The sequence below is a fragment of the Dasypus novemcinctus genome, chromosome 15, assembly GCF_030445035.2.
Source record: "Dasypus novemcinctus isolate mDasNov1 chromosome 15, mDasNov1.1.hap2, whole genome shotgun sequence".
NCBI classification, from domain to species: Eukaryota; Metazoa; Chordata; class Mammalia; order Cingulata; family Dasypodidae; genus Dasypus; species Dasypus novemcinctus.
The window spans coordinates 18,257,837-18,374,061 of record NC_080687.1 but is presented as its reverse complement, the minus strand read 5'-3'; the positions used below and the strand labels follow the sequence as shown (position 1 = coordinate 18,374,061).

General features: G+C 39.1%; 1 protein-coding gene, 1 long non-coding RNA gene, 1 other non-coding gene and 1 pseudogene across 5 annotated transcripts; 2 read left to right on the top strand and 2 right to left on the bottom strand.

Annotated features, from left to right (window-relative positions):
* Positions 1-3,903: 3,903 nt before the first annotated feature.
* LOC111759488 (U1 spliceosomal RNA) lies at positions 3,904-4,059 on the top strand. The gene has a single exon (XR_002793458.2). It is a non-coding gene; the product is annotated as a U1 spliceosomal RNA (small nuclear RNA).
* A 9,888-nt stretch (positions 4,060-13,947) lies between these two features.
* LOC101431122 (ribosomal RNA processing protein 36 homolog) lies at positions 13,948-14,844 on the bottom strand (annotated as a pseudogene).
* Positions 14,845-17,018: 2,174 nt separating this feature from the next.
* Positions 17,019-55,424, bottom strand: ZMYM5 (zinc finger MYM-type containing 5). 3 transcript variants are annotated; one of them, XM_004446711.5, is made up of 8 exons: positions 55,190-55,424; positions 54,313-54,380; positions 42,160-42,646; positions 41,827-41,920; positions 27,640-27,925; positions 26,931-27,096; positions 25,822-26,031; positions 17,019-18,446 (listed from the first exon to the last, which is right to left on the bottom strand). In XM_004446711.5, the coding sequence occupies exons 3-8, from the start codon at positions 42,634-42,636 to the stop codon at positions 17,694-17,696; spliced, it is 1,986 nt and encodes a 661-aa protein (XP_004446768.2). In that variant the 5' UTR covers positions 42,637-42,646; positions 54,313-54,380; positions 55,190-55,424; the 3' UTR covers positions 17,019-17,693. The 3 variants fall into 3 exon arrangements, with proteins under 3 accessions (XP_004446768.2, XP_058132333.1, XP_058132334.1); XM_058276350.2 differs by having other exon boundaries at positions 55,283-55,390; XM_058276351.2 differs by lacking the exons at positions 54,313-54,380; positions 55,190-55,424 and adding an exon at positions 52,514-52,641.
* A 222-nt stretch (positions 55,425-55,646) lies between these two features.
* LOC131273400 (uncharacterized) lies at positions 55,647-64,633 on the top strand. The gene is made up of 4 exons (XR_009180592.1): positions 55,647-56,381; positions 57,500-57,749; positions 58,346-58,421; positions 61,630-64,633. It is a non-coding gene; the product is annotated as an uncharacterized lncRNA (long non-coding RNA).
* Positions 64,634-116,225: the final 51,592 nt, after the last annotated feature.

The following is a 116,225-nucleotide window of genomic DNA, read 5'->3' as shown; positions in this document are numbered from 1 at the left end:
TTGTAAATCACTCCCATAAGGTTTACATTCATCTCTCCCTGCCCTGTGCCCAGCTTTAATAGAGTGTAAAGAGGGGAGACGGTGTCTCTTTCCAGCATCTCTATGACGACCCTCCTGGCTGGGGAGGTGGTTTCAGACCCTCACATTTGCAGCCCTTGGATGTCGTTGAGGCTCACTGTGGGCTTTGAGGGCAGCCCAACTTGGATGGAATTGTGACTCTTGTGAAGTCATTTCCACAGTGGTTTACCTTAAGTCAGACTTCCCTGTACTTAGATCCTGACATGTACTTGGGGGGTCACTTCAGGAAAAGTACTTTGAGATCTTTGTACCTATTCCTCATCTATAAAATGGTGATTTAAAAAAACATTAAAAAAAAATATATATATATATATATTTAAAAAGAAAACTAAAAAACTAATTCCTAGAGACACAGTAACAGATTACCAGGAGACTGGTGGGGAGGGAAGGTTAGGGGAAGGGATATTTTTGTTTAAAGGGTATAGAGTTTCTATTTTAAATGATAAAGATATTTGGGTAATGAATGTTGGTGACGGTAGCACAATATTGGTAATGTAATACCACTGAATTATACACTTGAAAGTGGTTAAAATGGGAAATTATTGAGTTGGATTTATGTCACTACAATAAAAAGTTTTTAAAAGTTATAAAAAAGGACCTAGCGTACACCTACAAACTGAGATTGATCATAGACCTAAATGTTAAAATTAAAGCTTTAAGAAAACAGGAAAATATTTTCAAGATCTTGAGATAGGTAAGAATTTCTTAAATAGAATCCAAAAAGTAGTAAACATGATAGATAGATAGATAGAGAGATATTAAATCTGAGTACTGATGCACGATTTTCCCCCTAAAGAAAGTGTTGGAGTGTTCCAAAGCAGTTACTCCCGGTATACATGCAAAGAAGGGTAGCATTGCTGAGATTTCTGTGGTGCTGACAGCTTAAATGTTTTTCAGCTATTGCATTTCTTATAAGGAACGCAAACATGAACAGTTACAGCAAGTACTACTGACAGAACAAGTCAGTGTGGAAGAGGCGCCCAGTCCTTGACCATGGCCTTTGCTCTGGTCTCCCTCTTTGAGGAATACAGCCATGCTGAGCACAGCCATCGCTGAACTGAGAATAAGTGTCCACTGAAAGATGACTGGTTAAAAGAAAAAAAAGTACATGGCAAGATGTCCCCTCAAACTTGAAAATGCCAGTGGATAAGGATAATCACCAAAAGACAAATCCTAAATGTTATTAGCCCCCTCTGTGGGAGAACACAGAGAGAAGTTAGGGATATTTGATAGCTCTAACAATAGAAGAATCCAAAAGAGCCAACTACTTTCACTGAAAGTGATGATAGGCCAGTCTGAGAACAACTGACACTAGAGTGGTTTTGCTTTATCCAGCAACACATGAACGTAAGGAGTTGGTAGAAAGGCCTGATAAACTCCAAAACTGAACAGTTAGGATCCCGTGCAGGACAAGGCCACACACAGGAATCAGGTTAGGGACAACTGAGACCTAGTAAAGAGAGAGGTTCTGGATATAAGTAGGAAAGGACAACGGAGCCAAGTGATCTCCAAAAGCAGACTGACATCGTTTTTGAACACTACACAAAAGCAACAGAATAAAAGAGCTCTGTGAAGTACAAACACTACCCTGAACTACACCTCCTAGTAATTCAGGAAAATTAAATTCACCAACACATGAGCACCAGAAAAATATCAAGAGTAAACCTCATATAAAATTATTATTATGCACCAGAAAAATATCAAGAGTAAACCTCACATAAAATTACTATTAAAAAATATACAATAAGGAACACAATAACATCTCTGCAGATAAGGAAAACACATCAGAAAGATATGTACAGAATACATCAAAACAGCAATATATTTCTTCAAAAAAGCTAAAAAACTTCAAGAAAATTATTCGAGACATGAAAGAACAACATTAATCAGGAAAAGAAAAATTCAAATGAAGTGGTAGAACCCAAGAAGGAATTAGAAATAAAAAAGAAAAATTATTTCAGAAATGAATACTAAGCAAGAAGGAAAATAAGACTGAATAAACACAACATACAGCGTCATATGGGGAAAAAAGTAAAATGGAGGAATTTTTTTTTATATATATATATCAAAAAGAAATGGAGACCAGGCCAAATGGCCAATCAACTCCTAATTGTGGATATCCTGTGCTCACTACCCATGATAAGGGAGATTTGGAATATGGAGCCTGTGTTGGCCACAGATCTGGACATAGTTATTAATCTGCTATGAAAAATCCTGAATTATGGAAGTAGATGTGTTGAAGCAGAATGTTGATTGCCTCAGCCAGATTCACAGTCTGAGTAGGGATTGCCCACTGTTGCAAAAGTGGTGAACCTACAGATTTTGGAAACCAGTGGGAATCTGACATATATTTAAAACATTCTGTTTTGGATCTAGTAATAAAGAAAATGGAACTTTGTACCACTTACATCACACTCACAAATTGTGTCAATTAATGAGGCTTGGTGTACTCTCCTCATCTAGAGAAACCTGAAATTACCGTATTCACACAAGAAACCACCAATACTGTGATGGGAATTATTTGGAAAGTTTAATGACAAACAACATATTCAATGCAAAGAAAGGGTAATGTGGACAGGGTGGTCAGCAGACTTAAGGCAACAGGGCAGCACTAATCTGTGAGAAACCATTCAGTGGTAACAGGAAATATGGAGCCAGAGGGCTGAGGGCATGGCAAATACAGAAGTTGAGAAGCAACAGTGTCTACAGGTGTTTATTATTCCTCTCCTCATTCCATATTTTGTTTGTTAGGAAGGACATACCTGTAAAGAAATTGAGTTAATTAGGAAAGGAATATTAGAACAGGAATGAATTTGCTATTGCTTGGTCTTTTTGCTACCTTTTTTTGGTAGGAAAAATATTTTGTTCCAGTAGAAGTTTTGTTCTGTTTATTATTCAAGAAGTGAATTTAAATCTGATATTTCTCAAAGCCCCTAAATATTAGAGTGAAAAAAAGGAATGGATTTCTTCGATTCTGTAATTTTAGAACATCCAAATATAAATTTCTTGTGGGTTTTGATCCTTAAGTTTGTTACTATCATAGACAGAAATATTCCCCTTGGCTTTCTCGGAAGGAATTCTGTTTTCAGAGGGCTAGGGAAGTATTCTTAAACTTTGAGAGTCTAAGAAAGGCCTCGGGAGCTTCTTAAAATGCAGATTTCTATTGCTTCAACCCCAGAAATTCTGTTAGGTCTGGAGTATTGCCCAGGAATCTTGACTTTTCTTGTTTTTTGTTTATTTTTGTTTTGCTTTGTTTCTTTATTATACTGCAGGGAATTCTACTCCAGGTGGTCATCATCTCACACTTTGAGAAACACTAGGCTCTGACACTAGAGTGGAACTGATTCCTTGCCACTGATTACGAGTACAGAGGGATCCTTTTTACTGTTTCTGTTGCTGCCTAGGACCAAAAAATCCACCAGACAAAGCTGAATTTTTGGGTTCTACAAATGCCACAGCCATTTTGTGTGCATAGCTAATTTATTTACTGGGTCTTTTATCTCCCACTGACTATAGGGCTTAGATTTAATTTAGGAGATGGGTTTTTTAATTGTATGTGTAAAACAGGTAACACAAAACATCTCTAGTTCATTTTAGTTTCTGAAAATGGAGCAGGATATATTTTTTTCCTAATTTACGTGGCAACCAAATGAACCAATTTAGTTGTTTCAGAGGAGATACAAGTGTCTCAGGAGAATCGACTTATTTTACTAGATGTTGAATAATTTGTATGAGTTTTAATTTAATTTTAAATTTTTGGCCAAAAGGATAGAAATAATTAATTTTCACTGATACATCTTTATTATCTTGGCCTTTGAGTATAGCAGAATTAAGAGATAAGCATTATCATGAAGGTGGTCTTCCCAGGGCAAGGTTTATTCAGTGCACTCCAGATGTGCTGACCCCTACAATTTCCCCAAATGTGGGAACATCGACTACATAATTTGTGGTAGTGGGTGACTGCGTTCGTGCTCTCCCATTAATTAAATAAATAAAAATAAAAAGGAAAAGGAAAGAAAAAGAAATAGAGGGGAAAAAATGGAAAGGGAAATTTCTGGAATGATGGTAATGTTCTAAATATTTTTTGTATATAAGTTTGTTTTAAAAATTGATTTTATTGGTACCTATTAATAAAGCATACAATTCATCCAAAGTGTACAATCAATGATATTTGGTATAATCACATAGTTGTGCATTTATCACTTCAATCATTATTAGAGCATTTCATTATTTCAATATTAATAATAAAATAAATCTTGATAGAAGTTTGAGTTATATGTAGTTATTTATGCCTTAAAAGTCATCAAATACATAATTAAAGTATGTACATTTCATTTATGTAATTGTACCTCAAAAGGAATGAATACTGATGGGAACACTAGTTAATGATGTGCATCCAGAAATGTTTAAGGAGAAGTGTATTCATTTATGCAACTTAAAGTGCATTAAAATAGTAGGATTGAGGGATGGACAGATGATAGATGGATGGATAGATACATGATAAAAATACAAGGATAGAAATAAGTTAATGGCAGATCCAGATGGTGAATATACACGTGTCCACTGTAAAATTTTTTCAACTTTTTTTTATGTTGGAAATTTGCATAAGACTAGGGAAAAAGATAAAAACCAAATGAAAGAAATGGGCACCCTGCTACTGGTCATGTCAGAGTATCTGGTATTGAACTTGCTGAACCACCATAAGCAAATGGAAAACTGGCAAATATCTGAAACAATAGTTTTCAGACATTGGGTAATATGCCACCCAAATTGAGATCCCTGAGAGAAGGGAAACAAACAGGTGAGGCCAGCCACACCCTGGCCACTGGATGGATCATACAGTGTATAAATAAAATAAAACAAAACAAAAAACACAGCATGGTATTGGTACAAGGATAGGCATATTGACGAGTGGAATTGCATTGAGAGTTCAGCAATACAGTCTCACATCTATGGCCAATTGATTTTTTAAAAAAGATCTATTTAGGGAAGTAGTTGTGGCTCAACTGGTAAAGCGTCCGCCTACTATATGGAGGGTCTAGGGTTCAATACCCAGGGCTTCCTGACCCATGTGGTGAGCTGGCCCACGCGCAGTGCTGCCACACACAAGGAGTGCTGTGCCACACAGGGGTGTCCCCCGCGTAGGGATGCCCCACGCGCAAGGAGTGTGCCCCGCCAGAAGAGCCGCCCCATGCGAAAAAAGCACAGCCCGCCCAGGAGTGGTGCCGCATACTTGGAGAGCTGATGCAGCAAGATGACGCAACAAAAAAAGCAACACAGTTTCCCGGTGCCGCATGACAGGAATGCAAGCAGACACAGAAGAACACACAGCAAATCAACACAGAGAGCAGACAAGGGGGGGAGGGGGGAAGGGGAAAGAAAGAAATAAAAATAAATCTTTGAAAAAAAATGGACAAAAGACATTTCCTACAAAGATGATATACAAATGGCTAAAAGGCACATCACTAGCTATTAGGGAAATGCAAATTGAAACCACAATGAGATATCATTTCACACCCACTGGATTGGCCACTACTGAGAAAAACAAAAAACTACAAGTGTTAGAGAGGATTTGGAGAAATATGAACACTCATTCATTGCTGATGGGAATGTAAAATATTGCAGACACTGTGGAAGACAGTTTGGTGGTTCCTCAGGAAGGTTAAGTATAGAATTACCATATGATTTAGCAATCCTGCTACTAGATATATACCCAGAAGAACTGATAGCCAGGATTTGAACAGATACTTGAACACCGGTATTCTTGGCGGCATTAATCACAAATGTCAAATGAAAAGAAGCAACCCAAGTGTCCATCAACTGATGAACAGATAAACAAAATGTGGTATATACATACAATGGAATATTATTCAGCTGTAAAAAGGAATGAAGTCCTTGATATATGTGACATGGATGAACCTTGAAAACATTATGTTGAGTGAAATAAGCCAGACACAAAAGAACAAATATTGTTTGATTTCAATGTTATGAACTAATTATAATAAGAAACTAATAGAGTAAGAGTCTAAAATATAGGTTCCCAGGGGCATAGACTGGGAGTAGAGAATGGGGAGCTGATGGTTATTTTGTACATAATTTCTATTTGACTGATGTTTGGAAATGATTGGTGGTGGTGGTAACACATTAGTGTAAGTGTTAATAACAGCACTGAATAATGTAGGTGAATGTGGTTAAAAGGGGAAACTTTAGATCATATATGTTACTAGAATGAAAATTAAAAGGAAACCTAGGGCTGTATAACACAGTGAACCCTATTTTAGACAATGGACTATAGTTAATAGTATAAGAATGTTCTTTCATTAATTATAACAAAAGTATGGCACTAGGACAAGGTGTTAATAATAGGGTAGTAAACGGGAAAAATACACCTAATGTAAACTATGGACAATAGTTAATTATACTAATTAAATAATCTTTCATCAATTGTTACAATGGTAACTACTGTTAAGAAAAAAAAATAGTACAATTACAAAAAGTGCTATCATCAATTTTAACATACGTTCCACACCAATTCCACACCAACACACCAGTGTTGGTGGAGAGGTGGTGTGTGGGAATCCTATATTTTATGTACAATTGGTCTGTAAACTTACAATTTCTCTAATAAAAAATAATAAAAACAAAAAATGCATTGGCTATTATTGCAACATTTTGAATTTGATGTAAACTTTAAAATCAGTTTATCAGTTTCCACAAAACGTGATGATTATGTTGAATTTAGATCAGCCTGGGAGAATTGACATTTTAATGCTCAATCAAGTCTCCCAATCTATGCAAACGATAGATTTCCCCAGTAGGCTTTTTTTTAAAAAAATGCATATTTTTCACTACATTATTCCTACATATTTGATTTCATAATGCTATTGCAAACAGTATCAACTTTTTTCAAATCGTTTACTGCTAACATATAAAAATACAATTTTTGAGTGTATCGGCCTGGTAGCTAACCACCTTGCTAAATCCCTTATTATTTCTAATAGTTTGCCATAAATTCTTTTGATTTTTCTCCATATGCAGTCACGTTAATTGCAAAAGAGTTTTATTCTTCCTTTCATTCCTTTTATTCCTTTTATCTTGCCTTATTCAACTGACTAGAACCTCATGCGATGTTGAATAGAAGTGGTAATACTGAGCGCCTTTGTCTTGTTCTGGCACTCAGGAAGGATTTCATTATTAAGATGTTAGTTGTAATTTTTTTGTAGAATCCCTTTTTTTCCTAATAAAGTTTCCCTCTATTCTTAGTTGCTGGGGTGTGTGTGTGTGAATGGTTGTGGAATTTTATCAAATGATTTGTTTTTATCTAGATGATCATAGTCTCCTTTAGGTTGTTAATGTGGCAAATTACAATTGATTTTCAAAATATTAAACCAATCTTTTATTCCTGAAATAACCCTAGTTTTGATGGACCATCTTTTTTATCACTGGAATCAATTGCTAATATTTTGGTTAGAATTTTTTTTAGTATGTTCTTAAGAATGACCAGTAATTTTCCTTGCTTGTATTATTCTTGTCAGGTTTTGTTATTAGGATATTACTGGCATTATAAAACAAGTTGGAAAGTGCTCCCTTCTTTCTATTCTCTGAGAGTATATGCACAAGATTGACTTTTTTTTTTTTTTTCATTAAATATTTGGTAGATTTCACTAGAAAAGTGGGCCAGGTCTAAAGTGATCTTTGTGAAAAGGTGTGTGATTTCAGGGTCAATTTCTTTAACAGAGACAGGCTATGAAGACTTTCTATTTCTTGTTGGGTTAGATTTGATATATTGTGTTTTTCAAGGGATTTGTTCATTACATCAAATTTGCCAATTTCTTTTTTTTTTTTTTTTTTTATTATTATTTTTAAATTACATTAAAAAAAATATATGAGGTCCCATTCAACCCCACCGCCCCCGCCCCCCACTCCCCCCACAGCAACACTCTCTCCCATCATCGTGATACATCCATTGCACCTGGTAAGTTCATCTCTGAGCATCACTGCACCCCATAGTCAATGGTCCACATCATAGCCCAGACTCTCTCACGTTCCATCCAGTGGGCCCTGGGGGGATCTACAGAGTCCCGTAATTGTCCGTGAAGCACTATCCAGGACAACTCCACGTCCCGAAAAAGCCTCCACATCTCATCTCTTCCTCCCGTTCCCCACACCCAGCAGCCCCCATGGCTACCGTTCCCACACCCATTTCACATTTCCTCTGTGGACATTGGATTGGTTGTGTCCATTGCACACCTATGTCAAGTGAGGGCTTAGATTCCACATGGGTACTGGATGCACTCTTCCCGCTTCTAGTTGTAGACACTTTAGGCTCCATGTTGTGGTGGTTGACCTTCTTCAACTCCATGTTAGCTGAGTGGAGTAAGTCCAATAAGTCAAAGTGTAGGAGCTGAAGTCTGTTGAGGCTCTGGGCCTGGGTGTCATATTATCAGTCCAGAGATTCAAATCCCCTACATATATCTTAAACTCAGCACCAACTACAATTCCAATAAAGTAGCATGCAAGTCTTGTGAAAAGAGATCCCCTCTGAGTCCATTTCCATCACGCAGAAACACCAGCTCCAAAGAAGGGCCATCTGTCGTGGCAGTGAACCCCTTCTGCCATGACCATAGAACCCGTGGGTCTCTTTATCCCTCAAAAGAACCAATACCTGGGGTTGTATCTACCTTATCTGCCTCTTAGACTCTGTTCAGTTGTACATAGGGGTATTCCTTCTGACAACCTCCAGACTCTTTTTTAGAGACTCACAGCCTTATAATCTCATTTCTCCTTTCCATTCCCCCTTACATGAGGTCAAACCGCTTCCCGAAGTCATGTTATTATATGTATTATAGGTATATTCTGCTGTTCCGCATTGAATCTTTAATTCAAGGTCATTTTCTAGTTGCTTCTTCAGCTGGTATGTGGTAGTGATCCCTCGGTGCCAGGGAGGCTCATCCCCAGGTGTCGTGTCCCACGCTGGGGGGAATGCATCACATCTACACGCTGAGTTTGGCTGTGAGAGTGGCCACATTTGAGTAACATGAAGGCTGTCAGGAGGAAACCCCCAGGCACAATGCTACTCTAGGCCTTGTTCTTATTGCAGGTGCATAGGCTCAAAAGTGTAGCCATTAGTATCAAGAGCCCACTGTTGGGCCCTCCTTCCTTCCTGGTTCTTGCCGTTGCACCTGGAGGATTGCCGCTGCTCTCCCAGGGCCCACAACAGTGACCCCCCGGCCAGGAGCCCAGTACCCCCCCAGCTGTTGTTTTTAATTGTTTCCACTATGAGTATATATAGACATTACCATATACCCTGGGCATATGCCCTGTATAACTCCCTGTCAACCATATATATCCTGTCAATAACATCCCATATCAGTATTCCTCCACTGCCATTGTTGAAGCACTCTGTGATCCAAAACTTCCCGTAAAGTGAATCCCAACATAATGTCAGCTTCAGAAGAGTCTTAGATCACTGAAATTCATATATACAATATACAGTATTTCCCCAGATCCACCATAAAACCTTTTCCCTTGCACAGCAATAATCTTTTAACTTATTCATATCATATTTCCTGAAACTGATGTACAGATTCCTAAACTATAGTTTTCAAACAAGGTAACATTTGTGCTTACTATGTGGTCCATACTTTAGGTTGTACAGTTTTCTAAATTTTTTAGTTATCCTATGTTTTGTCTTATGGTTTTCATTATTAGTCTGTCGTCCCCTATATGTTTTTGGTGTAATATTAGCTGTTTTATATTCATCCTCGTGTACTCTCACATAACTCCTCTTTTGCCCCCTTATTTACCTTTGTTCTATCCATAAATTTGCCAATTTCTTTGACCTAAGTTGTTTATAATATCCTCTTAGGTTTTTAAAAAGATTTATTTATTTATTTTACTTATTCCTGCCCTGCTTGTTGTGTTTGCTGTCTGCTCTCAGCTCTCCATGGTGGTGTGGATCAGTTTGCCTTCACCAAGAGGCCCTGGGGTTGCTTCCCAGGGCCTCCCACATGGTAGACGGGAGCCCACTCGCTTGATCGACATCTGCTTCCCTCCTCTTAGATTTAAAAATATATATATTTTAAATTTATTTTTAAAAGATACATAGATCACACAAAATGTTACATTAAAAAATATAGGGGAAATGGATGTGGCTGAATCAATTGGGCTCCCATCTACCATATAGGAGGTCCAGGGTTCGATGCCCAGGGCCTCCTGGTGAGGGCAAGCTGGCCCTCGTGAGTGATGGGGAATGAGGGAATGCTTCCCCACACAGAAGTGTCACCCTGCGTGGAAATGCTGTCCACCGCAGGAAAGCCACCCTGCGCAGAAGTGCCGGCCGATGCGAAGAGCTGGCACAGCAAGATGACATAACGAGACACAGAGGAGAGAAAATAAGAAGATGCAACAGAACAGGGAGCTGAGGTGGTGCAAGAGAGTAATCCCTTTTCTCCCACTCCAGAAGGTCCCAGGATCGGTTCCCAGAGCTGCCTAATGAGAATAGAAGCAGACACAGAAGAACACACAGCAAATAGAGAGAGCAGACAATGGGGTGAATGGATTGGGATTGGGGGGAAATATAAATAAAAAATAAATCTTTAAAAAAAATAGGAGATTCTCATATACTCCACTCCTCACACCCCCCACTTTTCCCACATCAACAACTTCTTTCATTAGTGTCATACATTTATTGCATTTGATGAATACATTTTAGAGCATTGTTACACAGCAAAGACAATAGTTTACATTGTACTTTATATTCTTTCCCAGTCCATTCAGTGGGTTATGGCAGGATATATAATGTCCTGCCTCTGTCCTTGCAATGTCATTCAGGACCTCTTAGGTTTTTAATGTTCTTAGGATCTCTAGTGATGTCCCTTCTTAACACTCCTGATGTTAATCATTTGATTTCTTTTTTCCCTTGCAGGGATTTATCAGTTTGATTTATCTTTAGACACATTACATATTATGTAAGTCTGTCTTTTGTTTTAGCATTTATTAATTGTTCAGACATTTTATTTATTCTTAATTCTCGAAGAAATTTTATAGAGGATGAGAAGGAAATTAAGGCTCAGAGAGATTGTGGCTCCCCACCCACCTCAAAAGAAATCAGCTGTGTGGGACTGAAGCCCCTTTTCAATTAGAGGTGGAGTGGGCATCACCATCCCAGAATCCTCAGGATTGGGGAATGAACTCTGGACTAGAGTGGACTTACTGGTATTCTACTATAGACTTATTGTGATTCTAGAAATGGAAGAACTTACATCATTGATGTGGAGGCAGTGGCCCCTGGAGGTTCTGAGGGCAGGGAGAGGGAAAACAGGTGTAATACAGGGGCATTTTTGGGACTTATGAATTGTCCTGAATGACATTGCAATGGCAGATACAGGCCATCGTATTACTTGCCATAACCTACAGAGTTGTGTGGAAGAGAGTGTAAACTACAATGTAAACTATAATCCATGCTTAGTGGCAAGGCTCCCAAATGTGTTCACCAATTGAAATGAATGTACCACACTAATGAAAGACATTGTTAATGTGGGTAAATGTGGGTGGTGTGGGGAGTGGGGTAAATCCTCTATATTTTTAATGTAACATTTATGCAATCTAAGTATCTTTTTTAAAAAATTAAAAATTAAAAAAAATGTTGAGATTAGTGGTGATGGTTGCACAACTCTGAATATACCAAGAACTACTGAACTGTACTCTTTAGATGGATGAACTCTATAGAATGTGAATTGTATCTTAATAAAGTCATTACCAAAAAAAAACATAATAAAGAAAAAGAAAATCACTGCTTAAGCCTAGAACTTTCCAATACACATTTGGGTCCTCGTTGAGGGGGAAATGTAGCAGTTTGAAGGCTTGGGGTGGCCAAAACAGACTTGGAGTGGATATAGATCATGTTTTCTGACCACCCATGATCTGAACCCCTTTCCCATGCTTGGGAAATTCATCACAAATCTAAATGATAAGAGCCCACCTCCTACCAGGGGCTTGCTGTCCCAGCTTTCCCCCTTGTGACCAAAGATTAGCTAATTTGATGCTTCTGCCTCAAATTTCTCCATCTAGAGCAAAAGAGAAGGGCAAGTGGAAAATGCATTCTGATGTCAGTGGTGGCATTTTCACATCGACACTCCGGTTCTGAGGTAGGATCGATGTGTGCTTTTAAACTACCTGGATGTTAACTCTCACTGCACCCCCATACTCCCAAAGTGACTTTGGAGCTTCTCTCCAGCCTAGAGGTTCTGTGAGCCCAGCAGTTCAATGATATTTTTCTGCTTTTATCAGCCAAAATTCATTTCTTTGGTTTTAAAGTAAGATTGATATGTGTCACTGGGAACCCTGTAGCATGGGATCGCTCACAGCAAGGGAAACTATCCCAGTAGCTACAGCTCTAGGCTTACAATTAATGGTAAGTGAGCATTTATCCTTCATCTCACATTATGCTGCAGCTTCCATTCTCTCATCAGAATGACATTTTCCCCCCATCTCCAAAGCATCAAGCTATAGCTTTTCTAGATTTTAATTCTACTTGTCTTCTGTTGCAAGTAAGATCTTTTCTTTATGGCTGCTTTTAAGATCTTGGTCTTTCTAATTTCCTGCAATTTCTTACGATTTATCGAATTTTTTGTTTGTATTCTATTTGGGATTGAGTTTCCTGACTCTTAGGGTGTATAATTTCATCAGTTCTCAAAAATTCTCAACCTTTTTGAAATATTCTCTTCCTCCAGAACTCTGATCATATGCATCAAATCTTCTCAGCCTACCTTTCCTATTTTTTAACTTCTTTTCCTTAGTTTCCATCTCTCTGTGTCTCTATACTCCATTTGTGTAACTTCTTCAGACCTAATTTCAGGTCATTCTTCCTACAGGTATGTCTAATCTGCTATTTAACCATGAAGTTTCCAATTTCAAACAGTATATTTTTCATTTTCACAAGTTTTACTTTTTTCAAACCAGTATGATCATTTTTTATATTCTTTTCAGTAGTCATATATTTTCTTTAAACCTAAGTAAAATGTTTCATAGTTTGTATTGTGTAATTCCAGTTATACAATTCCAGTTTGTATTGTATAATTCTCATCTCAGTCTGACTCTGTTGATGTGGTTTCTAAGGACTCTTGTTCCTGGTGGTTACCTTGTATGCTTTGTTTTTATTGCAAGCTCACATTTTTGAAATTTTATCTGAGGAAATTCCTTGCAGACTGGGTTGAATGTACACTCCTCAAGAGAAGATTACATTTGCTTTTACCAGGTGCCTGGAGGTACTACTCTAAATTATCAGCCTGAGGAGTTTCTAGGCCACACAAAAGTGTGAATGCTAGTCCTAGACAGAATGAGGGCCAGCTGTGGTTGCAAATTATTTGGGAACCTTTTTCTCTCCACCTCCTACCTCCCCTTGCTTCCAAACCCAAAGTTAAGTGAGTGAGTTTTCCTCTGTGGGATTGGTTCACACTTTAAGGGTGTCATAAAAAGAAGAGTGACAAGAATGTTTATGAAGGCAGTCCTGCATAAAGTCTCAGCCCTGGAAACCATTAACAGACTCTATGGCCTTTACTGGGTCAAGGTCACTCACTGGTCCCTACTCTTCTGTACAAGTGTCAGTGTTAAACCACAGGCAAGGGTGTGAGAACATGAAGATATGATAAAAACAGATCCAGAGGTGGTGGGGCACGGGCTGAGCTGCTCTTTTTGTCCAGACCTAGGGGTAGTCTAAGAGCCCTCTAGTCTTTGAGCCAACCAAGTTAAAAAAGGCAGCTGTACTCCTTGTCCTTGAATGGGAAAGAACCAGGAGAACAGGTCAAGCCCAAGACCCACAGATTCATCTCTCACTAGGGCAGTGGCAGAACTGAGGACAGTTTCTTATTACTCTTTGCCCAAAGGGAGATGTTTCCTGTCCTTGCTTGCATTTCAGCACCTCTTTTGACTCAAGAAACTCTCCAGTTTCTTGCTGCGATTCAGCTCCTTGAACTTCTCAGCTAGGGGCAACTGGTGCTGCTTAGATTTCTCCAGTAAGTATGGCCTATAGCCCTGCTGGGTCTGAGCCCACCACTTCTGCTTCAGGGCTAGGCACAGCTCCTGTGCTCCATTTCTTGCTATTCCCTTTGCTGGAGCAGCTGCTACAGTTTCTTATCCTCCTCCCGTTCTGGTGCTTCTTCCATCGATTTTTCACAATCGCTTTCTCTTTGGCTAGGAAGTCATTCAGGAATTGATATGTTTTGTCAGAAACCTCAGGATTATATTCCCAACATCATTAAAGCAGGGTCCCAGGCCACCTTCTTCTTACTTATGGAGATAACCTGACACAAATATGGCACCCAGATCTTGGCTGACATTTCTAGAGGCCTGTGCTTATGCAATGCATGTGTTTTAGGGAGGTGGTTTAGAATCTTCCCAGTGCTGTTTCCAGCTACCAAATGTTTATACGTCTTATTCTCCACTTGGCTCTGCAATTTCAACAGCTTCTCAAATGACCTGTTGGATGTCCCCTTTTGTGGGGGTCACTGGCTGCCAGCTCCGGGCACCTGCAGTGAGATCGGGCCGCAGCCCTGGATTGGGGGCTCACTTTGGTAACCTGGTTGTGTAAGTCTCAGAAGATGAATATGCTGCAAGATTTTAAACCTTGTCTAGCCCTCAATATTATTAACATTATCTACCAGAACATCTCACCTTCTCAAAAACAAAGAGTTGACTTGGTTCAGCCTAACATGCTCACACTTTGTTTCAATATTAGTACTATTTCACTTTTAAAATGTACTTCATGTTAGCTTTGTCTACAACTTTCCCCTATTATCTACCACTGACAATTCTAGCTGCCTATACTTATATTGCAATGAGTTGGACTTTTAACCTAAAACCAATGCATAATTTCCAGGTTGTAAAACAGAAGTGACCTAAAAGGATACCACATTATTCTACTGAACTTGACTGAGATCTCAATTCAATTGCTCATTTCCTTTTACGCTCTAAATAGCAAATTGTACCTTGTACATATAAAGGGGCTATTAGCAACTCTTACTGGCTCACAACATTGAGTAAGGGAGGGTTATCACAGGAGGAAAATTAGTGGATAAAATTTTTAAAGATTAGTTTTGAAAATCAGGGGATTCATAAAAAAAAAATTCATTTATTCTCCATGAGATTAGAAACCAATATTCAATATGAATTTCAATTCAAGAAATTTCCATTTAAGTACTGTTATTCTGAGATTGTCCTTCCTAATTTTTGACATTAAATTAGTGCTTTTTTTTTCCTAATGCATTTTAAGTGAAATTTAAAAGTTGGAAACAAACTGTGTATAGTCCAGATCCCTTATGACAAATCCTACAGCTAGGGAGGTGAGGAATCATAAAAAGGACTTTCAACCACTTTCACCTACACCTTTTTGGATTTTTTACATTTAACATTACTACATGTAAAATTTTATGTATGGTGCCTTAAAGGTGTACAATATTGTTGAAGAAATGAATGAATTTAAGATGATTTATTTTTGTTTTCTCAATGGATAAATTTGATGTTTTTAACAAATTATCATAAGCAGCCATTGTTCTGACTTCATTACTCTGTTCAGAAAGCCAATGAGTCCATTACAATTACACAACAAATATGGCATTAAATTCACTGGTAACCTTTAATGAAATGAGCAAACTAATCATTTTGTAAACAAAGTTCAGAAGCTATGTTATATTCCCCAGAGTATTGTCTTAGGTCTCTGAGAGTAAATTGGATTTTTGGAAACATCCCAGAGACTCATCCAGATCCCAGTCTAAAAGATTAAGTGATTTAGTTTTCAAAAAATGAAATGGTTATTAATGAGAATGATTTTCCTGTATTCAAAAAATAGTTTTGGGAAGTGGACTTGGCCCAGTGGTTAGGGCGTCAGTCTACCACATGGGAGGTCCACGGTTCAAACCCCGGGCCTCCCTGACCCGTGTGGAGCTGGCCCATGCGCAGTGCTGATGCGCACAAGGAGTGCCGTGCCACGCACAAGGAGTGCGCCCCAGTAAGGAGAGCTGCCCAGCGCATAAGTGCAGCCTGCCCAAGAGTGGTGCCGCACACACAGGGAGAATTGACGCAAGATAACACAACAAAAAGAAACACAGATTCCTGTGCTGCTGACAACAACAGAAGCAGATAAAGAACACACAGAGAGGGAAACGGACTTTGGCCCAGTGGTTAGGGCATCCGTCTACCATATGGGAGGTCCGCGGTTCAAACCCCGGGCCTCCTTGACCCGTGTGGAGCTGGCCATGCGCAGGGCTGATGCGCGCAAGGAGTGCCGTGCCACGCAAGGGTGTCCCCCGCGTGCGGGAGCCCCACGCGCAAGGAGTGCCTCTGTGAGGAAAGCCGCCCAACGTGAAAAGAAAGAGCAGCCTGCCCAGGAATGGCACCGCCCACACTTCCTGTGCCGCTGACGACAACAGAAGCGGACAAAGAAACAAGAAACAAGACGCAGCAAATAGACACCAAGAACAGACAACCAGGGGAGGGGGGGGAAATTAAATAAATAAATCTTTAAAAAAAAAAAAAAAAAAAAGAACACACAGAGAACAGAAAACTGGGGTGGAAGGGGGAAAGGGGAGAGAAATAAATAAATAAACAAATATTTTAAAAAAAAAGTTTTCTGTCCTGGAATCACTGAGTCTATAAATATACTTAATGTCAGTCCCAGCAAGAATGCATCTTACTCTGCTCTACTCAGTTCATTTCTATTTTGTTTAATAGGAAGAGTGTTCAGATAAGCCCTAGTGTACTTAAGAATTTAATTTAGGATACAACTGGCATCATAAGTTAGGAACAAAAGGAAGAATTATTAAATAAGTAGTGCTGGGGTCTCAAACTATCTAAAAAATGTAGAACCTTAGTTTCTAACAGTGTTTCTCAAATTTCAAGCATGTAGTCTTTTTACAAATGAAAAAACAAACCCCCACAAATTCTAAAGGTTAACTTTTTATTTTAACATTTCTTGTATTTTCCAACATAAAATAGGTATACATTCTTCAAGCTTAGTTCTCACACAACAAAAGCTAAAACATTTATAAATTAAAGTATAACAAAAATATAAAACCAGTAAATTTCAAATTACCAAACTTGATATAGTAAATGACATAGTTTTTTTCTCAAATAAAAGAATGTTTTACTCAAAAGAAATAACTCACAAATATTTGGTTTAATAGCAAAAAGCTATAGTTTCAGATCCCCTTCTGTTTTTAAATTGTTTTTGAACTTTTTAGTAACAATAAGAATTCTGTTTACCTAAGTATCTGGTGCAAACTGGTTTTGATAAAGTCAACCCTTTTCTTCTCTCTCTCAAGGCAATCATCACATAAAATTAATGTCCTCAAATATCAAATTTAAAGGTGTGAATTGATAAACTGATAAAACTGAGAATTGACTGCATTGAAGTCTGCATTAATGACTACTGAATCTAATTAGTTTAAGAATTTGGAACACAGATATTATTTATTTATTATTATCCTTATTGCTAATGAACTGTTCCAAGTTACTCTGTATAAGAATAACCTGACAATAAGTAAGATACTGACTGTTATGGTACAAGTCTTATCTGAGTAAATGTAACACACTGTCATGTCAAAACCAAATCAGGCATATTAAGTGTATAATAAAAGCACACCACTGTCTTCCTGATCTTTATCTAATCCTTTTTCTGCATCTTCAATAGTTTTGTTTTTTTTCAAATCAGATTTTAATTTTGAATACTTAACACTATTGTTGATGTGTATTTCACTTTCTTCATGTTTACTAAGAATATGTGATAAATGCTGCCAATCTTTGCACCCATTCTCATTCTTCAATTGATTTTTTCCTTCCCCAAAGAGTTTGCAATATAGACAAAACACAGAATCTTTGGAGGTTGAATAAAGTAACCAGGATCTAGTGGTTTTTTCACCATTTGGAAGAATTCGTGTATAATACGTTTCTGAAAACTTCCTCCCTGTATTATCTTTTGGAAAGTTACATTTTCGTACTTGAGGTGGATCATTTTCAACAAGAGTGTCCCGTTGTTTAATACTCAAAATTCTGGGCCATGTACCTGGATCAGCAGAAAGCACAATTGGTATAATGGAGTCTTCTGAATTTTTCTCTTCCAGTTGCTCCTGAAATTTATCAGCTATGGTTGCAATGTAGAAAGGACAAAAATTCACACCCTGTTTGATCAGTGATGGATCTGTGCTACATCCTGCTGAAACCTGTAGCTCTGAATTTTCTTCCTTTTTTTCTGGCATTCCATCTATTTTTTCCAAAAATGTATTCAATGATCCATATAATTTTTCATTTTCTTCTCTAACAGCATTCCTTTTTCTGTTTTCTGATGCTAACATTTTTGATTTTGTTTCCATCATCTGGGGAGACAGAATAGTTTACAATTTTTTTGGTAGAATTACTAACATTTAAAAATTAAAGTATATACAAATAAATGCCCAATAAGGACATGAAAAATTGTTCCAAATCATTATAGCCATCACAGAAAAGCAAGGCAAAAACATAAAATAACCACTTCAAACCCACTAGGATGGATTTAATAAAAAACATAGATAAGGGAAGAGGACTTGGTCCAATGGATAGGGTGTCCGCCTACCACATGGGAGGTCTGTGGTTCAAACCCTGGGCCTCCTTGACCCGTGTGGAGCTGGCCCACGCACAGTGCTGATGCCCGCAAAGAGTGCCCTGCCACATAGGGGCGTCCCCCATGTAGGGGAGCCCCACGCACAAGGAGGGCACCCCATAAGGAGAGCCACCCAGCGCAAAAGGTTCAGCCTGCCCAAGAATGGTGCCGCACACACGGAGAGCAGATGACGCAACAAAAAGAAACACAATTGCCGGTGCCACCGATAAGGATAGAAGCAGTCACAGAAGAACACACAACGAATGGACACGAGAGTAGACAACTGGGGGGCAGGAAGGGGAGAGAAATTTTTTTAAAAAATTTATTAAAAAAACCAACATAGATAAACAGTGTTAGGGGAATGTAGTGATACAGCAGCTTTGGAAAACTGGCAGGTCCTAAAAAATTATTTGTAGTTAACACATGACCCAGCAATTCAGTTCCTAAGGAAATGAAAATATCCACTCAAAAATATGTATTCAAACGTTCACAGCAGAATTACTCATAATATCCAGAAAGCAGAAATAACCCAAATGTCCATCAACTGATGGAGAAATAAAAACATAGCATACGACTCAATAGGAAAAATATTTGGCAATCAAATATCTGATAAGGGTTTAATATCCATGATATACCGAGATCATTCAACAACAAAAAGACAAACTACCCCATTAAAAACTGGGCAAAAGACTTGAAAAGACAATTGTTCGAAGAAGAAATACAAATGGTGAACAAACACATGAAAAAATGCTCAACAGCACTAGCAATTAGGAAAATGGAAATCAAAACTACAATGAGATACCATTTCATACTTATTAGACTGGTTGCTATTAATATATCAGAAAACTGTAAATGTTGAAGAGGATGTGGAGACAGACAGTTATTCACCATTGGTGAGAATGTAGAATGGTGGAGGACTATGTGGCAGTTCCTAAGGAAGTTGAATATAGACTTGCCATGTGACCTGGCAATAACATTACTAGGTATATACGCGGAAGAACTGAGAGCAGAGACAAGAACAGACATCTGGACACCAATGTTCATAATGGCACTATTCACAACTGCCAAAAGTTGGAAACAACTCATGTGTCCATCACCTGATGAATGGATAAACAAATTGTGGTGTATACATACGACAGAGTATTATGCAGCAGTAAGAAGAAATGAAGTCGTGAAATCTATGAAAACATGGCTGAACCTGGAGGACATTATGTTGATCAAAGCCAGACACAAAGGGACAAATACTGTATGACTGCACTACTATGAACTAAATATATTGTGTAAACTCACGGAGCTAGTCATTAGAATACAGGTCACCAGAAAATAGTAGGAGGGTAGAAAATGGAAAGCTGAGGGTTAGTATGTGCAGAATTGTTAAAAAGGTTATTTGTAAATCTTTGGAAATGAATAAAATGGTGAAAGCATATATCATGGTGTTTATAACTAGCAGAGCAACCATATGACAGTGGCTGAAAGGGAAAAATCTAAGGTCATGTATATTACTATAAGGAATATTAAAAACCGTAACATGGGACTGTCTAAGATAGGAAAACCTCATGTAAAACATGAATATGGGTGATATTGCATATATATAAGACCCTTTTTTAAAAATATAAACGCAAATATACTAGAGAGAAGGAAAAAGAATAGCAGCTATGTATGGCAGAGGGGAAGCACAGAAAGATTGAGAGGTGATGAGTTTTGTTTGCTTGTATTTATTATTATTGGAATAGTGAAAATGCTCTAAGAATGACTGAAGAGATGAATGCACAAATACAAATTATACTAAATACCACTGATTGTACACTTCATTAATATGTATCAACAAAACTGATTTGTTAAAAAAATGCAGCATATATCCTTTAATGGAACATTTGGCAATAAAAACAAATGGATGAACCTTGAAAACCTAAGCGAAAGAACCAGAAGTCACAAAGACCACTTATTTTCTAACTGTATGTATAGGAAAATGTCCAGAATAGGCAAATCTATACAGACAAAAAGTAGATTAGGATATGGGGGGTGGGGCACAGGGTTGGAGAAATGGAGCGCTGGCTGCAAATACGATGAGGTTTCATTCTGTGGTAGTGAAGAAAACGTTCTAAAATGGACTGTGATGATATTGTACAACACTAAAAACCACTGAGTTGAATAACTTAAATTTGTGAATTGGAGGGTATGTCATTTACTTCAATAAACTTTTATAAAAAAAAATAAACATCATTAAAACTTAGCAGTTATGTTTAATGATGAAATTCCCATAATCACTTCAATATAATAAGGATCATGATATATATATAAAAATCTATAATTCAGTTATATTTAATACTTTGATTTACATCAATGGCAAAAAATTAGTTATTAAATTTGCTTGCTGGGGAGCGGACGTGGCTCAACTGCTAAAGCATCCATCTACCACATGGAGGGTCCAGGGTTCAATCCCCAGGACCTCCTGACCTGTGTGGTAAGCTGGCTCATGTGCAGTGCTGCTGCATGCAAGGACTGCCATGCCATGCAGGAGCGACCCTGCGTAGGGGTGCCCTATGTGCAAGGTGTACGCTCTGCAAGGAAAGCCACCCCACGTGTCAAAAGCACAGTTTGCCCAGGAGTGGTACTGCACACACGGAGAACTGATGCAGCAAGATGACACAACAAAAAAGAGATGCAGTTTTCCAGTGCCGCCTGATAATGCAAGTGGACACAGAAGAATACACAGCGAATAGACACAGAGAGCAGACAATGGGGGGAGAAGGGGAGTGAAATAAAATAAATCTTAAAAAAAAAAATTTGCTTATCATAATCAAAGTACTTATAGATTTAAAGTGAAAACAGCAATGCTTTATATCAAGTGGTTTTTCTTTTTGTTTTTAATTTGAAGATTTTGATCTATCAGTACATTTGCAAAATATGTATTAATTGAAACCATGGGACTGGATGAGACTGCACTAGAAGAGAAAGGTCCATAGTGTTATTTTTTACATAATCAAAACCAAGTCAGTATTCTCTCTTTCCTTCCTTCATGTAATGAATAGAGAGCCAATCTATTATGGTTATACTCTTTAATGCACAGCCACTTTCCAACTGTATAACCTTGGGCAAGTTACTTGACCTCCTAAGCTTGTTTTGTCATCAATAAAATGGAAGATATTAATTGAACCTAACCAGGGATTATTCATTCAATTAAAATGAGAAAACACACATAAAACTGTAGGTACCTGGCACCTTGGTAAATTCAATAAATTTTAGCTATTACTACTGAAACACATACATGCATACTCATTTTTATTTGATAATTACTGAATATGGACTTAAAAGCAAAGAACTAGTCATAAAAGGACAAAGTTGGTTGATCCAGCTACTCCTTGGCTAGTCCTATACTATATGTTCAAGATTAAATTGCTTATGTCTTTCCTCATCCATGTCACTCACAGACTCTCTCCAAAGAAACTAATACACTTAGAAAATGAAGTTCAACAATACTTTAGTGCAGAACCACATTCTTCTGTGACAAAGAGCATTTTTACTATCACCTAGATAAAAACTGGACCCAAATAAACGACAGGCAGGATAGGTACTAATTTAAAGCCTCTAAAAAATTGAGGGAAAAAAAAATCACTGTAAAGAAAGGTAATCAGGTAAGTACACTATAAGAACTCTTTCCAGGTATAGTGCCTATATGCCCCTGTTTGCCTGGGACAATCCTGATTTATACCTTTGGCCTGACAATTATTAATAGAACCTCATTTCACTCTCAGAAGTGTTCCAGTTAGATGATTAAGCCCTCCCATATATAAGTCTAGTTATTCTAGAGATAAATACATTGAATCAGATATAGATCCTGGTTCAGGGAACTTACATGGTTTATTAGGGGAGATAAGGCATGTGTATAATTGTAAATTTAGAGTCAATACAGCATACTAATTAAGGATTCAGATGTGGGATATCAGATTTTTAGCTGTGTGATCTGGAGGTAAAATACTTACTCTCTTTGAATGTCGGTATCTAAGTACCTTGTACAAACTTTTATTTAACTTTGATTACTAGGTGTTTTGAAAAGATAACCTACATGGTCTCTTTTACTATAATTTTACCTATCTACTATACTTTCTATAAGCTATCTTGTAAAACTTTGTTAATTAGATACAGCATATATAAAGAAAACTAAGTAAAGATAATATGCATAAGTTTGTTTTGTGAAAATAAGTTAAAGCCAACTATGGGTATCTACTGGTTCTGATGATCAACGAGCCAGCACTTCAGGGATTACTTTTCCCTAAAAGTTAGCAACTAAAATCCTTGTCCAGTGAAATGGGGGACAAGGAGGTGGTAAGAATATTCCCACAGTGACATTTGTTACTCATCTACAATTTATTTTTGTGTATGGAATATCATAGAGCCAAGAATAATTTACTTCCATATCAACAAAACAACTGTTCCAGCATCATTTGTTAAAATTCCTTGCATTTCCCATCAAATTGACCTGGTAGGCTGTCTAAAATCACTGACCATATATATAAGGTTCTATTTCTGTCTATTTTATTCCATTGACCTACTTGTTATTTTTATATGCCAATACCACACTGTCTTAATTACTGTAGCTTTATAACAAGTCTTAAAATCAGGTAGTTGGTAATTCCTCAACCCATACTTCATACCATATACAAAATTACTTACATATAGATTATAGAACTGAACACAAGAGCTAAATCTAATAAGTTTCTAGATGAAAACAGAATAAAGTATTTTTGTAACTATGGTAGGTAAAGATTTCTTAGATAGGAAACACACAAAAATAGGCCAAAATGTGAGAGGGGTGAGGGTGGGGTATATGGGAATCCCCTGTTATTTCCGATGTAACTTTTTTATAACCTAAAACTTCTTAAAAAAAAAAATAGTTAAAAAAGGGGGGGGGGGGGCAAAAACTTGACAGACACTTCACGAAGATATACAAGTGATAAAAAAGGAACATTAGTGATCAGGAAAATATAAATTAGAAGTGAAGGAGGGGAGCGGATGTCCCTTAAGGGTTGAGTGCCTGCCTCCCATGAACAAGATCCTACCAGGAGATTATACCCTCTAGCTTAAATCAGTAAAATTGACAATACCAAATTTTAGTGAAGACTGTGGAACAAATAAACCATCAAATTGGTGGTGGAATGCAAAATGGTACACTTTAAAAGCTGGCAGTGGAAAACGGACTTTGGCCCAGTGGTTAGGGCGTCCGTCTACCATATGGGAGGTCCGCGGTTCAAACCCCGGGCCTCCTTGACCCGTGTGGAGCTGGCCATGCGCAGTGCTGATGCGCGCAAGGAGTGCCGTGCCACGCAAGGGTGTCCCCCGCGTGGGGCCCCCACGCGCAAGGAGTGCGCCGGTGAGGAAAGCCGCCCAGCGTGAAAAGAAAGAGCAGCCTGCCCAGGAATGGCGCTGCCCATACTTCCCGAGCCGCTGAGGACAACAGAAGCGGACAAAGAAACAAGATGCAGCAAATAGACACCAAGAACAGACAACCAGGGGAGGGGGGGAAATTAAATAAATAAATAAATCTTTAAAAAAAAAAAGCTGGCAGTTTCTTATAAAGTTAGGCATGTATCTATCCTGTGACCCAGCAATTGTACTTCTATGTGTTTATTGGAAGAAATGAAAAACAGGTTTGTAGAACAAGAATGTTATTTAGGGAACTGCTAACAATGTAAATATGCATTTACAGAAAGAAAGAAGAGGGCATGAAGGAACTGAATGAAGATGGAAATGTTCTGTATCTTGTTTTGGTTGGTGACTACATGGGTTTCTAAAAATGTCAAAACACCAACTGTACACTTAATATTTGTATATTATATTGTATGCAAATTATACTTCTATAAAAGTTCATAATAAAGAAAATTTTCTGTGTACAAGGACCAATAATGGGGGGGGTTATGGGATTTTTTTTTTTGGACTAAGGAAAACATTCAAAAATTTACTAAGGTAATGACTGCACAACTCTGATGAAAGTGAGAGCCACTGAGTTAAACTTTGGATAAACTGTACATAGCATGGGACTGTATAACACAGTAAACCATGTGGTAGAAGATGGACTGTGGTTAACAGTACAAATACGAGAGTGTTCTCTCATGAACTATGAACAAATGTAGGGAAGTGGATGTGGCTCAACTGATAGAGCATCTGCCTACCATATGGAGGGTCCAGGGTTCGATACCCAGGGCCTCCTGATCCATGGGTGAGCTGGCCCATGTGCAGTGCCATGCAGGGGCACCCCTGCGTAGGGGAGCCCCACAGGCAAGGAGTGCGCCCCACAAGGAGAGCCACCCCATGTGGAAAAAGCACAGCCCACCCAGGAGTGGTGCTGCACACATGAAGAGCTGATGCAGCAAGATGATGCAACAAAAAAGAGATGCATTTTCCCAGTGCTGCCTGAAAATACAAGCGGATGGAGAAGAACACACAGCAAATGGACAGAGAGCAGAAAACAGGGTGGAAGGGGAGAGAAATAAATAAATCTTAAAAAAAAAACCCAAAAATCCAATGTACAATACTAATACATGTTAATAATAGCGGTGGTATGGAAAAAATACACTAAATGTACACTACAGACCATAGTTGTAATATTCTGATGATATTCTTTCATAATCTATAACAAATGTTCCACAATAACATAAGATGTTGGTGGAGGGGTGTTATATGGAAATTCTGCACATTATGTATGATTTTTTGTAAGTTCACAACTTCTTTAACAAAAAACATACATTAAAAAAAGAATCTTATACTACAACTCTCTCTCTAGCCAGTTTCCCAACACCACTACGTCTAAAAAAGATGTTCAAACACAAACTAATCTATAATACAATTTCTAAAATTCTAACTCCATCACTGCAAGAGAATTAAGAAAGATTCCTCTGCTGTAACTTCTACAAAAAGTAACATTTAAAAACCTTACTTAAAACAATCAATATTTTAATACTCCTTTTGAGTATTCCAATACTCAGTTGAGATGTACATGCTTAATGATAAAGTAACAAAAATGGGACTAAATGAAATTCTAAGATAAATCTGGTTAATGTAATTAACAAGGTGAAGCTACTATACACTTTTTAAAGCTCATTAAAAAGAATTACCTGTTTATATTCATTAACACAATTTTGGCAGCAAAATCTTTTCTGCTGACCGTCAATCAGGACATTGTTTCCAGCACTTTTACTAGGCATGTATTCTCCACACTGTTCACAGCAATTCATTATTAGACCATTGGTTAATCTGTACTTATTAAAGCATTGGTTACTGCATAGTTTATGAGTTACATTATTAACGCTGACTTCATGGCGTATCTAAAGGGAAAACCAGAATTTGTTAAAATAAAATAAATGAAGGAGATCAACTTTCTTCAACAGAGACAATGAACTCCTAATAATTTCTCATTGGAAAAGTATATCAAAAAGCATTTTGTTATCTTTTGTTTTTTTCTTTATAAAATAATTATTTGATTTTACATAAGAGGAAAATAAAATTTATAGAACAAAAAGTAATAAGACCAGTAATAACTTCTCTGGAGACATCTAAGAATGAGAAAAAATGAACTGGTTTGGATGATTTTTATAGAACCAGTTAAAATAAATGGATTGGGAATCCTTAGACAAGATTAAAAGAGTATTACAAATAAAATACACTGCCCTAGAAAATTTGTGGAAGGGCAATCTATACTATCCATATTCAGGAGGGTGTCTGTGAATGGATAAGGTGGTCCTCATTTTGTTTGGCTCCATGGTAACTGATAAAAAACATGTCTTCAATTTGATTTGCACACCTCTGTGGTAAGAAAGACCAAGTTCAGTTACCATGGACCATGTTACACAAGGACTGCCTGTATGCATGTTCTTCTTTCAACAGTACCACTTAAGCTATGTGAAGTTAGTGACATGTTCACTTTAGTTGTTCATATTCTTCGATTCATTGCTTCCTTCATGTGGTGACCCAACTCGGATTTTGGCATTTCTAGTAAGAACAATACTCACCATAAAACTTGCCTATATGAATATACCCAGTACCACAGATACAAATGTGTACTTTCCATACTATGCAAACAGGATACTTGTTTTTAAGATAGTTTGAACATGTCCTTATTCTTTCCCTAAACTTGATGGTGGAATTATTCTAAGTAGATCTAGAACATGTGCATTATATATTGTTAGCCTAAATAATAAGTTATACAAGTTAGGAAAATCCAGACCTCTGTTAGCTTACTACAGATTGTACATCTTGAATTATTCAAAAGTTCTTTCCTAAGATTCTGTCTGTCTTCATAGGGAGACAAACCACATGTACTAGAAAATTCCGGGAAGGATTTGCTCAAATCCACTTGAGCAACAACAGTTGCCTTTTTTGTAGGTTCATCTCTGAAAGAGAAGGGATATAAACACAATTTAAAATCATTCTGCTGTAATAAAAGTCAAATATATCAATAACTAACATACTTCATTTTCTCATGATTTAATCCTAGGAATCAAGTATAATTTTTGGATCTAATAAAATACACATTTTGGCTTCACTGCCAGGAGTATCTCGATAATATGGAGACACAAGATTGAGAGGTGAAAATTTTCTGTAGGACAAGAACCTTGACTCAACAAGTCCTACATTAAAAAAACATTGGTAGCAATTTGGTATACTAAGGTAGAAGTGGGTAAGGGGCCACAAAAGCAGTTGTAGAAAGAGAGTCAATTTACACCCATACCTATTTCAGTTTCCTGCCAAGAGTTAAATACTGTGCAAATGAGTCCAAAGCTTTGACACAGACTAGGATAACACAAGTTCAATAAACTTGAAGACACCCCTGCAACAATTCTACCCATGAACCTATCCATCTCTCCAATTGCATCCAGAACATTAATACTGTCAGTATTCACCCATATGGAACCATGTTGAAAGGAAAATCTTACGTTTTACACATTACACTGCGTTTCTTTGGAGTGCGCTTATGAGAGAAGGAAGAAAGGCAGGTGGTAGAACAAAAGAGATGAGCTGATCCTTTTCGTTGATAAGCTGTCTGTCCCTTCTGCAAAGGATTTTTGCAGTTTGCACAAGTGATTTTTACTGGTTTAGTAGGTTGCTTTTGGGTACAAGGCTGGAAAACGTGTTTAGGCAGTAAGGCCACTGGTGATAAAGAATCCACCCCTTGTTGTTTCTGGTTACGGGGAAATGATGCTGACTGGGAGATCCAAGAATCTTAAAAACAAACACACACACAAGTTATGGAACAAATCAAAATTTACTTCAGAAAAATGTTAAAGTTTCAACTTGCACAAATTTAAAAGGCTAGTGAGGCCACAGTATAAGCTGAGTAGTTAAGGTGAGGCGGCCCTATTGCATAATCCCAGGGGACCATCCATTCTAAATCAAAGCAGGTCTGGAGAGGAACCTGAAATAGTGCATTTCCAGCCAATTCTCAGGTGATGCTGAAGCTTTGAGAAACGAGGTCCCAGAGTACAGAATTATTTTTATCATCTCTCTCTCCAAAGAGGCCTCTAACAATACCACCAACATTACAACTCTATTTTCATTTGTAAATTCCCAGCTACTGCCATTAACCCTCTTTATTGTATTTTCATATTCTTTTACCCTACAGGCAAAAATAAAAAACAAGCAATGAAGGAATCTTTTCATTCCACAGAATGACATGCTGGTGAACCTGAAGCACAGGCCAATAAAGTTCATTATCAACAAGTACTCAAAATTTTCTTTACTGTCAAATTCTCCTGGATCTGAACAATTACATTAGCCTAATGATTTCTAAGGCTGAAGACCAATTCACTAACTTGATTCAGAATAATTTTTTTCACTTTAGGTTTGGTGCATGCAAAAGACAGACATGTTTCCTATGTAAACAGTCCAACTACCAAATTTCTCCTTATTTCAAATTTTATTTCATTAAACTTTTATTTGATTTTTGGTATTAGTGTATCCAAGTTAAACTTAGAAACCTCAATTGAATTCTCCCATGACCCAACCATAAAATGTGATGGTTAGGCTAATGTGTCAATTTGGCCAGGTAATTGTGCCCAGTTGTCTGGTTAAGCAAGCACTGGGCTAACTGTAATACAAGGGCATTTATGGACTTTAGTCACCATTGACTTTTCTGCAGTGGTAAATCATAGATAGCTAATTTCAATTACATCAATCAGGGAGCCTGCCATCAACGAGTGACACTTTATCGAATCAGGTGAATGCCTTAAAAGGGGAAGTGATTCCAGCATTGAGAATTTCCCAGCTCATCTTTGGAGAGCTGACATCTCCCAGAACCTGTCAAGAAACTTCACTGGACTTTCATCGGAGCCCCTGCCTGCCTGTGGAACCTGGACTTGTGTATCCCCATGGTCACTGAGAGACTCTTATAAAATTGCATACTATTGACAGATACCTCTTGTTAATTCTGTTTCCATAGAGAACCCTGACTAATACAGACCAGAAGGCATGTAATAGATTACTTTGTCCAAACCCCTCAATAAATGTAAGGGGAAGTAAAACCTTCATGCTAAGACCTGTAAGTTAAGTGATTTACCCAAAAGCCAATGAAGTGCTAGAGCCACTCTCTGAAGTGTTCTTCATTTCTTTCTGTATCTCCAACTTTCAGTCTGAAATCTTATGCCTAAAAAATACCCCTTAATATTAGTCTCCTGCTAAAATAACAAACCCTGCTTAGTATTGGTCTGCTGGTGTAAGTCTGTCTCAGTTTTTTGTTTTTAAATTTAAAAATGATATACACTTAAAAATTATGAATGTTAAATGCAAAGATCAATGAAATTTTTGCAATGAATGTATTTGCATGACCACCTTCCTGTGGTCATGCAGAACATTTCTAATGTCTCAGAAACCTTCCTTATGGCTCTTCCCAGTACTCCTATCCCATGATTTCAATCACCAAAATTAATTTTATTTTCAACTTCATATACACAAAATCATATAGTATGTAACTCTTTTGTGCCTTATTTCTTTAACTCAACATCTTGTCTGTAAGGTTCAGCCACACTACATATAGCAGGAGTTCATTCTTTTTCACTGTTGAATATTCCATTCTGTGGCTAATACTATTTATCCATCCTACTGCTGATGGACATTTGCATTGCTCCCAATTTTTGACTACCACAAATAAACCTGTAATGACTTTCATACATATCTTTTAATGATTTAAGTATTTGTCCTGGGTTTGTGTGTTCTGTGGACCCTAGAAAATTATACTCTTAAGCTAACCCATTCCTGTATACCTGTATATGTAAGCCTATTATATGTAGGAACTTTTGGTTGATTCACTTAAGGGATTTTTTTTTTAAGGAGCACCTTGTACATGCGAAGCAAGCATTCAACCACTTGAAGTACATCTGCTCCCCAGTTAAGGGACCATCTGATTAGTTCTCTTTTGATTAGATAGCTTTGGTTAAGGGCCTTTGATTAGACTGCGGTACCCAGGGTGGGTCTTAGATCTTTTACTCAAGTATTTTATAAATAAAGGAGTCACACAGAGAACAGCTGCCATTCTAAACCTCCCATATTAGAGAAGACTCCAGGATGGTGTACAGTTACAGAAAGACAGAAAAACCCCAACAGCCTGAGAGAGATCTAGAGAAACCTTGAGTGCATCTCACTGCAGCACACCTACAGTTCACACCTTGGATCATGTACTTTTCTCATTTTCTTGTTTCTTAATAAACTCTTTACTCCTTTGCCTACCCTATGGCATATCCTTAAATTCTTTTATGCAACATAAGCCAAGAATCTAGAAGCCAAGAACCCAGAGCCATCCATTAACATTATTTGTCGAGCTGAGCCAGGAGACAGGGAGGCAAGTGGTGCTCCCTGACCCCCAAGGGTGACTGATCATATGCACAGGGATAATGGACATGTTAAAAGTCTTGAGTTAACCAAAAGCGTAAAAGAACTAAGGAAGAATGCTGATTCCCATCAACTTTGGGAAGATGCAGACTCTGAAGGCAACTAGCCTTTCTCACTTTCCAAATCAATGCCTATTAGTCATGTGGGATTTCATCTAGTTCCAACCAGGGTGCCAGACCCATCTTCCCTCAACCTCAATAGAAAAGCCAGAGGGTTTTACCCTTGTCAGGTAGGGCCTACTTCCCTTAACCAGCAGAAGTAGCTACAAAAGAATGACCACCGCCCTTCAGCGCTCCCTTAAGAATAAGGGTGTAAATTCTCTGAAGGCGGAGTTGAGGCAGGTTAGTATAATGAAAGGGGGAAGGCAGTTGAGGCTCAGCAGAAAACATGACCAACAGACAACATGGCCATGAGACTCTGCCCAAAAACCTCCTGAGGGGTCCTGTGAAGTCCTTGTCACAAGAATAATCCCATTCAGTATCAAGAGAAAACCCTGGATACCCTCAAAAGGCCTCACCCCTGGCCCCAAGAGAAATGACAGGTGGGGCAACCAATCAGAACAGCAAACAGCTGGGGCCCTGTTCCAACATTATGAAGGGGGAGGAGAAAGACTTTAAAAAGGCCTAACCTGGAGCCTCATGTGCATGTCTCATTCTATGGCACGCCTGCGGTACATGCCTCGGACTGTGCACTTCTGTTGTTTTTTAATAAACTCTCTAATCCCTTGCCAAAGAAAAAGAAAAAAAGAAAATAGAAAAAAGAAACCCCAAGAGGCTGAGAGGGAGGTTAGAGGCTGGAAGAAGCCATGTAGACTGAATTGAGAAGAAGAAAGAGACAAGCCATGTGGCTGGTCACCCACAGCTGGCTCAGGGATAAAATGAGCCTGGGAGAGAAAGCAGAGAGAAAGACCAGCAGAGCTGCCATTCTGCCTTGCCACAGAGCAGGACTCTAGGATCACCAGCAGCTGGCCTTAGTAAGACAGCAGACGGCATTACTTATGTTTTGATTTGGACATTTTCAAATCTTTTGAATAGTAATATTTCCCTCTAGTAGATTTCCATTATGAGGTCAACCCATTTCTGGTATTTTGCTCTCAGCAGCATTAGCAAACTAAAACAGTTACTTCTCCTGCTTGGGATTTGCAGAAGCTCTTGAATTTGTAGTTTAATGTTTTTTCCCCATTTTAGAAAATTTGCAATTATACATCTTCTGCCCCATTTTTTTCCTTGTTCTTCTGGGACAATCACATGTCCTTTTCACCAAGTCTCATACATCTTTTCATTCTTTTCTGTTTCCATCCTTTTAGCTATGATTTAGCCTCGATAAGTTTCTGATGTATCTTCTAGTTTACTCATAATCTCTTCAGTTGTACCCAATATACAGTTAAATTGCATAATTTCTTAAAATCTCTATCTAATTACCCTATTATCTGGATCCCTTATGGGTTTATTTCTATTGCCTCTTTTTCTTGATTTTCTGTCACATGTTCTTGACTCATATTCCTGGTTATATTTTATTATTTTTATGTGGAAAACTGAAAAAGGCTTTGCATGATCTCATCTCAATCCAAAGTTATTATTTTTTAAAATCCACACCTCCTTATGGGTCCCTATGAGTCTGCTGAAAGCTATGCTTAGCTTTTTATCCTTTCTTAGCAGTTTTTTCTGGAAACAAAGATATCTGTAGGGGAAAAGCAGCACCTAGTATTAGGATTACTTCTCAGGGGCTCCTTCTCTCAGATCTTAGAACTATAATTTTTCCACTGTATTTATAGCATTCTGATGTCCTCTCAATAGATATTTAATATTCTTTGTTCTAATTTTTCACCTAATTATTCTCAGAAGGAGAAGTGGGAATTACCAGTTTGCTTTTAGCATAACTCTTCAGAACCAGTATCATGTCAGAAATGTTTATAACACTGTAGGTGCCTAGGGCCTGGGATTACTGGCTATATGACATGTAGTGCAGACCCCGGACTGTGAGGAAACTTGTTTCCTAGGGAGAGGGTGACACATCATGTAAATGGGGGGAGGAAGAGATTCCTAAGGCCACATGTGCATGCATGCTTGAGACTGGAGCTATTCCCTAACCTCTTTGTATGAATAAATTCGAAGGAGAGTACTCACACAAGTCAATCTGCAAAGACTTGGAAAGGTTTTCCTTTTATCCATTTTTTTTTTTTTTGCTAGATGTTGGCAATCAAGGAAAGCTCTATCATAATACTAGCTGTATATAAGCTTAAGCTTAAGGAACAGAGACCTCAGTGTCTAAATTCCTCATCAAAGCACTTTAAAAAACCACTATATCCAGGTTTCAACAAAAGGTCACAAATATACAAAATAACAGGAAGCAATGGTTCAGGCAAAGAGACTATTAAAACAACAGAAACGATTAATGAGGAGGATCAGATCTGGGATATTCCAAAGACTTTAAAAAATATAATGATAAATCAATGGTTTTGGACTCGACGCACAAACATCTAATTTTGATAAAACTACATGAAGGTAGGGAGACAGAGGGATATAGGAACATACCTTGTAAATACTACTTAAGTTAGTATCAAAACAAACAAGATTGTTGTAGATTATACACACACACACACACACACACATATATATACACATTTTGTGTGTGTGAAGGTGCCAGGGTTTAAACCCAGGACTGTGTACATGGAAAGTAGGTGCTCAACCACTGAGCTACACCTGCTCTGCTACTGTTATAGATTTTTTTAAAAATCACTTTTTAAAAATTTATTTATTTATTTCCCCCTCCTCCCCGTTGTCTGTTCTCTGTGTCTACCTGCTGCGTCTTCTTCGTCTGCTTCTGTTGTTGCCAGCGGCACGAGAATCCGTGTTTCTTTTTGTTACGTCATCTTGTCGTGTCAGCTCTCCGTGTGTGCGGCACCATTCCTGGGCAGGTTCCACTTTCTTTCGCGTTGGGCAGCTCTCCCCACAAGGCGCACTCCTTGCACGTGGGGCTCCCCTACACGAGGGACACCCCTGTGTGGCACGGCACTCCCTGGGCGCAACAGCACTGCTCATGGGCCAGCTCCACACGGGTCAAGGAGGCCCAGGGTTTGAACCGCAGACCTCCCATGTGGTAGATAGACGCCCCAACTACTGGGCCAAGTCTGCTTCCCCTGTTATAGATTTAGATGTCAAATTTAAGTCTCAGGAAGTGGATGTGGCTCAAGCAATTGGGCTCCCATCTACCATATGCGAGTCCCCAGGTTTGATTCCTGGGTCTTCTGGTGAAGGCAAGCTGGCCTGCAATGAGGAGAGCTGACGGCCCCCACTGCAAAGAGTTTACACAGCAAAATGACACAACAAAGGGAGATGCAGAGGAGAGACAGTGAAAGATGCAGCAGACCAGGGAGCTGAGATGGCTTAAGCAATTGAGTGCCTCTCTCCCATGTCGGTGGTCCCGGGACCAGTTCCTGATGTCTCCTGAAGAGGAGACTAAAACAGAAGACAAGCAGACACAGAAGAACGCGCAGCAAATGGACAGAGAGCAGACAATGAGTGTAGGAAGCAAGGGGATGGAATAAAATAAATCATTAAAAAAATTATATATTAGTATAGCATTTTTTGTGATCTATAGATCTTCAAAAAATACAATAAAAAAGTAAAAAAAAAAGTAAAAAAAAAAATTAAGTTCCATAGTAACTAAAGAGAATATCAGAGAATATGCAAGCTTATACGGATAGAAATTAAGAGTACAGATTACAGATGGGAGAGGGCACTGGAAACAGGAAGCTAACACATATGGGGCTAATCTTTGTTTAGGCAGATGGGAAATTTTAGTAATAAAAGATGGTGAGGGTACCATAATACTGTGAATAGTATGCTCGGGAATGGCTGAGATGGGAAAGTTTATGCGGTATGTATGTTCCCACGTTTAAAAAACAAAAAAAGAAAGAGCAACTAAAGGGACAACGGCAATTAAATGGAATACATGATGCTAGATAGGACATAGCAAGGGAGTATGAAAAAAAAACTCAAAAGGACATTTTTTGGGACATAGGAAAAAAATAGAATAGAGACTATAGGCTTTGCATTGATGTTAAATTTCTTGAGCTTGATAATAGCACTTAAGGTCATTACTTAAGTGAATATTCTTGTTCTTAGGAAAAGTACATGACAGTATTAGTTATTCAAAGATCAGGAGGTATACAAACTACATTCAAGTGTCCAGAAAATGGAGTGATAGATAAGATAGATAGATGGACAGAAAGATACTATAAAGGTGGCAAAATGTTAAAATCAGTGGACCTGGATATTTTGGGTAGTAAGGGCATATTGGAGTTCTCTGTATGGGGTTTGTATTATTTGTGTAACTGACCTGTAAATGTGAATGTATTTAAAAATAAAAAGTTAGCGTAGCAGTTTGATATTTATGAATTCCAAAAAATAGTTATTTTTCCTCTAGGTTTATTAGATTGTATTAGATTCAGAGGTTTCACTTTTACTTGATTAAGATTGGGGCTTTGATTCCGCCACATGAGTAGGATGCTGAGTCCCTACCTCCTTGGAAGGCGGACACTCACAGAGAAGTAAATACACTGAGAAGGAGAACACAAAGAACCAGATACGTGAGGAAAAAGAGAAGCCTCCATTAGACACGGCAGAGGCCCCAGGAAGAGAGATGAACCTAATAGTTTACAGCAGATCTTGTGAAGAGACCAGAGCAGCTGAGCCCAGAAAGAAATGAGTCCCAGGGAGACAAGACTTACACCAGCCTACAGGTGGAATGAGATTGGAAGATTGAAAGAAGCTGGGACCATGGAGTCTTAAGAGGACGGAAGCAGGCTGAACCCTCACAGACACTGCATATCATCTGTGCCAATATGTGGCAACAGACTTTGGGTGAGAAAGTACCTCTTATGGTACCTTGAGTTGGACTCTTTAGGGGCCTGCTAACTGTAAGCTTCTACCCCAAATATATACTCTTTATAAAAGCTAACAGAGTTCTGGTACTTTGCATCAGTACCCCTTTGGCTGAGTAATACAATTGGCGCGGGGGGGGGGGGGGGGGGGGGGGGGGGGGGGGGGCACTATCCCTTCAGTAAGTGATGAAAACTTTAAATCTATCTTCATTGTCACCCTTTACATGACAAGACAGTAAACATTCTCTTTGGAATTCTAGACTAAATCCTGCTATTTAAAGGATAAAGTTTTGTTAACTTTTGTCCTCAAAATAGAACTTTAGGGAACGAAGGAGTATTCTAAATTCATCTATAATTCATATATATTGCCATATATCATCAAGTAGTTTATACACAGTTATGAAGAACTTCTGCTTCATTTACATGAATGAATCAAATAAATCATTACGTGTTTTTTGCCTTTGTTACTTTTTTTTTTAAGGAGGTACCAGGGAATGATCCCAGGACCTCTTACATGGGAAGAGCTCAGTACTGCTGAGCTACACCCACTCCCCAATGAGAGTTGTTTGTTTTTAGGAGGTATCAGGGAATGAACCTGGGACCTTGTATATGGGAAGTAGGCACTCAATCACTTGAGCTTTATCCGCTCCCCCCTTTGTTACTTTTTAAAATCACTGGTGAGAAAATATAACAGAAATATAAAATATACTTTTGAATTAATGAGATAAAGGGATGGCAAGAATAAAAATAAACTTAAGAATAATTAAAACTGCTTTCCAACAAACTTGGTAATTCTCAACTGTGGCCACAATTTGAGTGGAATGATGGTATATTTTTCTAACTACAGAATGCTTTTTCATAGTTAAGTATCAGTCTATCCTTTGCTTTTTTTTAAAAAAGATTTATTTTATTTATTCTCCACCTTGTTTGTGCTTGCTGTCTACTCTCTGTGTCCATCTGTTGTGTGCTGTGTCTGCTCATCATCACTTTAGGAGGCAACAGGAACTGAACATGGGACGTCTCATGTGGGAGAGAGGCGCTCAATCACTTGAGCCACCTTAGCTACCAGCTTTGTTGCGTCTCTCATTGTTTTTCCTTTGTGTCTCTGTTGCATCATCTTGTTGCATCAGTTCATTGAGCCTACCCATCGTGCTAGCTTGCGGTCTTGCTCATCTTCTCCAGGAGGCACTGGGAACCAAACCCAAGACCTCCCATGTGGTAGGCGGGAGCTCAATGGCTTGAGCCACATCTACTTTCCTATCCTATGCTTTTAAATTGAAAAGGATCCTATTTATCCACATCCACTTCAATTTATTCCAAAAGATATTAAATGGTTTTGAAGACTGAAACATAAAAGAAATTTTGGGCAAGAATTATGGTTTTAACTTAATATTCAAGAGCGTATATAGGGAAGCAGATGTGGCTCAACCAGTTGGGCACCCGCCTACCACATGGGAGGTCCCAGGTTTGGGTCCCAGTGCCTCCTAAAGAAGACGAGCAGATGTTGCACCTGCTGCAACAAGCTAGATGCTGCACCGATGAAATGAGCAGACTCCACAAACCAGTGTGTGAGTGTAGCTCAGGACGCTGGGCACTCACCTCCCATGTGGGAGGTCCTGGGTTCCATTCCTAGTGCCTTCTGGCAAAGGAGAGCAAAACAATGAGCAGACAGAGGAGAAACCTGTCTGGGGGAGGACGGGGATAAATTAAAAAATTATAATAATAAAATAAATCTTTAAAAAAAAGAGCTTATATTCAAAAAGACAGAACTCATGCTTAAGCAAATAAACATCTTACATTTAGGAAATAATACAAAACAAATAAGTAAAAGAGTGTATAATAATCAACAGATCCAAATAGATGATTTTCAATGGATATTCCTTCAAAATCTTTAACATATTCTTCAATTGTTTTTATGCTTAACACATCCCTCAATACAGTAATCACAAGTTTTTAATGGTATTCATTCTCAGGTTTATAAATAAAAAGTATACAGTATACACTGTAATAAACAGAAGACAGATAAAGAGCAAATTAACAAAAACATGCAAATATATTTTTTAAAGTTCAATGATGTCCAAATTAACTTAAGATGATACCAGTTTTCAATGATCAGTTTAGCAAATGTTGAATAATACTCCTAATCCTGAGAACAGTTTACAATATGGAAAAAGAACTCTTATGCTGGGAAGAAAACACTACTTCTTGATGGACAATTTTGCATTAAACATCAAAAGCATTAAAATACGTTGATATTTTGACCTAGTAATTCAACCTCTTGAAACTTTTCTCAAGAAATTAAGTATGCCGAGCTTATACAGAGATATTCAGGAGAAACCTATTAATAATTGCAAAGAGTAGAAACAACCTAAATAACCAACTATTCAATGAATTATAAACATAAAAAAGACAATTATACTCCCAAAGAACTGAAAGCAGTGACTCAAATACTTTCATACCAATGTTCATAGCAGTATCATTTACAATAGCCAAATGGTAAAACCAACCCACATGTCAACAGATGAATGGATAAACAAAAAGATGAATACTGTATGATTTCACCTAGAATAAGCAAATTCAGAGAGACAGAGAGAAGATTATAGGTTATCGGGGAACAGGGGCTAAGCGTAATGGGGAGTTTTTTACTCAATCGCACAGTTTCTATTTTAGATGATAAAAAAGTTTAGGTAATGGATGCTGGTGATGGTGGTACAACACTGTTAAAGTAATTAATGCCATTAAACTATACAATTAAAAATGGTTAGGATAGCAAAACTTACATTATGTTTATGTTACCACAACTTAAAAAAAAAAAAGCAGCAGCAGCCAGGGGAGGTTGATGCCAGGCTTTAAGTCCTAATCCTTCAGGTCAGCCTCTGCCACAGAGCGCTGAACAGATTAACTATACCCACGATAAAACTTTAGACCAGTGTTTCCAAACACCAGTTATTCACATACCCCTTTCCCAACATATGCCATGCTTACACAACATCCTACATACTATGTCCTTCCACAAATATTTTCTTTAAATTGACTCTATTTTTATTTAAATACATTGCTTTAAAAATCATTTCAACAAAAAACCCAGACTCATTTACTTTCATTAAAAATAAATATAATAAAAGAAATGTTATTTTACAAAAAGGACAGTTATATTTGACATGAGCTAGCAAAGACTTAATTAGCAATAACATGACGAATACTGCCCCCTGAGGTTGAGAACAAGATAAGGCTTTATTTCTTACCACTTCTATTCAACAATGTATTGGAAAAAGAAATGAATGGGGATCTGGGAGGCCAAAGCTATTTTCGTAATAATAATATTTGGCTCTTTCAAATTTGTCGGCATTTGTACTAATGATACCAGAGCAATGATAGGTACAATTGTTGGCACCATAGCATCAATCAAGGCACTGGAACCAAAATGTACTAGTTAAGTAATTTTGTTCACCACCATACATGTGGCAGAAAAGGGAAAAAAGTTATCAAGGGAGCAGATGGGGTCAAGTGATTGAGCTCATGCCTCCCATATAGGTCGCTGGTTCAGTTTCCAGTTCTTCAAGGAAAAAACAAAAACAACAAGCAAGGGAAATGGACTTTGGCCCAGTGGTTAGGGCGTCCGTCTACCATATGGGAGGTCCGCGGTTCAAACCCCGGGCCTCCTTGACCCGTGTGGAGCTGGCCATGCGCAGTGCTGATGCGCGCAAGGAGTGCCGTGCCACGCAAGGGTGTCCCCCGCGTGGGGGAGCCCCACGCGCAAGGAGTGCGCCCGTGAGGAAAGCCGCCCAGCGTGAAAAGAAAGTACAGCCTGCCCAGGAATGGCGCCGCCCACACTTCCCATGCCGCTGACGACAACAGAAGCGGACAAAGAAACAAGACGCAGCAAACAGACACCAAGAACAGACAACCAGGGGAGGGGGGGAAATTAAATAAATAAATAAATCTTTTAAAAAAACAACAACAACAACAACAACAAGCAAAACAAATGGAAAAACCAACTCAGGGAGGCTGACGTGGCTCACTGGTTGAACACCAGCTTCCCATATATGACGTACCGGGTTCAATCCCTGGCTCCTGGTACCTCAAAAAAGTTATTGTCACTTATGGATGTCCTTGATGAAACAATAAAAATTTTTATTATTTCACTGAATTTTGACATCTCACTAAATCTTAATATTCTATATGACAAAATGCAAAGTATGCATAAAGCACTTCTGTTTCATACCAAAGTATGACAGTTGTCTATGAGACAGCAGAAAAGCACTTGTATAATTGTTGTAGTGCAAGCAGAACTAGCCATTTTTTATGTAACACTATTTTACTGAAAAGAATGACTGACAAGCTATGTTTATTGGAAGATATTTTCTTGAAAATAAACTAAATGAGCCCCTCCCAGAAAAACTGACGATATTCATTGCCAATGAGAAAATTTAAGCTTTCAAGAGAAAATTAGAATTTTGGAAAGCTTGCAGCTGTTATAGTGAGCTTGACAGCTTCTTAAAGTGTCAACATTTAGAAGATACATTTAACTCAGTGAACCACTATTTTCCAAATAACCAATGTGCAATGTTACCAAATCATACATGGACAAAAGATCCATTCAAAGACCAAAGGATATGAGTACAAAAAGTTCACTATATGGTTTTGTATTCCACATTGTAAGGACCTTTAAGAGATTACTACTTGTTGCGTTTTGGTGCTGTGTCAAAAGAAGACTGTCTATAATTTTCTAAAAGCACTACTAAAATAGTCCTCCCCTTCTCCAATGACATGCCTGTGTGAGACAACTTTCTTCATATACTTCCAACAAACAAAACAACATACTGCAACAGAGTCAATGTAGAAATACATGTGAGACGCTAGATATCCCTGACTGTCTCCTACTAAGCCAGACTTTAAAGGAGATTTGAAAAAATGTAAAAGAATGTCTCTTTTCAGTAAGATTTTTAAAAATAGTTATTTTTCACTAAACAAAGTTACTTATATTATCATGTAATGGGTTTTTTATTGTTAAATAAACTAATAAATATGTTTAAACTTTCTTTAGTTTTAATTACTAATATGGTAGGTTAACAATACATATATAAACAAAAGATCTTTGGGGTCCTCATTTTTAAGAGTGAAACTAAGACCAAAAAGTTTGAGAACCACTGCCCTACAGAAATAATAAACAATGTAAAAAAGATGTTTCTTCAACAGGAAAAAACGGGAAATCATGTAAATGATCAAAAAAGTAGGGGAATGGGGAAGGAAAAAATCTGTAATTCCATTAAAGCCATTAACAGTGCCTAGGTACTTAAGTTCTAATTACTTTTCAGCCCTTCTCCAAAATTCTAATTTGGTTAAATAGCTAAAAGCATTAAAATGATTGAAAAATCAGTACTTATCCCCCCAAAATCCCCGCACTAAGTTATGAAAAAAAAAAAAAAGGAATAACTAATATTTTTTAAGAGCAATCATATTTTATCAAAAACAAGACCACCAACCCACATACAAGTTTTTAAAAATAGGTCCTTGTCCTGGGTGGTGCTTCACGGACAATTACAGGACATTGTAGACCCCCCCAGGGCCCACTGGATGGAATGGGGGAGAGTGTGGGCTCTGATGTGGACCATTGACTACGGGGTGCAGTGATGTTCAGAGATGTACTTACTGGGTGCAATGGATGTCTCACGATGATGGGAGAGAGTGTTGCTGTGGGGGGAGTGGGGGTGGGGGCGGTGGGGTTGATTGGGACCTCGTATTTTTTGAATGTAATTTGTAAAAATAAATAATTTTAATTAAAAAAATAAAAATAAAAATAAACTATTAAATTTGAAAAGCAAAAAAAAAAAAAAAAAAAATAGGTCCTTTATTTAGAGGAAAGAAAGTGCCCCAAATTTTAAAAGTGAAAGCAACTAATAAAATGCTGATTTAAAAACTAAAATCAGTGCAATAATAAATATGTTCTTTCATTGATTTTAACAAATGTACCCACTAATACAAGGTGTTAATAATAGAGTAGTATATGGAAACTGTATCTTATGCATGATTTTTCTGTAAACCTACTTGTTAAATAAAAATAAATAAATACTAATTACCAAGGGGTTTGGTGGTGGTGGTAGTATAGCTGTTTCAATTAACTACTTTAGATGTAAATCACATTGGTTAAAACATTAAATTACTGAACATTCAGAGACTAAATACACAGCACATTTTTTTTAAGTAAAATATTCTATCTTAATATGAAAGTCAAAAGAAATAAAATATTTCACATATGGATATAAATAAAATAGATAGGATTAGTAAAATAAAAACAGCCAAAGTTTAACCATTTGGGGTATAATGAAAACATTTAATATTACTTACTGCTTACCAGGATTATGTTGAGTTGTAAATCCTCCATTCTGAAATACGTCTCCTGTCTCATTCATTCTACCGGGATTAAAAGGTCCTACTCCAATCTTGGTCTGTGAAGTTAAAGATGGGGTGTATGTTTGTATATTAACACCAAATTTTACTTGACTGAAGTCCTTTAGCGACATCTCCCAAGTTGGAATTCTATAGTGATGGTAATGTGTAATCATTAAGTTCATATCTCTCCCAGCACTCACAGAGCTTATACCTGTTTCTAAGGTTGTTACATTAGTAATACGAATTTCAGAGTCAATTCTGCAGTGATAACACTATTACCCATTCCTGCATTTACCTTACTTCTTGAAAGGCTGGAAGTAGAGAAATCCAAATCTTTGGTTCTGATTTTAGTTCCAGAAAATGCCCATTCAGAAAAAGTGGAAGAATGTTTCTCCTCCCTTTGATTAGTTTCTATGTCCTCTTCATCATCAATGACAATTGTCTCACTTTTATTTCCCTTCTGAGAAGTGAAATCTCTTGAGAAAGGAAGAATTACAGAATAATTTCCTTGCAGCTTTTCATTTTTTGATGACCTAAATATAATGTGTCTTTGATTAGCTATTGCTGGTGCAGAAATTGAAGGTGGTTGTATAGATTCAATAAATACAACATCATCATCATCTTCCACTGATGAGTTTCTAGATGTATTAACTAAAGGACTAGTTGGATTACCAAATGAATTTCCTACATCCATGTGACTAGCAGCCATGGCTGTACTCCCTAATAAAATAGGAGTCTCTTCAGTCAATCCTTCCTCTGAACATTTATCCATGTCAAAGAACCTGTCAGAGACAAAGGGGGAAAAATGTTTATTATGATTACTTTATTTTATTGCATTGAAATAACAAAAAGGAAATTCTTAAATTCTTTTCTTTATACGATTTCTTATCTAACTTTTAGGGGGAAAACTGACATCCATTCTGTTTTCTCTCCTATTAATTATTTAATGTTTATTTATTCAGTGTGATGGAAATTAATTATCCAATTTTTGGTAGTCCTTTAAAAAAGTATCAACTCAATGTCATTCACAGTGAAACATACTTAAGTTTTCCAATGAATTGGGAAAATAACAACAAAATAGTCCCACCAAGTACCAATAACCCAAGGTCCAAATATAACCACCATATGCCATATACTTTTATCTATCAAAGCAAATATGATGTGGTCCAATCCCTATTTCCCTAGTATCTTGAACTAATTTTCAAACTCTGATTCCAACATAACCATGTGATTCCAACAAAACTATGTTACGCCAAACATTATGCTACAGGCTCTTTGTCTAAAGTACTAAAAACAACTCCACAATATCAATGTAATTTAAGCCATTTTAATATCAGGAAACTGAGGCTTAGAGAAATTAATTTGTTCCAGGTTAGCCTATGTAAGACATAAACTCAGGGGCTCTAACTCCAGGCCTCAAATAGTTAACCACTTTATATTCAACATTTCTGTATACATACTATACACTAGGCTATGAAAAAGGAAAGGATCCAGCAGAGAGACAATAGTTGAAGAATTCAGAGAAATGAAAAACTGACGGAACAAGATAATGATTAGGTGCATGTGTCAACTTGGCCAGGAAATGGTGTTCGTATTGTGTGGTAAAGCAAGCACTGGCCTGATTACACCTACAATCAAGTGAGGAGGCTGTCTTCAACAACGAGAGATGTCTCATCCAATCAGGTGAAAGCTTTTAAAACGAGAAGTGATTTCAGTAGTCAGGAGAAAGAATTTCCATCTCTACTTCAGCCAGCCAGCTTCTCCTGGGGAATTCAATGAAAACGCTCATTGAAGTTCCCAGCTTGCAGTCTACCCTACGGAATATGGACTTCTGCATCTCCACATTTGTGCAAGATGATTTTATAAAATCTCATTATTTGCAGTTATCTCCTGTTGGTTCTGTTTACCTAGAGAACCTTGAATAAGACAGCTTTGGAATCCAAAGTGGTTTTTGAGAACCAGAATCTTAAGGATAAGGTTTCAGAATTGGTTCTGGGGTTTTTGGAATTGGGTCCCTACTCTGGTCAGATTTAAAGACAATAATGACTCTATTAGCAATATCAAGATGGCATGGGTTGGCAAGAGAGATATGCAAAATATCACCATGGGATATGTCTACTCAAATATTTATAATACACTGGATACAGTTATAAAATAAAGGGATGAGCTGAAGAGTTCAAATTTGCAACTTAAGCACTGCATGAAGGATGTGAAAGTTTCTATGTGTAGCCTGAAAGAAAATATTATTTTGTGTAGCTGCAGACTTGAGCTTTCTGAAAACCAGATCAAGAGTCTCATTGTGCGAGTGGCTGAATTACAACATAAACTAAATTCCCAACCTTGCAGGGTGTTAACTATTAAAGTGAGTGAATTTATTAGAAAGGAATGAAATTCTGAAATGGAATGGGGACATATGGGTTGGTAATGATGGTGATAGGGACACACTGAAACCCTGGATTCTGCTGAGTCTTTGCCAGCTAAACCTGTAATAGTCTGCCCTAAGGAAAGAGCTTCCAGTTGGCTCTGAGGACTCTACCATCCAACTACCACCTGAAAAGATTAACCCTGAGCCTAATAAACTTGCAATCACTTCCCCTGAGGAAACAGCCCTCACTCTTCTGTCAAGAAAATAACCCTGTGTCACCAAAAGAAACTGCAACAGAATGCCCTGAGGTAACTGGTTTGCAAGACATTTTTGATTCTGCATGTGACCCACCCCACCACTCCTCTTTTCTTCCAGGTCTATAACTAGACTGAAGTCCCAACAGGTCCCAAGAGATGAAGTGCAATGTATGACCCATGAGGAGTTATGATATACTCAAAAGAACTGCAGGATTTTTCCAATTTATATAGACAGAAATCAGGGGAATAATTATGGGAATAGATAGTAAGGGTAGGGAATAATAGTGGAAGGAATATAAAGTTGGATCAGGCTGAATTTATTGATATGGGTCCACTAAGCAGGGACTCTGGATTCAGTGTTATAGCTCACAGGGTTAGAAAGGGCTCTAATGGTTTGTTCAGCAGTTGGCTGAAATACGGACCAAAGGAGGTCAACATTACCTGAGGTCAAAATGCCAGAACTGCTTTGGTATAATGAAGATGAGGGAATTCACCTACATGCAGATGGAGATTAAAACATGAGAGTCATTTTATCATGAGACCAGCTCCCCCAGGAATGTCTAGAGAACATACCTTTCAGCAGGACTGTAAGGAATAAATTTGTGAAATGAGTCCATCTTCCCTGAAGAGCTCTGTGGTTGCTTTTCTCGGTAGGTCAGATGTTACTGTAGGAACTACTCTCATTAAACTGGGATCTTTAAATACAATGGGGATGATTGTCAGAAGCCAAGTGGCAGCACTTAATTGCCAAAGAAATGATGGGCGTGCCTACCATAATAAACAGCATACTCAAAGTTGCAATCAAAATAGTCTGACTCCCAGAGACCTATGGCACTGGCTAGTAGATCATGAGGATACTTAGAAGTAAAATGGATGGGCAGTTTACTAAATTCCTACTTGATCTGTATAAGCAGAAGAGTTCTGGGTCATGTGAACAAAAGTCTAACTTAAATTACAAAAACAAGAGAGTCACAGCCCCTTAATTCCGAGACTTGAGACAGTTTACAGACCCAGAGCATTTTGAATGAGGGAAAGGCTGGGTTCCCTTGGGGAAGCACCTTATTACTCTGCCAAAAATTTATACTGATAATCTTCCGCCCAGTCTTCCCCAAAGAGACCTAAGACCTTCTACCAGATAACTTTGCAGTGGAGAAAAGAAAATGATGAGACATTTTGGGACTATTAGACATTGGTTCAGAAGTAACATTAATTCCTGGAGACGCAAAAAATGGTCCACCAGTCAGAGTAGGGGCTTATGGAGGTCAGGTGATCAGTGGAGTTTTAGCTCAGGTTCATCTAACAGTGGGTCCGCGGACACATCCTATGGTTATTTCCCCAGCTCTGGAATGCATAACAAGAATAGACATACTCAGCAACTGGCAGAATTCCCATATTGGTTCCCTGACTTGTAGAGTGAGAGCTATTATGGTAGGAAAGGTCAAGAGGAAGTTACTAGAACTGCCCCTACCTAGCAAAATAGTAAACTAAAAGCAATACCAGATTCTTGGAGGGAACGCAGAGATCAGTGCCACTATCAGGAACTTGAAGGATGCAGGGGTGGTGATTCCCACCACATCTGCATTCAACTCCTATTTGGCCTGTACAGAAAATAGATGGATCTTGGAAAATGACAGTGTATTAGCATAAACTGAATCAGGGGGTGACTCCAATTGCAGCTCTGTTCCAGATGTGCTATCATTGCTTAAGCAAACCAACACATCCCTTAGTACCTGGTAAGCAGCTATTGATCTGGCAAATGTTTTTTCTCAATTGCTGTTAGTAAGGACCACCAGAAAGTTTGCTTTCAGCTGGCAAGGCCAGCAACATACCTTCACGGTCTTACCCAAGAGCTGTATCAACTCTCCAGCATGATGTCATTATCTGGTCTACAGAAACCTTAGTCTTTCTCTCCCACAAGACATCACCCTGGTCCATTATATTGATGATTTCACATTGACTGGATCTAGTAAGCAAGGAGTAGCAACTATTCTAGACTTACTGATAAGGCATTTGCATGTCAGAGGATGGGATATAAATCCAAAAAAAACACAGGGGCCTTCCACTTCAGTGAAATTTCTAGGTGTGGGTCATGTCAAGATATTCCTAAAGGATAAGCTGTTATACCTGGCCCTCCTATGACCAAAAAAAAAAAAAAAAAGAGGCACAATACCTAATTGGCCTCTTTGGATTTTGGAGACAATATAGGCCTCACTTGGGAGTGCTACTCAGGCCCATTTACTGAATGACGAGAAAACCTGCTAGTTTTGAGTGGGCATAGGAATCAAAGGAGGCTCTGCACCAGGTCCAGGCTGCTGTGTAAGCTACTCTGCCTCTTGGGCCAATCAATCCAGCTGATCCAATGGTCCTGGAAGTGTCAGTGGTCAACAGAGATGCTGTCTGGAGCCTTTGGCTAGCCCCTATAGGAGAAGAGACCCTTAAGTTTTTAGAGTAAAGCTTTGTCATCCTCTGCAGGTAACAATGCACCTTTTGAGAAACAGCTTTTGGCCTGCTTCTGGGCCTTTAGTAGAGACAAAATGCTTAACCTTGGACCATTCAGGTACCATGAGATCTCAGTTGTCTACCATGAGCTAGGTATTGTCTGACCGGCCAAACCATAAAGTTGGACACACACAGTAGCACTCTGTCATAAAATGAAAGTGGTATATACAAGATAGGGCTCAAGTGGGTCCTGAAGGCACAAGTTACATGAGGAAGTGACACAAATGCCCATTGCCCCCAATCCTGTTGCATTACCTTCTCTTTACCAGCCCACACCTATGGCCTCTTGGGGAGTTCCTTACAATCAGCAGAATGAGGAAGTGAAAACTTGAGCCTGGTTTACAGATAGTTCTACATGATATGCAGGTACCACCTGAAAGTGGATAGCTGCTGCACAGCAGCCCCTTCCTGGGACATCCAGTGGAGAGGGGACATCCTCACAGTGGGCAGAACTTCAATCAGTGCACCCAGCTGTTCATTTTGCTTGGAAGGAAAAATGGCTGGAGGTGCATTTATACATTGACTCATGGGCTGTTGCCAATGGTTTGACTGGATGGTCAGGGATTTGGAAAGAACATGATTTGAAAATTGGTGACAAAAACGTCAGGGGAAGAGGTATATATAGACAGACCTTTCTGAATAAGCAAAAAACATGAAGTTATTTGTGTCCCATGTAAATGCTACCAGAGGGTGACTTTAGCAGAGGAAGATTTTAAAAATCAAGTGGGTAAGAAGACCTGTTTGTTCTGTGGATACCAGTCAGCCTCTTTCCCCAGCCAATTATCATTGTCCAATGGGCTCATGAACAAAGTGGTCAGCACCAGAGACCCCCACTCAACCCCCAATATGACACCATTCCCCAAAGCGATCAGCCTACTACCTGGTGGCAGGTTGATTACACTGGACTACTTCCATCATGGAAGGGACAGTAATTTACTCAAACTGGCATAGACACTTGAGATATGGGTTTACCCAATTCTTCTACCAAAACTATCATCTGTGGATTTATATTATGCCTTATTGCCACCATTATAATATTCCACATGGCACTGCTTCTGATCAAGGAACCCACTTCACAGCAAATCATGTGCAGGAATAGGCACATGTTCATGGAATTCATTGGTCTTACCATGTTCCCCATTAACCTGAAGCAGATGGATTGATAGAATGCTGGAATGGCCTTCTGAGAACTCAATTATGGTGCCAACTAGGTGGCCATACCTTATTCTCCAGGAGGCTGTGTATGTTCTAAATTAGTGTCCCTTCTATGGTGTTATTTCTCCCCTAGCCAGGATTCACAGGACCAGGAATCAAGGGGTGAAAATGAGAGTGACCCACGAGAAAATTTTTTGCTTCCTGTCCATGCAACCTGCAAGTCTACAGGTCTTAAGTTCCAAAAGGGGGCACACTTCCCCCAGAGACACAACATTTCCATTACACTGGAAGTTAAGACCATCACCTGGCCACTTTGGGCTCCTTACACCTCTAAATCGACAGGCAAAGGAGAGAATTACTGTAATGGCTGGGTGGTTGATCTTGACTATCAAGAGGAAATAGAACTGCAACCACACAATAAAGGTAAAGAACAGTTTGCCTGAAATACAGGAGATCCCATAGGGTATCTCTCATTACTAGCATACCCTGTGATTAGTCCATGGAAAACTGCAAACAACTCAACTGAAAAAGGACTACCAATGGCCGGCTTCAGGAATGAAGGTTATCCCACTAGGCAAAAAACTATGGCCAGCTGAGAGTAAAGGGAACACGGAATGGATAGTGAAAGAAGGTAGTGATAAATACGAACTATGACCACATGACCAGTTACAGAAATGAGGATTGTAATGGTTTTGAACAGTTCTTCTTCCTAGTTTTGTTATGAATGTTTGTATATGTACATAAAGCAAATATCTTTGTTTTATCCTCTTATCATATGACATATGATAAGTTTCATGACACAGTATATGAGTTACAGGATATCAAGTTAAGAGTGAATATTATCCAAAGTCTTGTACCCTATTCTGGAGAGATTTAGTGTGTTTCCAGATGTATGTTGGACAGTTAAGTATTGTTAGGTGAAAAATATGTCCACTATTGCTTTTTAATTCAGAGATTAAGTATTATGGTTTAAGGTGATGTGTATGCCTGCCAAGTTGACAATGGGTAGACTTTGACAGTTAGGTTCATGTGTCAACTTGGCCAGGTAAGGGTACTTAAGTTGTGTGGTCAAGCAAGCACCGGCCTGATGGTTACTCTAAGGGTATTTAGGGGACTTAAATCATCAATAAGTTGATTGCATCTATGGCTGATTACACTTACAATCAACTGAGCAGACTGCCTTCAACAATGAGAGATGTCTCATCCAATCAGGTGAAAGCTTTAAAAGGAGACGTGATTATTTCAGCAGTCAGAAGAGAGAATTTCCATCACTACTTCAGCCAGCCGGCTTCTCCTGGGGAATTCAATGAAAACACTCACTGGAATTCCCAGCTTGCAGTCTGCCCTACAGAATTTGGACTTCTGCATCTCCAGAGTCATGTGACATGATTTTATAAAATCTCATTATTTGCAGATATCTCCAGTCAGTTCTGTTTACCTAGAGAACCCTGAATAGAGCTCTGGTACTGGGAGTGGTTTTTGAGAACCAGAATCTTAAGGATAAGATTTCTGAACTGGTTCTGGTGTTTTTGGAATTGCTCTCTACTCTAATCAGATTCAAAGGCACTAATGACTCTATTACGACTATCAGATGGCATTGATAGTCCATGGCACGAGTTGGTAATAGAGATACACAAAATATCACCATAGGCTATGGCTACTCAAATGTTTGTAAGTGGCAAGGCTCTGGGTGAGAGTGTTTTTGACTTCTTAACAGAGTTTTGTGGTGTTAAAAAGTATACTGATGTTGACTGGTTGTTCCTAAATACACTGGATATCGTTATAAAATAAAGGGTAGAGTCAGGATTCAAATCAAAGAAATCTTGACTCTAGAACCAATCCCAAAGCCATAAAATATACGCAATTATATAAAACAAAAAATAAATTATTTATATTTTGAGTCAATTCATTAAAATAACAAAGTCAATATTCAAATAAGGATGTTTTAAACATAAAGGCATAATAAAGCAACCAGTTCGAAGAATGTTTACAAAAGAAGCACTGAAAGAGTAATATCCATTAAGCTAAGCAGTATCCTCACTATAACGTTCATTTTCAAAGAAGCAATAATTCCATCTAAACATACAGTTATGAACTATAAGCGCTATTTATATGTAAGTTCTCTCCATTCTTTCTGTATTTGAATAAACTTAAACAGAAAAGAATAACTACTGAAAAAGAACTATAACTCCACAGTACCCTCTGGTGGCTTCTAGATCCCATTTTAGTCTTCTCAAAAAGCATGGAACAGATAAGAAATTCTTCACCCACAACTACCCCTGAAAAAGAAGTATTTGCTGTTTTCAAATCCCAGGTAAAATATATTAAAACACTACTGTAAAACACCGTTTATATATTTAAGCATCAAACATTTCCTTAATTCCATAAATTCACGACCATGCAAAAGTTTAGACCATTTCTACAATACTGTCCAAAAGCAGAGAGAAAAGTGACTGTTTCACCTATTAGCTGTACGACATTAAGTAAATTACTTCCTCTCACTGAGCTTTAGTGTTCAAAACCATAAACTGTAAGTGAGGATAATATTTTATTCCAAGATTTTTACTGAGATAACAGGACATGCACATCCCTAGCACAATTCACCTGGACCATATTAAATAGTACAGAAAAAAACAGTTAAATCCCTTTCCCATAGGAAAGTTTTTAGGCAAATACTTTGCCTATACCCTAGGATTACAAACAAGTGTCTAATTAATTTCAAGCATTTACCTAATATTCTTCTGGCATCTTATTCATTTATAAATTAAAGCTATTTCTCAATTAATTTTTAATATTCTCAACCAATATTTAATTGGTTTTCAATATTTAATTGACACAATGAAATTATGATTAAAAACCACACACCAGTGTAAAATCTATGAAAAACCTGCACATGGAGGTCACTACAAAAGTATACTACCATTACATAAAAAGTTAGGCTGAAACTGATTAAGACTCAAAGGCAAACTATCTTTACAGAATGGATAACAACCTTACAAAGTTAACAGGATATTTAATCTGGGACACGGTAAGAGCTAACACTAAAATCAAGATATAAATGAGGGTACTTTGTCTTACTACATTGCCCTTCTGGTAGACTACTTTCAGTAACCTCTCATAGTATTTTTGGACACACTTTCTGAAACCTGCAAAGTATTTTGCTGAATTATTTGAAGGTTATAACTGAGTACCCTTAATTTTTCCTGAAATCATCTTCAATTATAAAATTAGTTGAATAATTTAACAGCCAATTATGTACAATTAAGTAGAACTCACATACTCTACTATAATCAGTTAAAAAGCAGTATTTAAAATAGAAATGTTGAAGTATTAATGATGACAAGTTTAGCCTGTCATTGAAAGGAAAACTTAACTTTCAAAAAACAAATGACCAAGAATTTTTAAATATTTAATTAGTTTTCAAAGGTGTTTTTTTGCCACCCATAAGCTTAGCTATGACATCTTATACACTCTATAAAAGATAATTTGTATTAAGCTACAAAACTGTTGGTAATCACTAATTTTTTTAAAGTTCTTAATAATATAGGAAGAGATGGAAAATTCTTTTTTTACACAAAAGTATATTTATATAAACATAATCTCAGCTCCAAAACCAGTTTCATGGGGAAATACTACAAACATTCTTTAAAATTCAGGAGCAAATAATGATGTACAATGTTTTTGGAAGTGCTAGCAAATATGAGACAGGAGAAAAAAGGAAGACCTGAACAACTACCACAAATAGAAATATTAGTACAGTGCCTAGGTAAAAAATTTTTACCTAGTAATTTTTTATACTGTCTAGGAGAAGATATGTAGCTCAAGTGGTTGAGCACCTGTTTCCTATGTACGAGGTTCTAGTATCTCCTTGAAAAAAGAATTACTGTCTAGAAAATCAATAGCCTGGTAGTAATTAAAATGGTGGATTGAGCACACACAACTAACTTTACTCCTTTCTAAAATCTCAATGAAACAACAGAAAAGATTAAAAAAAAAAAAAAAAAGGAGGAAAGAAACTCACAGGAAAGAGCAAGAGAAAAAGCACCAAAATTGTAGAAGCTGAAAAGCACATGGAGGAAGGGTTAGCTAACTCAGCAGATATGAGACATCCAAACTCTAAAATTGTGGTGAAAAAACAAAACAAAACTGAGAAACATCTTGATTTACACTGCAAATTCCTCAAGGCTCAGGAACCAGCAGCATTAGGTATCCCTGGAACTGGAGGTGCATGGCTAAAATAAAGAGGTTGGGAGATACTAGATCCCTTTGCTGCCTTCACATTGATATTAAGCCTTTCCCTCCCCCCTCTGGCACAAGTCTAGACTTTTACTCCTTGGAGAGGATGAAACACGGATTATTTGCCTTGGACTCACCAAGCTTAAGTGAATGCTTCAATAGCATGCACACAAAATGCCCCATCTCCCACTTTATTCCCAGAGCGAGAGTTGGCAGCCAGACCTCTAAATTCTAGGCAGCAGACTTTTCTCTGGAAGATTCTTCCCTGTGGAACCAGGAACCAACAAAACAAAAACATAATGACCCATGGGATTTCCCATCAGTCAGCCAAATTGAGAGTAAAACTCCAAATTGAAAGCCCCACTCTCACTCTTCCATTCTGCTTTCTAGTTCCCAATTCTTAATCATGAATAAACCAAGGATTACCAAAATATCAAAGAAAGCCTCTAATATAAAAAATAGATAACAAAGGGGAAAAAAGCAACAAAGATAGATTATGCAGAAAAAAGAAAATGTAAAATGAAAAAACACAAAACTATCAATACTGTAGATGGCTAAGTGATGAATGCAGAAATTAAAAGTTTAGTAGCAGAAATGGAAAATTTATAAGTGTCCAAAGATACAGCTGCAGAAATCAGGAAATAGAATAAAAAATTAAATAGGATAAGAAGTTTAGCTAACATTAAATATATGTGTATATGTGTCCCATAACTTATGAGCCTGGCATTTTTACCTATTTTTACACTCTTTTCAATCCTCATAATCATCTTGGGAAGATAAACATAATTTATTCATTTATAATATGTACATAACTAAGGCTCGGGGCATAAATGACTTGCCAAAGTAAACAAGAAAAGAGATTCGAACCCCAATCTGCCTGACACCAAATCCAAGCCCTCTCCACTACATTATTTTATAAGCAACCTAGCAACATATAGCTGAGAAAGTGTCTTAACTGAGTGACTTATTATTTTGCCTATCTTCTCAGTCCCCATTAGTCCCTATGTAGGTCCAATATAACTCCAGAAACACATCCCTTTCCCATCAAGTCACTAAGCTACTCCCACGGAATATGAAATATCTCTGCCTCAGATTGCCCATGAAAATTCCCAGTTGAAATCATATTCATTCCTAAAAGACATACATAGCCTCTACATCCTGACACACTATCATAGGTTTAACATGCTCAATTAGATGTTCTGTGAAATATTAGAAAATAAGTGCAAAACAAGTTTGGCAGGGACAAGAGCAAGGGACAGATAGGAAGAATATAGTGGAGAAAGAAGACTTTACAAAATCCCAGTTAATAAATCTAGAAGTCGAGCTTTAATTAAAAAAAAAGAAAAAAGGATTAGTGTTAAAACCATTAGCTGAAAATTTAACAGAGAACTGAGCATTTGTACAGTTAATACAAAATTAACACCACATAGACTACTGATAGAAAAGAAAAAATATTAACTTCATAATGGAAAGATCAGGCTGTTAAAACTTTAATCCAGTGGTTCACCTAAGAACCATGAGTAATGTATCTCCTCCTGTGATGCTAGCTGGAGAACTATCATAAATAAATCTTTCCCAAATATTAGGCAAATACATGAGAATGAATCTTGCTCAACCTTAAGCAATAGAAGACTCAGGAGTTTCTTTTAATTCAATGGCAAATAAAAAATTCTTCCCATTGGAAAGGAAGAAAAAACTTTTAAAAGCAAAGCATGTGAAATGGAATGAACTTGAAAGTCCTATCTTGTACCTCTAGAGAGTACCTGTGGTGTAAATATGAGTGCCCACTTGCACTGCCGTCCGTGGGTTTGTTTACCCTACTTTGGCTCTGAGGACAACTGCCACCCAAGCAATTAGCTCTTCCTCTTCAAGATAACAGAAAGCAAATATTAACAGAAAATCCTAATTTCGTGCTAAGGTGGGATAAATGACTCACAACGGGATGGTTTCCTCCGTAATTTTTGCTGAAGTTTCACCAAATCAGGCTGAACCTGATTCCTCGTCCTAGAATGAGAAGAGAGGAAAAAATAATTTTGTTACCACCAACGTGGAGGCAGCATCAACTTTTGACCACCAGAGGGAGGAGGCAAAAGGATAAGAGGTCAAGGAGTTTGGGCGCTCTTCTACCCCCTCACCCCAAAGGAGAAACCAAGTTAAGAAAACGAAAACACAGGGAACGTAACGACTCGACGAGGCAAAATCTGTTTCTTCAAAACACGAATTGGAGGCTAGAGTGCACCAAGCCTGCTCCTGGGGAAGGGAGGGGGGAGGACAAAACGGAGCCTCGAAGCCAAGAAAGTACTTCTATTCCCTCCCAAATGTGTCCACCCAACTTTAGTCCCACCTATTCGGAGCTAGGAAGCGGCTCAATTATCGCTGGGCCAGTTTTTCCGTACTTATTCCACAAAGTGGCCCAGAACCCGAGATTTGTCCCCCTCCCCCAGTCAGCAACTGGCTCCAGGTCGGCCATTAGAAACTCGCCTAAATCAGACGTTAGGAGTCGAAGCCGCGCAGCGCCCCGGAGAGCCACGAATAACCCAGCGGAGAAAAGAGGCCGCTCGCGCCCCGAAAAACTTGGGAAACCTCAGCTTGGGGGTCGCAGACCGGAGAGCGGGAACAGAACCTGGGAGTCCCTCCCCACCAAGCGAAAAAGGAAAATACCTCATCGACCGTCGCCCCCGGCCCGCCTTGGGCTCGCCGCCCCTCTGGCCGCACGGAAGGGCCAGGACTGAGCCCCGCAGCCCGAGGCCCCGCAGCCCGCGGACACGAATCCTGGGCGGTGGGAGGCTAGGACTGCCCTCACCCTTCCTCACCTCCCTGCCGTCTCCGCCTCCCAGAGCTGCGGCGCGCCCGGTCACCTCCGCCGCCAGCGAGATCCGGCAGGGAGAACACGGGATGAGCCTCACCGGTCCTGTTTGTGGCTCCGCGGAGCGAACCTGCCTTGTCCGGGCCCAGCCCCCTCAGGAACACGCAAACTCTACTCAGTCCACTCCGGACTTAGCGCTACTAAGGAGTCGGCAGCGACGCGACCGAGCTCAGACCCCGCCCGCAGGCCCCCATTGGCCGGTGCGGGAGGGCGGGTCGGGACTCCTCCTATACGTCCATTGGGCGACTTTGCCTTCCTTCAGGAGCACCTCGACGGAGTGGCCCGAAGAGGTGTCTGTCAGGCTCAGGCCACACCCGCGGCGTCCCCGTTCTCTTCTACTTAGACCCCTCCCCTCAGGCCCATCCCCGCCCCGCCCCGCCTCCCTCCCCCTCCCCCCGTCCCTCAGTGTACATCGTCCGAGTTTGGGGGACAGCGGCAGTGAGTGCTGCTCTGTCTTGGGGGCCTAGGCGTTTGCCGAGACACAGGACGGCCAGAGGCCGGGCCTGGGCACCTTGACCGCGCAGGACCCGCAGCCACGCGTCCCACAAGAGACGGCCTCGATGACCCCAAACGCCCTCCTGTCCATTTCCTTGAGGCCTGTGAGGGCCAAGTCCGGGGAGGGGCAGAGAGAAGCAATTTTGGCGTTGGGGCCGCAGGCGGGCGAGGGGGTAAATAGGGTTCTGGAGGACGTGCGGGCCCTGCCACCGGCCACGGCGCGTCATGGCTACAGCAGAAGGAGACAGTGTCCTCCATTTTAGTCGGGATTGCCGTGGGAACTAGGGGCCAATTCAGAGCCAAGTCCCGAGGGGCTGGGGATGGCCCCGAGCAGCCCCCGCTGGGATGGGCCATTGACCGAGGGACCGCCTTCCTCTCGGCGGCTGCTCAGGGCCGTGTAGAGCGGCGCGACGGCGAAGAGACCCCGACGCCGGTCCTCCTCCATTGACCAAGATGGAGGAAGCTGCGGGCGCCTCGGACTTGTGCTGCCGCCTCCCGCCGCAGCCAGTGCCAGTCCCTCAGCTCCCTTCCACGGCTCGAAAGGCACGGCACGGGGGCCTTCTCTTAGGCTTTTCATCTGCGCCCACATCCTCCTCGGGGTTAATGGTGCTGCACAATTTCTAGTTTCCCAAGTTAAAAAACAAGTGAGGCTTCTTCCATCTCGCCCTAGCGGTTATCGGGGGGATTACAACTGATTGCCTTGAGGAAGTGTCATGTAGCCATAATGCCAGGAAATAGATAGTTGGATTATTTTTATTGAATTACGACTTTTAAAATAGAGAAACTATTATCATACTTTTTTTTAGGTCTTGGGGACAGGGGACCTCATGCGTGGGAAGCAGGCGCTCAATCACTTGAGCTACTCTGCTCCATCAGACTTTTTAATTTTACAGATTGAACCCCTTTGATTACTTTTGGGGATGCGATGAAGGCGTAAGTTTATTCAGTGAAAAATCAAGCACATACCATCCGAGACAGTGCATCACAGATGCATGTCCGTGGAATGATAAAAATGCAATTTTAGTTCGTGTAATTTGTTGCAATTTTGCACAGCCCATTCAACTAGTCATTGTTAGGTAAAAAATATTGACCATATCATGTAATGCTATTGAACATACGTATTGTAATACTAATAAGCTGTATATTACATATACTTGTCTATTATTTCAAATTTAATGGCCAATTTGTTAACTTGGCAATTTCTGAACTATCTGAAATCACTGTGCAAAGAAAGGGTTAATTTTAATTTTCACATAAAGGGGAAGCCAGAGCTAGCTCTGCAGTTGGAGGAGGGAGGGAAAGGGGTTCTAGCGGCTTTGGTGCCAATAATTTGAAAAGTGGTGCCAAAGCTAGGGCAGCCAATGGTGAGAAGTGGGGGTGGGGCCTACATGAGGGGGCCAATAGTGAGAAGAGAGGGCAGGGCCTATACTGAAAGTGGCCTCCAATTTGAAAAGGGTGTCAGGAGTGAAAGTGGTCAAGTCACACAACCTGCCCAGCCCAGGGAGTGTAGGGATTGTAGGAGCTGCAACTCAGAGCAGAAAGTAAGTTAGTTAGACAGCTCTGATAGGCTGTAACCCCTGAAGTACCCAATCAATAGGGAACAGGGGAGGGAACTGCAGTGTTAGGTTTAGGTTATAAATATCACTGTTTCTTGTTGTTTGGCCCTCAGGCCATGTTATCCAAGTTGTGCACTCATTCTTGCAAGATAGTTAATAAAATTCTTTTCTCCTCTACAATCGGGTGGGCCTTTGGTCTCTTACAGATACAGCTTTCTTTCTAACAACTTTGGGAGCTCATCCAGGATCCAAGGCTTCAGAGGGGGACCACAGGGACTGATGAGGGGAAGGCACTCCCTACTGATTGAGCGATCTCAGATTCCACCATTGGGAACCTGCCTTTAACAGCGGAAAGGACCCGAGACCAGATGCTTGTGGATCTGCTGATTGTGGATGAGAAAAGGGGAAGGGAAATCCTGCCTCTCATTGGCCAGGCAACCCTGTGCTCAGGCCAAGGTAAGAAAAGGAGACTATTAAGTATTGCTTTGGTTATGGGGAAGTTCTGATGAGTCTTGGGTTGACTGTGTGTGCATGAGACATGCGACATACTGTGCAAAACAAGTGTGGAGTTCCAGTTCGTGTTTCCATTTTCCCGCAAGGGAAACGGCTGGAGACAAAGTGAAAAAATTTGAGAGAAAGAAACCCAGATAAGACTCAGAATGGGAATAGAGGCAGTCAGTCAACCAGGGAGCAGGTATCTGTAAGATCCCCTGGGGATATTCCTCTGGATAGTCCATTAGGGAGGACGTTGGTACACTGAACTTGATAATGAGCAGACCAAGGGAAAGGAAATGACCACCTGATGTATTCTGGCCAAAATATGGGGCAGATGAGGGTTGGCTCTGTGCCAACCTTGCTTTCATCATTCTTTTTGTATTTGTCTGTTTGTTCAGTGTATGTTTTAATACCTCCGGGTGATTAAATTGTAAGGAAAATTATAAAAAGAGCTCTATTCAAATGGCTAAAAATAAAGAACTTATATTAATAAATAAAGTATGGAAATCTTTGAAATGCCTAAATTGAGATGAATAATTTATTCTTTTTTTTTACAGAACAGAATGAGAGATATGAGACTTAAGTAGATATAGAAAGATGTAAAATGTTTGTGGGAGTGCTGACTAGAATTTGGTAAGTTTGTTTAAAGGAATGTGGTTTTTTTCCCTAAGAGGAGATTGCTGGTTTTCATAAAATCAGATTGGAAGTATGTAGGACAAAACTTGATGCATATGGCAAGTTGTAGAAGGCATTGTAGAAGGTAGCATTAAGTAAGGCAATATGTTTTGTGAAGGCAGATTTGTCCTGAGATGAAGCAACTATTGTCTATGTGGTTATGGATAGTTATAAGAAGTTTGTAGAAGCAAAGTTTAAACCAAAATATTTGAATGTCTAATTCCAGTAAGTCATTATTAAACAGAAACTGAATTAATAACAAAAAGTAGTTTCATAACAGGAAAAACTGGCAGAGGCCACCTCAGTCTGCATATTCAAGTGGTGGTAAAGGAAGATAATCTTGATTCCGTTGTGCATCTGTATTGCTGAAGTAAAATACTTGTTAATTAATGTCATCATGGTTAAGGTATAGAAGTAAAAATCTCCATGGTACTGAAGGGTGCTATGCACCAGGCCAGTGGAATATTGGAGCCTTCTAGCTTCTCTCTAGGGTCAACAGTGCTGTAGCATGCTGGCTGTGTGAAGGACATGCTAAATGGAGCAGTGATTACCAGAATGCTGTGAGTAGAACTTAAACATAATTTGGCCTTATGGCCTACTCCCATGTAGAGACAACTTGTATGGTATTGCAAACCTGGACCTTAGATCTATTAATTGCAACTCAAAAAGAAACTTATGCAGTCATTATTGCATTGATTGGTATTAACTACTGTACCTATATCTCTCCTATTCTACATATATGCTTGATGATGATGGTGATATCTTTTCGAGGTTATGTGCAGAGGGATATTGAACTTGTTAAAAGGTCCTGGTAACTTCATTTTCTAAGTAGTTAATGAACATTCTTAATCCAAGTCTCCCTCCTAGCCCTTACTCTAAAACCTGTCCCACACATACCCTGGGGAGGACTGGCAAACCCACATGCCATCCTGCCAGGGTTAAGCATTTTCCCACCTGAAAGACACAGCAAACGAGGTGGCTGGGATCCACTTCAGCTTAACCCTTTCAAGATAGTCTATGGGTAACCTTTCCTCACCTAGGACCTGGAAACCAATTTCTGATGAAAACCTGCAAAATAAAGCCCATCAACTTTAAGAAGATGCAGCCTTTAGACACCTGGCCTTTTCTATTTTTGTGGCTCAGTATCCTTTCAATGAAACCCTTTATCCTCAAAATTCTAATTAAGTGTATTTCTTCCATCTTGTTAGCCATACAGGGATTTCACTCAGTTTCACCCAGGGTGCCATAGTCTTCTTCCTCCAACTATGATAGAATAGCAGGAGGGTTTTACACCTTGTCAGTTAAGGACTACTGCCCCTAACCAGTGGGAAGCAGTTACAAAAGAATGACCATCATCCTTCAGCACCCCTTTAAGAATGAAGGTGTAAGTTCTCAGGGGAGATAGGGGCCTTAGAGGGCCTCAAACAGGCACTGGTGTAGGCCCTTGTTCTAGCCCTCCCTTCCGTTGAGAAACCTTTCCATCTGTTTGTTACAGTAGATAAAGGGACAGTTTTGGGGGTTCTGACCCAAATTTGGTGAGATCAAAGGATCCTGGATCCTGTCTCCAGGGGATGGCCTGGATGCATTCAAGCTGTGGCGGCAACTGTTCTCCTGCTAGAAGAGAGCAGGAAGCTGGCTTTCGGAGGAGCCTTAGTCATTAGCACCCCTCATCAGGTCAGAATTATTCTGTCTCAGAAAGCGGGAATATGCTGACTGATTCCCGAATTCTGAAGTATAAAGTTATCCTAATGGGAAAAAATGGCTTGGTACTGACAACAGACCATAGCCTAAATCTGGCATCCTTCCAGTGAAATGAAGACTCCTGAGCATGATGGTTTAGACTTGATTATCAGACCCGAGTCTGGTCCAACCTAGGGGACCTACCCCTATATTCAGGGGAAAAATTTTTCATAGATGGGTCCTCCAGGGTCCTGGAAGGAAGGAGGCACAATGGCTATGCAATTGTGGATGGACTAATTTGTGAGGTGAAAGAAGCTGGCAGTAATTGCCCAATGACTGATCAGTTTAAACCTGTGAATTGTGTGCATTAAATCAAGCCCTCAAATTATTAGAGGAAAAGGATGGCACAGTCTACACTGACTCTAAGTAGGCCTTTGGGGTAGTCCACACCTTTGGAAAATTTTGGGAAGAGAGGGGATTGATTAACAGCAAAGGAAAAGGGCTAGTCCATGGGGAATTTAAAACAAGTATTGAACAATCTAACTTTTACCCAGGGAAATATTGGTGGTGCATGTAAACAGATACCAGAAAGGTCATATGTTTGAAGCGAAGTACAATAGATTAGCAGATGAAGAGGCTAAGGAAGTCTCCCTTAGTCCCCCTTTGAAATTGATGGTCCTGATACCCTCCATTCCCAAAGAGTCCAGGGTCCCTACATTCTCTGAAAAGGAGGTGAAGGCGCAGTTAGGAATGACCCTAGATGATCAAGGGAGGTGGCTCGTCCGGATGGCAGGCAATTGTTGAATAAGGAAGTGATGAGAGAGATATTAGCAGTGTTACACCAAGGGAGTCGTTGGGGGGTACGGGCCATGTGTGATCTGGTTCTTAAGTATTTTGGATGTGTGGGCCTTTATACTATAGCTAAACAAATTAGTGAGCAATGTATAATTTGCCAAAAGGTCAATAAGAAAGTCTTAAGGAAGCAAGAACAAGGGGGAAGGGAGCCAGGCCTCAGGCCGTTCCAGAATATTCAGGGTGACTACACTGAAAAAGCCCCAATGGGTCGGCTAAAGTATGTTCTGGTTATTGTAGATAATCTGACAGGATGGGTGGAGGCATTTTCTCTGGCCTCAGCTACAGCGTCAGGAACTTCTAAAATTATCTTCAAACAAATCTTTCCTCATTATGGGTTAGTGGAACATAGAAACCCAGACAATGGTAGCCACTTTACCTCCTGTATGCTCTAGAATATAATGCAAAGCCTGGGTGTTACATGGAACTTCCACACACCTTGGCACCTACTGTCTTCAGGGAGAATGGAGAGAATGAATCAGACTTTAAAGAAGTATCTTTCCAAATTGGTTTTAGAAACAAAGTTACCCTGGATTAAGTGCTTACCCATAGCCCTATTAAGTATTAGAACTGCCCGTAGGAAAGAACTGGGAATCTTTCCTTACAAAATGCTTTCTGGCTTGTCTTTTCCAAGGAGAACTGGAGACCTCCCTTCCTTAGAGTCGAAGGATCTCTTCCTTAAGAATTATATACTGGCTTTGTCCTCTACTTTGTCATGCCTCAGGCATTGTGGTTTGCTGGCCCAAACCCTGCTTCTTGAATTCACAGTCCATCAACATTACTAGCCCAGCAGCTGGGTCCGAATCACGTCATGGAAGGAGTTCAAACTTCAACCAACCTGGAAAGGACCCTGTCAAGTTTGTTCGCAACTGAAACTACTTTCTGGACAGCAGAAAAAGGCTGGGCCCACCACTCTCAAGTAAAAGGACCAGTACCTGAGCCAGACGATAAGACACCAGTACCTGAGCCAGACAATAACAACACCATCCGAGTCCTGGGAAATAACTCCAACTTTGGATCTCTTAAGGATCGCTCTGAGAAGGCAGTGGTTGGGAGGACGTATCAGAAAGGGGGAGGGTCTGGACGGACTTATATCAGTGAACTTTGCGGGAAGGTATCCCACCACTTAGAGGGAAGGCTATTATCTATATCCACCTTGTCTAGTGCCTTAAGAAACTAGCAGATGAAGGATTTAAAGTTTCTGAAAATTAGAATAATTATACTATGGTGTTTCAGATTCAGGTCATGAAAAGCCCCGTTAAATTGATAGTAAATATAACTGAAGGCCTAGAGTCTCAGACTGTGCAGTTTGATGCCTGCTAAGTGATAAAATATGGGGATTTAGGATATCAGTGGTGGCTGAGTGAGCAAAATAAATATCTGCCCAGAGTCACCGAGAGGTTATCTCAACTTCCCCCTGTCTTGATTGGAGCTTTGTGTGGTGAACTACTGAGTACAAGGGGTAGACCACCGGGAATGAAGGAGGCCGTACTCACTGGAAACTGTTGGAGGACAAAATAGCCTTTTATAAACGTAGTACCCCACCAGACTGCAAAAACCTACAGTGTAACCCAGTAGTAATAACCATTAGAAAGGCAGACAAATTCAGCACAACAACCATTATACTTCCCCTGACAGAGACTATGGGAAGGGGGTGGACATTACAGGTAAAGATTCTTTGGGGAAGTTCTGTATTCTAGTCCTTCCTCCCCTTGTGGATATGATGTCAACAACTACCCCTCCTGCTAACTCTTCAGAGACACCAAGGGAAAACCCACCAAAGGCCAGTTCCCCAATGCAAAATGATCCCCAAGCAGTCAGGTTACTTAAGGCAGGAGATTTAAAGCAGACCATAGAAATAGAGACAGGATATGGAGATGCAAATACCTGGGTAGAATGGGTCATATATACAGTCCAGAGTCTGAGCAGAAGCAACTGTTACACTTGTGCAACAGGCCAGCCCACTCATATCGTACCCTTTCCATTAGGTATGGAAGAGAATGAAAGGGAGTTTAAGTGCATGGTTCTCCTCTACCAGAATGCTACTCCTGGTGAAAATTGTAGTGCCTTGTCCTCTCTCTTCCCTCCTGTCAAAAAGTGAAACATCAAAGCTGTACCAGCTTTCTGCTTTGGTCCAGGAAGTCACGCTGCCTGTCTCTCTAGATGGGGAAAAGAGCTCCAGGACCTTAGGACCATGGCCTTGTGTACACAAATATGGAATGTGAGTGAGTACTGGCAATTTCTCCAGTTTGGCCATACCCTAAGCAGACCTTTGGTGGTACTGTGGAAAAGGCATCCTTTGACCAGTGTTACCTGAGAAGTGGGGAGGAACCTTTGCCCTGGTTCATTTGGCCATCCCATTTACCCTGGCATTTGAAAAAGAGGAAGAAACACAAAACCAGGGAAAGAAAAAGGAAAGACGTTTACCGGGTTCCTTCAGTGACTGAATTTATCTAGATAGTATAGGAGTTCCCTGAGAAGTCCCAAATGAATTTAAAGCTGGAAATCAGGTAGCTGCAGGATTTGAGTCATTCTTATTCTGGTGGGTCACTGTTAACAAAAATGTTGATTGGATTAACTATGTTATAATCAACAAAAATTTATCAATTATACTAGGGATTCAGTTATGGGAATAGCAGAACAGTTGGATGCTACTAGCCAAATGGCCTGGGAAAATAGGATAGCCCTAGACAGCAGAGAAAGGAGGCATCTGTGTTATGATTGGAGGTAGTTGCTGTACCTTCATCCCCAATAAGACAGCCCCAGACAGGACTATCACCAAAGACTTGCAAGGCTTAACAACCTTATCTGAAGAGTTAGCAGAAAATTCTGGCATTGACAACCACTCACAGGGTGGTTAGAGAGCTGGTTTGGAAAATGGAAAGGAATGGCACTGTCCTGACTTCCCTTACCATAGTGGCTAGGGTACTTACAGCAGTTGGATGTTGCTTCATCCCATGTGCCTGAGGGTTACCTCAAAAACTCATTGAACCAGCCCTAATCAAACAGATGCCCGATACAGTACAAGCAAAACAACTTGTACCCCTTAAAGAGGAAGATCTCTATGATGAAGAATGTGAGGAGGCTCTTAGCAGATTTGAGAAACTAAATTGTGAAAACTACAAAGAGTCTAAAATAAAGAGGGGAGGTTTGTAAGGAAAAGGTTAAGTTTAATTTTCACATAAAGGGGAAGCCAGAGCCAGGTATGCAATTGGATGAGGAAGGGAAAGGGGTTCTAGTGGCTTTGGCGCCAAGAATTTGAAAAGTGGTGCCAAAGCGAGGGCGGCCAATGGTGAGAAGCAAGGGCAGGGCCAATAGTGAAAGTGGCCCCGAATTTGAAAAGTGGCTCCAGGAGCAAAAGCAGAGCTGAGCCGGCCTAGCCCGCCCAGCCCTCCCAGCCCCCATGAATATAGGGAACGCAGGAGCTGTGACTCAGAGGGGGACCCACGTAAGTTAGACATCTCTGGTAGGCTGTAACCCCTGAAGTACCCAATCAATGGGGATCAGGGGAGGGACCTGCGTGTTAGGTTTAGAGTATAAATATCATTGTTTCTTATTGTTTGGCATTCAGGCCATGGTATCCAGTTTGTGTACCTGTTCTTGCAAAATCGTTAATAAAATTCCTTTCTTCTCCACAATCGGATGAGCTTTTGTTCTCTACAAGTGCAGCTTTCTTTCTAACAACTAGATCTTAATAAAGAGATGTAAGGTTACAAATTAATGTCAACTCAGTAATAATAAACATGAGATTTTTAATGAAGCTAATGGTCCATGAAGGGCTCTGCAAAGACCAGTGTGTAAACTCTAGAAAAAGACACCAGTTACAGAACATAATCTAGTAAACATTGAAAATTCATTCAAGTAATATGAGTAGAAATTTATAATTATAGTAACTTCTTATATTTGAAAATTTTTTTCACTTTCACCATATACAAAATGGTACCACTATTTTATTTTTATCAAATGTGTTCATTTTATTTTAAATTTGTAATAATCCTACTTTCAAATCTCAAAAATTAAACTACTGTAAGGATTTATATACTACATAGTTTTGTATTTCATGGGCATTCCTCATGCCACCATTGTTTTTGTAAAAGTTCTCAATTATATGTTCGAAATAAATAAATTAACCAAATGTAGTGCCAATAATTTTTAGTAAAATATAACCATCCCTGGTCTGTTAAGCATGTGTTAGCACGACAAACAGAGACCCATTGAATTCATAGAGAAAAGCCTATAGAGAAAATTAGTGTAAGGTCTCTTGGAGATTTGTTAGTCACATTAGCCAAATCCTATATTTTCAGAAATCCTATCTTGCTCACAATTTCCTGGCATTGGGACTGATCAAAGATTAAGAATTGATAACATTTGTTTTCCCTGTTAATGGCAAGAGTACCATATCTACTTGCCAATTAATACTCTCACTTTTGTATGCTGCCATGATTCCAGGTATTGTTCAAAATTTAGAACAAAAAAGTCTTTATTGATGATTATATACACTTTAATAAATGTAACACCATATAAAATTCATTTTCAAAATAAATTTCTTTATTAAAGGTAGATATAATGGTGTCTATACTGGCCACAAGATTTGGCTCAAGCGATAGAGCATCCGCCTACCACATGGGAGGTCCAGGGTTCAAGCCCAGGGCCCCTGACATGTGTGGTGAGCTGGCCCATGTGCAGTGCTGATGTGGGCAAAGAGTGCAGTGCCATGCAGGGGTGTCCCCTGTGTAGGGGAGCCCCATGCGCAAGGAGTGTGCCCCTCAAGAAGAGCTGCCCTGTGCAAAAAAAAAAGCACACCCTGCCCAGGAGTGGCACCGCACACATGGAGAACTGATGCAGCAAAATGATGCAACAAAAAGAGACACAGATTCCTGGTGCCACTGACAAGAATGCAAAATGCAAGCAGACACAGAAGAACACACAGCGAATGGACACGGAAAACAGACAATGGGGGGAGAGGGAATAAATAAATAATAAATAAATAAATAAATCTTTTTTTAAAAAAAAGAGGAACTATGATGTAGCTGAATTGAGTTTTCCAGAACAGAAGCCTTTCATTCAAATTCTTGTTTTTGGTCCTCTACTAATCACAAATCTTTGCCAATCTATTACTCCCTCTTAGCTTCACTTCTCTTTTGTAATATAATAATACATAACTGTTGTAAGGTGCAAATAAAAACAACTTCTGTGAAAGTGTCAAATAACAACAAAAGAATGTTAATTATTATGGATCCTTTGATAATTAAGAACTCACCTTTAATGGAAAGGAAGAATAGCATTGTGAGTAAGAGTACAGGCTTGAATCTTAACTTTATTATCAGCTGCTGTGTGATCATAGGCAAATTACTGAAACTCTCTCAGCTTCAGTTCCATCATCTTTAAAAAGTGAATAATACCACTTTTCTAAGGGGGTTTTTTGAGAATTAAATTAATTGTTTCGCACACAGTACATAGCATTGCACCTGGCATGAAGTAAGAGTTCAGTAAATATTAGCTCTTATTATTTATTCCCAATTGTTCAGTGGCACATTAAGAAAAAATATTTTTAATGATATTTTGATGAAACAAAAATATCATTAAAAATTTGTACTTTCTTACTATTGTAGTATAAAAAGAAAAGTTTGAATGCTTGGAATTGGCACATAAAATAAGCCTTGGATGAAATGTACTTAGATCTGAATTTTTTTATTTTTGGAAAATAGATCAGCCTTCAAATATCATACAGAATGGAAGTACAGATCAAAAGTGTATATAAGGTGGGGCTAGAGAGAAGAGAAACTGGGAATTAAAGCTGATATTTTATTAAAAAACACAAAATAAGTACTTAACCAATAAAAAAAAAACAAGGAAATTTGTTATGAGAAAAGGAATAGAGATTTTAAATATCATAAGATCGCTGATTACTATATAAAAAATAAGCTCTAGAAACAGTTAATTGTTACCTCTGACAACATAGAAGAAGTTTGGTTCCATGTATAGATTAAAACTAATGACATATAAAAATATAGGTCTGTATGTATCATATATATATATATATATGTTCCTTGAGTGTCTGTATATATATATAATTAGATTATTACTGTGGAGAGAAGTCCCAATCTTGGTATTTGAGATATGACTGAATTGTGAAGTTCTAGTAATCTGATCATCTTAGTTATTCTTTAAATCAGGCATTCTTAACCATGGGTCCAAGGGACCCGTGGGAAGATTTCAGGAGGTCTGTCAGCTTGCACTGAAAAAAAATCAGCTTGTTATCTTTATTGTCTCTGACTAACTGAAATCCACATTTCCTTCACTTATGAAGGTATGCAATAAATTGCAGTAGTATTCTGTGGTTTTCACCTGACTGACAAAGGAGTCAGTGGAAAAAAAAAAAATAATTTTTGCTTTAAATATATCTTCTCAGATTATTTCAAATATAGTAAATCCTAGAGCTGCACAATCTAATGCAGTAGCCACTGACCACAGACGGCTATTTCTCTTTAAATTAATTGTGATTAAATAACATTTAAAATTCAGTTCCTCAGTCACATTGACCACATTTCAAGTGCTTAGTAGTCATGCTACTGTATTGAACAGCAAAGATACAGAACATTTCCATTATCACAGAAAATTCTGTTGTAAATGACTGCATGAGCCCTCAAACATAGAAAGACTTAAAACAAAGAGATGGGCAACGGTAGATAAAATGTGTTTGGGATATTAAAAATGAGTTAAATTTTAAAAATCTGTACGGCATGACAACATAAGGGGGCAAGATAAGATTTCTTTTTACTTTAAAATGTGATGCTGTAATACTTTAGGCACTAAGGCAGAGCTAGTAGTTCTTTTCTCTTTTCATGTTGGCTTATGTTTACTGATTGAGGTAACATTTGTTGTAAGATGTATGTAATCTAATGTTAACTTTGTGGTTGCAAGTGTTTAGCTAGCAAGCGGATTCCTTTAGTAGACCAAATCTTCTGTCATTGAAGTGTGTGTTCTGAGGCATATACTCTGATGTTTGAAAAAAAGCTTTACTGACTTGAGTTTTATCTTACATCTACTTTTTAAACCTTCCATCCCCTGTTAGTTAACAACTTTGCATGTACTAGGCCACTAGAAATTAGTATGTTAACCAATTCAGTGGAAGCAAATATCTATAGGGCTTGTTTTCCAAAGAAAAGTCTGTAGAGTAGCCCAGTTACAAGCCTGCTGAAGCTGTTGTGAGGCTGTGAAAAGCCTGCCGGCCTTGAGTGCAAAGGCAATGCCCACATCCTGCTCTGCTTTAAAAGGTGGTAACAAATACTGGGGGGAAAAAAAGAGTTAAAATATCTATATGATCTATAGTGTCATATTTGACACCTTAGAATCATTTTTAGCACCCCATCTTGTAACAAAATTTTTTGTATAATGATCATGAAATGAAATAAATATATTTTAAGTCTGAACAAAAATATTAGACCTTGCAGTTTGCACTGTTTGAAATTCTAAATACAGTTGAAAATTCCAAGTGTTCACATACAATGACAGAATTAAGGTGTTTCAAGTTCTGCTTCTTCTTTTCAATGACTGTGCTATCATTATTTCTAATCAATTGTTCAAACAAAGGAATATGTAGTACCACAAGATTTGGAGACCTAAACTGCACCTGAAGCTAGCTGTAATAAATTTTTTTTTTTTGAGGTACCAGGGGCCAGGAATATTGTAAATGGGTAGCTTGCACTCAACCACTGGGCCGCATTGGCTTCCCTGAGTTGGTTTTATCATCTGTTTTGCTTGTTGTTTGTTTTGTTTTCTCAGGAGGCACCAGGAACCAAACCCTGGACCTCCCCTGTGGTAGGCAGGTGCTCAACTACCTTAGCCACATACGCTCCCTAGTTGTAATAATTTATAGCTATTATGAACTTTCAAAATGAAGGTATAGGGAAGCAGATGTGGCTCAAGTGATAGAGCTTCCGCCTACCATATGGGAGGACCTGGGTTCGATCCTTGGGGCTTCCTGGTGAAAAAGAAGAAGAGAAAGTGTGCCCACGCAGTGAGTCAGCTCCCGCACAAGTGCTTACATGGTGAGCCAGCACCCTCACGAGTGCTCGTACAATGAGCCAGTGCTTGTGCAAGTGAGTCACACAGTAAGATGATGATGCAACAAATGAGAGACAAGAAGAGAGTCAAGGTGAAGTGCAGCAGAAACCAGAACTGAGGTGGCACAATTGACAAGGAACCTCTCTCTACATAAGGAGTTTCCAGGATCGAATCCCAGTGAATCCTAGAAGAGCGAAAATGAGAAGACAACACAGGCAGCAAAAACAGCAGGGTGGGAGGAGGGAAAGGGGGAAAAATAAGTAATAAATAAATAAATCTTTTTAAAAATATGATATATTAAAAAATTAAGGTGTATAACTGAATCCATATTAAGGTCTGACACTATTACTGGGAATTTTCCAAGTTAACTAATATGAAAATTACAATGTTTATTTCATGATAAGCAATAAAACTATTTTAATTTGGAGCTACCAAAATTGTTATTAAACTCAATAACTACAGTAATTGTTCAGAATGTAGACCAACAAAAGGTATTTTATGAGCAGTATTTTATCACTGACATTGTTTAAAATTGCCCATACATAATGATAATAAAAAGGAAACCAATAAAGGGAAATTTTACAGAATGGGAGAAAACATTTAGAAACCACATATCTGATAAGGGTTTAATATCCAGAATTTCTCAAGAAATCCACAACTCAACAACAAAAACAACCCAATCAAAATTTAAAAAGGGCAAGGGAAACGGACTTTGGCCCAATGGTTAGGGCGTCCGTCTACCACATGGGAGGCCCGCGGTTCAAGCCCCCGGCCTCCTTGACCGGCGTGGAGCTGGCCATGCGCAGTGCTGATGCGCGCAAGGAGTGCCCTGCCACGCAGGGGTGTCCCCCGCGTAGGGGAGCCCCACGCGCAAGGAGTGCGCCCATAAGGAGAGCCGCCCAGCACGAAGGAGGGAGCAGCCTGCCCAGGAATGGCGCCGCCCACACTTCCCATGCCGCAACAGAAGCGAACAAAGAAACAAGACCCAGCAAGGGGACACAGAAAACAGACAACCGGGGGAGGGGAGGGGAATTAAATAAATAAAAATAAATCTTAAAAAAAAAAAAAAAGTTAATATATCAAACATCCAAAAAACACAACTGAATAGAATATATATATAATATATTATAATATATAGAATTATATATATGTAATTCTACACTTAACAAGTAGAAAATATGAATTTTTCTACATTAAAATATTTACAAAAATAGATCAGGCTTTGGTCATAAAGTAATGCTTAATGACTTCTAAAAAATCACTATCATACAGACCATGTTCTCCCATCATAATCCAATGAAATTAACAATTAATAATGAAAGTACAGGGTAATAAATCCCATATGTTTGAAACTATGCAAATGATTACTAAAGAACTCTTGAGGTAAAAGGTAGTAATCAAGGAAATGAAGAAATAATGAATGAAATGTTAATAAGAACACAATGAAATTCCAGGAAGATGGCAGACTAGAAAGACATGGAACTCTCTTCTCTCCCAGAAAAATAGCTAGAGGACACAGAAACAGCCTGGAAAAAATCTGCTAGGGTTTAGGACACCAAGGGAAAGCTGGACCTGCAAAGGAGAAGAATCACAATGACAAAACTGTGGTTAAAAGCTGCAGCTGGGAGCGTAGGTAGCTCAAGTGGTTGGATACCTCCCTCCCACATGGGAGGTCCTTGGTTCATTCCTACAAAGAAGACAGAGAGCAGAGAGGGAGCACAAACAACGAGTGTGTGTGTGTGTGCGCGCGCGAGCATCTGTGTGTGTAGAAATAAATAAAATAAATCTTAAAAAAAAAGCCACAGCTGCAAATATCGGCACCTTCCCCTACACTATAGACAGGTTTGAATTCTCAGGCCTCAGGGCTGCTGGCTACAGACAAAGGGACCCCAGGGATCCACCTCCCCAGGAAAAGGGAGAGAGGAACGCGGCTTAAGCCCGACTCAGCTTTTGGCCGACAAATTTGGCCAGCTGTGTCTCAGAGCCCTTCCAGGACAGTTGGGGTCACACCGTCGTTTGGCTTGGAAGCCAGCAAGGGACTAAAGAAATCCAACCCTCTCAATCTCCCTCTCTGCTGCCCAGGACTTGTTTTTGAGGATGCAAGGGGACTGGAATTACTCCTACTCAGGAAAAGGAATTTTAGCCTCCAGGCCAGAACCCCTGGCACATTAGTCAAGGCCGTGTTGCAACAAACACACTCTAGCCCTTGGGCTCTTCACCGTATCCAGACGGCTTCCTGAACACTGATCAAATCTCTGTAAATAATCTCTCTAGTCAGACATTTCTAATTATGCCATTTGCTTCCTTTGAGTCCCTGACTGATATCTTTTCCTCATAGGGTATTAACTCATGTACCATGAATCCGAGTACCTCCAGATGATGCTGTGGTGGCGTTATAGTGAAGAAATATTCAAGGAGCATCTTTGACTAAAATGCAGTAAAATACTCTCTAACCTTGCTATGCAAAGTGTAGTCCATAGAGTAGCGGGATCAGGGTCACAGATGAGCTTGTTAGAAAATGCAGAACCCCAGAAATATTGAATTAGAATCTTCAATATTAAAAACAAGATCCTCAGGTGATTGGCATGCAAATTCATTTGAGAAATACTGTTCTAAAGTAGTCTATCTAATTGAAGAGAACATTGCTACTGTTTTTTGGTACTTTGCACTTAACTATTTAATCCAGGCCTTAAATACGTTCGTGGGCCTTAGTCTTTTTCTTCTCAGATAAAGTTCTGGTTGTTTTCTGCTCAGTTCTGTATCAAGGATGTTAGTGGGAGATCTCTCACTGCTCTAGGCTGCTTTCCCCAGGATCCTTTTTCAGCTCCTTTCTGACTGGAGGGTTTATCCAATGAGAGATTGGAGGAAGGAGAAGAGATAAGCCTGGGTATCTCTGCACTCACAACCCCTTCCCCTCCTACCCTCTGCCCCCAGTTTCTTTTGTAGTAACCGCATTTCTTCATTGACTCCATTTTCCATAGGGCACCCCAAATCCTTAAGCTCTGATATCATTAGCTCCTCTCTTGTCCTTCCATTTCGAAGATGATAGTGATTTCCTAGTGTTGCTAATCTTTGGATTACTTTGGCATTTCCTATTTGACTTCTTCACTCTTTGATAACCTGTGTAACCAAGTCCCTGTATTAAATTTCTTTTTAAATATTAATAATGATTTATGCTTCCAAATTGGAACTAAAATGATACATATAGATACTGTATTTCCTTTTTAAATTTGGTAGTCATTTAAGATAAACAGCTATTATCTTATTGGTAAGCTGATTGGAGTAAATTCCAATAATCAGTTTTTTCCTTTTTCCTCCCTAGAATCAGTTTTTACTGACAAAAGCAAATACATGCACACAACCCTTTAATCCATTAAACCAATTGGTAAACATGGAAATAGAAAGCTTATTCCATGAAATAATCCTCTATACTCTTAGAGATTATTTTTTCATAAGCCCTCTCTCTTTTTCAGGTCTTGATATTCTTAGTTTTTTGCACTATTTTCCAATACTATTTTATTATCTTCATATTATTTTATATTATAAAATCATATATTATGTTGTCATTATATTATTTGTTTGAATGCTTTACTATTTCTCTGAATACCTGGGACTTAACTAGATTTAATGACAGATGTTATAAGAGATAGTTGTCACAAAATGATTTCTTGTTATGTCAACTTTCAAATGTGACATTTTGGCAGGGATTTCTATGGTATAAACATATATATCATCAAGGTGTTTCCTACTCTGCTCTTCCAAGTCAATCTCCCTATAAATATTTATTTAGAATTCAAAGTAATAAATATAAATGTGATAACATCTCCACTCTCTGGAAATTTTATTTTTAATTAATATATTTAAATTTTTTAATTTAAAAATGCTTATAGAATCACAGAAATTATTTTTTTTAGTTTGTTGCAGATACCGTTCCCATACATTGTGAATGTTAACCCTTTGTCAATTATTTCCATGGAAAATATTTTCTCTAAGTATCAGTGATCTATATTTTTTAAAATAAAAATAATTAATATAAAATAATGGTTATAATTATTATTATTATAAAAATAATTAGATGCACAGGAAGTTGCAAAGATATACAGTGAGGTTTCATATACTCTTCACCTAATTTCTCCCAATGGTTATATCTTACATAATTTTAGCACCATATCAAAGTGAGAAAATTAACATTGGTTCAATGTGTGTGCATAGTACAATTCCTTTTATCACAGGTGCAGATTTTGTGTGACTGCCATTGCAGTCAAGAAGCAGCACTATTCCATTATCACAAAGATCTCCCTCATGCTACACCTTTATATTCACACCCACCCTTCTTCCCTCAACTCTCCTAACTCCTGGTGACACCAATCTGTTTTCCATCTCTATAATTTTGTCATATGGGAAATTTTATGTATATGGAAACATAATATGTGATATTTTTATTTTAGCCCTTGAGATCTATCTAAGTTACGTGTATCAATGGTTTGTTACTGATGGATGTACGATGACCAAATACCTGAAAGTAACTTATTTCTCTCCCTGTTGCTAGGATACAAAGAAAAGAATTGTATGTAAATCAGAAGGTAATGAAATGCAACCCTCTCTTTGGGCCAAATACCGCTTTTGGTGGTCAAGAATATCCTGTTGAAGCAATGAAGTATGAAAACCAGCTTCAACCAGTAGGCCGGACATGTGCAGAAGCAGCCCCTTGCGGTCCTCACTTCAACTTGCTTAATTAACATAGTAAAATTCCCAGCCAGGGGTGGAGTTATCCGCCTGAACATACTAATCATATGTTCTGAACATACTAATCATACAATTATATAACCAGCTATGTGTGTTCATCCATATGCTTAAAAACTAAAGCATAATCAAAGCAAATGCTAAGTAGTAATGGGAATTCAAACAAGAGTGAAACTGCAGCAGGCGGAGTCAGGTCTGAGTCACTTTGGACTGGCCTTGGCTCCTTACCTCTGCAGATGCAATAAATGTGAGTTTGCCTCACTCTCATGTTAAAGTTTTCTTCATGCCATCTCGGGTTATCCATAAATGCTTTGCTTTGAGGTCTAACATTACTTTCTATTGCTGAATAATATTCCATGGTATGGCTATATCACACTTTAAGAGTTTCTCTATTGAGGGATATTTTGGTTGTTTCTAGGTTTTGACTGTTACAAATAAAACTATTAAATGTGATCCATCAGGAAGCAGATGTTGCTCAAGCAATTGGGCTCCTGTCTATCATATGGGAGGTCTTGGGTTCATTTCATGAGGCCTCCTGGTGAAGGCAAGCTGGCCTGCGCAGCAAGCAGGTACAACAAAAGAGACAAAAGACGAGAGACAATGAAAGACACAACAAACCAGGGAGCTGAGGTGGCTCAAGCAATTGAGTGCCTCTCTCCCACATAGGAGGTCGGTTCCGGGTGCTTCCTAAAGAGAAGACAAGCAGACACAGAGCGCACACAGCAAATGGACAGAGAGAGCAGACAGCAAGCTCAAACAACAAGGGGTGGGGGGAATAAATAAATAAATAAATTAAATCTTTTAAAAAATGATCCATTATATATAGGCTTTTGTGTGAATATAAGTTTTTATTTCTGTAGGATATATGGCCAGAAGTGCATTTCTAGGTTGTATAAGTGGATGTTTATTTTTTAAGAAACTGCTGAACTACTTTCCATTTTACATTTCCTTCAGCAATGTATGAAAGTTCAAATTCTCTGCATGCTCACCAGCTTTTCCTATTGTTACCATTTTTAATTTTATCTATTTTAATGAGTATGTAGTGAAATCTCATTGTGGTCTTAATTCGCATTTACCTGATAGCTAGTGATGTTAAACATCTTTCATATGTTATTTGCCATCCATGTATTCTCTTTGGTGAAATATCTTTTCATGTCTTTTGATCATTTTCTATTTGGATTTTTTTTCTTAGGAGTTACTGGGGATTGAACACAGGACTTCAAACATGTGAAGCAGGTGCTCAACCACCGAGTTACACCTGCTCCACTCTATTTGGATTTTTTTTAATTTAGGAATTTTTCTGAACATATAAATTAATCTCATCTGAAGCCCATTAGCTTTGGAAGATTCAGGTAATGTGTTTTTAACCACTCTACTAGAGATCGTTTTACCCCTGCCCTCCCCTACACACATGCATACAGAGGATTTATATGGACTGCTTCTGACTGGGTTTGACCAATGGGAACATCAAAAGAAACTGAGAAGAGGAAGGAGAATGGAGGATCAGAATATTTATTTCCCTGGCTTCCTCCTTGCAGGGTTGCCTCAGATAGTTCTCTTTAACTGTCTTATTTTCCTTCCCCCTGTGGTTTAGTTATTTGACCATCAAGGGTCATATGTGTTTGTTTCCAAGCCTGTTTATTCTAGTGGTGCTTATTATGTAAATTGATGACACACAAACTTGAAAAGAAAGTTATTTCTATGAAAACAAGTTGAATGCTATGTAAAGTTGAACTGCCAAGACAACTGCTGTCAAATTTACTTGTGGGAGAGAACGGAAAACTATCTGGAAACTAAGTAAAAATTAAGGACTCTACTCAGACTATTTAACAAATGTCTTTAAATTTTTGATGTTTCAATAAAAGGCAAATTGGAAGGGGATAGTATTGGTGTGGTATATGCAAGAAAGACAGTATGAATGTCTAATCAGAGGACCTCCTTCCCAATTCAGAAAAAAAGATCTGGACTTGATAGTAAAAGGTTGGCAAATAAGTGTGCACACATACATTTTAAGTTAAAATACAATATTTAATGTATATATGTGTCATATATTTCTAATCCCTAAATTAATCCTTTATAGGTACTAATTCTCTAGGACAGGGGTAGAAAATCTTTTTCTGTAAGCTTAAGGACCTTACAGAAACAAGCCTCTGCTTGGGTTTGGCCTGTGGGTTGTAGTTTGCCATCCCTTGCTTAATGAAAATATTGATGGGTTTTCGTCAAATTAAGGTAGAGAGGCATAGTTTGCCTTACTCAATTCAGAACAAGGGTATGGGGAAAAAAAGAGAGGAAGGGAGGTGAGTGAAGGATAGGAAGGAAAAGAGAAAAAGCATGGGAAAGAGGGAATGGGGGAGCAGAATATGAAGGAAGAAGGCTGTAAGGGGAAGGAGTGAGGGAGGAAGCAGTGAAATGAAGAATGGAAGGTGGAGGGTAGGGGAGAGAAGAGGAGGAAAGGGGACAATATGAAGGGAAAGGTGAGAACTGGGAAGATCCTGTCCCCCAGTAAGAATACTATTAAGCCATCTGGATTGTGTTCTTATGTTAGATTTTTTTGTTTTTACTGTGTGAGGTAAGGTAAAATAGTGAATGAGAATGTGAAGCTATTTAACTGATGCTGCACAGATTGAAAGTATTGTATCCCCTAGCCACATGATGCTATTGAGTGCTTGGAATATGGCTAGTATGAATTGAGATGTGCTGCAAGAGAAAAATTCACACCAGATTTCAATGGCTTACTAAAAAAAAAAAAAGAATATAAAAGGTCACATAGATAAGAACTTATATTGACTACATGTTTAAGGGATTATATTTTTGATATATCGAGTTAAATAAAATATGTTATTAAAACTAATTTCACTATACATTTTTTAATGTAGCTACTAAAAATTTTTAAATTACATATGTGGCTCACATTGTATTTCTATTGGATAGCACTGGTTTTAATTGGATTGAGAGAATGAGCCAAAAAAGAAAAGGTGGGTTCTTACGTATAAAGTAGAATCAATGGGCAGGATTTGAAGCACGTCCTATATAATAAAAAGTAAAACCAAAAGTCAGATTTGATCAAAATTAATACATCTTGGCTTTCAAAAAGTAATGGCGGGGGAAGCCAAGATGGTGGCAGAATAAGGAGACTCCAATAGTCAGCTCGCACTACAGGGCAGTTAGTAATCACCCAGAGCTATCTAAAGCACCTGTTTGGGGACCCAGGAGAGCATCCTGCAACATCCTTGAAAGTATGGAAGGAGAAGACTGACCATCTGCAGTGAAGATTCATGTGTAGAGCCCTCCAAGCCTCAGAGGTTGGTGCCCGTGGTACAAGCCTTCTTGGGAGCTATTCTATGGCTGGAGTTGGAAGCTCCATGTATTAGTCAGGATTCTCTCTGGAAACAGAATCAACAAGGGATATCTGACAATAGTATGCAATCCTGTAAGAGTCTCTCACGCAGCTGTGGGGATGCACAAGCCCAGGTTCCGCAGGCAGGCTGCAACCAGGGGCTGCAATGAAACTCCAGTGAAGGTTCTTGACGAGTTCTGGGAGATGTTGGCTGTCCAAAGACGAGAGGGGAAATTCTCTCTCACTGCTGGAGTCACTTCCCCTTTTAAGGCATTCAGCTGATTGGGTTAAGCGTCACTCATTGCAGATGGCAATCTCCCTGAGTAATTATAACAAGTGTCTGTATGCTTGCCATACAGACACTCGGCTCACCACACGGGCACTCACGCAGACACTTGGCTCATTGCGAGCGCACTGGCTCACCACACAGGCATGCCTTCTCTTCTTCTTTTTTACCAGGAGTCCCCAGGAATCGAACCCAGGTCCTCCCATATGGTAGGCGGAAGCCCTATCACTTGAGCCACATCTGCTTCCCCAAACTGATTTGTTGAGTGCCTTTGAGTCCATCTCCACCTCTGGTCCCCCATAGGATAGAAGGGGACTGGTGTTCCCTCAGCCTCTTCAGGCACTTTGGCCTGCACAATCCTGACCGTTGGACACCTGCAGCTCCACCCCCATCCCCAATAGGACAAGAGACAGACTGTGTTTGCTTAGCCCCTCTGGGTAACTGCAGGAGCTTTTGGACCACACAGCCTGGACTGGTGGGTACTTGTGGATCCACCTTCACCCCCAATAGGAAAGGAGGGGGCTGGTGTTTCCACAGCCTTTCCAGGCAATGGCAGATACTTTTGGCCTTCATGGACTGGACTATTGGATGCCTATGGATCCACCCCCACCCCCAATAGGATAGGAGAGGTCTGGTGACTCCATAGCCTCTCTTGACAATGGCAGGTACTTTCAGTCTACAGGGACTGAACTGTTGGGCATTGGTGGTTCTATTCCCACCCACTAAAGGGCAGAAGGGACAGTACTCCCTCAGCCTGTCAGAATAACTGCAGGCATATTTGACCCACAAAGATTAAATTGTTGGGCACTTCATAGGGTCCATTCACACCACTGTCAGGGATGGGGTCTGGTGCTACATCAGTTTACCTGGGCAACTGTGGTTATTTTTGACACACATGGTTTAAATTGCTGCCCACAACTCTAGCTTCATCCCCACCCAAGGTAAGGGAGGAAGGGGTGTGAAGCTTCATTGGTCTTTCTGGTCAACTACAGACAGTCTTTTCCTACCCAACTTGATTATTATACATGGCTGCAGCTCTGTCCCTATTCCTGACAGAGGAGAAAGGTGGGAGAAGTTTCATCGTGAGCAGTTTCAACCTCCATAGCTTACAGCATCAACTACATCCTTGACTCATACTATACAAAGAGCGAGGGAGAAAAGACAAGAAAGCACTAAACTAAAGGGAGAAACTATACCCAGAATAAATACATCTAGCAAGCCAGATGCAAAAACACCAAGAAAATTTATAATTCATACCAAGAAATAGGACAATATGACCTGGTTAAAGGAACAAAATGAGCTTCCAGATGACATAAAGGAGTTGAGACAACTAATCATAGATGTTCAAACAAATCTCCTTAATACATTCAATGAGATGGCTAAAGAGATTAAGGATATTAAGAAGACACTGGGGGAACACGAAGAATTTGAAAGCATACATAGAAAAAGAGCAGATCTTACAGAAATGAGAGGAACAATAAATGAAATTAAAAATACACTGGAGAAGAATAACAGACTAAAATGACAGACAAAAATAAGATGCGACATATGAAAACCAAAGAATAAAATGGATGAAATGAATACTGCATTTACAGTAATATCACTGAATGTGAATGGATTAAACCCCCCAATCAAAAGATACAGGCTAACAGAATGGATAAAAAAACAGAGCCATTCATATGCTCCTTCCAAGAAACTCACCTTAGACCCAGGGGTACAAGCCAGCTGAAAGTGAAAGGTTGGAAAAAGATATTCCACGTGAATAGTAACCAGAGAAAAGCAGGGGTACATATATTAATATCAGACAAAACAGACTTTAAGTTCAAAAAAGTTATAAGAGCTACAGAAGGCCATTATATATTAATAAAAGAGACAATCCACCAGGAAGATATAACAGTCATAAATATCTATGCACCTAACCAAAGAGCCCCAAAATACATGAGACAAACTCTGGGGAAACTGAAAAGAGAAATAGTACATCTGTACAATTATCACTGGAGACTTCAACACCCCACTCACATCATTACAAATAAATTAAATTTAAAAAAAATAGAGAAAATCAACAAAAACGAAGAACTAAAGCTGATTCTTACAGAAGATCAATAAAACTGACAAACCCCTACCTAGACTAACAAAGAAAAAAAGAGGGAAGATGAAAATAAATACAATCAGAAATCAAAGGGGGAAAGTTACAAATGACCCCACAGAAATAAAAAGAATCATAAGAAGATATTATGAGAAACTGTATGCCAACAAACTAGGCAACCTAGATGAAATGGACAAATTCCTAGAAATATACAACCAACCTACACTGATGCTACAAGAAATATAAGAACTTAACAAACCAATCACATTTAAGGCAATTGAGTTCATCACCAAAAATCTCCCAGCAAAGAAAAGTCCAGGACCAAATGAATTCTACCAAACATTTCAAAAAGAATTAATACCAATCCTGTTTAAACTCTTCCAAAAAGTTGAACAGGAGGGAAAATTACCCAACACATTTTATGAAGCTAACATCACCCTAATACAAAGCCAGATAAAGATACTAAAATAAAAGGAAATTACAGACCCATCTCTCTAATGAACACAGATGCAAAAATTCTCAACAAAATACTTGGAAATCGAACCCAACAACATATCAAAAGACTTATACATCACAACGAAGTGGGATTTATTCCTAGTATGCAACGCTGGTTCTACGTAATAAAATCAACAACATAATACACCACGTTAACACATTGAAGGGAAAAATTGATGCAGAAAAAGCATTTGACAAAATCCAGCATCTTTTTTCAAATAAAAACACTTCAAAGATAGGAATAGAAGGAAATTCCTCAATATGATAAAAGTCATATATGAAAAACCCCAGCCAACATCATACTTAATGTGGAAAGGTTGAAAGCTTTCCCTCTAAGATTGGGAACAAGATAAGGATGCCCACTGTCACCATTTTTATTCAATGTTGTACTAGAAGTTCTAACTAGGACAATTAGACAAGGAAAAAAAAATTAAAGGGTCCAAACAGGAAAAGAGGAAGTAAAACTCTCACTGTTTGTGGATGTCATGACCCTGTACTCAGAAAATCCTGAAGTATCCATGACAAAGCTACTTGACCTAATAAATGAGTTCAGCAAAGTGGCAGGATACAAGATCAACACACAAAATCAGTAATGTTTTTGTACACTAGTACTGAGCTATCTGAGAAGGAAATCAAGAAGAAAAAAATTCCATTTTCAATAGCAACAAAAAGACTCAAAAACCTAGGAATTAATTTAACCAAAGAAGTATGGGACCTATATACAGAAAACTACAAAACAATGTTAAGTGAAATTTAAAAAGACCTAAACAAATGGAAAGACATTCCATGTTCATGGATTGGAAGAATAAATATTGTGAAGATGTCAATCTTACCTAAACTTATCTAGAGATTCAATGCAATACCAATCAAAACCCAACAGCTTATTTTAAAGAATTAGAAAAGGCAATTCTAAATTCATTTGGAAGGGAAAGTGCACCTGAATAGCCAAAAGCATTCTAAAAAAGAAGAGTGATGTGGGAGGAATTTCACTGCCTGACATTGAAACATATTACAAAGCTACAGTGGTCAAAACAGCATGGTACTGGCATAAAGATAGACACATCGATCTGTGGAATAGATTTGAGAACCCAGAAATAAACCCTCACCTATTCAGTCAACTGGTTTTTGACAAACCTACCAAGTTAATGTTAATGGGACAAAATAGTCTCTTAACAAATGGTTCTGGGACAACTGATATCTATAACCAAAAGAATGAAAGAAGTCCCCTATCTCACTCCCTATACAAGAATCAACTCAAAATAGATCAAAGACCTAAAGATAAAAGCCAGGACCATAAAACTAGTAGAAGAAAATGTAGGCAAACATCTTCAAGACCTTGTAGTAAGTGGTGGTTTCTTGGACCTAACACCCAAAGTATGAACAACAAAATGAAAAATAGATAAATGGGGCCTCCTCAAAATTAAATACTTTTGCACCTCACATGGTACAAAAGGTGAAAAGGCAGCTGATTCAATGGGAGAAAATATTTAGAAATCACGTATCTGACAAGGGTTTAATATCCAGGATATATAAAGAGATGTTACAACTCAACATTAGAAAAACAAAATATGAGCAAAAGACTTGAATAGACCTTTGTCCAAAGAGGAAATACAAATGGAAAAAAAAATATATGAAGAAATGCTCAACATTACTAATGATTAGGGAAATGCCAATCAAAACTACAATTAGATATCATTTAACACTTAACCAGAATGGCCACTATTAGGGAAGTGGATTTGGCTCAACAGATAGAGCAGCCACCTACCACATGGGAGGTCCAGGGTTCAAACCCAGGGCCTCCTGACCCATGTGATGAGCTGGCCCACGTGCAGTGCTGATGCGTGCAAGGAGTGCCATGCCACGCAGTGGTGTACCCCACATAGGGGAGCCCCACACACAAGGAGTGTGCCCCGTAAGGAGAGCTACCCAGCACACAAAAAAAGTGCAGCCTGTCCAGGAGCGGCACCGCACACCTGGAGAGCTGATGCAGGAAGATGATGCAACAAAAATGGGCAAAAGATTTAAATATACATTTCTCCAAAGAAGAAATAAAAATGGCCAAAAAGCACATGAAAAAAATGTTCCATATCCCTAGCTATTAAGGAAATGCAAATCAAAACAACAATGAGACATCATCTAATACCACATAGAGTGGCCATTATTTAAAAAACAGACAATAATAAGTGCTGGAAAGGATATGGAGAAACAGGAACCCTCCTTCACTGTTGGTGGGCTTATATGGTGCAGCCTCTGTGGAAGACAATTTGGTGGTTCCACAGGAAGCTAAATATAGAACTGCCATATGATCCAGCAGTTCTTCTACTAGGCATATATACAGAACTAAAAACAATGACACAGGGAAGCAGATGCGGCTCAAGCAATTGGACTCCCATCTACCATATGGGAGGTTCAGGATTCAATTCCCTGGACCTCCTGGTGAGGGCAAGCTGGCCCACACAGTGAGCTGGCCTATGTGGAGTGCTGGCCACATGGCAAGCTGGCCCAAGTGGTGACCTGGTGCAGCAAGATGACACAACAAAAAAGAGTCACAGAGGAGAGCCAGTAAGAGATGCAGCAGACCAGGCAGCTGAGGTGGTGCAAGAGATTGAGCACCTCTCTCCCACTCCAAAAGGTCCCAGGATTCATTCCTGGTGCCACCTAAAGAGAAGACAAGCAGACACAGAAGAACACACGGTGTATGGACACAGAGAGCAGACAAGGGGGGGGGGGATAAATAAATAACTCTTTAAAAAAATAAAAAATAAAAACAATGACATGAACAGACATCTGCACACTGATGTTCATAGTGGCATTATTCACACTTGCCAAAAGATGAAAACAACCCAAGTGTCCATCCCCCAATGAATGGATGAACAAAATGTGGTATATGCATATGATGGAATACTATGCTGCAGTAAGAATCAATGAAATTGGGACACATATGATAACATGAATGAATCTTGAAGACATTATAATAAGTGAAATAAGCCAGACACAAAAGAACAAATATTGCACGGTCTCATTAATATGAACTAAATATGAAGAATAAATACGTGGAATTAAAACCCAGAGTATAGGTTATTAGAAGATAAGAGGAGGGTTGAGAACTACTGATGCTTAATGTATGTATAAGTTTTAATTAAGTTGACTGTAAAAGTATGGAAATGGATAGAGTTGATGGTAACACATATAGTGAGTAGCAACTGGTTTATAAATGAGATTGTGACTGCAAAGGGTAGTCTGGGGTAGTAAATGTCAATTGAAAGGAAGCTAAAGAATAATCTAGGGACTGAATAACATAGTGAACCCAGAGGTAGATGAGAATTGTGGTTGAGGGTATAAATGCAAGAGTGTCCTTCTGTGAGCTAGAGCAGATGTATATCACTATTGCAGGGTGATGGGAATGTGGAGAAGCATGGGAAAACTACAATTGGTGTGATATATAGGCTGTGGTTAACAGCAATACTATAATATTACTGCATCAATGCCAAAGATGTACTGTGTTGATAATGGAGGTGTTTGGAAAAAGTTTTCCAAATGTACATAATGGACCATGGTTTGTGGTAATAGTCTGATGATATTATCTCAAAATCTGTAACAAATGTTCTACCATGGTGTGGTGTGTTGGTGAAGGGGTGCTGTATGGAAATTCTATGCATGTGTATGATTGTTTTGCAAGTTTATAAGCTCTGTAATAAAATATATATATTTTTTAAATAGGGTGGGTTGGTGGAAAATACACCAAATGTAAGATAGGGACTATAGTTAGTAGTAATATTTTGATGATGCTCTTGCATAGTTTGTAACAAATATTTCATAACAATGCAAAATTGTTGGTGGAGGGATGATGTATGAGACCCCTGTATGATGTTATGCATTTTTATTTTGTAAGTTCACAATCTTTACTACACACTTATTGTTTATGCATGTTCATGTACGATTGTTATACTTCAATAAAAAATACATTTAAAAAAAGTAATGGCAGTCGATTTTTAAAAGATCGTTAAAACTTATCCTTCAAATTTTTAAAGAGGTATATCTAATGTTGGATCCTGAGGACAAATGATTTTGTGCAGAATCCTTTGCCAGGACTCTGCTACTAGGCCCCAAACCTTGGTGGTGATGCAGTCCTTTAGTAACGAAGTCAATTGTAAAACTTTACACCAGGAAAGATAATATCTATAATAATGACAACTTTTCACCTAATGTGTCACAGTTTATGAAGAATTTTCATCACTCTCATGTTCTGATCTCCAGAGGACAGCATTCAGCCCCAGAGGTCTAATTATCTAGAAGTGGATTTCACACCCACGGAGGACACTCGAAACTTCAGAATTGTCCTAAATTGGAGCTAATTCCCTTAAGAAATATTTCTCACCTGCATTGTTTCAGATAATTGTTCAGGATGACATATGGAGAGTTTAAGTAAAATATTTTAAATTTCTTTAAATCAAATAAAAGCATATAAATTCATATCATGTTTCCAAGAAAGTCAGGAACAAAAGTCATATCAGATGTCACACAAAATAATTTCAAAAGGCCTGAGAAATACACAATAACAATTTGATTCCTTTTTCTCTTTTTCATGGAGAAATTAGTTCCCACCCCTCCAATTACATGATACATACTTCACTGAAAAACAAAATTCAGGCAATATAGGAAAGTATGGCTAAGAAATCCAACTCCCTGGAGATGATTATATTTAAGATGTTGGCAAATGTATTTGCATGTGCCTGGGCACACACACGAAACTACACAGTAGAGCCTTCCCTTTAAACTAGCAATGTTTCATGGAGAGCTTTCCATGTCAAGGGACATATGTACTTATTAAATATCATGGAAATATCAGAAACTATATGAAAAAAGGAGAGAAGGAGATATGATAAAACTACTGGGTAGAACTAAAATAAAACATAGAGACAATACCATATGCTGGTGAGGATACAGGGAACTAGATCTCTCATACTTTAATTGGGTGAAATTTTTAGCACGTAAATTATACCACAATAAAGCTATTATAAATTAATTTATTCTCACACAATAGCCTAGAATGGCTATTACTTTTAAAAGCAGAAAACAATTGTTGGTGAGGATATAGAAACATCCTACATTGTTGGTTGGAATGTGAAATGGTATAGATGCTGTGGAAAAGTTTGGCAGTTCCTCAAAAATCAAACATAGAATTACCACCTGACCCAGCAATCCTACTTCTAGGTATATATTCCCCAGAGTTGAAAGCAGGGACTCAGATATTTATACCTCAACGTGCACAGCAGCGTTATCCGCTATAGCCAAAACATGAAAGCAACCCAGATGTCTATTAGCAGATGAATGGATAAATAAAACGTGGCATATACACACAATGGACTTTTACTCAGCCTTAAAAAGAAAGAGCTTGGGAGCAGATGTGGCTCAAGCAGTTGAGTGCCTGCCTCCCACATGGGGGGTCCTGGTTTCAGTTCCCAGTGCCTCCTAAAGAAGACAAACAAACAACAAGCAGCCAATAAGCAAAAACAATGAGCAGACATCACCAAAAAAACAATGTGCAAAAACAAACGAGCAGGGAGCAGAGGTGGCTCAAGCAGTTAAGTGTCTGCCTTCCACATGAGAGGTCCCAGGTTCACTTCCCAGTACCTCCTAAAGAAAAAGCAAGCAAACAGACAATGAGCAAAAATCAACAAGCATCAATGAGCAGATAACAAGCACAAACAATGAGCAAAAGCAACGAGCTAAAACAATGAGCAAACAAAAGAGGGAGCCATCTTGGGGGCAGGGGGAATAAACTCCAGATACCTATGACAATATGGATAAACATTGAAGACATCATGTTAAGCGAAATGCCATAGATAAAGAGACAGATATTGTATGATTCCACTGATATGAATTTGCTAGACAATACAAATGAATAAGAGGCATGAAGTAGAATACTGGTTATGGTGGCAGGAAGGAGAGAGGAAAGTGGTGATTTAATGCATGGTTGGCATAGGGTTTCTGTTTGGGATGATGGGAAAGCACTGGTAATGGATGGTAGTGAAAAGTACCACAAAATTGTGAATGTGATTAATCCCACTGAATGGTATGCTTGCAAGTGGTTGAGGTGGGTAAGTTTATGTTGTTTATGTGTTATCACAATTTTTTTAAAAAAAAGAGCATATAAAGAGACAATGACAATTAAATGCAATACATGATTTTGGACTTGACCTAATAATGGTAAAGAAAAGGACCAAAAGACATTTTTGGGACATAGGAAAAAATGGAATGTAAACCAAAAGCTTTATATCAATGTTAAACTTCTTGAACTTGGTAATTGTACTTAAAGTGGTTGCATAAATGAATATCTTTTTTCTTAGGAAATGTACATGGCAGTACATGTTCAAAGAACATGATACATGCAACCTACTCTCAAATGTTTAAAATTTGATAGTGTGACAATTGATACATGGATAGTGTGCCAGTTTGCATCTTTTGATGGATCCCAGAAAAGATCATGTTCTTGAGCTAGTCCATTCCTGTTAGTGTGAGACCCTTTGATTGAATGGATTCAGTTAGGAGGACTTTGATTGGATTGCTTCAGTGAGGTGTGACCCAGGGTGGGTCTTGGTACTCTTGCTGAAGTCCTTTATAAATGGACAACTAAAAGCAGAGACACACAGAGAAAAAGTGGCAGAGACCAAGAAATCCCAAGAGGCTGAGAGAGCCCCAGAGGAAAATGGAGAGGTGAGCCATATGCCTGATCTTCCACAGTTGGGCTCTGGGTATGTGTGTGAGTAGAAGGGAGCTTCACCTGATGCCTTGATTGGGGCAGAGCCACCTTTATGTCCTGCCATGTGTCTGATCTCCCACATCATCTCTGATGATGCCCTGATTTCAACATATTCACAGCCTCAAAACTGTAAGCTTTTAACCTAATAAATTCCCATTATATAAGCCAACCCATTTCTGGTATCTTGTTCCCAGCAGCTTTTAACAAACTAAAACAAATAGACAGGTGTTAGATAGATGTTTATAAAGTATGATACAGCAAATGTGGAAAAATGTTAAAATTGGTGAATCTGGGTATCTGAAAGGGAGAGTGTATGTTGGATTTCTCTACGGGTTTTGTATTGTTTTGGCAATTGTTCTGTAAGTTTGAAATTCTTTCATAATAAAAAGTTAAAAGAATGACTTTATAAGTTCTTCACAATCCCAACCAAAATCCTTCATGATGGACATTTTTAGGATGATTTTTTATGTCCTTTCCCTTTCTATAAGGCTTTCAACCCCAATTAAATTAATAGTTTAATATTTTAGATTAATAAAAACCAATTAAAGTATAATGCTAATAATATGGCAAAATAATTAGGTAAATAAAATATAATGTTATTTTGAAGTAAAAAGTGCTATGAAGTAAAAAATTAGATATGTAAAATCCACATTTGAGTAGAAACTTCACTGAAACTGAGACAGTCTAAAATTTTTGCATAATGTTTCCAACTGAAGGAATTTTTAATGAAGACTAAGTTTGGGTTTCCATCACCTTCTTTTATGCTGGAAGTAGGGATCTTTGGGGGCAGGAGAAGAGGAAAAGTGCCCGTTGTTGAATCCTAATAACACTTTATACCTCTCTCATGGCACATATTTTCTGCTTTGTATTTTTATTTATATTCTTGTCTTACACTTAGATTGAAAACTTAGAGAGAGGATCCATGTTATTCTTTATCTTTATATTTCTTTGAGAATCAAGGAAAATACATTGCACATTGTAGATAATTGATTAATGTGTGTTAAATGAATGACTACTGGATTAATAAGGAATAAAAATATTACAACCTGAATCAGGGAATACCAAAGTCATTTGATAAATAGGTGCTATGTTTTTCTCTGTGGTGTAAAATACTAATATCATATAATAACTTACTGTTTATAAAATTTTAAATAGATTAACTGACATGTAGGTGTATTTAAAATTGCTATTTAAAAAGGCTTATAGGGAAGCGGACTTGGCCCAATGGATAGGGCATCTGCCTACCACATGGGAGGTCCGCGGTTCAAACCCTGGGCCTCCGTGACCCGTGTGGAGCTGGCCCACACGTAGTGCTGATGTGTGCAGGAAGTGCCATGCCACGCAGGGGTGTCCCCCACGTAGGGGAGCCCCATGCACAAGGAGTGGGCCCCGTAAGGAGAGCCACCCAGTGCGAGAGAAAGTGCAGCCTGCCCAAGAATGGCATCGCTCACACAGAGAGCTGACACAAGATGACACAACAAAAAGAAACACAGATTCCTGGTGCCACTGATAAGGATAGAAGCTGTCACAGAAGAACACGCAGTGAATGGACACAGAAAGCAGACAAGTGGGGGGAGGGGAAAGGGGAGAAAAATAAATTTTAAAAAAATCAAAAAATAATCAAAAAATAAAAAGATATATATATGTGCAAATTTAATATATGATAATGGTGGCATTTTAGATCAGTGTAGAACAGACTGACTATTCAATGAATGGTATTGATAGAACTGTCTGAACATTTAGGAGGAAAAACTGCATCCCTACCAACCTCTATTGATATACCAAAATTCATTAGTGTGGATCAGAAATTTAAGTAAAAATATATATGTCAGTAGATTTCATAGGTAATTAAATTTTTAGAATTTAAAAATTCTGTGAAGGAGAGGGCCTTCACAAACACACACAAAATTAGAATTCGTAAAGAAAAAGACTAATTGATTTGAGAAATTTATGAATGAAAAAAATCTCAAGAAAAACTGCAAACTTGGGATAAATAACACAAATGTAATACAAATAGTCAGATGACAAATTTTGTTAATATTTTATATAAAGAGCTCTTATACATCCATAAGAAAAAAAAGGGAAACAATATAAAAATAGGCAAGAGACATATATAAGCAGTATCAGAAAAAGTTATGCCCCCAAAGTATGAAGTTTACAAATAGTTTAAAATTAATTACAAATTAATTTTACAAATAGTTTCAAACCTTTATATTGGCAATGATTCATATGGTTGATAATAAGCAATTTTGGCAAGGGTATGGGAAGTCAAACTGTCTTATTTAAAGGGAGTGTAAATTGATGCAATTGCTTCAGGAACAGTTTAAAACAGATACTCATTTCCCCATTGATCTGCAACGTCATTTCTGCATATATCAAATTTCCAAATAAAGGTGGGTCTGTTTCTGAGCTCTTTCTTCTATTCCATTGGTTAGTTTGTCAATCTCTGTGCTATTACCATGCTATTTTAATCATTATAACTTTAAAATGAGGTTACAAATGGCTGGATATCTCCCCTAGATTATTCTAATTCTTCAAGAGTGTCTTGATTGTACTTGGTCTTTTGCTTTTGCATTATAAATATATGTTGTGGGAAACTGGCTTGCCTATTTGTTGCTTCCTGTTATTGTAGAAAATATTGCAAGTTGCTTCCTGTTATTGTAGAAGATGTTATAAGTTGCTTCCTGTTATTGTAAATGTTACCTTATTGTAGATGTTGCAAGTTGCTTCCTGTTATTGTAGATGATGTTGCAGTTCTGATAGCAAACAGCTGCTCATTAGTTTCCAAATAAATACAACGTGGAAACTATAGTTGAGGCTCAGTTCCAAAGGTCCAGGCTCTCAGGTCCCATCTTTACCTCTTCTCTTGTGTGTCTCTCTCTTTTATTTCATAAAGTTCTGCATCGCCTTCCCTTCGAGGCAACCGATAGCTGACTTAATGCAGCAAATATATAAATATTAGAATTATTTTGTTAAGTTCCAAGAAAAAACTTGTTTATTTTTTAAATTAGTATTGAATCTATGGATGAATTTGAGTGGAATTGCCAAACCATGGTACCAAACTCAGTGTTCCTATTGATGAACACAGTATTTTAAGGCCTTCTTTAATATCATTCAAAAATATTTTTAAATTTTCTGCATATTGGTCTTAAATGTCTTTTGTTAGATTTAACCCTAAGCAATACAGAACTTTTGTTGCAGTTGTAAATAGCGTTTATTAAAAATTACATGTGGGGGGACAACGAGCAAGATGGCGGCAGAGTAAGGACCTCCGAGAGTCAGCTTCTGCTACAGGGCAGTTAGTAATCACCCAGAGCTATCTAAAGCACCTATCTGGGAGCTCCAGGAAACCAGAAAAGCATCCGGCATCATCCTGGAAAGAATGGAAGCAGGAGACTGCCCATCTGCAGAGATTTGTGAATAGAACACTCCACAGTCAAGGGTGGCGCCCATACTCCCCTGGAGGCACAAGCCACCTTGGGAGCTATTCATAGCTGGAATTGGAAGTGCCACTTCCCCAAAACGGGGGAGGAAGTGACAGTTGGGCACCAACTTCAGCTACTGATTACTAAATTCGGCAGGCCAAAGAATAATTCTAAAAACAGCTAAAGTTTGAACCTGTCCAAATCAGAAAGGCTGGTAGTCACCATCTTAACTCCATGCCTGGCACAAGGGGAAGCAGGCAGATTGAAAATCACCGTGCTGGTAGGGACGGGCTTCTTTCTATCCAGATTGGATTGCAGCTATAGCATAAGCCCCAGGCCCCAATTCTGGCTGGGAGGAAGCTGGCAGAACCCGTGCCAGTCTCTCCAGGAAAATAGAAGCCACACACAGAGGCCAGTGATCATCCTACTCTGGTGGTGCAAGCCGCCTCAGGACCATTCTGAGGCTGGAGTTGTAAAGTCCATTTCCCAGAAACAGGGGAGGGAGAGACGGTTGGCCACTGACTTCAGCTACTGATTAGTAAATTCAGCGAGCTAAAGTGTAATCCTAAGAACAACTAAAGTTTAAACCTGTCCAAGTTGGAAAGAGGCTGGTAGCCATGATTTTGACGCCACCTCCTGCCTGAAGGGAAGCTAGGCTGACTGAAAATCACAGTGATGGTAGAGACCAGTTTCTTTCACCCAGATTGGCCTGTAGCCCTAGCCTCGGCTTCAGCCTCACCTCTAGCAGGGAGGAGAGTGGGGGGTCCTGCACCAGCCTATCCAGTAACTGTATGTGCATTTGGCTGGTACAGACTGGATAGTCGAAAGTCTACCGGGGCAACTGCAGTCATCTTGGGCCCGGACAGCATAGATTGCTGCCCATACCTGCAGCTCCATCCCTGCCCCAGGTGGGGGAAAAGGAGCATGAAACTTCCTCAACCTCTCTGGGTAACTACAATCTAGGCCTGCATGATTTGGATTATCCCACAGAGCTGTGGCTCTGTCTCTACCCCTAGCAAAAGAAGAAAGTTGGGAGAAGTTTCATCAGTCCCTAGGACAATGAGGGCAGATTGAACCTCCATAGCTTATAGCATCAGCTACATCATTGGCTCCTACTACATAACCAGCAAGGGGAAAAGGGCATGAAATCCTAAACTAAAGAGAAAAACTGCACCCAGAATAAATACTCTAGTAAGCCAGATGCCGAGACACCAATAAAAAATTACAATCCACACCAAGAAACAAGAAGATATGGCCCAGTTAAAGGAATAAGATAAGACTCCTGATGACATATAGGTGTTAAGACAACTAATCATAGATGTTCAAACAAATCTCCTAAATAAATTCAGTGAGATGGTTAAAGAGATTAAGGATATAAGAAGACATTGGAAACCCCAGAGAGAGCCAAAGTAGATACAACCCTAGGTGCTGGTTCTCCTCAATGCTATGGAGATCCACAGGGAATATGGTCATGGCAGATGGATTTGGAGTTCTGTGTCATATCAGAGGGCCCTACTTTGGAATTTGTGCTCCTGAGTGTGATGGGGCTGATCTCAGATACACATGCCTCTTCTGTCACTTTTACTGAACCTGTGGTTGGTGCTAGGGATGGTGCATACTCAGGGCACTTGAATCTCTGGACTGCCCATGAGGCCCTGAGCCTCAGCAGAGTTGCGACTCCTACTCTCTGGTTCATTGGACTTACCCAGGTCAACTAACAGGGAGATGAAGATGGTCAACCACCACACCAGGGAATCAAGAGTACCAACAACTGCAAGCAGGAGAATTGCATCCATCATCCATGTGGAATCTAAGCCCCCTCTTGTTCTAGAGGTGGAGGGGACATCGCCATCCCAGGGTCCAGAGAATGGAGGAATAAAATATGGACTAGAGTGGACTTACTGATATTCTACTATAAAACCACTGTGACTAATAATAGAAGAAATTGTAGCATTGAGGTGGAGAAAGTGGCTATGGGAGTTGCTGAGGGCAGGGAGAGGGAAGAAGAGATGTGATGTGGGGGCATTTTTGGAACCGTGAGTTGTCCTAAATGATATTGCAGGGTCAGATGCTGGACTTTATATATCCTGCCATAACCCACTGAACGTACTGGGGGAGAGTCTAAACTACAATGTAAACTGTTTTCTATGTGGTGCTGCAGTGCTCCAAAATGTGTTCACCGAGTGTGATGAGTGTGCCACAATGATGGAGGACATTGTTGGTGTGGGAGGAGGGAGGGGGTATAAGGGAACCTCTTATTTTTATAATGTAACATTTTTTGTGATGTATATATCTTCAAAAAATACAATTTACAAAAGTGAAGATGTGGGGGTGGGGGTTGGGAGTGGGCTGTATGGGAACCTCTTACGTTTTTTACGTTTTTTAAGGTAACATTCTTTGTGATCTATTAACTTTAATTTTAAAAAGTGTAAAAAAAAAGAAAAGACATTGGATGAGCACAAAGAAGAATTTAAAAGCATACATAGAAAAATAGCAATAAATGAAAGGCTCAATAAATGAAATAAAAAATACACTGGAATCATATAATAGCAGATTTGAGAAGACAGAAGAAAGGATTGGTGAGCTTGAAGAAATGGGTTTTAAAAGTGAACATACAGAAGAAAAGATGAAAAAAAGAACAGAAAAAAATTGAACAAAGTCTCAGGGAACTAAATGACAGCAAGAGATGTGTAAACACACATGTCATGGATGTCCCAGAAGGAAAAGAGAAGGGAAAAGGGGAAAAAAGAATATTTGAAGAAATAATGGTAGAAAATTTCCCAACCCTATTGAAGGACATAGATATTCATGTCCAAGAAGCACAACATACTCTCATGCAAAAAAATCTGAATATACCAACTCTGAGTGACATACTCATCAGAATGTCAAATGCCAAAGACAAAGGGAGAATTCTGAGAGCAGCAAGAGAAAAACAATACATAACATATAAGTGATACCCAATAAGATTAAGTACTGATTTATCACCAGAAACCATGGAGGTAAGAAGACAGTGGTATGATATATTTAACATACTGAAAGAGAAAACTTCCAGCCATGAATCTTATATTTGGCAAGATTGTCTTTCAAAAATGAGGGTGAGTTTAGAATATTCACAGATAAACGGAAACTGACAGAGTTTGTAACCAAGAAACTGGCTTTGCAGGAAATACTAAAAGGTGTACTACATCCTGAAAAGAAAACACAAGAGAGAAGCCTGGAAGAGAGCCTAGAAATGAAGAATATATCAATAAAAGTAACTAAAATTGTCAAAAGAGTGGTGAAAATAAAATATGACAGATAAAACCCAAATATTCAGGAATAAATCTAACCAATGATGTAAAGCACTTGTATTCAGAAAAGTACAACTCATTGTTAAAAGAAAAAATTTTAAAAGACCTTAATAATTGAAAGACCATTTTGTGCTGATGGATTAGAAGACTAAATATCATTAAGATGTCAATTCTACTCAAATTGATATACAGATTCAATGCAATCGTGATAAAAATTCCACCAGCTTTTTAAAAATAAATGGAAAACACAATTATTCCATTTATTTGGAAGGGTAAGGGATCCTGAATAGCCAGGAACATCTTAAAAAGGAAAAGTGAAGTTGGAGGACTCTCATTTCTGAACTTTAAATCATATTACCTAGCTAAAGTGGTAAAAACAGCATGGTACTGGAGTAAAGACAGACGCATAGACCAATGGAACCAAATTGATGGTTCAGAAACACATCCTCACATGCAAGGTCAAGTGACTTTTTACTAGCCTGTCAAACCCACCCATCTCAAGCAGAACAGCCCATTCAACAAATATGCTGAGAGAACTAGATATCCATAGCTAAAAGAAGGACAGAGAACCCCTATCTCATACCTTATACAAAAGTTAACTAAAAATGAGTCAAAATACTAAATATAAGAGCAAGAATCATAAAGGTTCTAGAAGGAACTGTAGGAAAATATCTTCAAGCCTTGGTGGTAGGTGGTGGATTCTTAAAGAAGATAAGAGGAGGATTGGGATGGACTACTGATGTTTCATGTATGTAGTAGTTTTAATTAACTTTATTGTAAAAGTGTAGAAATACAGAGTTGATGGTAACACATTATAGTGAGTAACAGCTGATTTATAAATGGCTAAAAATGGTAGTCTAGGGATGTATAAACCCATTGACAGAATGTTAGAGAATAATCTAGAGACTGTAAAGCACAGTAAACCCAGAGGTGGATGAGAATTGTGTTTGATGGTATAGATGCAAGAATGTCCTTTGTGAGCTAGAGCAAATGTACATCACTATTGCATGGTGGTGGGAATATGGAGAAGCATGGGAAAAATACAATTAGAGTGACCTATGGACTATAGTTAACAGTAATAATGTAATATTCTTGCATCTACGCCAAAGATGTACTGTGTTGATAATGGAGAATATGGAAAATGTATGCCAAATGTACACTATGGACCCAGTAATAATCGGATGATATTTTCTCATAATCTATAACAAATGTTCCACCACAGTGTGGTATGTTGATAAAGGGTTGTTGTTTGGGAATTCTGTACATGTGCATGATTGTTTTGTAAGCTTACAACTTCTGTCATAAAAATATTTTTAAAAAATAATGATAGGGTGGGTTGGGGTAAAAACACACCAAATATAAGGACTATAATCAGTAGTAAGATTTTGACAATATTCTTTCATAATTTGTAACATATGTCTCACAACAATGCAAGGTGTTGGTGGAGGGTTGATGTATGAAACTCCTGTATGACATTATGCGTGTTTGCTTTGTAAGTTCACAACTTTTACTATATACTTATTGCTTATGTATGTTCATGTATAAATGATATAAAAATAAAAAATAATAATAAGGTGGGTTGGGGGAAAATACTTTGGTTAGTAGTACTATTTTGAGGATGCTCTTTAATCATTAGTTTAAAATGTTTAACAACAATGCAAGAGATTGGTGGTAGGGTGAGGTATGAGAGCCCTGTATGATGTCATGTAGGTTTGTTTTTTAAGTCCACAACTATTACTATACACTTATTGCTTGTGTATGTTCATGTATGAGTGATATACTTCAATAAATTTTAAAAAATACATGTAAACATGATGTCACCAAGACAATGGTGCAAGATATTCCACCAATCTTTTGAATAATTATAGATCTCTTCAGTCATACCATTCTCAAATTGCTTTTTATTTTATTTTATTTTTTCAGACTTGGGAATAAATTTTATTTTATTTTTAATGTATTTTCCTTTTATTTATTTATTTAATGGCATTTTTTAAAAGATACATAGATCACAAAAAAATGTTACATTATAAATATCAGAGGCTCCCATATACCCTACACCCCACCCCACCCACTCCTCCCACATCAACAACCTCTCTCATCATTGTGGCACATTCATTGCATTTGGTGAATACATTTTGGAGCACTGCTGCACCACGTGGATTATAGTTTACACTGTAGTTTACACTCTCCCCCAGTACATTCAGTGGGTTATGGCAGGATATATAATGTCCAACATCTGTCCCTGCAATATCATTGAGGACAATTCCAAGTCCCTCCTCACATCACATCTCTTCTTCCCTCTCCCTGCCTTCAACAACTCCCATGCTCACTTTCTCCACATCAATGGTACAATTTCTTCCATTACTAGTCACAATAGTTCTATGGTAGAATACCAGTAAGTCCACACTAATCCATATTTTATTCCTCCATACTGTAGACCCTGGGATGATGATGTCCACTCCACCTCTAAATCAAGAGGGTGCTTAGATCCCACATGGTTGATGGAAGCACTTCTCCTGCTTGCAGTTGTAGGCACTCTGGGTTCCCTGGTGTGATGGTTGACCATCTTTATCTCTCTGTTGTTTCAAATCACTTTTTAAAATGTACCTATTATTTATCTGTCTATCATCTATCTACCATTGATCTATCTTTCTATCTCTGAAATTTAACAATATCATTTAAATTTTTTAATCTGTTGGAATAAAGCTGTTACAGTATTTTTCTTTATTTTTCAGCTTCTTCTGGGTTGTCCTGTTTTTAATATTATTAACTTGCCAAATGTTTGTCTATTTTAGTGTTTTTCTAGAACCATAATTTCACTTTAAAACATTTTCTCCATTGCATGTTAATTGTCTCTTTTATTGATTTCTGTCCTATTCTTTATTATCTCTTCTTCTAATTTCCTTTGGGTTCATTTTATTTTTTAAAAAACTTTTAGTTAGACATATAACTAACCACATCTTTTCTAGCTGTTTATTGCTCATTTATAGGAATACTATTGGTTTTTGTAAGTTGATCTTGTATTGAGCAAACTTGTTCAGCTTTCTGTAATTTGTAATAGTTTAATTATTGATTCTGAAGTTTTTAAAATTAGATGATCAGGCAATGATCAAATAATCTCTTGCCTTCCAATACTTTTCTTTCTCCTTTACTCCCTCCTTTCATTTCCTCATCTCCCCTAATCTCTCTGTTGCCTCTTTATTTCTTTTGCTGTTTGTTCTTGTAGCTTTGGTCAGGACTGAGTAAGGGTAAAAGACATTTTTGTCTTGTTTCCAGAGTGAAAGAGAATACATCCAAACTCTTCCCATTGATGTCCATGTTTGCTATAGGTTTTTAGCATATAACCTTCACCAAGTTAAAGAAGACTCTTTATTTTTTAGTTTGAAGTATTTTAAAAAAGCATAAACAGGGAAGCAGATTTGGCTCAACTGATAGAGTGTCTGCCTACCATATGGGAGGTCCAGGGTTCAAACCCAGGGCCTCCTCACCTGTGTGGTGAGCTGACCCATGCACAGTGCTGATGCGCGCAAGGAAGGCTGTGCCATGCAGGGGTGTCACCTGTGTAGGGGAGCCCCATACGTGAGGAGTGTGCCCCGCATGGAGAGACACCCTGTGTGAAAAAGGCTCAGCCTGCCCAGGAGTGGCGTCACACACACACACATCTTGCTGATGCAGAAAGATGACGCAACAAAAAGAGACACAGATTCCTGGTGCCACTGATGAGAATGCAAGCGGACACAGAAGAACACACAGTGAATGGACACAGAGAGCAGAAAATGGGGGAGGGGGGAGAATAAATGAAAAAAAATTAATCTTAAAAAAAATAAAGTTACTGATTTTTATCAAATGTTTCTTTCTGCATCAGTTGAAGTAATCCTATGATTTCTCTTTTATTTTAAAAATGTGGTGAATTACAGTGATAGATATTCTAATAAACATCTTTGCATTCCTACTTTCATCATGATTTATCATTTTTATGCTGGATTTGCTATCATACTCTATAGGAATTTTGGCTTTACATTCAGTTTTCTTGTATTGTCCTAATTTTTTATTTCCTTTAACTGGTCATGAAATCAAGAGTACACTAGACTCTTGAAATAGTATGGACAGTTTTCATACTTTGTCTATTTTCTACAAGAATACACAAAGGTTAAGCATTAACTCTCCCTTCAATATTTATTTTTACTCCCTGTAATAGCTTCTGGATATAAGATGTTTTGGAAGTAGGATCTTTGATAATTACTTCAGTTTCTTTAATTTTTATTGATCTATTCAGGTTACAGTTTCTTTATGTGCCAATTTTGGCGTTCTTTGTGTTTCTAAAAATTTATCCATACCATATAGATTTTCCCCAGCATTTTATTAGGGATATTTTCAAACATGGAGCAAAATTGAAAGAAGTTTTATAGTGGATAAACATATGCCCATTATCTATATTTTTCCATTAACATTTAACTGTACAATTTATTATGTATCTATCTTCTACTCATCCTTCTGTTCATCCATCAATGCATCTTATTTATTGAGGCATTTTATAGTAAATTGTGCACTAAAGTACTTTTCCCAAAATACTTTAACTACATTTCATGCAGATTTTAAAAAATTTGGCATATAGTTATCTATAATCCCTTTTATTATAATTTAAAGAAAACTTTGGGGCTGTAATTATTTTTTCTATTTTGTTTTGAATTTCATTGTTTGAATCTTTTTTGTTTTCTTTTGATGAGTCTTGTCAAAGTATGGTTAGCTTATTAATATATTTATTTTTTCTATTTTTTAAATTACATTCAGAAAATATGAGGTCCCCATATACCTCCCACTCCCCTTCCCCCACTCCTCCCCCCACAGCAACAACCTCCTCCATCATCATGAGACATTCATTGCATTTGGTGAACACATCTCTGAGCACCACTGTACCTCATGGTCAATGGTCCACACCATAGCCCACACTCTCCCCCAGTCCACCCAGTGGGCCATGGGAGGACATACAATGTCTAGTAATTGTCCCTGCAGCACCACCCAGGACAACTCCAAGTCCCGAAAACGCCTCCAAATCTCATCTCTTCCTCCCATTCCCCACACCCAGCAGCCACCATGGCCACTTTCTCCACACCAATGCCACATTTTCTTCAATTACTAATCACAATAGTTCATGAATAGAATATCCGTAAGTTCACTCTAATCCATATTCTATTCCTCCATCCTGTGGACCTTGGATTGGTTGTGTCCACTCCACATCTATATCAAGAGGGGGCTTAGATTCCACATGGACGCTGGATGCAATCCTCCTGCTTTCAGTTGTAGGCACTCTTGGCTCCATGGTGTGGTAGTTGACCTTCTTCAACTCCATGTTAGCTGAGTGGGGTAAGTCCAATATACCAGAGTGTAGGAGCTGAAGTCTGTTGAGGCTCAGGGCCTGTTTTTCATGTGGTCAGTCCAGAAATTCAGATCCGCTGGGTATATATTAAACCCCAGCACCAACTACAATTCTGGTAAAGTATTAATATATTTAAATACACTATTTTTTGTTAATCATTTCTATTTTGTTGTTTTTGTTATTGATCTCTATTTGGTGGCTTGTGCCATTTTCTGCTTTTTAATTTTTTATTTCCTCTCTTTTATTTCTTTTCTTTGATTTTGTTTTGCCACTCTTTTTTTAATGTGAAGTTTTAATTTTCATTCTACTGTCAGTGCTTATGATTTTCTTTTAAACTAAAGCATATTTAACAGTATTCTGTAATATTTACTTTTGTTAATATAATTAATTAATATTTAATTTTCACATTTCTTAGGGATAGCATAACAAATTACCATAAACTGTATGTCTTTACACAACAGAAATTAATTATCTCACCGTTCTAGAGCGAAAAGTACAAAACCAAGATGTGTCCAGGGCCAAGCTTCTTCTGGCCTGTGGAGAACAACCCTTCCTTGCTTATTCCAGCTTCTCATAGTTGCTGGCAGTCTGGCTTTCCTTGATTTATAGCTCTATCAGTCCAATCTCTGTCTCGTTGCACTCCTCTTTTGTGTCTTTATGTCAAAATAGTCCTCTTCTTTTAAAGACACCTGTCACTGAATTAGCACCCACCCTCATACAGTATGACCTCATCTTTGCTTGATTACATCTACAAAAACCCTATTTCAAAATAAGGTCAAATCCACAGATACAGGAAGTTAGGACCAGGGATTGAGCCAAGGACCTCGTATTGACCGACTGATACAGGAACAGACAGATTCCTACAGCTCAGCTATTTTAAAGGAAAAGGTAGGGGAGGTTGAGATACTTTTCTTCAGTGAATTCATCCAGCAGACCCCGCTTTGAATCTCCAACTTAGAGATTCAACACAGAATATAGAAAAGCCAAGACTGAAACGCGTCCTTGGAAAGGCGCGCTAGCTAGCGCCATCTGCTGGCAGATGTGGAAACTGCAGGGACAAAAACTGCGCATTCAGTATCCAACCCCTGGGACAAAATCTGCGCCTCACTGGTAAGAGTCCCTGGCCCGATTTTGAAAACTTAAGCTGGGCAATTTTATAAAGACTGAGAAAAAGTTGAACCAAATAGAAAAGAAGAGCTGTGGGGGAAAAAACAACAGACAAGAGAGAGAAATTAGCCATCAGAGTAAATTTGCCAACATATTCAGATGCCTGGACATCAGCAGAAAAATTACAGGCCATACTAGGAAACAGAACGAGATGGTCCAGCCAAAAGAACAAAATAAATATCCTGAAGGGATACAGGATTTAATACAATGAATCAGTAATAATCCCACTACTCTCATAAATCACTTTAAAGAATTTAAATAAACTATAACTAAAGAAATAAAGGGCATTAAGAGCACACTGGGAAAGTGGATTTGGCTCAACAGATAGAGTGTCTGCCTATGACATGGCAGGTCCGTGGTTCAAACCCAGGGCCTCCTTGACCCGTGTGGAGCTGGCCCACGCTCAGTGCTGATGTACGCAAGGAGTGCCGTGCCACACAGAGGTGTCTCCCATTTAGGGGAGCCCCACGTGCAAGGAGTGCGCCCTGTAAGGAGAGCCGCTCAGTGCAAAAGAAAGTGCAACCTGCCCAGGAGTGGCTGCCGCACACACAGAGAGCTGGCGCAGCAAGATGATGCGACAAAAAGAAACACAGATTCCCTGTGCCACTGACAAGAATAGAAGCAGATACAGAAGAACACACAGTGAATGGACAGAGAGAACAGACAACTGGGGCGGGGGGCGGGGGAGAGAAATAAATAAAACTAAAATCTTCAAAAAAACAAAAAAGAAAAAGAAAATACTGGGAGAGCATAAAGAACAATCTGAAAACCTGCAAAGAAAAGTGACAATGAAAGACATGATGGATGAGATTAAAAATACAATAGGAAGTGGAGGTGGCTCAACTGATGGAGCTTCCGCCTACCATATGGATTCAATGCCCAGGACCTCCTGACCCGTGTGGAGAGCTGGCCCACGGAGAGAGCTGCCACGCACAAGGAGTGTCGTGCCACACAGGGCGCCCCCACTTGGGAATGCCCCCCACACAAGGAGTGTGCCCTGCAAGGAGAGCCATCCTGCATGAAAAAAGAGAACAGCCTGCCCAGGAGTGGTGCTGCACACACGGAGAGCTGACGCAGCAAGAAGACTCAACAACAACAAAAAAGAGGCACAGTTTCCCAGTGCCACCGAGGGTGCAAGTGGACACAGAAGAACACACGGCAAGTGGACACAGAGAGCAGACAATGGGGTGAGGGAATGGGAGAAATATAAAATAAATCTTAAAAAAAAAATACAATAGAGGGAGTGGATGTGGTTCTAGCATTTGGGCACCTGCCTCTCACATGGGAGGTCCCGGGTTTGGTTCCCAGTGTCTCCTAAAAGAAGACAAGCAGACAATGAGTGGATACACCAAGCACACAACAAGTGGACACAATGAACAGAGATAATGAGCAGAGACAATTAGCAGACAATGAGTAAAAACAAGTAGCAGACAGATGAGGAAGCCATCTGGGGGGGGGGGACAGAATACATTAGCAGCACATAAAAGCAGATTTGAATTGCTTGAAGAGAGAATTCATGATTTCAAAGACAGAATATCTGAACTGGAAAAGACAGGAGAATAGAAAGAGAAGAGATTGGAAAAAGTGGAACAGAGACTCGGGGAATCGAACCACAATGTGAAACATATAAACATTCATATTATTGGTGTCCCAGAAGGAGAAGAGAGTGGAAAAGGCGCAGAAAGAATATTTGAGGAAATAATGACGGTAGCAGTTTGATATTATTGATGAATATAAAAAAATATATTGGATTATGTTTGTAAACTGGTCTTTTTCTCTGGGCATATTAGAGTGTATTGGATTCAGAGGTTTTACTTTTACTTGATTAAATAATAATTAAGGCTTTTATTGGGCCACATCAGTAGGACATCACACTCCCACCCCCTTGGTGGATGGGGACTCACAGAGAAACTGCACACAGAGACGGGAGGTTGGAGTTTTGATGCTGGAGTCATGAACTGCAGCCCCAGGAAGTAAGCACACAGAAGAGCTTGGTTGTGAGAAGAGAGAATGCCCCAGAAAAAGAAACAAGCCGTTTGCCTAATAATTTAAAGCTGGCCTAGTGGAGATAACAGGGCAGCTGAGCCCAAGGAGAGGCAAGCCCTGGAAAGAGAGGAACCCAGGAAGCCTGAACCCTTACAGACGTCGGCAGCCATCTTGCTCCAACATTTGGCAATAAACTTAGGTTAGGGAGGTAACTTGTGCTTTATGGCCTGGTAACTGTAAGCTTCTACCCCAAATAAATGCCCTTTATAAAAACCAGCTGATTTCTGGTATTTTCCATCAGCACCCCTTTGGCTGACTAATACAATGACTGAAAACTTCCCAAACTTTATGACTGATATAAATATTGATATCCAAAAAGACAACACACCCCAAATGAATGAATCTGAACAGACCTACGCCAAGACACCTACTCTTCAGAATGACAAATATCAGAGATAAAGAGAGGATTCTGAAAGCAGCAAGAGAAAAACAAAGAATCACGTAAAACAGAAACGCAATGAGATTAAGTGCCGACCTCTCATCAGAAACCATGGAGAAGAGAAGAAAGTAGTATGATGTATTTAAGGTACTGAAAGAGAAAAACTGCCAGCCAAGAATTCTGTATCTGGCAGGGCTTTCCTTCAAAAATGAGGGTGAAGGGGGAAATGGTAAAGACAAATGAGTTTATATGGCTAAGAGTCTTCAAAAAAGGGTCAGGAGGTCATCAAAGGGGTCACGCTTATGCACACCTCAGCAGGATCCCAGACATAGCCAAAGTAGACACAGCCCCAGGTACTGGAGCTCCTGAGGGTTACAGAGACACACAGGTTCTATAATCATGGCAGTTGGCTGTGGAGTTCAGTGCCCTGTCAGTGGGCCCTATCTTGGAATATGTGTTCCTGAGTGTGACGGAGTTAGAAAGATGTGAACTTTCTACACATGCCTCCTCTGTCACTTTTACTGAACCTGTGGTTGGAGCTGGGGCTGGTGCATACCCAGGAGACTTCAATCTCTGAACTGGCCATGTGCCCGTTGGGCCCTAAGTTGCAGCTCCTACTCTCCAGTTTGTTGGACAGGTCGGCTAACAGTGAGGTGAAGATGGTCAACCACGACACCAGGGAACTGAGAGTGCTTAAAACTCCAAGCAGGAGAATTGCATCCATCAACCATATGGGATCTAAGCCCCCTCTTGATATAGAGGTGGAGTGGACATCACTGACCCAGGATCCACAGGATGGAGGAATAGAACATGGGTTAGAGTGGACTTACTGGTATTCTACTATAGAACTATTGTGACTCTAGCAATTGAAGAAATTGTGTCATTGATGTGGAGGCAGTGGCCACAGTAGTTGCTGAAGGCAGGGAGAGGAAAGAAGAGCTATGATGTGGGGGCATTTTTGGGACTTGGAGTTGTCCTCAATGATATTACAGGGACAGATATTGGACATTATATATTCTGCCATAACCCACTGAATATACTGGGGGAGAGTGTAAACTACAGTGTAAACTATAATCCGTGTGGTGCAGCAGTGCTCCAAAATGTATTCACCAAAGGCAATGAATGTGCCACAGTGATGAGGGAGGTTGTTATGTGGAGTGTGGGGTATGTGGGAACCTCATATTTTTTAATGTAGCATTTTTTGTGATCTATGTATCTTAAAAAAAGATAATATAATAATAAAAAAAAGTGAGGGTGAGTTCAGAGTCTTCACAGACAAACAAAAACTAACTCATAGTATATGTTATCAAAAGACCAGATTTGCAAGAGATATTGAAAGGGGTGCTGCAGCCTGAAAGGAAAAAAAAGCAAGAGTGAGAGATTTGGAGAAGATTTTAGAAATGTAGATTATTAGGAAGGGTAAACTAAAGGATAAGAAGACAGACAATAGAATATGACAACAGAGAGCCAAAGGACAAAATGGATGAAGTAAGTAATGCCTTTACATTAATAACACTGAATGTTAATGGATTGGACTCCCCAATCAAAAGACATAGACTGATAGAATGGATTAAAAAAATATGAGCCATCTATATGTGGTCTACAAGAGACCCACCTCAGACATAAGGACACAACCAGGCTAAACGTAAAAGGTTGGGGGAAGTGGCTGTGGCTCAAGTAATAGGCCTCTGCCTACCATATGGAAGACCCAGGTTCCATCCCTGGGGCTACTGGTGAAAAAAGAAGAGAAAGCGTGCCTGCATGGCTAGCCAGTGCCCACATAGCGAGCCGAGTGCCCGCACGGTGAGCCAAGGGCCTGCATGAGGGCCCTCATGGCAAGCCAAGTGCTCATGTGAGTGCCCACACGGTGAGCCAGGGCCCATGTGGTGAACCAAATGCCTGTACGAGGGAGTCGTGCAGCAAGATGATGATGCCACAAAAGAGACACTAAAGGGAGAGTCAAGGTGAAGCACTGTAGAGACCAGGAACTGAGGTGGAGCAATTGACAGGGAACCTCTCTCCACATCAGAGGTCCCCAGGATCAAATCCCAGTGAATGCTAGAGGAAAAAGACAAGGAGAGAAGACAAAAAGAGAAATAGATACAGAAGAACCCACAGCAAATGGACACAGACAACAAAAACAGCACAGCAGGGGAGGGGGAAGGGGAGGAAAAGAAAAAAAAAGTGAAAGGTTGGAAAAAGGTATTCCATGAAAATAGACCAAAAAAGAGCTGGAATGGATCAGATAAATGTAAAATAACAGTATTATAGTATATGAGCAGTAATTATTCAGTGCAACTGGCACATTGTTCCTGTGATAGTATTCTGTAATTTTTTTTTGTACAAAATAAATACTTGCTTTTAATTGAGGAGGACTGGAGAAGAGATTTATTTTTGGATACTTCATTTTTCTTTAACCCATTCTTATACATACTCTTTAATTAAAATAATCTGGATTGATAATAATTTAGTATGACTGCTGTTGAACAAGATGTTAAGTTTTTCTGCCTCATAAAATTATGTGTTGGCCAATTTTTATCTGCTGTAATTCATTCCAATAAGATATGAAAAATTCCCGAATAGGAATTTGATTATCTAGAATGAATTTGTAGGGTTTGATGTTGTTTATGTATTCCAAAAATAGATATTGGATTATGTTTGTGAACTGGTCTGTTCCTTTGGGCATATTAGATTGTATTGGATTCAGAGGTTTCACATTTACTTGACTGAGTTGTGATTAAGGTTTTGATTGGGCCATGTCAGTGGGTCATGTGGTGGGGACTCACAAAGAGAACTAAACAGCAGAGGAGTTAGTTGGAGTTTAATGCTGGATCCCTGGGAAGTAAATACAAAGAGAAGCAGATATGTGAGGAAGGAAAGAAGGCTCCAAAAGACACGGCAGAGGCCCTGGGAAGAGAGATGAGCCATTAGCCTGATAGTCTACAGCTAGCCTTGTGGAGAGAGCAGAGCAGCTGAGCCTGGAGAGAAACAAGCCCTGGGAGAGAGATGAGACTTATCCCAGCCTACAATTGATATTGGGAGACACTGGGACCATGGAGGCTTAAGAGGAAGAGGAAGACTGAATGTGCTCTAACACTTGGCAACAGACTTTGGTGAGGGAAGTAACTTATGTTTATGGCATGATAACTGTAAGCTTCTACCCCAAATAAACACCCTTTATAAAAGCCAACAGAGAAAGCAGATGTGGTTCAAGTGATAAGGCCTCCGCCTATCACATGGGAGGACCCAGGTTCCATCCCTGGAACCTTCTAGTGAAAAAGAAGAAGAGAAGCATGCCTGTGTGGTGAGCCAGTGCCCACGTGAGTGCCTGCGTGGTCAGCCAAGTGCCTGCGCGGTGAGCCAGTCCCAGCACAAGTGAGTCACACAGCAAGATGATGACACAACAAAAGAGAGAAAAAGGGGAGAGTCAAAGTGAAGTGCAGCAGAGACCAGGAACTGAGGTGGTGCAATTGCCAGGGAACCCCTCTCCATATCAGAGGTCCCCAGGATCGAATCCCAGTGAATCCTAGAGGAGAAAGATGAAAAGAGAAGACAAAAAAGAGAAATAGATAAGGATGATCACACAGCAAATGGACGCAAACAGCAAAAACAGCATGGTGGGGGTGGGGGTGGGGGAGGAGGGAAAGTGAACAGATTTCTGGTATTTTGCACCAGCACCCCTTTGGCTGACTAATGCAGAATTATAGCCTAAATGGAAACTAAATAACTAAACCAACAATTTATTTCATTCTTAGAGATTATGCCCAATAGTTAGAGCTATAATATAAAAAATAGAATTGTTATAATTAATTTCTATTATTTGAATTATTATTTATATTTATAAAGGTTTATTTGTATGCTATCTTTTAGAATTGATTATATTAAATCTAACCTGGCCTTGCACTTTCTTTTAACATTTGTAACTTCTATTTTTCTATTTATTAAAGGACTTTTTATAGCTTAAAAAAAGCCATTATTTACACACTTTGGAGAGATCATATGGTATGTGACTATATCTCAGTAAAACTGCTTAGTGAACAAATAAATAATTGTGTGAGAATAGCCAGAAATAGCAGCTATGTACGGCAGGGGAAACAGATTGAGAGGTGAGAAATTTTCTTGTGTGTTTGTTGTCTTATTATTATTATTGAAATAATGAAGATGTTTTAATAATAATTGAAGTTATGAACACACAACTATGTGATTATACCAAATTCCATTGATTGTACACTTTGGATAAATTGTATATTTTATTAATATATATCAATAAAATTGGTTCCTTTAAAAAAAGTTACCCTCTTGTTACTAATATTTATTTTTACTATATTATGGTAAGATATTTTAGGTGAAAAAATATTGATCCTTTAGCATGAATTGCTGATTCCTTAGTGTTCTACTACATACTCTATTTCTTGGAAATGTCCTATGTGTACTAGAAAAAATTATTTCTCTATATATCCAGTAGCTTAGTTTATTATTTGTATTTCTCATATTACTATTATACTTTTTCAGATGTTTTTTCTTCTTTCTCAGTCAGCTTCTGGGATGAAGACCCTAGAATCTTCAAATGTGATTTTTTAAAAAGATTTATTTATTTATTTATTTATTTCCTTCCTTCCTTCCTTATTTATTTCTCCCCACTCCCTCATTGTTTGCCCTTGCTGTGTCTGTTTGTCTTTCTTGTTTCTGTAGGAGGCACCAGGAACTGAACCCAGAACCTCTGATGAGGGAGGGAGGCATCTAATCACTTAAGCCACTTCTGCTCCCCATCAAATGTGATTTTTTAGTTATTTTTCCTTGCAGTGCACAGTCTGCTTTTTTTTTCCAAAGAAAAAAAGAAGTTAACAGAAAAATCCTGCAGAAATTCGGCGTTCCCATATACACATCCTACCTAGTAACATTTTAATAAGTGTGGTACATTAGTTACAATTGATGAGACATTATTAAAATTGCACTATTAACTATAGTCCATATAGTCCATAATTTACATTAAGGTTCACTGTTTGTATTTTACAGTGCCATAGTAATTTTTATTCTAATAACATATATACCTTCTGAAATTTCCCCTTTTAAGCACATTCAGATATATGATTCAAGGGTGTTAATTACATGTACAGCGTTGTGCTACCATCACTGGTATACAAATATTAAGACGTATATATTAAGGGAAGTGGATGTCGTTCAAGCAGATGGCTGCCCCCTACCACATGAGAGGTCCTGAGTTAGGTTCTTGGTGCCTCTTAAAAAAGATGAGCAAGACAGTGAGCTGATGTGGTGGGCTGATGCAGCAAGCTGACTCATCAAGATGACACAATGAAATGACACAACGAGAGACACAAGTGTGAGCGGAGGTGGTTCAAGCCACATGGGAGGTCCAGGTTCAGTTCCCAGTGCCTCCTAAAAAAGAAAGAAAGAAAACGAACAGACTCAGAGAGGCAGAAACAACAAGGGATGGGGGAGAAATAAATAAAATAAATCTTTTTTAAATGTCCTCAATGGTGCTGCAGGGACAGTTACGGGACAATGCATATCCTCCCACGGCCCACTGGGTGGACTCTGGGAAAGTGTGGGCTATGATGTGGACCATCGACCATGAGGTGCAGTGGTGCTCAGAGATGTAACTCACCAAATGCAATGAATGTCTCATGATGATGGAGGAGGTTGTTATGGGGGGAGGAGTGGGGTGAAGGGGGTGGGGACTATATGGGGACCTCATATTTTTTGAATGTAACATTCAAAAAATAAAGACAAAAAAAGACATATTAAGTTTACATAATTAGGTGCATACTTTTTATAGTTGCTGTATCTTTTAGATTTATTATTCTATTATTGGCATATAACATTTTTCTTTGTCCATTTAAAGTTTTTGCCTCAAATTTTACTTTTTATTAGATAATGAGATTTCTAGACTGGTTTTACTTTGGTTAAGTAGTGCCCTTTGGATTAATAACTATTAAGGTACAAAAACCAGGATTGTTAAGAGGGTAATGTTGACTCATGAAGTAGTCTAACAGAGTTATCAGACAACTCTATGGAGCTACCTGGAGCTGGGATGGATCTTCAGAGCTGTTCCTAATTGGGGTGTGGGCACCAGGACTTCATAGCCCTGCATTCCCCAGTTATTGATGTGGGCAGCCCCTTGGAGAAGGGAGAATGGTCTTGGAAAAGCTGACTCTCTTCAGTCAGAGGCAAATCTTAGAGAGAAAGCCAACAAAAAGCTGTCAGCCTCCCCAATTCCAGCAATGGAGGGAGTAAGAGCACTAGTCTAGTCTGGTGAGCATATCCTAGCATCCAAGCATCCATTGCACTGATACAGCCTTATCCTGAGTTAAAAACCATTCACAATTATTATAATTACTTTTATATTATGACTTTTTCTCTACTGTGGCATTTTATTTTTCTATTTACTGAATTTTCTTTTCTCCTAAATGTCCTGCTTTCTAGAGAACTTTTATTACAACGACTCTTTAAGTGCTATACACTTTTTGGATTCTTATTATAGGTGTCCTTAGAACTTATATTCATGCATTTCTTTAAAAAGATTTATTTATTGCCAATCCTGTGTCCCCCCCACCCCCCCGCCCCCATTTTCTGCTTTCTGTGTCCATTCACTGTGTGTTCTTCTGTGTCTGCTTGTCTTGTCTTTAGATGGCACCAGGAACCGATCCTGGGACCTTCTGGAGCAAAAGAGAGTATTCAATTTCTTGTGCCACCTCAGTTTCCTGGTCTGCTACTGTTGTATCATTTTGCTGTGCCAGCTCCACTCAGGCCAGCTTGCAGTGCAGGCCAATACTCCTGCACAGGCCAGCTCTCTGCTCAGGCCAGCTCTCCACTCAGGCCAACTTGTCGTGTGGACCAGCTCGCCTTCACCAGGAGGCCCCAGGAATCGAACCCTGGACCTCCCATATGGTAGACAGGAGCCCAATTACTTGAGCCACATCCACTTTCCTTAATGCACTTTTTTTTTTAAAGATTTCTTTTATTTATTTCTCTCCCCTTCCCCGCCAATGTCCACTCTCTGTGTCCATTTGCTGTGTGTTCTTCTGTGTCTGCTTGCATTCTTGTTATGTAGCACTGGGAAACTGTGTCACTTTTTTGTTGTTGCATCATCTTGCTGTATCAGCTCTCCGTGTGTGCGGCGCCACTCCTGGGCGAGCTGTGCTTTTTTCGTGTGGGGCGGCTTTCCTTGTGGGGTGCACTCCTTAAGAGTGGGGCTCCCCTATGCAGGGCACACCCCTGTGTGGCACAGCACTCCTTGCATGTGGCAGCGCTGTGCATGGGCCAGCTCACCACATGGGCCAGGAGGCCCTGGGTATTGAACCCTGGACCCTCCATATGGTAGGCAGACACTCTATCAATTGAGCCACAACTGCTTCCCCTTAATGTACTTTTAATCACATTGATTTCTTAAATCTTCGTGTGTTTATGTATCATTCTAAAATTCTTCCAAAATTGATTTTGGTGGGGGGAACCAGCAAACCAAACCAGCTAGTTTTTTGTCTTAATACTAAGACAGGTATAATCTGTTTGTTTGACTAGCCAGATTGCATTAAGAAAACAGCAAGGGACTGGGAGATCCAAGATTGTAGAGCAGAGAATGGTAGGGCGCATTCGATCTCCAAAAATGGCAAAATGACAGGCAAATCCATGTGGGCAGCCCCCCCTGCCCCCATGATGGCAGGGAAAGGGCCAGAGAGCATGGGGAGGGGTGGCGGCTTCATGAGAGTGCGATGGGTGGATGATGTGGGACAGCAGCAGGGGAGTGACCATGTTGGAGAAGGATGGGGAGCAGTGGGAGACCCTGGACGGGAACATTGCAGGCAGTCCAGGTGGGCAGCCCTGTCAATCACCAGGGAAGTGGCAAGGAAGGGAGTGCATTGCCCATGTTGGTGGCCCGCCGGTAGCAAGGCAAGTGGTGGAGATGCTGCCCCGCCAGTATAAGGGAGCAGTAAGGGAGCAGCCTGGGCAGACTGTGAGAAGGGTTTTTCAAGACAGGGGTGGAGAGAATCATGTGTGTTCCGGGGGGTGGGGAGTGGTGAGGTGGGCCGTGCAGGGCATGCAGGAGTAGGCTGTGTGGGAAATCAATGACGGCAGTTGGTTTATGTACATATATAAACATACTCATAACAAAACGAAGAAATATTTATGACCATTAGAATCCTCCTTGTTTCTGTAGCTGTTCACCATAGTCAAAGTTTGTATTTATCACTACATTCTTCCACTACCCATTTCATGTTCCCTTAACCCACAGCAATCACCTCAGCTGGCTGTAGTTCTTTGCCTGGTGAGTGACTCAAACTTTCATTCCTGAACTTTCTGGGCCATTGTTAGTCCTGCTTGGATTGGGTTGTTGCAGTTTTCCATTAACTTTAATCACAGGGCCTAGTAGTACTAAAAGATGCCCTAAGGGATCTCCTGTATTCCAGGCAAACTCTTCTTTACCTCCATTGTGTAGGTTTCAGTCGTATAACCCCTTGATAGTCAGGATCAATCACCCCAGCCAGTACAGTAATTCCCTTCTTTTCCTGTTGATTCAGAGGCATGAGTAATCCAAGTGAGCAGGTGGCAGTCTTAACTTGCAGTTCAATGGAATCGTTGTTGTGCTCCTTGGTGGAAGCACTCCTCCTTTTAGAACTAAGACCTGTAGTTGCAGGGACAGGAAGTAAAAATTTTCCTAGTGGATCACTAGGGGTAATAGTGAGTGGTACCACTCCCATTTCCACCTCTTTATTCCTGCACCCATGAAAAATTCTCTAGTGCAACCATGGGAATGTAAAGTCCAAATTCTGCAGGGCAGGCTACAAACCAGGGGGTCCAATGATAGTCCTTGATGAGCTCCCAGGAGACCCTGTCTATCTGAAGTGAATATGGGAATTCTCTCTGAATGCTGAAATCACTTCCACTTCTAAGGTCTTCAGTTGATTGGATGAGACATCTCTTATTGCTGATGGCAATCTCTTTAGTTGATTGTAGATGTAATCAGTCATCTCTGCAACCAGCTCACTGATGATTAAAGTCCATGAAGGGAAGTGGATTTGACTCAACTGATAGAGCGTCTGCCTACCACATGGGAGGTCCAGGGTTCAAACCCAGGGCCTCCTGACCCATGTGGTGAGCCCACGTGCAGTGCTGATATGTGCAAGGAGTGCCCTGCCATGCAGGGATGCCCCCGTGTAGGGGAGCCCCACATGGAAGGAGTGCACCCCGTATGGAGAGCTGCCCTGTGTGAAAAATGTGCAGCCTTCCTAGGAGTGGTGCTACACACATGGAGAGCTGACACAGCAAGATGATGCAACAAAAAGAGACACAGATTCCTGGTTCTGCTCACAAGAATGCAAGTGAGCACAGAAGAACACACCGCAAAATAGATACAGAGAGCAGACAAGGGGTGGGGGAAGGGGAGAGAAATAAATAAAAAATAAATCTTTGAAAATAAATAAAGTCAATGAAAAGCCCTTGTATTATAATTAGCCCAGTGCTTGCTTGACCAAACAATTGGACACAATCATTTGGCCAAGTTGACACAGTCTAACCATCACACAGAGGAAAGAATTAGTGAATTAGAATATAGGTCATCCAATATTGCACACATACAGAAAAAAAAATGGAAAAAATTGAGCAGTGTCTCAGGGAATTGAATGACAGCACAAAGTGCACAAACGTGCTATGGATGGCCCAGAGGGAGAAGAGAAGGGTAAAAGAATAAAAGGAGAGTTTGAGGAAATAATGGTAAAAATTTCCCAGGTATTATGAGGGACATGGATGTACACGTGCAGGAGACACTCCCAACAATAAATCCTAACAGAAATACTCTGAGACACATACTAATCACAATGTCAAATGCCAGAGATAAAAAGAGAATCCTGAAAACAGCAAGAGAAAAGTGATCCATCACATACAAGGGACGCTCGATAAGATTAAGTGCCCATTTCTCATCAGAAACCATGGAAGCAAGAAGGCAATAGTGTGACATATTTAAGGTCTTGAGAGAGAAAAATTGCCTACCGAGGTTTTCGTATCCTGCATCATTCTCCTTCAAAAGTGAGGGAACATAAAAAATTCAATAACATTGAGTATTATGGATTAAACTCCCCAATTAAGAGACACACATTAAAAGAATGGATTAAAAAAATATATGATCCCTATATATGCTGCCTACAAGACACCACCTGAGACCCAAGGACAAAAATAGGCTGAAAGTAAAAAGTTGGAAAATGATTGTTTAGGTGGCTGTTGTTTAGTCTCCACACATTTGGGAATTTTCCCTTTTCCTGCCTATTTTTTATTTCCAGCTTCAGTCCATTATGATCTAAGAAGGTGCCTTGTAAAATTTCTTTTTTTTAATATTTATCGAGACTTGCTTTGTGACCCAACATGTGATCTATCCTGGAGAAAAATCCTTGAGCTCTTGAGAAGAATGTATAACCTGGATTTGGGATGCAACATTCTGTATATGTCTATTCGGTTTAGCTCGTTTATCCTATTGTTCAAGTTCTCTGTTTCTTTTTTGATCTTCTGTCTAGTTCTTGACTCTAATGATGAGAGTGGTCTGTTGAAGTTTCCAACAATTATTGTAGAGATGTCTATTTCTCCCTACAGTTTTGCCAGAGTTTGCCTCATGTATTTTGGAGCACCATAGTTATATGCATAGACATTTATGGTTGTTATATCTTCCTGATGGATTGTCCCTTTTATTAACAGAAAATGGCCTTCTGTATATAGAACTATGTAATATAGTCCTATATTCTGTATGTACTCCTATGTAATATATAACTCCAACAAAAAGGCAGAGAATCACCTTGGGTCATGCCTCACTGAAGTATTTCAATGAAAGGTCATTCTTCTGCTCCAAAATATCTATGTCAGCCTGAAGTAGTCAGAATGGACATTATCCCAAATCCCACAAGATTGAGAAATGAAAAAAAAAATATGGGTGTGTTTGTAATTGCTGACTAAAGAAGATTTATTGTTATTGCAGTTGTCTTGTGTTAACTGAGTAACATGTAACATTGATATAAAAAAATGAAAAAGAAAAGAAATTAATAAAGAAAGGAGCAAATAGATGTGAGAAGTAAGAACAAATCTAAAAAGACAGACAGAAAAGAGAGAGAGAGAAAGAAAGCAGCAAGGTCCAGTACAGGAAATTTCTGATTCTCCAAATGACAGTCATCTATAATACAAATTATTTTTGTTCATTTTGAGACATTCCTTATTAACAAGTTACTAGTTTACTTATTTAGGCAGACACTTGGTCCTCCTTTTAAGAGTTACATAAGGTCTCAGGTAAGTGAAAACTATCTCTGCTATGAAACGAAGTCCCTTTTACACCAAGGTTCTTTCCATCTGATTTCTAATACATGTCTTCAGCTCAGCTATATATAATGACTGTTAGACTGAAAATTTCCTTACTATTCCTCCAGGTCAGGTTTGCTGCTGAAGAATCTGCAGCAACTTTTCCTGACATAGGATAAAGGGTAATAACCTAGGGAGGGTTAACAAATGATTCACAAGTCTCAATTATCTGTTGCAGAGTCCTCTTCAAAGACATAAAAAATGACTGTGTTAGGCTGGATAATGACTTTATTCTATTGTACCTCTAATTAGCTCTGTGATCTTCAAAAGTTTTAAATTTTCCATAACTCTTTTCAGCTTCTACATTAGTAATGAAAAAACATTATGAAGAGGGTTTCAAGAAAGTCTTTGAAATTCTAGGCATGAGTTGTTCTTGTTGGCTGGAATGGAGAAATCTTTAGTTAGCAGCAATAAAGTTTTAAAAATTCTTAGTCTCTTCTAGGCCTTTGAATTAATACTCAAATTCTGTCACATAAAGGGTATAATACATGAATAGAAGAACCTCTCTATAATACTATTTTCTAAAGAGTAGACTTTATTATGAGAAGGGTTTGTTGGACTTTGTCCTAAATTAAAGGGTCCTATTGTTTGGTACGTTTTCCCAAAAGATTATCACATAGGTTGATGGTACAGATACAAGAGTATCCTTCTATGAGCTAGAGCAGATGTCTATCACTATTGCAGGGTGGCGGGAATGTGGAGAAGCATGGGAAAAATACAATTGATGTGACATATGGACTGTGATTAACAGCAGTACTGTAAAATGCATGCATCTATGCCAAAGATGTACGTTGATAATGGGGGAGTATGGAAAAAGTGTGCCAAATGTATGCTATAGACCATGGTTGGTGGTAATAGTCTGATGATATTTACTCATTATCTGCTCTTTTTAAAAGATTGATTTATTTCTCCCCACCCCCTCGTTGTTTGTGCTTGCTATGTCTGTTCGATTTCTTTGTTTCTTTAGAAAGCCCTGGCAACTGAACCTGGGACTTCCAATGTGGGAAGGAGGCATCTAATCACTTAAACCATCTCCATTCCCTGCTTTGTTGTGTCTCTCACTATGTTCTTCCTCCTGTGTCTCTTGTTTCATCATCTTGTTGCGTCAGCTTGTCACGACTGCCCATCACGTCAACTTGCTGTCTTGCTTGTTCTTCTTAGGAGACACTGGGAACCTCTACTCCCTGCTTTGTTGTGTCGCTCATCACGTTTCTCTTCTTGTGTCTCTTGTGGCATCATCTTGCTGTGTCAGCTTGCCATGCCTGCTGGTCGCGCTAGTTTGCTGTCTTCTTTAGGAGGCACCAGAAACCAATCCACAGACCTCCTATGTGGTAAGCGGGAGCTCAATCACTTGAGCCACATCTGCTTCCCTCATAATCTTTTGTCTGGAATTCAAATTCTGGGAAAATGAGGCCAACCCTTTTCTAATATTTTGCATTGGCAGTCTTGTAGCAAACAAAAACACTGTAATTTATCAGCTTCACCCTCTGGGTCTTCCTTGAATACTGTACAGTGTTGTTCTTGCCTCTGGAGTTTCAAAATAGTGTTTCAGACAGTCCATGCCTGTTTAATTATTGTTTTGGTGGAAGGACTGACATCTGGAACTCCTTACTCCATCATATTCCCACAATCCTCTCACTAAGGTATCCCATAGTATTTTTTTGAGACTTTGTACTAAACCTTGTTTCTGGAATGACTTAAGGTTTTTGGAATATTGTGATGGAATTCATATATTTTGCATGTAGAAAAAGAATGCCTTTTGGGGGTCCAGAGTGTGGAGCGTGGTGGTATGAAGCAGTATGTACCCCCAGCAAAACATATTCTTAAATTTAACCCATCTCCATGGCTGTCGGCCTATTTGAAAAGTAGAAAATTTTGATGAGGCTACTTCAGTTAAGGTGTGACCCACCTCAATCAGAATGTGCCGGAGTCCTTTATGCATTAAATGAAATTCAGACCAAGAGAGAAAGAAAGTTACAGGAAGCAAGAATCTTAAATGGAATCTGGAAGAGAAGGAAGAGGCTAAGAGATACCAATGGGTGACTTACTTTGTGACAAAGGAACCAAGAATTATGGGCAGCCAGCCTCAGAAAGCCACAGTCTTTGGGGAGAAAGCGTTGCCTTTTTGATGGCTTGATTTGGATATTTTCCTGGCCTCAAAACAGTGAGTGAATAAATTTCCATTGTTTAAGCTGAGCCATTTCATGGAATTTGCTTGAGCAGCCTAGAAAACTAAAACTACAATTCTACAGACTCATTAAAATGCTATAAATGGGTTGGTGAATTTTCTAGTAGAAAGTACATGACAATTTTGGATTTCAGGTTTAACAGTACACTAGATTAAAAACCGACTGACTTATAATTTAATCCTCATTCTGAGAAAATTATTAACATTGTCAAGATTTTCTAATTTAAAT

Excerpts from the sequence above, each read along its gene's own strand:
- ZMYM5 (XM_004446711.5), bottom strand. The coding sequence starts at position 42,636 with ATGGATAAATGTTCAGAGGAAGGATTGACTGAAGAGACTCCTATTTTA. Across the intron at positions 27,926-41,826 it reads TACAACTCAACATAATCCTG|ATTCTTGGATCTCCCAGTCA; the intron begins GTAAGCAGTAAG and ends TTTGTTTTTAAG. Across the intron at positions 18,447-25,821 it reads GTGTTAATGAATATAAACAG|ATGATGGAAACAAAATCAAA; the intron begins GTAATTCTTTTT and ends CTGTCTCCCCAG.